The sequence below is a fragment of the Tiliqua scincoides genome, chromosome 4 (assembly GCF_035046505.1).
Source record: "Tiliqua scincoides isolate rTilSci1 chromosome 4, rTilSci1.hap2, whole genome shotgun sequence".
NCBI classification, from domain to species: domain Eukaryota; kingdom Metazoa; phylum Chordata; class Lepidosauria; order Squamata; family Scincidae; genus Tiliqua; species Tiliqua scincoides.
Genome location: NC_089824.1, coordinates 21252086 through 21361451, shown reverse-complemented (window position 1 = coordinate 21361451; position 109366 = coordinate 21252086). Strand labels below are relative to the sequence as shown.

General features: G+C 42.6%; 1 protein-coding gene and 1 pseudogene across 3 annotated transcripts; both read left to right on the top strand.

Moving 5' to 3' along the window:
* Positions 1-26114: 26114 nt before the first annotated feature.
* LOC136650518 (5S ribosomal RNA) lies at positions 26115-26234 on the top strand (annotated as a pseudogene).
* Positions 26235-50071: 23837 nt separating this feature from the next.
* EMC2 (ER membrane protein complex subunit 2) lies at positions 50072-103919 on the top strand. Of its 3 annotated transcripts, none has more exons than XM_066624159.1 (11): positions 50072-50317; positions 63732-63845; positions 66717-66781; positions 72918-73003; positions 73921-73978; positions 84767-84852; positions 85004-85063; positions 91575-91656; positions 92033-92143; positions 95175-95279; positions 103607-103919. In XM_066624159.1, exons 1-11 carry the CDS (start codon positions 50278-50280, stop codon positions 103691-103693), a joined length of 894 nt encoding a protein of 297 aa, XP_066480256.1. In that variant the 5' UTR covers positions 50072-50277; the 3' UTR covers positions 103694-103919. The 3 variants fall into 3 exon arrangements, with proteins under 3 accessions (XP_066480256.1, XP_066480257.1, XP_066480258.1); XM_066624160.1 differs by lacking the exon at positions 50072-50317 and adding an exon at positions 50342-50431; XM_066624161.1 differs by lacking the exon at positions 50072-50317 and adding an exon at positions 50538-50556.
* Positions 103920-109366: the final 5447 nt, after the last annotated feature.

Below are 109366 nucleotides of genomic sequence, written 5' to 3'. Positions count from 1 at the left end.
TAGGCAGGCGTTTTTAAATCCCTCAGGAGGATTTTTACAATCATAAACGTTCTCTCTTTCAAGAACCAACAACATTCAGTTGGATCTTCCTGGTCTGATGTCTCTTCTAGCCTCCAGTTCTCCCACACAGGCTGACAAGCAGCTCCTTCATCTCTCACATGGAGGGCAGCCAGAGCAGATGGAATAACTCGGCTCGGCTTGTCAGCTGCTTCAAGGTCTCGCTGTTCAGGGAGCTGCCGGTGTTCTCGAACTAGCGACCTTCTGATGTTATCTCCGGGCAAACGGAGGCTCCACCCTGTAGACCAGACCTCCTGCCCTGACCAGACCTCCTGACCTCATAAGAAATGAAAGAATTGCAATACTAGATCTGACCAAAGATCCATCTAGTCCAGTATCCTGTTGTCAACAATGGGCAGAGTGGTTGTGTCAGGTCAGGCAATGGTTGAGGGACCACTTCCATCAGACTGAGACTTGGACCCTCAATACCTAGTGCATCCTCAGGGAATAGACAGGGATACTATGGGCACCCAGTGCAGGGCTTTGCCCCAGGCCTCCCAGCTTCTTGATACCAACCCTGTGTCTAACATTTGATCTTACCTCACCATCTCTGGAGACAAAGGGAAGCCAAGACATTGATGCCTTGCTGGTGAGCATTCACTGTGCTCATCCTAGACCACTGCTAGACTAGATGGACCCCTTGATCTGATTCAGCACATCAGTATATGCCTATATCTGATACAGATCTTGAGCAGTTCATCAGCTTTTCCTCTGGGGAACCAAACAATGCAATAGAGAGGGCAAAGGCAGTCATGGGTTATCCACTAAAATAACTGTTATCCTGCACATGCCCGATCTCGTCTGATCTCGGAAGCTAAGCAGGGTCAGGCCTGGTTAGTATTTGGATGGGAGACCGCCTGGGAATACTTGGTGCTGTAGGCTTATACCATAGTCTTTCGAGACTGAAGGTTGCCAACCAAGCCGCATGGGCACAGCTCTTCTCCTCTCTTTTCTGGTGGTAGTAGCACATTCACTTCGATCTATTTCATACTTATTTGTGCTGGCGTAAGTGAGGAGAGAGGCCAGGTCCCTCATGGGATCCCAAATACCTTTGAGAACATTCAAACAAATATACTCACTTCATTTATTTGAGTGTGTGATGGTGCAATCGTTTAAATAAATTATCTGCCTGTGTTTATTTGGCTCTCCCTCATGTATCCCCTTTGAACATGTGCTCCAACACACTCTCTCTTTTTCCCTGGAAAAGAGAGTAAAAGAAAAAAAAAAGAAAGAAATTAAATGCAACCCCCTCCCCAGCCCCTAATGTTATTGTAATGCTATAGTCAAGATTTAAAATACACAAAAGTCAGAATAGTTGAAAAATATGGCTCCCACAGGGCCTGTAGCTCAACCATATAGTACATATGTTGTATATTAAGGTCGTGGTTCACAATTTGTTTTTGTTGGAACCCCCTGTGGGATAGAGTAGCAGGTGGGCCTCCCGCTTCCCTCTCATCTGGAGCTATCTTCTGGAGTAAGTGAAGGCAAATACAAATGCTTTAGGAGCAAAAGACAGATAGTAGGAAGGAGGGAGGCACATGTAATGCAGCTCCTTCTCCTCCTCCATCCATGAGAATCCAGCAAAGTCTACAACCTCTGGCATGGTAACTGGCCAAGGTTTGGGGCAACTGTACCACTAACCATGCTCAAAGGTACCTCAAAACAAATGTAGCATCAGACAGTTGCAGCAGGGCCTCAGATCATGGATTTCATGGATTGGATAACTTCGCCTAAAGACTTTGGGGTTAATCTTTCCTAGCTTCTTCCCCCTTTTTCCTTCCTCTCCAACTTTTCCTGAGTTCCTACCTCCTTTTATCCTCTGCTCATCCCTGCCTGACCTCTGTCCCATCTTTCTGTCTTGGGCCATCATGGGCTATTCCTGCACTTCTGAGTCGTTCGACTATAGACAGCTGCTGCCAATGGGTAGCTTCAGTTCTGGGCACTAGTAGTTGCAGCTCATTTAAATGATCTCTGCATTGATGTAGGTCCATGAGGTGGGCACACTGACTGCCCTCTTAGAGGTGCAGTGGTTTACCATTCTCTTCTCTTCAGCAACCTCATAGCCATTGGAGAATGGCCTCACACAGAAGCCCTTCCTTCTAAGAATCCTATACCCATAGAGAAGAAAATAGTCCAAAAACTAGTCATTGGTTCAGTATCCTGATGTGAAATCACTGTCAGCCATCTGCTACTACTGTTCTGCCCATTCTTTGCTCATTGTTGTAGGACAGTGTTTCTCAGTGCTGGTCCCCCAATGTCATCACCAGTTACTTCGGGGTTCAGAGACTGCGACAGGAACTTCCAATGACAGTAAGAGGCTCAGGGCAGGCAGAAGGGCTTTTTCAAGCATGCAAAAACTGTGTTTTTGGGCCCACCAGGCTAAGCCTTCTACTGCCATTGGAAGCTCCAGTTGCAGTCTCATTGCCAGGCAGCAGGTGCTGCTCGTACCACTAGTGGTATGCATACCACTGTTTGAGAACCCCTGTTTTAGGGGCTTACAGAGCTTGTCATGCATATATACTAGTACAGTGATAACACTTCAAATGCAACTGAATTTACAGGTGTGCATCACTTAATAACCATCCGTGTAATGATGACCGAATACACAATGATGGGCAAAGCACAACAAGAGGCTATTAATGAGGTTGTCAGGTCTCCCATAGCCTGCAGCAGAGTGTCTGTTTTCACAACAAAGAGTCTCTTAATGCATAGAAGTGGCAATCTATCTCCAGTAGCCTGTGCAGCCAGCAAGTGTCTGGTAGGGAGTGTCTGTTTACACAACAAAGGGTGCAATCCTACTTATGTCAGTGCTTTCCAGCACTGGCATAGCAGTGCCAATGGGACATGTGCTGCATCCTGTAGTTGGGTGTCACTCACGGAGGCCTCCTCAACGTAAGGAAATGTTTGTTCCCTTACCTCAGAGCTGCATTGCCCTTATGTCAGTGCTGGAAAGCACTGACATAAGGGGTTAGGATTGCGCCCAAAGGCACTAGATTGGACTGAATGTTCACTTAACAACCTAATCGCATAACAATGGGGATCAGAGAACAAAACCCAGCTATTGAGTGGCACACACCTGTATTTGAACACATGAATTGTACTTTGTAAGCTGCCTTGAGTCCCCTTGGGGGACTAAATAAATAAATAAATAAATAAATACTTGAATTTGTGCTTTATATTTGAGGTCATCTATCCTAGTGGTATCCTGGCAGTGAAAAAGGCAAATTCTACACTATGGAAAGATTATGGACAACAGTGCACAATTCTGGTTGCCCCACCTCAAAAACAACATCATAGAGCTGAGAAAGATGAATTCATATGTTTTTGACTTCAAGGTCCTATACAGGCACTGACCAGATTTGCTTAGCTTCAGCAAGATGACTGAGAGCCCAATCCTATGCATGGCTACTCAGAAGTAAGCCCCATTATAGTCAGTGGAGCCTACTCCCAGTTAAGTGTGGATGGGATAGCTGCCTGCCTCATGTGCCTTCAAACTAAGGGCCTTATACATCCATGTGCTGAACACACATTGTTTTCAGAGAAAATGGTGATGAAAAGTTGAATTAGTCCATCAAAAAGAAAGAGAAAGTACTAAGAGATACCATATTAATGGTGAGTGCCAAGTCTCAGTTCTCTGGATGTCATCCAAGGAGTGCTGGTTCATTTGTTTATTTTTATAATGAAATACTGTACAAGAAAGACGCAAAAGATTGTAAAATGAGCCTATAGCGAAGACATTGTTTATATGTGCACATAAGATATTTTGGAAACTGTTGCCATAGTTTAAAAAAAGAAAGAGATCTTGCAAAAGTGTGTGTTACAGTGTTTAGATAATCCCTACCTGTTAAACTGATAAGATTTATTATTAAGAAAACTACAAACCATTTGTTAACCGTTTGGAGGCTGTCGTCCTTTTTACTAATCTTCTGTGATAACTTCTTAGGGCTACAATCCTATTCATGCTTACCTGGTAGTAAGTCCCGTTGAACTCAATGATATTTACCTCTAGGTAGACATGCATGGGATTTTGCTGTAGACTTCATTAAATATAACCATTTCTTTCATCATTATGTTCACCTTACTTTTTTCTTATAGAATAGTCTTGTGCAACTGTTACCCTGCACATGCCCAATCTTGTCTGATGTCAGAAGCTAAGCAGGGTCAGGCCTGGTTAGTACTTGGATGGGAGACTGCCTGGGAATACCGGGTGCTGTAGGCTTATACCATAGTCTTTCGAGACTGAAGGTTGCCAACCAACCAACCAGTCTTGTGGCACTCCCACAAGATTGTGGTACAAGCTAAGTATCATATCCAAAATCCAAAACTTTACCACCCCACTGGGGCTGGTTGCACCTCAGTGCCCTGAGTGGAGCTTTCTTTCCCACACCCAGCTGAGCAAAACTTCACTTTGGGTCATGGTGTCAGTCTAATGAGGAAAGAGGCAGAAGGGTGGTGTATGCTGCTCCGGGGAGGGAGGAAAGGAGGGAAGAAGAAATGCTCAGCAGCTTCAGGAACCGATGTGAGGGCAACTGCAAAGGTGGATTGTGAAAAGTGAAGATTTAGGCTGCAATCCTATATACACTTTTATGGGAGTAAAACCCATTGAAAATAATGATATTATTAATGAGTGCATGGGTGCCACTCCTTGACAGTAAGCCTTCTGACATTGTTGGGCTTCCTTCTGAGGGAGGCCCACACCACAAACTGCAATCTTACACAATCTTCCAAAATCAGAAAAAAAATCCTAAGTTTTTCAGGTACGTGGCTATTGGAGAGTCGGCCATCTCTGAGGTAGCACTTAAGCTATGGATCTCTCTCCCTAGACAGGATTGCATGGCACCATCACTATTTTCTTTTACTCTCGATTGAGTAAGAACATACGAACATAAGAGCCCCATTGGATCAGGCCATAGCCCCATCTAGTCCAGCTTCCTGTATCTCACAGTGGCCCACTGGATGCCTCAGGAAACACACAAGACCACAAGAGACCTGCATCCTGGTGTCCTCCCTTGCATCTGGGATTCTGAGGTAGTCTACTACTAAAACCAGGAGGTTGCACATACCATCATGGCCAGATCTCTTGTGACTTAATGGTATTATATATCCTTTAACTTTATTTTATGGCTAATTCTATTGGGTTCTATGACCAGTGGAACATACATTCTGCTGGCAGTGACTGCTGCAAAACAGCCATAAAGCGTGCTGCCCAAGTGCCAGTAGGAAGGCCTGAGCCACCCACCAGAGCTGTGGGAGGGATGTGCTTGCCAGAGTCTATCCTTGGGCAGCCTCCCTGCCTCTTTCTCTCAGACTTGCACCATCGAAATCACTGGTGGGCACCAGTGGGGACAGGAAAGGATTGGGTTGCTAGTTGCTTTTTTTTAAATTTGCTGTTCTGTTGCTTTTATCCTTGTGGTTTTATTGTTTTGCATGGAGGGGATTTGTATTTTATTGTAAGCTGTTGTAAACCACCTTACAACACCTTAAGGGTATTCATGTTAAAAAGTGAAGTATATATTCAAAAATATAGGAATTGAACAATTATAGGACAATTATACTGGGCTAGCCAAGTCCCTATTAACTCCCCAGATCACCACATCTGGTAGGGCTGATGGTTTGCAGTATTCTCTCTGGTCATTATCTGGGTGGCCATGCAAAGCAGCCAAGACCAGGGCAAAAGCTTCCTCACCCTGCCTGGTGTATAGGCCACAAGGCACTTATGGCTCTTACACCAGGATCCTTTGTTTGATTCCTCTGGCATCTTTCAGGGGTTTGACAATCATTAGCCCTGGTCAGGGACATTATGGCTCAGTGAGCTTTGAACTTGGTGAATCTGTCTTCTTTGGGAGCTGTCCCAGGTACTGAAGTACCCTGGTCTGCTTCTCTCTCTCTCTCTCTCTCTCTCTCTCTCTCTCTCTCTCTCTCCCAGTGGTGCAGCTAGCGAGGGGCAGGGGGGCAGTCCACCCCGGGTACCACCCTTGGGGGGGTGACACCACAAATGACCCAACATCGCTAACATCGTGAAGGTTAGGAGTAACCCCATCATACCATATACCAGTGGTACTCAAACTTTTCCAGCCAGCGGCTCCCTTGACCCCCATGGCTGTTGGCCATGACTCCCCATCATGTTCCTGAGGGCTGGAAGTGACATCTTTAAACAGGATGTGGCCAGAAATATTAACTATATTAATATTAATTATATTATATCATTAATTAAATGCAGATCTTAAAAATATATTATTAATACACAGCAATATACATGCTTTATAAATGATCAGCTGCTGATCACTGTTGGAGACAGGATGCTGGAGTAGGTAGATTTTGTCTGGTCCAGGAAGACTCATTTTTTTTAACTTTGTAAGCATACCAATAGAATTGTTTTATCAAATGAACTTTGTGAACAATCAGTCTGACCAACATTACACACACACACCCCTGTGGACCCCAATCCAACTAGTCATTTCTCCCATTCTCCTTGGATAGGATTGAACCCTTTGTTAATTTAATGAAATTAAATTTTACCAGCAGCTGGAGGGGAAAACAAAAATAGACCATGAAAATATATCAGAGCTGATAAGGGTTTGGTTAGGAAGCTGATTTGTCTCCTATACTAGGAGATGCACAGCTCAAGCCTATGCATGTCTACTCAGAAGTAAGTCCCATTAGAGTCAATGGGGCTTACTCCCAGGAATGTGTGGATAGGATTGGGCTGGCAATCACTTCATCAATGGCTGAAAAGTATTCCCTTCAACTAGCAAGATTCATCACTTAAAAAATACAGCCTTTGCTCTTCAGTCAAACAAGATTAATAAATCACTTTAAAAACAGTACCCTTTTTCTGCTCCTGGCCAAGTAAAGTGTGTGCTTCTCTCTCTCTCTCTCTCTCTCTCTCTCTCTCTCTCTCTCCCCCCCCCCTTGCCAACTGCATGGAAACAACTTTAAGACCCCTGGGAAGTGTTTTATTTGGGGAGGGGGAGGAAAGCAGGAAGGTTTGGAGATTGAAAGGGGGGAGTGGAAGAGGGAGGGGTTGAAAAGAGAGATTTCACTTTGATGAGAAGGGATCCCAGGCTGGGAACCAACCAGACAAGGATCAAGGAAGGTTTCTTTCAGAGGTCAGCAAGGGCAAGGACTGCAAAATGAGCATGCTCGGTACTTGCCAGATGGGGGTTGGAGTTGAAGAGCTTTGGAAACAACATGCAGTGAACACAGAAGGCGGCAGCCTCGGAGTGGAGGGAGAAGGGGGCGGGGCACAGCAGCAACTCTCGCAGTCACTCTCGGAGGGAGCAGCTGAGCAACTCCCGTTTCTTCTGCTTTAAAAAAAAGCGCAGAAGACAGGCTCGTATTCTGCCCAGGGGTGTGACTGTATTGCTGTGAGAGGACATCCCGCACCTCCTCTTTGAGTTCCTGGCACCTGCATAAAGCGCCGCGCCTCACAGTTTGAATAACACAGCCATATACCGTTGGATGCAGAATTTCCAACGGAATGCAATGCAAAAAACCAGAGTGAAATATCTCCTTTCCATCAAAAGTTATGGCCAAAAATGCATGGAGCCCTATGGAAAGTGAAACCAAGCCATATCACATGTTCACTCACAAGCAGGCGGACTTGCCTTAGTCCGCCAGAAAGGGCAGGCTGAGAGGAATCCAAGAATGGATTCTGGACCATTCTGGACACCAGAATGGTTCCTGTCCAATGAAAGCAGTCCCCAAAAAACACCCAAGAAGGAAGTCCCTCCCTCCAAGCTGAGGAATGTATTGAGCCCTATGGAAAGCATAAGGAAGCCACACGGTTGCATTTACTCCCGAATAGGCAAATGTGCCTTGGTTCCTGGTCACGTTGGGCAAGTTCCTTGCACGTTGGGGAGTGCAAGACTAGCTGCATGGTCCCAATCTGATGAAAGTAGAGCTCAACAAATGCTCCAGAAGGCAGCCCCCCCCCCCCCAAGAATAAAACAGAGGCTTCAGCTGTAAGGTGAATTTGTACTTGTTTTTAGACTTGCAAAGCTGAGTGGGACCTGATAGTGATATGGTTACTCTCCTCCCCTCCAAGCCTGGATCCCCCACAATCTTCCTTTCTCACCCCCCCAAGCCTGGATCCTCCACAATCTTTCCCCCCTCCAAGCCTGGATCCCCCCATAATCTCTCCCCCCCCTTCAATCCTGGATCCCCCACAATCTCTCTTTCTTCCCCCCCTCCAAGCCTGGATCCCCCACAATCTTCCTAGTGACCAAAATTCTGGAAATTGTGGCTTTTAGGAACAATACCATCATGTTATATACCATTTTATGCAGAATTGCAAAAGAGAATAAAATTGCATTTTATGCAGGTGCAAAAGAGAGAGACTAAGATGATTACGGGGCTGGGGCACTTTCCTTATGAGGAAAGGCTATGGCGTTTGGGCCTCTTCAGTCTAGAAAAGAGACGCCTGAGGGGGGACATGATTGAGACATACAAAATTATGCAGGGGGTGGACAGAGTGGATAGGGAGATGCTCTTTACACTCTCACATAATACCAGAACCAGGGGACATCCACTAAAATTGAGTGTTTGGCGGGTTAGAACAGACAAAAGAAAATATTTCTTTACTCAGTGTGTGGTCGGTCTGTGGAACTCCTTGCCACAGGATGTGGTGCTGGCATCTAGCCTAGACGCCTTTAAAAGGGGATTGGACAAGTTTCTGGAGGAAAAATCCATTATGGGGTACAAGCCATGATGTGTATGCGCAACCTCCTGATTTTAGAAATGGGTTATGTCAGAATGCCAGATGCAAGGGAGGGCACCAGGATGAGGTCTTGTTATCTGGTGTGCTCCCTGGGGCATTTGGTGCGCCGCTGTGAGATACAGGAAGCTGGACTAGATGGGCCTATGGCCTGATCCAGTGGGGCTGTTCTTATGTTCTTATGTTCTTAATTTCATCCATTGCTTGTGGGGAAATATTCACTGCATTTATTTTCTGGTCATTATTATTATTCATTTCATGTCATGACTATTACTATCAGTCTTACCTACCTCGCAGGATTGTTGTGAGGACAAAATAAGGGGAGGAACCATGCACACCACCCTGAGCTGCTTAGAGGCAGGGTGGTATAAAAATGGGAATTAATTATATAATTAATAAACACCGCTTTCTACATTTCTCATTTTTTGTTAAAAAAATAAAAACAAACAAAAACATCCAAAACCCACCAAAATTTGTGAAAAAATAAAACCGTTTTCTGACACCTCTGCATATTGATCACTGTAGGCTGGTTGGGCTGGACTGTGGGGAGGGTGTGGGTAATGACTGTGGCTGCATCTGCTGACACTATACCACCTATATCACTTATCTAGTACTGCACACTTTTAAAGCAAGTATAATTTATAAAAATACACCTTTGGAATAAAAACACATAACACTGCTTTGGGCACTTTTTGACATTTTTTGTCAAAAAATGAAATCTGTGAAACAATAAAACTGAAAAGAATCACACCTCTATTCATTATAACCAGATTTATATGTATTCTTGGGGTATAATTACATGTAGTCTGACACCCACCCCCCCCACCCCACCCCCAAAGTAAAGCATTTTAAGATTTGGTTCACACAGCATTTATCTGGTGAGGAGTTTCAACAAGCTCCTGCAGCTGTTGGTCCTGTCAGCTACTACAGTCATCTGGACATTTTCCAGAAATTTTCCAGCCCTTGCTTTGCATCACCACCTATTCACTCAACCTCTGGTAGTCCAAGGCGGTTTTTCTTGCTGCACCAAAAAGGAAGTTGTTAAGCTGTGACTTCCTGATTTCTTTGTGAGGCTGTAAGAAGTATGCTTGTGCTGCTGGAGGGTGATTCCGTTCAAAGCTATTCAGATACGGGTCTAGAATGAGTCAAAGGTCTCTGGCTGTAGCATGTCAAAACCCATAGCTGCTACAAGGGACAGCCCATCCATGAAGCCAATCAATCAGTAGATTGGGAGGGAGTGCCTACCCACTGACTTCAACCGCACCTCCTCCATTCACTCCCTGGATGGGGAAGGAAGAGGGAGATGGAGCAGAAGATGGAGAAGAAAAGAATGGTGGGCTAGAGCGTCTCTGTCACTCTAGCTCACCATTCTCCTCTGTACTCTTCTTCTTTTGCTCTACCTTCTCTTTCATTCCCGTTCAGGGAGTGGGAGGAGCAGAGGTTGTCACATAACCAAGTAAGGGAAAAATATCATTTGGCACACTGCCTCGGGCACTGGGAGTTCTTGGACCAGCCCTGGGTATTTCTGGGAGGTTCTTTCTAGACCCCCTATGGAAACTGGGCCTATCAGAAGTGCTTATTGCACAATTGTTTGTGTTTGTTGTTTATATCCATGTTACCCCCCCCCCCCCAAATTTTTCACTTTATCTGAATATTTTTGGTAGGAATGTTCTTCCAGGTATATATGAAGCAGAAGTGACAATCACAATAAGAAGAATTGTTAGAGGTTTTCCAGAACTGGGGTCAAGGATGACGTTGTAATAAATCATCAGTAACCTTAACACAGACAGTCTTAAAGGAGCTTTCCTGTCTGATGTGGAATATACACAGGTTAAAATATTCCCATCGTATTTATCTTTCACTCTGAGGCTTTCAGAAACCAAATTTCTGTCATCAACAATTATTAATCTTCCATTTTATCCTGCAGAGACATTTAATAAAGCATCGAGCATAATGCACAGACAGGAGGGAAGGGAGAGAAGATGTGATCCAAATATATAAAAGTGAAGGAGGGAGAAAAAAAGAGACAGACCTCATTGTAACATCTGCATACCACATGTATATAAATCACAGTGGGATTCTAAACATTCATTCCTTCCTTCACCTACATGTAACTCTGGCTTTATAGTTCATAATTTTACTTAAAACATTATTATTTGCCTCACTTTAAAAGTGACATTTGATCGAGCCTGGAAGAGAACTGGTGCAACCCACTGCCCAAGAAATTTTTTTCCAACATTTCAAATACAATTGAAAAACAACAAAAAAGTGACAGGTATCCCAACTAAGTGCAAATTCCCCTGCAGGGATGCAATGGCACCGGCACAGTTCGTGCTTCATCCCACGGGGGAATGCAGCAGGCTGGAAGTCTCCTCAGTGTAAGAGGATATTTGTTGCCTTACCCTGGGGAAAGACTCAGCCTGTGCAATGAGACCTGCTCTAGCTACACTGCTGGTGCATGTCTAAGTGGATCTGTGTCAGCGGATCAGACCCAGGAAAGAGGCTAGGATGTGGCGCACATAGGTGCCAACCATCCTGCCCCCTTGTGGGCCACATCCGCCCTCGCCGCCCATCATCACCACCCCATTCTGCCCCTCCCAGCCCTCTCCCACCTTCCCCCCACCCTGTGCCATTTGGTGCAGAACTTACCATATCTGATGCACGCAGCTTCTTGTGCCGGCGCAAACAGGCTGGTGCAGGTCTTCCTCCCAGCATTCCAGGCTGCTATGCTGTCACAAAGTGCTTTACAGTACTTTTGCAATGGCAAGCCAGTGCTCATGCAGCCTAGGACTGTGCCCAAAGGAACAACCATGTCAAATGCCTGTTCTGCATTCTATGCGGCTGGTCTAGAAAATACCATATTTACAGCTGGATCAAGCTCTGAAGCAAGATAAGGGGCACAACCAATGGTAGATTGTTACCAAATGAGACAAAGAGGACTTAAACCAGAAAAGGACAAATTTGGAAACTTCCACAGAGAATTGGAGACTCTTGAACGAATAGAGTGAGCCGCTGGGTCAAAAGCCACTCAGGAGTTCAATAGGAATAACAGGGCTGCAACTGATACATGCTGTTGCCAAGAATTTAATATCTGCCCATTATAAAATTAGGCCGGTGTGGTTGCAAAGTGAGTTCATCAGGGAGGAAATCTGGATACTTGAAGATATCTAAAGATTGGAGGAGGCAACCCATAATTCTTTTCACAGGTTAATTTTCACATGCCTGGCCAGCAATCTATAGTAATTCCACTAAAATATAAAACTTTAAAAAGGCACATTCTTTAGTCTGGATTTCCTTCAAGCTTCATTTGGGTTGGAAGTGCACCTCACCCTGTTTATATATTGCTAACACAGGTAATCCACAGAATATTTATGCTCACATTTCTCCTGATTTATATGAAGGCTCATGAAATTACAATACATTAGAGGCATTAATGGTAAATAAGCCTTTAGAGGCTGACCTCATGGAAGAGTCTCTACAACCCGCCAACAAATGTCACAGAAAGTCCTGCATATGGTTAACAAGCCAAAACAAGCAATAATAATGAAGGCATGGAGCCCACCAACACAAGGGATAAAACCTGAACATTTAGCAACACCATTTTTGAATTTAAAAACACACACAAAAACCAAGAGGCATTTTACAGAACTTGGGCTCTAATGGTAGAAATTGGTTCTTTGTCTGCCACTATGTGGAGAAACTATTGCAGGTTTCATGGGGTGCATTAGGACAGTTCATGCTAGAACAACTAATCTACAGGTCAGCGTGTTTCTTGGTTTGGTGTTACTGAAAGAGCCATGCAGCTGAGTCACCTTCTCCATGTTCTTCTCCCTTCAAAACAAGAAGGATCTCAAGATTTTGCGAGAGCTTCCCTAAAATTAACTCCCATTAGCTGACCATACTGGCCTATGAATGAGCACCTACCTAACAAAAGGAAGGTTATTTACCTCCTGCTTTTTGAAGCAGGCTACCTCAGAATGCCAGTTGCAAGGCAGTGGCACCAGGATGCAGGTACAGTATCTTGTCCTGTATGCTGCCTGAGGCATCTGGTGGGCCACTGTGAGATATAGGAAGCTGGACTAGATGGGCCTTTGGCCTGATCCACTGGGCCTCTTCTTATGTATCACCTGTATCAGTTTTTTTTTTTTTAAACCACAGATCTGAGCAGGTGGGATGAATGACTTTCAGCATTGGCTGTCTTTGCAGAGAAGGAGGAGTTCAGGAAGGTACTAGAAAGTGCAACGAGACAGCTTAGTCAATGCATGTTCAACACAGCCACTGCCCCATGCTACTGAGCCTGCCTCCATAGCAGGTAGCACAAATGTAAGGGAAAGGAATGAAATAGTACTGTATACCAGTTAAATGCTGGCAATCATTTTTATATTTGTTATTTTTGCAATAAGTGCGTTATTTTTGGGTAGGCCAGATTTCATGGACTCAAAACGAAATCCAAAGCTGAGCTCATACATAGTGCCAAATGATTCCAATTTCCAAGTGAGCAAAAAAAAAAAAAAAAAATCCTATGACATTCTGTCGAATTTCCACGAAACAAAGCTTTTTTTATAATGGACCAGCAGCAAAATAATATGACCTTGCATCTCAATTTGTGATGAGTATTTCACAGCAACGACCATGCCAAGAATACGTTGGGGCAAAGGGGTGACAACAATTTTTCCTTCATGGAACTACTGACAACATGTCTAGACTTCATGAAATAAGGACTCTAGATGGAACAGATAAGTGGTAACTGAGTTTTCAATTGTCAACAAAGTCTAAAATGAATACAAGTGTACAAAAGAAGTGCTTCAAAATTTATAGGTGTAAAATGTTACGATTTGGTAAGTTCGATAAATGTTCTTCATGGCTGAATTATACACTTGTACTTTTTAAAATTATAAAACATTTTGAATATATATATATGATGTTGGCAACCTTCAGTCTCGAAAGACTATGGTATCGCGCTCTGAATGGTGGTTCTGGAACAGTGTCTAGTGTGGCCGAAAAGGCCAATTTGGGAGTGACAATCCCTTCCACACTGGGAGCAAGTGCAGTCTGTCCCTGGTCTGTCTCCCTGGCTATGGGCCTTCCTTCCTTGCCTCTTTGCCTCAGTCTGTTGGCCAAGTGTCTCTTCAAACTGGGAAAGGCCATGCTGCACAGCCTGCCTCCAAGTGGGCCGCTCAGAGGCCAGGGTTTCCCACTTGTTGAGGTCCACTCCTAAGGCCTTCAGATCCCTCTTGCAGATGCCCTTGTATTGCAGCTGTGGTCTACCTGTAGGGCGCTTTCCTTGCATGAGTTCTCCATAGAGGAGATCCTTTGGGATCTGGCCATCATCCATTCTCACAACATGACCAAGCAAACGCAGGTGTCTCTGTTTCAGCAGTGCATACGTGCTAGGGATTCCAGCATGTTCCAACACAGCATGACTGTGTTGTTTGGAACTTTGTCCTGCCAGGTGATGCCGAGGATGCATTGGAGGCAGCGCATGTGGAAAGCGTTCAGTTTCCTCTCCTGCTGTGAGCGAAGATTCCATGACTCGCTGCAGTACAGAAGTGTACTCAGGACGCAAGCTCTGTAGACCTGGATCTTGTCCTCAGATCATGAGGACAGACAAGTCACAAGAACTGTATGCCATGAATACCGGAAGTAAGATCCTGGCAGTCATAATGGCTAGGAACTTGCTTTTTTTAAACATATGTAAAACTGAAGGTCTAAAGGTCCAGAACTCAATGCATAATGAATTACTAAAAAGAATGCATTCCATGTTGACTTTAAAAATATACTTGAGTAGCAGTTGTTCAACGAAAGCTTTCTTGTCACGGGCATTCTCCCTGCATGTCAAAAAATCATAGGTGCTCTTTATTACCATTAAACAGTTTCTGGACAAGTTACCTAGAGGCTCGCCTCTTGCCCCATTAAACTGCCTGCCTGCTGTAGCCATTATTGGCTGTCCTTCTCTGAGCACACCTGCCATTGAAAGTCCATTTGGCAGAGTTGCATTGTCCTTCTCATTTGTGGCACACAGGTTGCGGCATTCCTTGCCTTGGGAGGCTTGCCTGGTTCCGTCACTCTTGATTTCTCATTGCCTAGTAAAATGTTTTTTGTTTGTTTCATGGGATATTACATTTCAGTGATATGCCAGATGCAAGGGAGGGCACCAGGACGCAGGTCTCTTGTTGTCTTCTGTGCTCCCTGGGGCATCTAGTAGGCCACTGTGTGATTCAGGAAGCTGGGCTAGATGGGCTTTTGGCCTGATCCAGCAGTCTCTTCTTATGTTCTTATGATAGTTCAGTCTCTTGTTTGAGTTGCATTGGACCTTGTTTTGTTTTTGCACTGATGGCAAATTGTGTAATTTATTTTATTTTTCACATTTTTATACTACCCTTGTCACTCCCAGATTGGCCTTTTCAGCCACACTAGACGCTGTGCCAGAACCACCTTTCAGAGCGCGATACCATAGTCTTTCGAGACTGAAGGTTGCCAATACAATACAATACAATCTTCCAAGGAGTTCAGGGTGATGTATATGGTTCTCTCTCTCCTTTTGTCCTCACAATAACCCTGTAAGGTAAGTGAGGTGGAGAGTTAGTGATTAACCCAAAGCCAACCTAGAAAGCTCCATGGCTGAGTGAGGATTTGAACCAGCATCTTCCAGAACTAAGTCCCACTCCAGAACCAGTACACCCACCTGGCTCTGATTATTTTATTTGTATTTTGTTCTATTTTATGACACTGTCCTGTACAGAGTGACAAATAGACATTTCAAAGACCTGTCCTGCCCCAAAATATTAAGGGCCAAATGTGCCTCAGATTCAACAACTGCCAAAACATACATACATACATACATACATACATACATACATACATACATACATAAATGGTTTACTTTCCCTCTGAACACATGGAGCAAGAATTAGGATAAGTGACCAAATATTTTAACATGGTGATTGCTCATTTCTATGACTAAAATGATGCATTTTCAAGTGGTCTTAGGGTCATTTACAGGAATGACACAAAAGAAGAGAAAAATATAAATGTGAACAGATATTTAAACCTTGTTCATCATCATCTTTATGTGGAAGAATTAGATTTATTTCAGCTAGACAAGTCAGTAAACTGAGAAAACTTTACAAAGATTCCTTGGACTTTTGGGGGGAAAAAAGATTTTGCACAGAATCTAAGGTTTTCAACTCCATTGCTGGCAACTCCTATGATAGACCCCATTGCAGTTGAGGGGAGAAGTGCTCCTAGTTGCTAAGACCAGTTTTGACCAGGAATATTTGCAGGAAGGAAGGTGTATCACTTGGCCACTTGTTCCCAAGAGCCTTCCTCCCTCCCAAAGATCACTAGGCCGCTACCCGTTCAAGACCCGCATGAGATGGAATTGCATCTAGCAAGCGCCAGTGGACATGGAGCAAGCATGCATGTTGCATAGTGAATCAACTCTGAGATCCCCACCTGCAAGAGTGGAAAGGCACACCAAAAAAAAAAAAAAGTAAAATAAAATAAAAGCAAGCTAAGCAATTTAGACTGGGCTCAGACCTTCACGCAGGAATGGAAACCGAAAGACCTATCAAGTCCCAAATAAAAGCCAGACCTTTATTTTTCCAGTAATGGAAAACAGCATTTGGCACCCACAGTGGAATTTAGGGTTATTCACTCTAGTCCAAACCAGAAAAAAGAAATCTCCCAGAATAAATAGAAGCGAGAATTAGCCACATAACCAATGTAACTGAAAAGAGTAGAGAAAGAGAGAGAGAGACCTTGGGAAATAACTAGAAATTGAGTCAAAGCCCATAGAAATGAATGGGAGTTCTCTGTATAATAGTATAATGGAAAAATAGATCAATGTTCCCAATCATATGTCCAGACTGGGATAATTCATAACTAGAAAATAATAAATTTGACATGGAAAAATCCACCTCCTAATTTTTCAAGTTTATTTTTAATTTAAGTGGAGCAGCTATAAGTAAATTTATATACTGTACCTGTTTTAATTAGGACATTAATGCAGGTGACACTTCTTTTAGAAATAAATAGATTGATGGAGTCTGAGTTGTCATTGGCAAACCAGCAAAGAGATCTTGTAGCTATGCTGGGTAGCTGTGAAGAAGGCAAATTCCATTTTAGGGTCATTCGGAAAGGGGCTGGGAATAAGACTGCTAATATAATGCTCGTGCACACATCTACGGTGCACCCATGTTTGGAATACTATACCAGCATTTCTCAAACTGTGAGTCAGGACCCACTAGGTGGGTCGTGAGCCAATTTCTGGTGGGTCCCCACTCATTTCTGTGTCTATTTTATTTTTAATATATTGAACTTGATGCTACCATGTTATGTGACTACATTTGGGAAAATACTACAGATCTGTACTTTTAACAGACTACTATGTATATAGTTTTAACAATGAAAGTTGATGGGATTTACTCCCAGGTAAGTGGGCATAGGATTGCAGCCTTTGGGATATTTGGGGATTTTTTTTAAACAGCAACTGCCAGAGAGTTTTAGGAGGGTTCTTCTTTATTTTAAATTTTTTTATCTTATTGTAAACTTTTCATTTACTATGACCACAATCCTAACCAATTTTCCAGCACTGACATAAAGGCGATGCACTTCCTAAGTAAGGGAAAAAACTCTGCCTTACCTTGAGGAGGCCTCCATGACTGCCTCCCAACTGCAGGATGCAGCACATGCCCCACTGGCACAGCTATGCTAATGCTGGAAAGTTGGTTAGGATCGCATCCTTACTTACTTACTTACTTACTTACTTACTTACTTACTTACTTACTTACTTACTTACTTGATTGATTGATTGATTTTTATCGTACGGAGGGGTGTTAAAAATTTTCCTGCTTGATGATGTCACTTCAGGCCATGACATCACTTCTAGGTTAAAGACATCACTTTCAGTGTGTCGTGAAAGATTGTCATTCTAAAAAGTGGGCCTCAGTGCAAAAAAGTTTGAGAACTACTGTTCTATGCAGTTCTGGTTGCCACACCTCGAAAATGATATTTTATTGCTGAAAGAGATGCAAAGAGGGCAACCAAAATATCAGAAGGTTGGAGAACCTTCTTTTTGAGGAAAGCCAACAATGTCTGGGGCTTGTCTGTTGGAAAAAAGGTGATTAAGGGGGAAGACAACTGAGGCTTAAAAAACAATGCATGGTGCCAGCAGCAGACCTTCCATAGACGAGATGGGGCAAAAGCCCCAGGCGCTGGCTGCTAAGACCCCGCGGAAGCCTCTCTGAGGCTCCTGGCAGGGACGGAAACTGTGCTTCCGGTTTTCTGTGCTCACAGAGGTTTTCACGACACAGCTGGAGGTCGCACAAGGCTCTGTGAGCCTCAGGTTAGTGGGGGGGCAGCCTTTTGAGCAAGGGGGGGCAGGGGAGGTCCGCTGCTGCATGGTACACAGAAAGTAAACAGAGATACATTTTTCTCCCTCTTTTACAATACGAGGAGTCATCCATTGAAACTGATGGACAAAACAAGCCACTTCTTCCCACAGATAATAATTAGCCTGTGCCACAAGATGTGGTGATGGCCACTAGCATGGATGGCCTTAAAGTGGGATTGGACACATTCATGGAGAACAGGTCTATCAATGGGTATTACAGCACAACCCAATGCAAGTCTACTCAGAAGTAGATCTCACTGAGTAACATGGAACTTACTCCCAGGTGGGTATAGGATTGCAGCCCTACAGCTCAGTCCTATTCCCCCCCCTTTACCGGTGCACCGTGTTAAAATGGGTGTACTGTATCCAGCAGGAGGTAGCAGACTGCGAGGCTTACAGAGGTGAAAGGGGATTTAAATCCTGTTACCCCTATATAAGCCTCCCACTTTATAATGGGCCTCCTTGGACCTGCACTAGTGATTTTATAGTGCAAGTTCGAGGAGAGAAAGGGTGTGGGGAGGCTCTACCAGAGGCCAATCCTATGGGCCATCACCCCTGGATCCACCCCTTCCTGCAGCCTACCTTCCTCAGCAGTCAGATGGAGCTTTGATGATGTGCGTGGGAAGGCTCTGGCTCTGATAGTATGCCCTGGCCCACTATCCAGTACCCAGCATGCTACTCACTGCCAGAAGGATGTTTTTCAGCAGCCATCTTCAGAAGAACATGTGTTCTAATGACCGCTTCAGTCCATTTGATTGGGCAGTTAATCATGTTGACTATGTGCTACCTCCAGGTTCATCATCAGGGTAGCAATGGCAGAAGTATGCCTAACTCTTTAGGGGCTTCCTAGAAGCAGCTGGTGGGGCACTGTGGTAAACAGGATGCTGAATTAGCCACCTTGGGTTCCTTCAGGGAGAAAGCTGGGGAATAAATATAATAAATAAATAAAATAGATGGGTCTTGGCCAAGATCCTGCAGGACTCTTCTTATGTTAATTGCAGGCTACACTCACATCAAGCTCCCTTTTCTGAGGCTAATTATAATGAATGGCATTAAATTCTTCCTGTGCTTCATTCACCAGACTAATGAGGAGTTGTCCCCATTCATAGATAAGTTGCTCTCTGAAGCCTTCACTGATGGTATGTAGAAGTCTGATATCCAGTCAACCCAGAGGTGGCATGTTGTCCACCTAAGTCTTGTTGAAAATAGAGGTTTCACAGCAGCGTTTCTTGGACAATCCCACTTGTCACGCCACAGTCACTGAGAAAAGAATCTCAAATTAATTCAGAGAGCCTCCAAAAAGAGGATGTAGAAACTGCTACTGGTTACATGCGTGTTGCAAAGCATGAATCATTCCTGGCTGTATGCTCAAGTAATTGTAATTGCTTTAATAATTTTCAAATAAAAAACGATGATAGTTGCGGACAGCTATAAATAACTATAATGAAACACATTATCTGTGCCGAGCCTTCATATGCACTTGTTTAGTGATCTTGCTGCTAACTTAGAACATCTGTTTCTTTGAAAGTGGAGCATTCCTCAGAAACAAATAGGGCTCTCAAAGTGACTCATGTATTAAATGTTAACATTTGACAAGTTTCAGCAGTTGATTTTGGGGCTGAGGCAGGCTGTGATGAAATGGAGAATTTTGTATGTCTTCTTTCTTCAAAACCATCTGTCTCGAATCATGTTTATATAATAGCTCACCACCAGCTACCACATCCACATGGTCAGGAAGCATCTTTTACAAGGCTCACTTCCTTTATCTCCAAATCAGATCTAGAGGTTGCTCACTAAGCTGACTTTTGTCAGCAGTCAAGTTAAATGATATAACTCGGTTGGATACAAGGGGATTTCAAGCCAGCCCCAAATCATTTTTCTTTTCTTTCTTATATTTAAATCCTGTAGATTTATTACCTCTGTATTCTACTTGCTTCTCTGATGGTGCTCAGGGTGGTATCCTGCATGGAGTTGCTATGTGATGCCCATCTGGACACTATCCAGATCTGGACCTGCGTCACTTGAGCAAAATATCTATATCATATGATATGCATTGAAAGAAAACAGCTGTTCCTATGATTTCAGAAAGGTACCTTAAGATCTGGACATCCAGATGTTGGACATTTGATACTGTTGTATCAGAACTAACATCATATAGAAGGATTTACTCCAAGCAACAAGCAGGCAATTACGGGTAGTCCCCCACTTAAATACCAGTTAAGTTCTGGAGATCTGCAGTTGAAATGTACCTAAGCTGAAACAGTATTTAACCATGAACAATTTTCTGTAGTGATTAAAAACAGCATTTATACTTATGTTAGTTGGAAAAGAACATAAAAACAGCCCTGCTGGATCAGGCTGTAGGCCCATCTAGTCCAGCTTCCTATATCTCACAGTGGTCCACCAAATGCAAGGCAAATACTCGACTATAAGTCAACCCCACAGATAAGTCGAGGGCAGGTTTTTTAGCCAACAATCATGGAATTTTCTATGACCCTCGGATAAGTCATGGGTTAAACTTAGGGGGGTGTCTGACTATAGTTTTGTCTGATTTTACCCAAGGCCAGATCCTGAAAAATAACCTACCATTAATTGTTACCTAAGAACTGTAGTCTCTAATTTATTAAAAACATAGTAAAAGATCATAAGATACATTTTTTTTTTTTATTCTTGTCTTCACCACCTTTTTGTAAACACTATCAGAGTAAGTGCACTGTAAACAACATACCAGTAAAACAGTGGTTCCCAACCTGGTATTCACGTACTCCCAGGGACACTCAACAGGACCTTTAGGGGTACTTGAAAAAGAATGGAATAATGGCAGAAAAAGGCAGGCCGTGCTCCAGAATGCCTTGCAAGGACCAGCAAGGTAGGAAGGGAGGTAGCTAGCTGGCTGTGAAAGCCCCACCAATAGTTAGTTTTTGGTCATCAATTCATCTATGAACCAGTGATTGAAAATCAGCACAGTAAAAAAGTTGAAACATAATATGGAAAGTGATCAATCACCCAGAATTTCTCAGTGCACTTCTGGTGCAAAACAGTGCAAAGGCAGAGTCTTCTTGAGACAGATAAAAAGAGAAAACACTGTGATAAATACATGAAGTCTGGGCTTTTATATAGAGGAGATGAGGGCTTGTATTATTAATTACAAACATTTTGCTAATATGAAGGGTACAATTTATGGAAATGGGCTGCCAAGGGATATGCAAGTGAAAAAAGTTGGGAACCACTGCAGGAGATCCATGAATCAAATCCACCTTTAAGGTGGACATGAGGAGAACCATGAATCAAAGACACCTTTAAGGTGTCTGGTGTGTTAAGCCAGAAGCTCTACATACAACATACAACTTATAACACATAACTGAGAGTGTGCAATTCAGTTCACAGCAGAGAGATGAGATATTTGCAACACTTTTTACTCAGAAGTAGACCCACTGTTTTCCATGGGTGTTATTCTTATGTAATGGTGCACTGAATTGTAGCCTGAGAAGTAGGGTCCCATCCTGGTGTTTCAAAAAACAGACTTCCTTTGCAAGCATTTGCCAAGCAGAACCAGAGAAGGAAGCAGCAGAAGGAAGGAGAATAAAAGGTTAACTTTGGCTGGAATGTCCCTGGAAAGTAACTAGAGCAACTAAGGAGGTGCCTGCCTGAGCTGAGCAACAGCTTGCTTGAGAAAGGAAACTGTTCAGAGTTGAAAGGCTCTGCCCTCTGATTGACCCGGAGATCAGGCCAAGTGAGAATTGGAGCTTGATTACTTGGCAAAAATTTCACCTACTATACGTGAGTATCTACGGTAAGTGAGTGTAAAGAACATGAGTCCGGTTCTATTCAGTACTTTACTTGTTTTCCTTACTTATGACTTCTGGATCTCCAAGTGTGGGCCCAGTCCTATCCAACTTTCCAGCACTGTAACTTTCCAGCAGTGTACACCACAGTGCTATACACTGTGCAGCTGTAATGTTCCCATACCTTGAGGAGGCCTCTGTGACTGCCTTGCCACCACAAGATGCAGTGCACGCCCCATTGGCACAGCTGCACCAGCACTGGAAAATGGGATAGGATTTGGTCCTGTGTCTCTTTCTCCAAAACCAGCATTTCATCTCCAAACATAACACTCTTGCACCTGTTGTGAAAATGTTGGCTCTCCTTAAATTGGGATGTCTGTAAATTGAATGTCCTAGAGAGTGGGCTCCATTTCTCATATTTTAGAATAGTAATTTTAGTAATAGTAATTTTCAGGGTCAGACGCATAATGTAATTTTTCACTATTTTATCCTATTATTATTATTATTATTATTATTATTATTATTAACAGTATTTGTATACCGCTTTTCAACAAAAAGTTCACAAAGCGGTTTACAGAGAAAATCAAATATCTAATGGCTCCCTGTCCCAAAAGGGCTCACAATCTAAAAAGATGCAACACCAGCAGGCGGCCACTAGAAAAGACCCTGCTGGGGTGAGGAGGGCCAGTTACTCTCCCCCTGCTAAATAAAAAAGGAGAACCCACTTGAAAAAGTGCCTCTTACTCGGTTAGCAGGGGTTTGTTTCGGTTTTTCTTTTGTATTTAAAAAACTTTCTATGTATGTATGTATGTCCCACCACTTTGAAATGCTCAAGACACATAAAAAAAAAAATTAATTTGCCTCCATATCATAGATGATGTTCTTTATCTCACTCATCCATTATCTAAGGAATTTGTCATAGGTCCAAATCTGGCCTGCAACTGCTAGATTGACTGTTGGCACAAGATGACTCAGCAGTTTAGTTGTCTAGGTTGACCTTCCTTATGGTTGTGAGCATGCCCATGTGTGCATGCATATACCCCCCCCCCCAAAAGGCCCCTCACTTCATTGGACGATTATAGGCATATTGGCTTTCCATTATCACATTTTTAATTAACTTCCCACCATGTGGACAATCTCCTACTCACTGTCCTCCTTTTCAAAATGTTATTCTGTGAAAGTGATACTTAAGTTTGTGCAGTAAGGCTGCCTGGCTAAGTGCCTCCCCAGCTTCACAATGTCTGCATATACTCACTGGCTATGGTTACTGCCCTGGCAGTTTTTCAGTGTGATGAAAACCTTCAATCCCACCATTTACCTGAGCTTTATTTCATACTGTTTGCCCATGGTGTCATGGCACCTGGCAAGTAGACAAATATTCACAAGAAAACCACTTGCTTGGAAGAGGGGGTTGTGTTGCTTTTGGTTCAGTGGGTCTTTGTCAACGTTTGGAAGGGAGGACATAGTACAATGTGTTTCTATGAGAGTCATTTATAGTGACATAGATGTACCGTTGTGCAGAGCTCAAAAGCAGCTTTGACGGTGCCAAGATGGAAATCATAGTCTTGTTTCTTAAGAAGAGGCATTTTTAGCCCGGAAAGTTTTATATTAAATATCTGTGTATAATTGGGGCTGTATACCTAAGAGTTGTCAGATTTTCTTAGCCTGCTCAACCTAATTCTTGCATCAAAAGGGACAGGCAGATGATAGAGTTTGAACGCTTTCCCCTCCCCACTTACTCCCCCCAATTTACCACTCAAGGTAGGCTCAAGCTGGCTCAGCTTACTTCCAGAGCTGGGGAGTTAAGGAATTCAAATGATAGACTATGGCATGGAAAGGTCAGGAAGACAGAGGTATAGCCTTATTACCTGCACACTCCTTTTAATGTTAAAATCAGATCAAGTATGACCAATATGAGGAAGCCACTTACATGAAAACCAATGCTCTAAATGAAGACCGATGCTTTACTATGCTCTAAATTCTTTTGAAACTTTAACACTTGAATGTACATTTCCATCTTCCTAGAAAACCACATTCAGATACCCGGCAGCTCAATCCTATTTTCATTCCACAATTGCCGGCTGCCGTAAGGCAGCTGTAAAGTGCGCCCCAGCAATGCGCACTGCTGGAACTCTGGTAGGAAAGCTGGAGCCTTCCCATGCATGTTGTCAGAGCAGGCAAGCCAGCACAGAAAGCAGGAGGTGGGGGAGAGGGCAGAATAGAGTGGGGAGGGATGAAACTGTGCAAGGAGGGGGAGGAATATGGGACTGGGAAGTTGCGGGAGGGCTGGTGGTGATGGTGCATGCCAGATCCTATCCTCTTTGTCTGCAGCCCCCTTTCTCACCTCAGACTAGTGCCAGTGGAATTGCTGGCACAGGGCAGGTGAGAACCATTGTGGGGCAGGAGGCTTACAGAGAGGAAAGGGGATTTAAATCATTCTCTCTCCAGGCACATAGAACAGCTTCACTCCAAGGCAAGCGACCCCACCCTTCCCCCCTGAGCACATGAAAGAAAAATAATCACTTTGCATTGGTGAAGGGAGGGATCATTGGCTTGGAGTGAAGCCTTTCTAAGCTCCTGGAGAGAGACTGATTGATGAATTGTCTGCCTAATGACTCTGTCTTATATCACAAAGGTCAGCATGATTGTTTTTAAATCACCTAGCAAAGGGACATTGTCTTTTAAATGGATTTGCTTTGTCTTTTAAATTTGCTTTAATGCGATTTTTGCCATCCACATGATTTCTGAACCCTTGCAATATACAGACTCAACCTGTATAGCAGTGTCCTATTCCTATACTCCTTCAGCAATGAAAAAACATCTCCCTTACTACAATATGTTGTTTGTGAAATAAGAAGGCAGAAAGGTCCAGCCCATTTTAAGACCCCGGGACCATAAGGAACCTTTCTTATTCTCACCTTGACCTCACTTTGTCAGAGGTGAATGGGACCCCTTCACCCTAACAGGAAGCTCCTGTCTGTATATCTCAAGGAGTTTGCTTTGCAGGCAGCCCTATCCTGCATTGCAACAGGCAGGTTGGCTGGCCTCCGCTGTATCCAGTGCAGGGTAGGGAAGTGGATCCAGTGCAACTTGGAGTAAGGGGATTTATTTCCTCTTACTCCATGTTACGTGGCAGCCACTGCAATGGGGCTACTTGAATTTGTACCAGCTAAATTGCTGGTGCAGATCCAAGCAGCCCAGTATAATGCCCAGAGCTGCTCAGGAGGAAGTGTTAAGAACTGGCTTAAGTGCCAGAGGTTGGTCCCACCCTCTCCGGGACCTGATCCACCCACTAGCCTGCCTGCTGCCTGCCCTGCCCCAAAACACCCCCATTCTGTCCTCTCCCCACCTTCCCCAACCTCCCACGCTGGCCTCCTTAGGCCAGCATGAACTTACCTATCACCAGGCTGGATTAGGTGTTGGGAGGCTGGCGCATATCCTACCTAGCTCACAAGTCATTGCTGATATGCCTAATGGCATGTTTGTGACATTCCTGGGCCAACACAAGGGATTTGCGGCGGTCCAGCAAGCACTCAGGATTTCGCTCTTAGTCATCTTGAAAATCCTTGACATCATGATCTCTGTTACCTGCACAGGCACTAGAAAGTCTGAACCTAGGATCAGTATTGGCAGCACTGCTGTGTCTGACACCTGGATCTGGCAAAAAAAATGGACCAGGAGAAAAACAGTGGCACCTCACTGAGGGTTGCTCACACCTGGGCACTGATCAAGTACATCCACTTGACCACAGCTGTGGGGAAGTCCCAGGGGCTGAGCAAGGTTTTCTTACCATTGGGTTAACCATTGGTTATGGTTGGATCTCTGTCCCTTGAAAGACTATAAAAAAGAGGCAGCTGGTTTGAATTAACTCACACTTTGTCCCTGTATTTGTGGAGTTACCTGCACATTGATGCCACACCCTTCCACTCACTTACAGTTCACTCATGGTTAATTCTCAAAGACTTTGCAGAGGATTTAGGATTGAACCGGTCAGTTGACCACTGGCCGCTTCTTTAGCAACCAGCTTCTATGCTGGAGGAGCCCTACTGGGACCATTCCAGATGGGAGGAAGGACACCAGAGGATGCCCTCTTTGGGGTTCCCCCCCCTTACTGGTGGTAGCAATGTATTCATTATGGAACTGCCTGTGCCAAGGTGCTGTGTCTGACAGCAACTGTTACCCTGCACATTCCTGATCTCGTCTGATCTTGGAAGCTAAGCAGGGTCAGGCCTGGTTAGTACTTGGATGGGAGACCGCCTGAGAATACTGGGTGCTGTCGGCTTATACCATAGTCTTTCGAGACTGAAGGTTGCCAGCCAAGGTGCTGTGTCTATCATAGTAACCTCCTAAGACCAGTGGGCCTGCCCTGCATCCGGCACAAGTTTGGGGCCAGAATCGGCACAACCTGAGGCAAGGGGAAAACTCTCCCCTTGCTCCATGTTGGGCAGCACCGGCCCCAGTGGGTCCACTCGGTTCTGTGCCACCTCACATAACCACTGGATCCTGGCCCTGTCTCCTGCTCCCTGCCCACCCACCCCCTGGGAACGTCTGCTACCTGCCCTCCCCCTACCTAAAACTCCTCCTCCTCGCCCTCCCCATGCCTCCCCAGACCCCTGCATTGGCTGAGCTTGGCCAAGACAAATTTACCCTGCTAGGTCCTTGCACTGGCCTCCCTGACTCTTAAGTCAATGCAAATGTGCCTTATGGCATGTTTGCGACACCCCTGGGTTGGCACAAGTGATTTGACCAGCCTAATCCGGGGGTTAGGATTGCACTGTTGGTTAACCAAGGGCGTGCAGGAAAGTCACATGCCTGGGCTCTGTGCCTTGCTGCCCCTCACCCCTGTACAGCAGTGATTTTCAGTGTTTTTCATCTCACAGCACACTGACAATGCACTAAAACTGTCAAGGCACACCATCAGGGTTTTTTTTTTGAAAATTAACAAGGCACACCCCACTGCTGGCTCACATCTCCCAATAGCCCTGCTAATAAATGACTCTGCCCCAAATGCCCGTGGCACGCCTGTGGACCGTTTGCAGCACACCAATGTGCCCCAGCACACGGGATGAATATCACTGCTGTACAGTGAGCCATGGCAGCCTCACCTGACCACCGCCCTGTCGATGGGCTTCTTCTGCCCAATGCTCATGGAGGGTCATGGTCATGCTGAAGAGGCAAGGGAACAATGCTTGATCTTACGCACTGTTACCGCTGCACAGCATGGAATTGGAGTGAACATCAGGAGACCTGCTGTGAAAGAAAGAGTGCTAATGTTCTCCCAGTCAGATAGGCATCTTCAGCAGTGGCATCTGACTCCTAGTGGTTAGAAGCTTGGAACACATCACCGACAGCTGTTCCGGGGCTCACATCATGCGCTATATGTGACATCTGGCAATGCTGACATTGGAAGTTGAAACTGTGGGGAACAAAAAATCCAGTTTATCTTTGGGGACTGCTGGAAGGGATTTTCAGTGACTCAGGGCCCGACAGGACATGAGGAGTCCACCAGGGCCTCAGGGCTTGCCTGGGCAGCTCTTGAACTGAGGTCCAGAAACAAATTCTGTCCATGGCCCTGTTTGTGAAGGAGGCAAGGCTGAAACCATCACTCGAAGAACAAACATATCCTTTGGTTGCTCAAAGCTGACCCTGCAGGAGAAAACAAAGCAAAATATGAAACAGGGTCACCACGCCAGCTTTTTCAATGATATAGATAGAAGTAGGTCTTGAAAGATATATATGGTGATATTTATCACAGCTGATCAGATTTCACTGACTTGGTGTCTATAACATTACAATCCCATTAGTCTTCCATTCGCACGTAGTGTCTGCCAACTCAATATGTGAACTGCTTATGATAGAAGCAAAGGGGGGGGAGAGTAAAATATAACCAACCTAATATTTTAGTACAGATTGTCCTGTTCTTTTTCCTCGACTAATGGCAGCTGGAAAGCAGCAGAAGAGAAGCACAAAAACATATTCAGGGCTTCTTCCAGCACAATGGTTTTCCTCAGTGTGTGTGTTCTGGAACTGTTTCCAGGCAGGAATACACAGGGGAAAATGTTACATTGGAACAGAAAATTCACATGGATTTTGCCGAGACCTATGAGCAGGAGCGGCAAGTGTGAAGTCTGATGCCTCAGAACTCATGCGGACCTTTCTTTCCAAAGTGCACATTCTCCAAGTCTATTCTACAGTGATATCCTGCTCTTATGGAGGGAAACTATGACCTCAAAAGCAGCCCACAGAAAAGAGGAAGGATGAAAAGTAATATATTCCTTTGTTAAAGGCCCACCGTCTTTCTATCTGAAAGGTGCCCAAATTCAGAGTTTTTCAATACACTTATGCAATTCCTGGGTGACTGAATTTCTCCATTCACTTCAAAGCAAGTGACAATGTGGTAGACACACCTCTTTGAAGTGAATTGACTAACAGCTCAAACCTACTTAAATCCCCACATAGAGATGCAGCGGTGCCAAGCTCAGGCTACATTGAATCCTATGGGGGATTTGTGGATGCTGGAGGTCTCCTCTGGATAAGGGGACATGTGGGTCAACTCCAACCTGTGCCAGCAATACCGCTGGTGCAAGTATGTGTTGATCCATGCCCGCAGATCAGGTCTGGAAAGGGGGTTTGTGTACGGTACATATTGGCACCACTGATCTCATCCCCCTTCCATGCCTGAATTGCCCACTCCAACTGCCACCTACTTCATTCAACCCCCCCCCCCCAGCTGCTATGTTATACAGGCTTGCATCACTTAATGATGCACTCTCCAACCCCTATTGTTATGTGATTAGGTCATTAAGCAAACATTCAGCCCAATCTAATGCCTTGATTGTGTAAACTGACACTCCTTGCCAGATACTGGCTGGCTGCACAGGCTGCTGGAGACAGATTGCCTCTTCTTTGCATTAAGAGCTTCTTTGTTGTGTAAACAGACACTCTGCTGCAGACTGTGGGAGACCTGATTGCCTAATTAAGAGCCTCTTGGTTTTGCCAGCAGTCTGAGGCAAAGAAGGAAGGCCCATAGCCAGGGAGACAGACCAGGGACAGACTGCACTTGCTCCCGGTGTGGAAGGGATTGTCACTCCCGGATTGGCCTTTTCAGCCACAATAGATGCTGTGCCAGAACCACCTTTCAGAGCGCGATACCATAGTCTTCGGAGACTGAAGGTTGCCAATACAATACAAGGTTGTGCTTTGACCAATACAATACAAGGTTGTGCTTTGACAGTTGCATATGCAGTCCATTGTTAAGCAATGGACATCATTAAGCAATGCATGCCTGTACTTGTATTGTTGATAACAATTTGTATAACTTGTATTGTTGATATTGTTGTTTTAGAGGCACTGGTGTTTTTAAAGTATTTCTCTAACTGAAAGAATAATTATCCTTTTGGATTTTAAATTGGAAGAGGGTGAACTATTGCAAAATAAGGCTGCAAGCCTATCCACACTTACCTGGGAGTAAGCTCCATTGACTTCCGAGTAGACAGGTATAGGGTTGGGCTCTGAATGAGCAGCCAGACAGAACTTCAATAGTATGTTAGAAGGTAGTGGGGTGTACGCAAAGTGATCTTTGCTATGAGAACTGTTGGATGCAGGTCCCTATTTTCATCTGAGGATAAGCCAGACAGAAAAGGTTGACAAAAAAAGAGAAAGTACCTAACTGAATACTGCAATTCATAGACCCATAGAGTTGGCTTTCAGATGATAGAGTACCCCAACTCTCTGTTTTGTCTCCTGTTCCCTTTATCATTTTTATTAATAACGTAAATGAAGAGGTAAAGCAAATCCTTATCAAATTTGTCAATGTCACTGAACTAGGAGAAAAAGGTAACACAGCTATGGCTGGTGTAGGGCTGTTGTACCCTGGGCAAGGCTAACTACTTGCACACTACCCCCAATGTTTTCCATAAGACATTATGATTAATTATATTCCATAGAATTGCTGTGATATTTATCTTAAAATAAAAAAATATATAAACTTTAAGTTGCATATTTTACATGGGTTAAAACAACTAATCTGTATAAAAACTGTACCCCTCAGAAGTAGGTACTGTCCCCCTTCTGAGGTCTGCAGCTGCCAAGTTGGTCTAATGATAGCCCTGGTTCTAAACACAGCAGTAAGACAGCAGTAATATTCAGCAGGGACTTGATAGAATGGACTACTGGAATGAAGATAAAATGAAAATGAAAGGATGAAATTCATCAGAGACAAATGCATGATTCTCTGCCTAGACAAAAAATCAGGCATAGGTGTAGAATGGGCAACACCTGGCTTGGTAGTACTATGTGTGAAAGGGATCACAACAGACAACACATTTGTTGTTGTTGGGGTGTGTGTGTGTGTGTGTGTGTGTGTGTGTGTGTGTGTTGCTTCCGTACAAATCACTGATCTGAATGAATGATTTTGAGCATTAATAAGCATATTTTCCATGTCAAGAATCAGACACCTTTCCATGTAACAACTTACAGCCCAATCCTATTCTCCCACTCCCTCAGTGCAGCGGTGGTTAAATGGCTACTGCTGCATTCTGGGGGGAGGGGCAGTTGCAGATATTTCTTCTGGATAAGTGAACAATTGTGCCAGCATCCAAGTGAAATCCAAGCTACGTTGGCACAGCGGTTTTCTGATGTTGCACCAGTGGCCATGGCGTCTGTCAGCTGGTTGACTTCTGTGCCAGCAGGGCTGTCATTGTGCTGCGTATCTCGAGGATAGGATTGGGCTGTAATTTGGTTTGAGAAGAAGCTATTGCTACCAAAAAGAAAAAAATCGTATAAGAAAACTTGGATTTGCTTAGCCATCTTCTTCTGTTTGCATACTGTGTCTTGTAATTTAACCATAAAACACATGATAAATAGATTTTTTTTTTTACAAAACTAATTTTTGTTACAGTACTCCTATTCATCTGTTAGACAGATGGACAAAATCAGCAGTTGAATTTTCTACTTTTATGCTTAAAGTAATATTTTGCTTTATCTGTAAAATATGTTATGCCCTATTTACAAGAGCCTTAAATTATCGAGGGTTTTATACATTTGAAAGCTGGTGGGGTTTAACTTGGAGGAGCAGCAGTTAGCTGAAGATTGGGTGGTCTGCAGCTTATTGGACACCCAGATATTATATGGTTTCCAGAACGACTGTGGTTTAACTGTGGCTATTTCATTTTGGTTCTGAACACTAAATCATTACTGTACAAATATATATATATATATATTACAGGAGAGATAATTGCGACTGTATTGGCCTGAAAAAATTATAATTATAATCAATATCACACAGCCTCACACACATTTTGGTGCCTTAAAAGTTGGACCCCAAATATATCCAGTTTGGGGTGCTGATTCCAAAAATGGCATCAGTTTGGCCATATCAGCTCCAGTTTTGGAGACAGGGCATAGCCACTTTATATACTGATTCAACCAGTCTTCTGCACATCAGAATCTAAGGTGGGTATGCTAGATCTCCAAAACTAGAGCTGATACGGCCAAACCGATGCCATTTTTTAAAATCCGCCCCCAAAACATGTCCAAGAATTGGTCTAACTTCCAAAGCACCAGAACAAAACGTTTTTGTTGTTGGGCAGTGTGATTGATGATAATAAAGGCAGCCCACTGAGGCCCTCAGAATGCTTTTTAAAGGCATATAAATGCAACTTCCAGGTTACCCCAAAACTGGAAGTCGCTCTTTTTTTATTGTAACCGTCATTCCAAGGTCTGCAGAGGCTGCGGGCTGATGCGAGTGGTCTCTGAAGGGCTCAGATGGCAGATGTGTTTCGTAAGGAAGTGTAAAGTCATGCACATTGGGGCAAAAAATCAAAACTTCAGATATAGGCTAATGGGTTCTGAGCTGTTTGTGACAGATCAGGAGAGAGATCTTGGGGTGGTGGTGGACAGGTCGATGAAAGTGTCGACCCAATGTGCGGCGGCAGTGAAGAAGGCCAATTCTATGCTTGGGATCATTAGGAAAGGTATTGAGAACAAAACGGCTAATATTATAATGCCGTTGTACAAAATAATGGTAAAGCCACACCTGGAGTATTGCGTCCAGTTCTGGTCGCTGCATCTCAAAAAAGACATGGTGGAAATGGAAAAGGTGCAAAAGAGGGTAACTAAGATGATTGCTGGGCTGGGGCAGTTTCCTTATGAGCAAAGGCTAAGGTGTTTGGGCCTCTTCAGCCTAGAAAAGAGACGCCTGAGGGGGGACATGATTGAGACATACAAAATTATGCAGGGGATGGACAGAGTGGATAGAGAGATGCTCTTTACACTCTCACGTAACACCAGAACCAGGGGACATCTACTAAAATTGAGTGTTGGGAGAGTTAGGACAGACAAAAGAAAATATTTCTTTACTCAGCTTGTGGTTGGTCTGTGGAACTCCTTGCCACAGCATGTGGTGACGGCATCTGGCCTGGGTGTCTTTAAAAGGGGATTGGACAAGTTTCTGGAGGAAAAATCCATTACGGGTTACAAGCCATGATGTGTATGTGCATCCTCCTGATTTTAGAAGTGGGCTATGTCAGATGCAATGGAGGGCACCAGGATGCAGGTCTCTTGTTATCAGGTGTGGTCCCTGGGGCATTTGGTGGGGCTGCTGTGAGATACAGGAAGCTGGACTAGATGGGCCTATGGCCTGATCTAGTGGGGCTGTTCTTATGTTCTTATGCCATTTTTGGAATAGGCACCCCAAATTCATATCAAACCACCATAAAGTTTGGGAAAAACTTTTCTGACCCTCAACTTTGTAGGCCTGTGTTATTGCAAGTGAGATCAAGGAGCCAAGGGAATCCTCTTTATGTGTATCACTCATTACCTAACACTTCATTTACTGTTTGTCTGGAAGAGGAGAGTTCTTGGTAGGCTTCATTGTTGTTCTCCCCAGTCTCTACTAAGCAAGTTGCTGTTTTATTTACTCACTGATAATGCTTTTCTTGAAGCAGATTCAATTGCTGTTTCTTGATGCAGTGAAACCATTAATCTATTTAAAAAATTCAACTTGTGGCTCACATCCTGGGAAAATATATTTTCCTAGCAGCCAAGGCAATAGTTGGGTAAGAGAAGTCTAGATGGTCCCCCATGGGAGTTGCTATAGGAACATCCCCTGGCCCTTCCTAATAACTGTATCTTTCTAATGTGAACAAGCCCTTGCCTGGAAAGGTCTTTAGAGTCTCATTTCCAAGCGATCAAATACTTAAACATAACTGATCATTGGGAAAATGATGATGTGTTCATAGTCCAATAGCAGATGGAGAAAATGATGCTGTCCATGGCCCTACAGTGATCTTTCTGTGACCTTGCTTAAACAAAATGTAGGTGCTTAATAGGAGTATAAGTACAACTTGATGGACCAGATAAGAGTATTTAAAGAGTCCAATGAAATTCTATGTCACTCTACCAGCACTTTGCTCAACAGTTACTCTTGTTTGGAAAGGTTGGCAACCTTCAGTCTCGAAAGACTATGGTATAAGCCTACAGCACCTGGTATTCCCAAGTGGTCTCCCATCCAAGTACTAACCTGGCCTGACCCTGCTTAGCTTCCAAGATCAGACAAGATCAGGCATGTGCAGCAACTGTTACCCTGCACATGCAAACTTACAATGTAAATGAAGGAAGAAGACATTACAGGATATGTTTACAGATGAGATACTTTTTTCCTTGGATGTTCTGCAAGGCACAAGCCTTGCAGTGACATAATCCAGTGACATAATCCAGCTCAGAAATAGCCATGACATCTTGGAATGTCATCTTGCCATTTTCAAGTGGACTGGTATGGTCAGAAGACTCTCTTTTAATGTATGCATAAGTATGCAGTTTAATGTTGATGCTGCCTAAGTGTCATTGAAAGACCCCCTATGTGAATCCCGGGAGAACTGCTGTCAGACGATACCCCATCCATGCAGCCACCAGGTGTGGATTGTATCTATGGCAGATTGCAAGAAATCTGTGGGAGCGGCGGATTTGGGGTGCCTTTCAGCCCAAGTCTGCCACCAATTCAAGTCGCAATGATTTACTTCCCAGACACTCGAATGAGAAGCAGGTCATTCCCTTCCTTGCCATGATCCATGTGTGCTGCCATGAAACCTGGAAGTGTGAGATTTTGTTTACTGGTTTCATTTGCAGGGACTGCACATTCATGCTGTCTGTATAAATGAAGCTGGAAGTCCTGCACTTCCAGGTTTCACAGCAGTACACCAGGAGCATGAAAAGGATTTTTCATGCATTTTTTTCATTCCAGGTTGCACCACCCCTGAGCCTCAATATTAGGCAATGTTTACATGGCTGGGTATAGGGCAGGGGTCGGCAACCTGCGTTTCTAGAGCCGCATGCGGCTCTTTCAGCTGTCTGCTGCGGCTCCTCCAGGTAAAAATGGCAAAGAGTGTGACAGGAGGCACCTGTGTTGGGAGGGCTGGCTGCTTCCCTCCACCCCCTGTGCTCACTGCCCTCCTCTCCCTTCACCCCCACCTGCCTCGCATTGGTTTCCCTTTTCAATTTTGCCCGCTCTGGAGGCTTAAGGTCCCTGTTTTTCCCTTCCCCAACTCTCCAGCAGGCTCAGCCAATCAGCATCCAGCAGGCTCCTGGCTTTTTCTGTTGGAATGGCTCAGGGCCCTTCACTGGCTGACCACCAGCCAATCCTGAGCCGCCTTCCTCCTCAGCCATTGCAAGCCCTTGCAGCCGGACTTTCCCTGAGCAGGTCCCCACTCAGTGCAAGGAGAGGCTTTTCCTCCACAGCAGAGGAGACATCCTGTGTGTCTACTCAGTAGTAAGCCCCATTACAGTGGATGAAGCTTGCTCCCAGGAAAGGGTGCCTGGGATTGCAGCCGTGGAGCCTGCTCCTATGCATGTCTACTCAGTTGTAAGCCCCATTACAGAGGATGAAGCTTACTCCCAGGAAAGGGCACCTGGGATGGCAGCCTTGAAGCCTGCTCAAAGCCAAGCGCAAGGACAGGTGAGTGGGAGCCCGCGCAGGTCTGTTCCAGAGTAAGCCCTGATGTAGTCCCTGGGCTACTCCCAGGAAGGTGTGGAGGGCTGTATCCTCAGCCTCCTCCTGTGCAGGTCTACTCACAAGTAAGCCCCGCTGTAGTCAGTGGGGCTTCCTCCCAGGAAGGTGTGGAGGGCTGCAGCCTCAGCCCCCTCCTATGCAGGTCTACTCACAAGTAGTCAGTGAGGCTTCCTCCCAGGAAAGTGTGGAGAAGACTGCAACCTAAGAGCTCCAACCAACTTGTCTGCTCAGAAGTCCCATTGCAATCAATGGGGCTTACTCCCAGGATAGTGTGGAGAAGGTTGCAGCCTGAATGAGGGCAGGCAGGCAGGGCAGAAGCTGGCCTGTGGTTCTCCCCCTTCCCCTTCCCCCCCCAGGTCTGTTTGACCTTTAAGCCAATGGGGCTTACTCCCAGGATAGTGTGGAGAGGGTTGCAACCTGAGTGAGGGAAGGCAGGCAGGCAGGCAGGCAGGGCAGAAGCTGGCCTGTGGCTGCCCCCCCCTTCTTCTTTTCCCCACCTCTGGAGTCTGTGTCCTTTTTTCCTTCCAGCAGGGTGCCTCTGGAAGGTGGGGGGAGTTCTTTAGTATCCATGTAAGATAAGCAGATGTCATAACTGCCATATGTATTGGAATCCTGGAAGATCTGGTGAGGAGCTAGATGTGGTGTCAGCAGTGGCCCCTTTAAGGGTAAGGCCTGGGCATCCAGCAGAGTGTGCTGCACAGCTGCAGCCACTTGAAGGCAATAGGGCCCTCAGGGATATAAGGAGCACCTGAGGAAGGGGGTGTGGGTTGTGGAAGGAGTGCAGGTTGGAGGTAGGAGAGGAGACCTGACTGACTTGGCTTAGTGACTTTGACACTCTGACTGATTTGACTGACTTACTTTGGAATCTGATCTTGGACTATGACTTGGCTTATTGACTTTGGACTCTGCCCTGGATGCTCTGACTGACTTTGTGACTAATGGACTGCTGGAGACACTGGAGTTTGATGTGTGGCTGCTGTGCCCAAGACCTGCTGAGGACCCAGGGTCTGCTGTAGTGGTGGGAGGCTGCTGGCAAGAGAGAGGACCTCTGCAGATTGAACAGGTGAGCTACCCTGGAGGTGGGGTCCAGCAGGATTGCAGGGCAGAACCAGGGTCATTTGTTGGGGGAAAGAAGGGGAGCTAATTTGCTTAAAGTGGGCCTAATTCTCCAGGCAAAGAATGGTCTTGGAATCAGGCAAAACACCATAGAGGACCAGGCATCTGAAAACACAGGACAAGAATGTATGACAAAACTAACTAAAAGCTACAAGAGGGGGCTACATTATAAAAATGGGACCTATAAGAGCATAAAGGTGAAAAAAACTATATATGCAGTATTATCTTCATTTTAGATGTCAAAAGGGTTTTGTTGCTCCTGAGGTTTTTTTCCCTCCGGAAAATGGGTCCAAATGGCTCTTTGAGTGTTTAAGGTTGCCGACCCCTGGTATAGGGCCTCTAAGAGGTGGGTGCAGGGTATACATTTTACTTGGGACTGGGGTCAAAAAGGGGGCCCGGGAGCTGAGGAACCAAAAAGGGGGGCCTGGGGGCGAAATTCACATCTGAGGGGAGAAGGGGCCCCAAAGAAACTTTGTTTCTGATAAAATCCCTCTTAGTGGCTCTGGCTTGGTCTCTCACGCCCTGGTGTTTCAGAGGACCTCAAACAAGATAGCTCCAGGCACCAGGATATTCAAAAAGGCATATGATGAGAAGGCACTTAAGAGTGATGAAATAGATTAATTAAAAAGTATCAGATCACCAATGAGGCCACGTGTGTGCTTTTTTCTCAAAACAGAAACCCCCAAACAAGGTTGATCTACCTGGGAGGGCTCTACAGTGGGAGGTGAGCCACAATAGATGACAAACTTTAAAGCATAATCTACTCCAAGGTAAGCTCTGCTGAGTTTAATGGGACTTACTCCCAGGTAAGTGTGTATAGGACTTCAGCTTCAGGCACTTTTTTATTTTTTATTTTTTTGGTCAAGCATCAAAGGTTCTGCCCTGGCTATGGGAGAAAACGGAAATTAAAGCTTTGTTGAGATTTTAAAATGTATTCCCTCTTTTTAGAGACTGTTCTGCTTCATTTCACTCTTGTTTATGTCACTTAATACTATGTTACGTTTTTTGGAGTGTAATCAGCAGCTTTTACGTATAATGAATTTGAAACGTTACAAATAAGGTTGAATTTAAATTTTCTGTGTTGTGCATGAATTTGAGTGGGTGGATAGTTAGGTAGAAATGTGTGAATGTGTGAACAAGTATCAGCAAGCATCTCCATCCATAAACCAGGTTCTTCAAATTTCACATAGGTGAATCTTTGCAGATCCTTGCTAACTGATGTCTAACTGGGCAAAGTTAGTTTTACAGTGGTGGTTCTCTGTTATTCAGTGGGGGAGAGCAACTGCCCCTAAACAGTGTTTTGGAAGCACAGTGTCCTTCCAAAGGCTGTTTGCTCATGTCTCCCTTGTGTATTCTTGAAGATTGTGGACCTGTTTGGGAAGTATACATTCAAGTTCCTTTCACTTTTACCTTCCTGCCACTATGCAGCAAGAAAAACGCACTGTGTATGCATGCATGAAATTCCATTTGCTTTCACTGAACCTGCTGAATCACAGCTGGAGAATTCAGAATAGTCTTATCATTGTTGGCTAACCTCAAGCTTCTAAATATTTATCATCATCATCATGATCTTCGGTATTTATATACCGCTTTTCAATGAAAAGTTCACAAAGCGGTTCAAATAACTAATGGCTAATTTATATATTTAATATATTTTTGCCCTGCCTTTTCCCCACTAGTGTGGGCATCCAAGAAGGCATGCATTAAAAAAAAGAAAGAAAAAACCCATTAAAACCATCAACATAAATACAATGCAGCAATAAAACAGCAACCAACCCAGAGGCTTTAGCACAAAAAGTCATAAAAACATCAGCAATACAGGACAATATAGTATTATGTAGGAGCATGGAAACAACATAGCCACACAGAAAAATAAAAGCAGTAATAGATGATAATAAAACAATAAAAGACAACCATCAAAGGTGGCGATAAAAGTGGATATAAAACATTAAGCCCCAAACTATCCTTATAATAACTGGGGATAATGAACGTGTTATATGTCAGAATGCTCCTGCTGATGTTTTGTGATTATGTGTGTTTGCCTGGCAAGTTCATACAGCAGCATCAAAACCTAATTATATTCTATGAAACGCAACAGGAAAGCTGCACGACTGCATCGGGACTGAAGTTTTGACGGCTTCTTTCCTGCTTCTAATCTACAGCCAAAATAGAATTTTATTCTGCTTGTAATTAAACATGCCAACAGAAATCAGAATCTGAGATTTATTAGCAGCAGAATCCAATCTAATAGCAGGGACTGGAGCCAAACTTCTCAAACATTTATCTGATGAGCTACAGTACCCTCGGGAATGTGAGCTGTACCCTGTGCTTTTGTCATCACATAATTTAACCCAAACTCAAAAAGAATAATCAGGTCTTTGGCTTGATCCAGCAGGCCTCATGTTCTTATGTTCCGATGAATGGGACATCAGACTCATTGTGCATCTCACTACAAATCTCCTAAACACAGACTGAATGCTGTGTTATTCCGAGTTCCTTGGACAACCAATAGAAATAATTATACCCTCTGGTTAAACTATGAAGGGCAACTGAAAATAATAACACAATCCTAACTCCCCATGAGATGATACAGTGGTGCCAATGTGGTGGGGGAATTTCGGCCTCCACAGCTTCCTTGGGGCAAGGGAACATTTGTTACCTTGCTCTGGAGTAAGCCCATGCTGGGTTTACTTGGACCTGTGCCACAGTGGCATAGCTAATGATCGTATAGCCCGGTGCCAAGCTCAAAATGATGCCCAGGAAGTGATGTCACAACCGGAAATGATGTCATGCCCTGGCTTATAAAAAAAGTGAAAATCAGGGGGAAACCTGCCTCCTCCCCCCAGAAGTTTGCCACCCACTTGCTCTGCCGCCTCCCTATAGCCAGTGGCAGAGCTAAGGCATTTATCTGCTACCTGGGGTCAAAGAAAATTTTTGTAGCTCTCCCATCCCACAACAAAATCAAATTTAATTAAGTAAATAAACAAAAAGTGTGCTCCTTATTGGTTAGGAACACTGTTCTGGGGTGAAGAGGGACAGTTATTCTCCCCCTGCTGAGTAGAAAAGGAGCACGACTTTAAAAAGCCCCTCTTTACCCAGTTAGCAGGGGTAACTGTATTATGATACATGGAAATGAGAGCTGACTCATATTAACACTTTACTGATTCCATGCTGTATCATAATAACATCTCATTGACTCTCAGAACAATCAGTCTCATATGTCAGTTTAGAGTTTAGAGTTAAAGAAGTCCACTTTTTGTTCTATAAGGCAGTTGTGTTTTCATTTTCTGGTTAATTGGCCATAACATTTGATAGAATACAGATATTCCAAAGAGGTTTGTTTCATTGCATTCTGCATTAATTACCTTTCCAGTGATATATAACATGATGGATTTATCCATACATACCCAGGTTTTCACAATTTTGGCCACTGGTGTCAAGCTCAGCTTATTGCTCCCCTAAAGGTTGTTGCCCAATGGAAGTGCTACCCCCTGCACCCCCTTAGCTACACCACTGCAAGGCCAGCAATTGTTTGCCTGGACCCTGGTTGGGGGATTGAGACAGGGAAGTGCATTGTGATTTGGCAGATACTGCTGCTTCCGAATCCGCCCCCTTCCCAATCTTAAACCACCCTTCTCCGTGCCCCCAGCACCTCCCTGTTCTACCCACCTCCCACCTCCCTCCCTCCCCTCCATGTGAACACTTGCCCATGTCGGCAGTTGTCCGGTAGTTGTTAGCGCATGGAGCTGGCTGCTTCTGGAGGCAGCCAGGGTGCATGCCCTGGTGTGGAACACTTGTTCTAGCTGTGCTAGGCATCGTTAGGATTGAGCTGTAAGTTCTTTTTTTTTTTGAGCAACCACAGTATAGAGAGATATTGTTGAATACTGTGGTTGCTAAAAAAAAAAAGAACTTATAAAATAGAAACCTTAATCAATGATGTGTGCACACATCATTGATTAAGGTTTCTATTTTATAATGAACAAAGGTCTCATTCTTTTGTTTTTGTTTCTCATGCGCACATAATGTTCCTGCACATCTGTGCCTGGTCAACTGCTCTTCTTCCACCAATGATGTCAAGTTATCAAATGCATCACACATTTGGAATCACATGTCTAGGGAATGGAAGTTGTGTAATGAAGCCCCGGGATTGTACATGAATGTTCTGCTTCGGGTCTCCATTTAGTCTTGGAGGTGTTCCATGATTGTGGGCAGGTCCCTTAGCTTGTTCCAAATAGGCTAATTCATGAGTAGGAACATTGGGAAACTACGCAAGAGGCAGGTTGACCAATGTGGCCCCAGAGTGCTCTGAAAGCCTTGCAATTATAGGATTCTATAAACAACTCCCCCATATTTTACCACACCAGAGATCATCCAGCTGTTTCTCTCTACCACACAAAGATTTTGTTTAATCATGGGTAGGTATGCCTCTCAAGGCACAGTGAAAACCACTGTTAACATATATATGTTAGATCTGTTTGTTGGATTTTCCCTCTTGCTGTTTAGCTAATGCTAGATGACATTCACCAGCTGGGTCTTTTTTAAATTGATTTTTTTTTACTTTTGCACAAAAGCCTTGCTTCTCTCTAGTTAAAATTTCCATCTGTGGTTTTGCCTTCAGAAGCCAGGAGATGAAGAGTCCGGCTGCAAAGTGAAGACTTCTGACATTAAGAGTTTGCTCCAGCCAGGACTTGGCGTACCAACCATAGCAACAAATGCTCTTTTGGAGAAGATTTTTACTTGAAAGCATACACTTTTGATTGTTGGATGAAGCTTGAGAAGAGTTTGAGTTTATGTGGTCAGTCTGGTCGACCTGCCATTGACGAACAAAGCCGCATGTCTAAGTCTTAATGGAGTAGAAATAAAAAACGGGCCATGTGCTGTTCAAATTTGGCCTTTCACAGCAGTCCATTTTCCAGGCTCGTACATCTGAGTTCTGTTTGCCTTCGGGGAGAGCACACGGCACTGCTTTCTCCTTCAAGCCACCTTTTGCAGAACCTTTCCAGCCTCTGGGGACTGCAGATGAAAACAAGGGCAAGTGAACAGGATGCCAGTCCAGTGACTAGCTCACTCTTCAATCTCCAGCGCTCAATAAAAGAGCATTCACGTCCTTGTCAATAAGCTGCAGTTTGACAGAAAGCTGTGCGCAAGCAATGAATTTAAGTTTGGGCCCCAAATCTAGTGAAACTAACACATTAATCTCATTGTCCCAAAACAGCAAGCAGGTGTTTCTTCATATACGTTGGGAAGGCATGCCCTTGAATTTTACTGGGGTTGGTTGCCAAGTGTTTAAATAGAATCAAGCTTGCTTACATGTCTGTTTCAGGTATGTGCTATAACAAAATCACCTCCTGGCCCAGGAATATATCTTTTTTTTTTTTTTCATAGAGGATGAAATTCAGTACTTCTCATTTGCTCCTTGGGTTAAGTAGGCAATGACCAGGGTCTAAACTCCCTGTTGCTCTTTCATAGAACTGGGATTTTCTCCTTCCAGTCAAGCAGGTTCTGGGACATATGAAAAAGGCAAGCATTTAGCAGTCCCCACAGCTGGAGAGATCTTGCAAAAGGAGGCCTGAAGCTTAAATGGTGCCATGTGTGATCCCAAAATGTATACTTTGTATAGTTTTGGTCCCTGGCTTGATACCTAGCATCCCCAGTTGCTGGACCTTGGGTTACAAAGGTAAGAAAGACTTTGCCAGAGGCCCTGCGCAAAAGCTGCCTTTTTTTGGATTAGATGGTCACAATATATTGTATTTGTTTATCTTCTGCAATTCTTGACATCTAGGAGTGACTCATGTTTATATTCTCTTTCAGACCCTCCTAAAAATACATCTCCTGTGCTCAAAAATTTTGTATCAATGGAACTCCATGATCTTCTACAGTAGAATAGCTAGAAGGGGATAAAACGGAAAGTACTGCAGGCACTGCAACACACTGTGTAAGCAGTCCCTCCTTCCTAATGGCATCACTAGAAGGGTGTGGACCGCACCGGGTGATGTGCACGGGTGTGTGTGTGTGTGTCACCACTACTGGCCAAAACTTTTAAAATCTTGGTACTTTTGAATAATGCCATTATATTACATATCATTAGATGCGTAATTTCATTCAAAATGCAATGAACTAAACGGTGTTGAAATAACTTTGTTCTATCTAAAGTTATAACCAAAATTGAGTGGGGTGGGGCAATAGTGAAGGCCTTAGGAGTGGACCTCAACAAGTGGGAAACCCTGGCCTCTGAGCGGCCCGCTTGGAGGCAGGCTGTGCAGCATGGCCTTTCCCAGTTTGAAGAGACACTTTGCCAACAGTCTGAGGCAAAGAGGCAAAGAAGGAAGGCCATAGGCAGGGAGACAGACCAGGGACAGACTGCACTTGCTGCCAGTGTGGAAGGGATTGTCACTTCTGAATCGGCCTTTTCAGCCACACTAGATGCTGTTCCAGAACCACCTTTCAGAGCGCAATACCATAGTCTTTCGATACTGAAGGTTGCCAATACCAATAAGCATTGCAAATTGAGTTTTCCTATTTCACCTGCCCTCTTATTGTATATTTATTCCCCCAATACATTGTATTACACCTGTACCTTTGTCACTTTAATACTTATTAAATGTCAGTTCAGTGAAGTATACCTTAAGCCATTGCACCTTGGTCCTGGCTCACACATTCAGAATCTCCATCAGTGCATGTTATATGTGTATCAGAGCATGTCTGGTGTCAACAACTGAACATAAGAACAGCCCCACTGGATCAGGCCATAGGCCCATCTAGTCCAGCTTCCTGTATCTCACAGCGGCCCACCAAATGCCCCAGGGACCATACCTGATAACACCTGATTCCCTTGGCTCCTTGATCTCACTTGCAATAACACAGGCCTACAAAGTTGAGGGTCAGAAAAGTTTTTCCCAAACTTTATGGTGGTTTGATATGAATTTGGGGTGCCTATTCCAAAAATGGCATAAGAACATAAGAACAGCCCCACTAGATCAGGCCATAGGCCCATCTAGTCCAGCTTCCTGTATCTCACAGCAGCCCCACCAAATGCCCCAGGGACCACACCTGATAACAAGAGACCTGCATCCTGGTGCCCTCCATTGCATCTGACATAGCCCACTTCTAAAATCAGGAGGATGCACATACACATCATGGCTTGTAACCCGTAATGGATTTTTCCTCCAGAAACTTGTCCAATCCCCTTTTAAAGACACCCAGGCCAGATGCCGTCACCACATGCTGTGGCAAGGAGTTCCACAGACCAACCACAAGCTGAGTAAAGAAATATTTTCTTTTGTCTGTCCTAACTCTCCCAACACTCAATTTTAGTAGATGTCCCCTGGTTCTGGTGTTACGTGAGAGTGTAAAGAGCATCTCTCTATCCACTCTGTCCATCCCCTGCATAATTTTGTATGTCTCAATCATGTCCCCCCTCAGGCGTCTCTTTTCTAGGCTGAAGAGGCCCAAACGCCGTAGCCTTTCCTCATAAGGAAGGTGCCCCAGCCCCGTAATCATCTTATTCGCTCTATTTTGCACCTTTTCCATTTCCACTATGTCTTTTTTGAGATGCGGTGACCAGAACTGGACACAATACTCCAGGTGTGGCCTTACCATCGATTTGTACAACGGCATTATAATACTAGCCGTTTTGTTCTCAATACCCTTCCTAATGATCCCAAGCATAGAATTGGCCTTCTTCACTGCTGCCGCACACTGGGTCGACACTTTCATCGACCTGTCCACCACCACCCCAAGATCTCTCTCCTGATCTGTCACAGACAGCTCAGAACCCATCAGCCTATATCTAAAGTTTTGATTTTTTGCCCCAATGTGCATGACTTTACACTTACTGACATTGAAGCGCACCTGCCATTTTGCTGCCCATTCTGCCAGTCTGGAGAGATCCTTCTGGAGCTCCTCACAATCACTTCTGGTCATCACCACTCGGAAAAGTTTGGTGTCGTCTGCAAACTTAGCCACTTCACTGCTCAACCCTGTCTCCAGGTCATTTATGAAGAGGTTGAAAAGCACCGGTCCCAGGACAGATCCTTGGGGCACACCGCTTTTCACCTCTCTCCATTGTGAAAATTGCTCATTGACACCCACTCTCTGCTTCCTGGCCTCCAACCAGTTCTCAATCCACGAGAGGACCTGTCCTCTAATTCCCTGACTGTGGAGTTTTTTCAGTAGCCTTTGTTGAGGGACTGTGTCAAATGCCTTCTGAAAGTCCAGATATATAATGTCCACGGGTTCTCCCACATCCACATGCCTGTTGACCTTTTCAAAGAATTCTATAAGGTTCGTGAGGCAAGACTTACCCTTACAGAAGCCATGCTGACTCTCCCTCAGCAAGGCCTGTTCGTCTATGTGTTTTGAGATCCTATCTTTGATGAGGCATTCCACCATCTTACCTGGTATGGATGTTAGGCTGACCGGCCTATAGTTTCCCGGGTCCCCCCTTTCCCTTTTTAAAAATAGGCGTGACATTTGCTATCCTCCAATCTTCTGGCACCGTGGCCGTTTTGAGGGACAAGTTGCATACCTTAGTCAAGAGATCTGCAACTTCATTCTTCAATTCCTTAATAACTCTTGGGTGGATGCCATCAGGGCCCGGTGACTTATTGATCTTTAACTTATCAATTAGGTCTGAAACATCTTCTCTTTTAACCTCTATCTGACTTAACTCCTCGGTCAGGAGGGGCCGTTCGGGCAGCGGTATCTGCCCGATGTCTTCTGCCGTGAAGACAGATGCAAAGAACTCATTTAATTTCTCTGCCATCTCTAAGTCTCCTTTTATCTCCCCTTTCCCTCCCTCACCATCCAGAGGGCCAACCGCTTCTCTGGCGGGTTTCCTGCTTCTAACATATTTGAAGAAGCTTTTATTATTCCCCTTAATGTTGCTGGCCATGCGTTCCTCATAGTCTTGCTTGGCCTCCAGTATCACCTTCTTACATTTCTTTTGCCACAGTTTATGTTCCTTTTTATTCTCCTCATTAGGGCAAGACTTCCATTTACGGAAGGAAGCTTCCTTGCCCTTCACAGCCTCTCTAACTTGGCTGGTTAGCCATGCGGGCACCCTCCTGGATATAGTGGAACCCTTCTTTCTTTGCGGTATACACCTCTGCTGGGCCTCTATTACTGTTGTTTTAAGCAGCCTCCATGCACTCTGGAGAGATTGGACTCTTTTTACCCTCCCTTTCAACCTCCTTCTAACCAGCCTCCTCATTTGAGGGAAGTCCGCCCGTCGGAAGTCAAGGGTTTTTGTTAGAGATTTGCCTGGTATTCTTCCCCCAACGTGCACATCAAAACGGATCGCAGCATGATCACTGTTCCCCAATGGCTCAGTAACGTTTACATCTCTAACCAGGTCCTGCGTACTGCACAATATTAAATCCAGAGTCACCTGTCCTCTGGTGGGCTCCGTGACTAGCTGATCTAAGCCACATCTAAACTGATCTAAGCTGATCTAAACTGCCTGAGGATTCCCCCCCCCCATGTGATTAGATGTGCTTTGATGAGCTCTAGTTGGTCTTCTTGAACTTAAATGGTGAAGCTGGTCAACAACAAAGCAACCTGTCTGCCTGGTCACAGAATATTTCTGAATAGCAACTATATCAAAATGTCTCTGGGGACCCTCTTCACTAGTTAATTAGACATGATTGTTTCTCTTAAGGAAAATATATGGGGGAAATATAAAGGAGTGAGGGGAGTTCAATCACCACAACTAGGACATCATAGAATCATAGAGTTGGAAGGGATCCACAAGCTCATCTAGTCTAACCCCCTGTCTATAGCAAGGAATCCTAGAAAATCTCCAACAGGTGCCTGTCGAGCCTCTGCTTGAAGATTGGCAATGAGAGAAGATTCACCACCTCCAATGGCAATCTGTTCCACTCCTGACCCACCCTTACCATCAAGAATTTCTTCCTGATATCTAATTGGAATCTCCTCCCTTGCAGCTTGTACTTGTTGGATCAAGTTCTACTCTAAGAATGCTGAATATTGCAAATATTGTGCTTCCTGCGTTTTGCCTTGCCTTGGCAGAATCAGCAGCAAGATTACTAAATGCTGAGGACCATGAATTGCATGGAGCCTGTTTGGTTCTCTGGGAGAAGATCTTTCATATGGAAGTGGTTTATTAATGAAGTCACAATCTGGTTCCTGTTTTCATTGAGGGAAAAAAACCATACCAGCACTGGTGCTCATGCCAAAGGCAGCCTCATCTATGATGGCTCCAACTTTCAAACTGGGATGCTGTGGTTTGTTTACGACCAAGGTCTTGTCTGTTTGTTGACCTCTGCTTTGCCAGATATCCTCCATTTAGAAGAACCATTAATTTTAAACAAAGACTTTATTTTTAAGAACACATAAGAAAACCATTATAACACCCAGCGATCCAGCTCTAGTAACTGGATCCTGCAGGTCTGTGCTGTGCAATATTTATGTGAAACCCCAGACCCAGCCCATCAAAGACCAGAAGACAAACAAAACACCCACACACATTGCTGTAAGAGGGTTTCTGCTCTCTTGCAGTGCTCCTTCAAAATGTATTTGAAAATCTCAGATGGTGCAAAACACAACAGCTAGGGTTATAGACAAATTTGGGGGTTTTGGAGCATGTGATTCTGTTATTGTACCAATTTCATGAGCTTTCAAGTCTATTTCTGGGTCCAATTCAAAGTGCTGGCCATGACATGTGAAGCTGCAATATCTGGGGATTAGGATAGTTCAAGAAACATGATCCTGCCATGAAGCCAGTTCTTCTGCAGAGGGTCTGCTCCATCTCTCATCACTGTCAGAAGTGCAGTTGGTATGGATGTGGGGAAAGCCTTTATTGTGGCAATGCCCAGGTTATGGAACTCTTTCCCCCTAGGAAATTCCTCTGAAGCCCCCACAATGATGCTTCAGGACCAAGTGAAAATGTCCAGTGTTCTGGCAGGCCTTTAACTTGTCAGGCAATTTTGGCCAGACAAAAATTTTTGCCAGAGTTGCAATTTTTGGGGCTTGTGCAAATAGGTGATACGTTGCACAATTCAAATGGACTGAATCCTATTGGAGCATAGCACATAGTATGAGCATTCTGGCAATGCTAGGTGCTTTCTGGCTGTTGCAACATGCCAGAGCGAGCAAGCCAGCCAGCTCCATGCACCAGTTGACACTGGACACCAGCTGGGCCAGTAAGATCACATGGGGGGGGTGGAATGGGGTGGTGATAGAGGCAGGGAGGAGGATGGATTAGGACTGGGAGAGGGCAGGTTTGGCAGCAGCACTGTCCACCAAATCTGAACTCCTTCCTGGGCCCAGTCTACATGATATTGCTGGTGCAGGTCCCAGTAGACCCAATGGGCCAGCAGGGGCTTACCTGGGGCAAGAGAACAAAGGTTGTCTTCTCCCAAGGAGGCCTCCAGAGGACAAAACTCCCTGTGGTATATAGCAGGCGCCATGTTGGCGCTGCTGCATCACCACATGAAGAGTTATAATGGATTGGGCTGCCCCTCCCATGGAAGTATGAATAGAACTGCAGCTTTGATGGTCTTGTTTACTGTATCTACTGTGATTGTTTTAAATATCGTTGATATGGTTGCAACTTTGGGCATCTTTGAATCCAAATACAAAGATGGTAAATACATGTTTTAATAGTTCATGGATAACTGATAGCTGATGCCCTTGAAAACCATCCTTCCTCCAAGAAGCTAATAGTTCCTTCCCTCCATTTGTTCTCACAAAAAAATCTTGTGAGGTAGGGTAGGCTGCTAATGGCTGGTACAAGGTCCCTAGGAAACTTCATAGCTGAGCAGGGATGTGAACCTGGATCTTCCAGGTCTAAGTCCAAATCCAGAAGGACTACACCATCCTGGCTTTCAGGATGTTTTATAACAAACACCATTCTGTTGCCATTGTAAAAGCTAATAGACATTGGGCCCTATCCTACCCAACTTTGCATCACTGGTACAGCCATGATGAGCACTGCAGCCTATGGTAGAGGGGCAGTCATGGATGCCTTGTCAAGGTAAGGGAACGTTTCCCCTATCTTGGGGCTGTGTTGTGGCTGCATCAGCACTGGACACTTGGATAGGATTAGGCCCTTATTTTAACACAAGCTTTCACAGAAGAGTGCCCACTTCGCTGGATTCAAAAAGTGTCTTTTGATTTCTGATGGCCACTGATTTTAATTAATATTAATATATAAAGATGTTTTTTGGTGATGATGAAATCAAGAGCACATAACTCTGCTTTCAGCACTTCTCATTTTTATGCAAAAGCAAGAACACTCCCCTTGCAAAATATGCAAAAAATTTAAAAATAAGTAATGGGCTGGACTGGGGAGGGTGCATGGGTAATGACTGCAGCTGCACTACATCATCTATTTCAGTGTTCTTCAGCTTTGGGGTTCGGGTGACCCAATGGAGTCACAAAGCCTCAGTTGTGAGGTTGTGACAACTTTCAGGAATGAAAAAGTTTGAAGACCACTAAACTAGAGCACCATCAGGTAAAGTGCGGGGGGGGGGAGAGGAATTTGGTGTACCCCTTCAGGTACCAGGAGATGGTGTCCCAGTCCTGCTCAGGTACTTAGCAATTGTGCTAAAATAGCTTTCACTAGTGCCAGGCTTCATAGTGACTATTTCTGCGCTCTTGAATAAGAATATTTGGCTACAGCAATGCTTCTCAACATCTGTCTTCTGCTGTACCAGTTCATATAGTCCACCTATTCACCTATGACACCATTGCCAGTTACTGCTGAGTTGGGAGGCCAGGTGCTATGCAACAAATACCAGTAGGAGGCTCAGGGTGGGCAGAGGGCTTTTTCCAGGGTGGAAAAGCATGCCTTGTAGCCTCCTACTGCTATTTGTTGTGTCACGTTCCTGGTCTTGCTCTCCAGGGGTCCTGCAAATACCTCCAGGCACCACTGGGTTCCAGTGAATAGTGCTAGGGGGTTGTAACTGGGGCAGAGAGTGGGTAGTGACAGGGTGAGTGCATAAGATCCTGAGAGGAGGGATAGGATTGACCATGGGGTCCCCAGTCTCATAGTTTATTTATTTAAATTGGGGTTGTGGCACACACAAAAAATACACTGGTCGAGCTGGATTTGGAGCTGCAAGGCTTCATCTGACCTATATCACTTTCCTAGTACACTTTTAAGCCATTTCTGCCCAACGTTGCATATATGTAACAGGGATCACATGCGTACACTTGTGGTTAAAGGCGATTATAATTTATAAAAATCGTACCCTTGGAATAAAAACACACAATACCACTTTCTGCACTTTTTCTCCTTGGGGGCGGGGAACAAAATCTGCCAAAAAAAATAAAAAAGTTTAAGAACAGCAATATCAGACCCATTTCTGCCCAGCTCACAGGTGCACAAATTTGATCCCTGTTGCATATGTGCAACATTGGTCGGAAATGACTTACTCATATATTATTTTAACCCTTGCAGTGCACTCAAGTGTATTTATGTATCATTGAAAGGTGGGATAAACTCAGCCTGAGTTCAGCCTCTGACATTCTCCCTATTGGTGTGTCCTCTGTGTTTTAAACAAATACACTGACAGCCCAATCCTATGCATGTCTACTTAGTGTAAGTCCCATTACAGTCAATGAGGCCTCCTCCCAGGTTAGTGACTGTGATTGAAATAGATACCAGAAAACACTGAGAGCCCAAGCTCATGTGTGTCTACTCAGAAGTAAGTCCCATTGCAGTCACTGAGGCTTACTCCCAGGTAAGTGTGCACAGGACTGCAGCCTGGACTGGTCCAGCCCTTCTATTGAATGCAAAGTCATGCCGTGACAAAGCAGCAAGGGTTCCAGCCCTCCCCCGCTCCATGGCCGTGCAAGCGCCCCACACGCGCATTGCACAAGCTCCTTGCACAAGCTCCTTGCACAAGCGCCTCGCCCGCTCTTGCTGCTCGATTAACTAGCAGGACCTGAGTATTCTATTCCCGCCCACCGCGCGCCTCAACCAATCAAATCCGCCGGGCTCTTTGAAGGGCCGAAGTAGGCGTGGCCCGGGACCAACTCTTTCCACAGCCATCTCACCCGGGCTTGGTTCTGCACTGAGCGTCTGGACCTGGCAGCACCTGAACGTTCTGTTCCTGCCCACCTCGCGCCTCAGCCAATCAGGCTCCGTTCTGTCACCGGGCTCTTGGAGCGGTCGAAGTGGGCGCGACCCGGGTGAAGGCGGCGTCACGTGACGCAGGCGAATCCGGCAGCCGGCAAGATGGCGAAGGTGTCGGATATGTACGACGTGACTTGGGAAGGTAACGCCTGGGAAGGAGGGGGCGCGCACGGAAGCAGCGCTGGCCGCTCATCTCCGCCGGGCCCCGCCGAGGGGAGGGTCTAACCAGTAGGCATCACGACCGCTTGGCCCGGTGGTGAGTGCAGAGCCTCCCTGGCACCGCCCTGACATGCCCTGGGGAGGGTCACGTGACCCCTCCCCAGCCTGCTCATGGGGGGAGCGGGAGCCTTGCACCACAGACCTAGGCAGGTCTACTCAGCAGTAAGTCCCACTATAATCAATGGGGCTTACTCCCGGGGTAGGGTTGCAGCCTTGATTCCCACATTGCTGATTGTGGGTGTTGAACTAGGGGTACCACCACTCCTAGGCATGTCTACTCAAAAGTAAGCCCCACTGTGGTCTATGAGGCTTACTCCCAGGAAAGTCTGTATAGCAGAGTTTCTCAATCGGTGGTACTTGTACCACCGGTGGCACTTGAAGTGGTGTCTGATGGTGATGTCCCCCAGACCCCCATTGCTGGCAGCAAGGCCGGCAATGCAAGGCGACAAGTGGTGGTAGGAGGCTCGGCTTGGTGGGCAGAACTCTAGTGCATGCTTGAAAAAGCCTTCCCATCCATCCTAAGCCTCTTACTGGTGTTTGTTGTGCCACATCTGGCCTCCCAGTCTGAATTAACTGGCAATTACAGTAACTTATGTGGTATTTTGAATTGGTGGAGCATGCAAAGTGGTAAGGCAGGGCACAAGTGTTGGGAAACACTGGTGTATAGGATTGCAGCCTTGTTCCCACATTGCTGATTGTGGGTTTTGAACTAGGGCTGGTTTCCTTGCCTGCCTGGCTGCCTCTGTCCTTCAGGTATTGCTTCCAAATGCCTTTTTCTTCTGAAAAGTCTTTACTTTGTCCCCTTTGGCCTAAGTAAGACTTGGACCTCAGTGCACTGTATTTGCTCACTGTTCATTCTCTGCTATTCTTGCACCTCCTTTCTCTGTTTTCTGTCAAAGTTTAGATTGTAAGTTCTTTGGAGTCAGAGACCTGCCTGCCTACCTTTTTCTTCCCTCTCTTTGCTTATGACCGTGTTTCTCAAGGGTTGACCTCTACTGTACCACTTCACATGATCCACCTATTGGAAGTACCACCAGAAATAATTGATGATGATGTTATTGCCAGTTACTTCTGGGTTGGGAAGCTAGAGGTGACCCAACAAACATCAGTAAGAAGCTCAGGGGGACTGGATGGCTTTTTCAAGCACGGAAAAGCATGCTTTAGAGCAGGGGTCTCCAAACATTTTGGCTAGAGGGCCGCATCAAATATCTGGCATGGTGTTGAGGGCCGGAAAAAATTTAAATATAAAATTTATATAAATAAATTAGAGATGGAACTTAGATGAGTGAATAAATGAATGAATGAGCTCATTCATTCAAACTCTCTGGCCCTTAGCACACCCTACAGATGCAATCAGAGCACAGTTCTGGTCATGTTCAGTTGAGTGGGCCAGAGGCTTTCGGGACAAGAGGCTGGCCGCGGGCCGAATTGAGGCTGGCTGCGGGCCACATCTGGTCCCCGGGCCGGGGTTTGCAGACCCATGCTTTAGAGCTCTTCCTGCTGAGTCGAGCCTCCTACTGTTGTCTGTTGCATTACGTTCCTGGTCTCGCTGCCGAGCAGCAGGTGTCTTGGGGTCCTGTGAGTACCACTAGACACCACTTCAAGTACTACTGGCTGAGAAACACTGGCTTATGACATTCTGCAAAATGTCACATACTTATGGCACTATATGAATAGTGATTGCAATAATATAGAGCAGGTTGAGTATCCCTTATTTTGAACTTCTTGGGACAGGAAGGTGTTTGGATTTTGGATTTGTCTGGATTTCAGAATGATTGCATAAATATAATGAGAAATTATATATCTGTTCTATTCATTTATATGGGTGCCTTCTGGCCTCTTTGAGATTTTTCAGCAATGTCTCTGCAGGTACATACCACAGAGCAGAGAAAAGAACTTATAGCCTGTACCTGTACTGTACTTGGGAATGAGCACAAGACTTTCTAGTGTTCACACTGCAGAAAACATACAAATACTCCTTGTATTCACAGTGCGCTCACACTTCACAAGTACTTGTTCATACTTCACATTTAGCTCTGGTTCAGTGCTGGGTGGGGGTTTTAAAAAGTGTTGGACAAAAATGTCTGGATTTTGGAATAGTCCAGATTTTGGATGTTTGGATAAGTGATAATCTACCTGTATTGCTACATAGAATACAAGTGTGTGGTCTTATGAATTAGAGTGTGGTGTGTGGATGTTGACTGGACAACACCTATACTTCCTTTCTCTTTTTTATCATCATCATCGTCATCATCATCATCATCTTTATTTTTACCAGGCCTTTTCCCCGGAGGGACTCAAGGCAACTTACAACAAAGGTTAAAACAAATTAAAAAACATAATTTAAAAACAGATATCTTTATTGTAGAGATGCCTGCTGAAGATTATGCAGTGTAGACTACAGTACTCTGTTAGCCCTCAGCATGCTGTACTTAAAGCTGAAGAGGTAAAGGGTGGAAGTTTCTCCCCTTCTAGTACAAATGTATGCTTGTAGTTGTAGGGTTGGTGCTTATATTGAGGAATGTACTCATTGAATAAAGCTTAGGTACTCATGAATACTGTTTGATCACTGACATGTACTTGGAATTCAGGCAATTCAAAGGTCTCTTACTGATGCAATGACTCTAGTTCTTCCCAGTGGCTGTAAGTATAAGACCAGGTGAATTGAATAAGTGTAAATTTGTGCCTTGTGGTGCAAGCTAATGCAGTAATCTACAGCGCCACTCTTGTTAATCACCTTGGATGTGCTGTTGCAGCAAGATTGTTTGAACTTGCTGTTGTTCACAAACAGCTGAATCCTCTTCACCAAAAGGTTGAGGGGGGTATGTATGAGATTGACCCCATAATGACCCTGTGATGTAGACTAAGTTGAAAGATGGTGATCTAAGTTGAAAGATGGTGATCCATATCACACAATCAGCTTCATGGCTGTGCTCTATTTCTAGGCCAGGTCTGCCTAGCTTGGGATCCATGAACCTGAATGCAGTTGCCAGAAGTGCAGTAGGCCTAGCTTTGCTTACATGTGATTGTAAAAGTGGTGGTCAAGTACCTCCAAGACCAAATGCAAGTCCAGTGAGTTGCATTTGGCTTGGTGGGTCATAAGTTGTAAAGACCCTGGGCTATGCGCAGCCCTCTCTCTTTCTTGTGAGTACCAAGGCCTGCCTGTATGGCTGCTCTGTGTGAGAGTGGACAGTTTGCCATCTAATTGTTCTTGTAGCAGTAGAGAGTTTTTGTCGCTTGTCACTGATCATACCTTCATTCTGATCATACTTTCATCCTTCTTTCCTTGTCTAACCTGCTCTTCTTTTGAAGAGAATGTTCTAGGCCACACAGCACCATCACACTTTATATGACAGGCACTGCTGCTTCAGCCCAGGGGTGAATCCAAGGGGGGGGGTGCATGGCCTCCCTCAAACTGATGCCAGAGAGGAAGGGTGCCTACTGGGATGGGAAACAGCCCGAACATGACTAGGAGCCCAGGTCTACCTACCCAGCAAACCTCAGCCACGGAGGACATGAAGTTCACCCTGCAGCTGAGGTCTGCCCACTTGGTTGACCTGGGCTCTGGGGTTGGTAGTGCTCATGGTCCCCCAGAACACAAACACTGGATCTGCCCCTGCTTCAGCCTCTCTATTTTTGGTGCAGTCATGCTGGGCTGAGCAGTGACAGACAGTCCCCATGACAGCAGTGGTGCTTCATGTTCATGTGAAATCTCCATGGCCAAGTACCACCAATGATATACCACTAGTTACCTCTCACTGTCAGATGAGGATTGTGGGTATAAGGTAGGCTATAGTTTTTTAGACACTCTATCAACTTGTTTTTTAGGATGATTTAATTCTTCCTTTCTTAAACAAATTACTATACAGTCTATAACTGAAGTCTGGCTATATGTCAGCTGTGGCCAAACTTGCTTAATGTAAGAGCAACATATGATAAACTTCAGATGTTTGATAGCCACAAGACATGAACAAATATTACAATAACTTTAATTGTTTGTTCACATTTTGTTACTAACATTTTATGTAAAAATTAAATACATGTGCACAATATTTAATGTACAAATTTTTAAACTATTCATTTGAATTAGTTTCAAAAATCACAAAGTAAAAGTGGTAAAAACAGCAACCAAGCTCTCTCACACCCAATATCACACTGACACTCCACTAATTTCACTGCATGTGCCAAAATCACAAGAGTGCAAACCACACCCACTAAAACTGACATTGTAGGCAACGGCTTGTACTGGTTTTCCACCATCAGCCCTTGCAAGTTGAACGTTATATGCCAATGTGGCTCACAAGTTGTGGTTTGCTGTATGCTGTCTCCAGTTAGTAGAAAAAAAACACCCCTCTATTGCTGTCTATTCACATCAGTTTGCATTATTAAATAGGTCTGTTAAAATATCACTGTAATTTAGGACCTACCAACTAGCTCAATTTCATTATGCATTGTTGGTTTTTCTTTTGAGTGTAACATTGAACTGAAGGAGGCAAAGGTGTGTGTGACTTTCAGCACCCATTCGAAAACAAATCCGAAGATAAAAAAATCTGTGGATAAATAGGCTGCACCTGTACTCAGTTTTAAGCAAAGCTTCCCCTTGTCACTTCCAGCTTCTCATTAGTCCCTTCATTGTACAACTGAATTGGAGAATTAAGTGGTTTCGTTTGAAGTGAAAATTTTTCATTTGACTAGTAGTCTAATGGGTTAGCTTTATCTATTTTAGTCAATTTGTTATGCTTTTTGGATTTTTTTGTTTGGTAGGTGTGAATTTAAATTTTTCCTTATAGAAATTTAATTATGAGCCATCTTAAGGGTTAGTTATGGACAAAATGGAATATACCTTTGGAAATAAAGTAAAATTATGAGTTGTCCTTTAGGGATGTAAGTGATGGCCTTCCACTATTGGGATTTGCAGAAGTGCAGCATCTTATGATCATGAACATCACAGTTCAGTTTATTTTAAAATATGTATATCGTATTAAATGATGATGACGTTCTTGCTATTTATACATTTCTAGAGGGTCCAACACAGCACTCATATGGAGCTTTGTAGATTTGTCAGCTATACACTTACTGGAATGATGCATTCTTACCTGGTAGTAAACCCTGTGCAGAAGTTTGGAACTTAGCAGTAAACAAATGGTTTCTCTGTAGGTGGCCTTCAGCAAGCTCACTCTCTTTTAGCTTATTCCCCACCCACCTGCAAATCTGTAGTTTTACGGACAATAATACCATACAGGGTTGTAAGGATAACTGAGATGATGTCTGTGAAGTGCTCTGAGGTGTTGTATACATAATGTCATAACTGTTAGTATAATGCAGGGAGAATCCCAAATTGTTTCCATGCAGCCTATCTTACGAAGTTGGTTTTTGATTTGTAGATGTTAAGTGAAGAAAAGTTTGGTCAAGCTTTCACAAAGCGACTTTAAAACATACCAATTTTTAGTATAATTACATCCATATTTAACTGCATGTATAAAGAGTCTTTAACTTACTGTTTTCTGGAATTTGACATTTTATTACTAATATTGTTCACGCTCCACACATTAAAATATTGCAGTGTTGGCATCTTTTCATTATGGTCACACAGCTGTAATTAAAGTACAATTGTAAATGGGCCACACTGTTGAAACTAAAAGACTATTTTAGAACTATTTGTTGAGTTTGGTAAACTGGCTTGTTGCTATCAGTCACCCAGTTTGCAATAAATAAATAAGGAACATTTTTCCTTATTTCAAGCCATCAGGAATATTTTTGTCCAATAGCTAGTGATTTGTTGTGAAGGTTAGAAAAATCTCAAAGAATGAATATTTGACTAATTTTGGGGACAAAGTTTTTGCTTGACAAGCAGATGAACATTTGAATAGGTGGCAGTGAATCCTCTGTTATCACGTTAGCTGTGTTGTCATTGCTTTTTATTTCATTGCGATGTCTGTGGTTCCTTCCTTTCTATCATTCTGTCTATTCCTATTTTGAGAGGATTCTGTCCCTATTTTGAGAGGGTGTATGAATATTTTATTATTTTTAAAATTTATACATGTCTTTGTCAGATAAGGTGGTTCAAAGGTAGCAACCATTTAAAACAACAATCAAGGTGATTCAGCACAATCCCAAAATAGTACAAGTACCATTGATTTCAAAGGTATTTCCAAGGAAATATGTGTATAGTTGTCACTAAAGTTTCTGCATTATGCACCTAAATTATTACCAAGCGTAAAATGAAAAGGATTGCTGAAGAGTTATGCTAGATTCTAGAGGAACTTTCTCTGAGATAATAAAAACCATGACTTGATCTGATAAGCAAATTATTTTTGGGGGAGGAATAACATGCCCTTCACATTCCCAGAATTCTTGTGTCTGTAAGATTTTTCCTTCTCTTGTTAATAGCTTTGTGGAATGGTGCATGTTCAGATCTCTGGCTTGGGAAAAATGGTAGTCTCCCCCACCACGCATCTATTTTTTGAAAAAAGATTTCTGAGGTTCTGGTCATGGAACTTGCACATCTCATTTGTCCCTTTGAAAAGCCCAAACTTAATCAGCCTATAAAGTGATCCTCACTGGTCCAGTAGATGTGGCTGTGTATCTGCGCAACTGTTGTGGGTGTTCATTGGCAGGTGCCAATTAGAATAATCTTTTAAAATGTGAAAGGACATGTATGTGAGTGGCCTTGACTCTGTTTTAGGTGAAAGGTGGAATATAAATAGAAACCATAAATACATGTATGTTCACTTATGCCTTTACAATGAAGCAGAAGAGGGAAGTGCAGTTTCTGTCAGAGTGTTTGTCTAGCCCAGAAAATTGCAGTGTTTCTAGGCAGCTGGAGCAGAAGAAAAAAAACAACACCCTTTTATTGGTCAGATCACTGAACAAGCAGGTTCCCCTCCTTTCCCCCTCCACATACCTGTAGTGTAGCTCCCTCACATTCCTCTCTTCTGTTTGTACAGTTATGAATAGTCTGGCCATCAGCTGCTTTGAAATTTTCTGGGCAGCATCCAGAGTAACACTTTGATGAATACAAGCTCGATCTGAAGATGAAAGGAGCGTTCTGCTTATGCTTATGATCAGAAAAGGCCCTATGTGCAAATGGCATATTCCTTCCATTGTTAGTGGAAGTTTGCATTCATAGAAGTGTTATCCTGGATGCCAACCTAAGGATAATCTGGTAGCTAAGAGACTATGAATTGGTCCCTGTTTCAAATTTTACCTCTGCCATGAACTCACTAAATAGCTTGGACAAACCTCTGTCTCAGCCTCTGTCTCAGCAATTTGGGGATAATAGTACTTAATTGTAATACCTTACAAGGCTGTTGGAAAGATTATAAGCATCTGAAGTGCTTGAAGATGCTTAAGTGTTAATACTAATACCAAGCTCTGCAATATAAATTTCTGTAACATGAAGAAAATAAGCTATCCTTGCTGGATCAGTGTTAGTGCCATGGTAGCAGTCGGGAGGAAGCTGATCTTCCTGCTCCCTAGAAATAATTATTGGTTTTCGGCCACTGCAATCGTATGCATCCTCACTTGGGAATATGCCCAAGTGATCAGAGTGGAACTTCCCTCTCTATGTAAACTGTAGCCTAATCCCTATGTGCACTGTGTTTTATATGCTCATTTTCTTTTATTTTCAGTAATAAAGTGGCAAAACTTGGCTTGTCTTTTCCTGTTTTTCTATTGATGAAACTCTATAATATTGAATCATTACATTTGAAAAGTATACAAGTGGAAACTTTAATAATGCCCAATTAATGGAGAAAGTTTTTGTTATTTTGTATATGTTTAGACTGTCAGGCTCTGTAATATACTTCACATTCGCTTGCGTTCTTTTTGTCTAATTTTTAATTTTCAGGGGTTTAATTTTCAGGGAACCATTTAGTTTTACTCATGCACATGAACGTAACCTGGTGGTGGTTTTGGTTGACTTTCAAAATATAAAATGCAGCACAGTAACAGTTTTCCTTTTTTTGAAAATGGATCTGAGATCATTCTTTGTGGATGGAAGCGTATATCAGACAGGAGAAAGGGCTGACGCAGAGAGAAATTGGTTTAATCTGAAACTGACAGTTTTGTTAACTGGTACGTTTTGAATGACAGGAAGACCAACAAATTCAGAATTGTGTATTTTATATAAAGATGACATTTAAAAATTCTCTTAAGTCATTTTGCAGTTGATGTCCATAATAAGCAGAATAAAACAGTATTAAAACAAGCCCTTTTTTTCTTGCTGTCATCTATAGCTCCCATCATAACACTGCAAATCTGAAAAACAAATTCTTCATAATTTGTGAAAGGTAAATAGGGCCCTAGAGTGCAAGGTGACTGATAACAGGTGGTTATTATTATTAATAATAATAATAATAATAACCTTTACCTATATTATTATTATTAATATTGGCACCCATGTGTTTGGCAAGACACTCTGGACTTGATGTTTGCTTCTGGGCAGAAAATAGCAATTTGGTGCTGGTGGTGATTAATACAATTCCTTTGTCATGGTCAGATATCTACCTGGTGGGGTTTATACTTGTCGGGGCTGCTAAACTTTGCAAGGGTTGAGAATCTATTAGAATGGTCTGCCTTGGAAGCTTTTTGATTCCTGATGGTTCCAGGGGATTTTCCTGTTGATATGACTGGTGACCTTGTGGAGGCCCTGATTGATGTCCTGGAAGTTGGAAGTGGACTGGACCATTGACTCTCCACAGTTGTAGAGCCAAGATTGTCCCTTGGTTTTCCTTTCAGGCAGTGGACAGACAGTGAAGTAAAACTTGGAGTGGGAAGGGTAATTAATGCTTCCGGTGGAGGGCAGAGGGTGGAGTTCCATCCCATCTAACCATGACAGTTGTGCATCCCCTATTGAAGAAGCTGCCCCTGGATAACACTGTATTGGATAATTAGCAGGCCCTTTTCAATGTGTATTCCTTATTCTTACTTACTCAAGTGGGTAATTGCGCTCAGACAGGTAATAGTGACCTAGTTCTAAGGTTTCCTGGAAGAAACCGATTTTTAAACCTTTAAAGTCTGACCTGATCTGAATTTGCAACCAAAATGGCCATTGTCACCTTAGTGAATGATCTATGCCAGGAACTGGATGAGTGAAGTTCATCCCTGTTGGTTCTACTGAATCTCTCAGCAGTGTTCAGTATTATCAACAAGGTATCCTTCTGGAGCACCTGGCTGGGATGGGGTACCCTGAGTTGCAGTCCTGCTGTCCATCCTTGATGTAGATTTTGCTGGCAGACCTTATCACCATAGCCTCTAATTAATGGTGTCTCACAGGGCTGTGTTTTGTCTCCTATGCTATTTAACTTGCTATTTGTTTTTTTTATTTTTGCTATGTAGATCACATTGGTTTTTGTTGAAAAGCCGCATATGAATATTTTTAATAGTCTACATGAAACCGTGGGGGAATATGGTGTGAGGTGTTATCATTACAGCGAACCCTCAATTTAGTAGACTTTGGAAATGACGGGTGTTTTCTGCTCCATTAAAAACTAGTCATACACCTTCTGCACATGCACATCTTCATTGACTTCAGTACATTTGGATTTAATGAACTTTCAGCATTAATCGTCACCCCCTCTGTCTTTTAGTTCTTAAATTAAGCTATATGCTGATGATACACAGTTGCATATATCTTTATCTTCCCTTGCTGAGTAGACTCGAGATGTCCTAAATCAGGGTTTGGATTTGGTGAATGGCTTGATTTAGGCAAATAAATAGAAAATAAATCCTAAGAAGACAGAGGTTCTGTGGGTCAGAAATGGTGTGATGGCAAATCAACCTGTTCTGGATGGGCTTGTTCCTTTGAGGAATAAGTTCTCAGTTTTGGAGGAGTCATGAACCCATCTTTCCTTCAGGATGCCAAGGTGGTGGCCCTTGGTGGTGACTGTGAACCACAGTGCTTTTGCTTAGCTTTGACTGATTCCACAGTTGCACCAATTTCTGTTTTGAGTGGACCTGGCATAGTGACTCATGCATGCCTGCTCAGAGGTATTGTGTTCAATGGGCCTTACTCCTACAAGAGTATGTGTAGACCTGCAGCAGTAGTCACCTCTCAGTTGGACTACTGCAATATGTTTTTTGTGGGACTGCCCTTGTAGACCCTTTGGAAACTTCATCTGATATAAAATGCAATTGCTCTGGTGCTAACCAGTGCAAACTGATCCAGTTATGTCTTTGTGCACCCCCCAATGAACACTCAAGACAACTGAGCTGGGAGAAAGGGCCACTTTATTACCAAGTAAGATAGTATAGGAGAGGCAGAGAGACCTGCAGATGCTGTGGCAGCAAAGCACCTGTGGTGCGGAGGCTGGAACCTTGGAAGGCACCAGAATTGCATCTGTCCCCCGGGCTGGGCATGCACCTGACTCCAAGCCTGGACTCATTACAGGCGGCACAGCTTATCCAGGTCTTCACCCCATGAAGGGGTGAGGCAGCTCGACTGCAGGCAATGCCACCTCGAGTCTCTGAGGTGGCCGTGCAGTCCAGGCCAGGGCCACAACCCTGCCTTCGTGCCACTGGGACCCTGAGGACTGAAAGTGGGTTCCGCCCTGCCTATACTGCCTGAAGGTACATTCCAAAGTCCAGTTCACGCCTTCTATCCCGCACCACCTGCCTCAAGGAGGGGTCAGCCTAGCGCTTGGCCCCACCACTGATTCAGTTATGTCTGACTGCTGCTGCTGTTTCAGCTGCATTGATTTGTTTCTAGGTATGATTCAAGGTGGTGGTGATTTTCTTTGAAGATATGGCTTGGGGTCGTGATATTTGAAGGACCAACCTCCTCCATATGAATCTGTGTCCCTTAGCATCAGGAAGGAAGGCTGTCTTGCGCATCTTGCTGGCTTTTGCAGTTTGGGTGGCAGTGACGCATGAGAGGCCCTTCTCAAGGGTGTTCCCAAAATGTGGAATTTCTTGCCTTGTGATGTGCGAGTCTCTCTCCCTCCCTACTAATGTTGCTTGATGCTGAAGAGCTGGCTTTTTGAACTTGCTTTGCTCTTGTGGTTGTATTTAGTTTGCTACTACTTGTTTGTATTTTATTTTTGTATTGTTTGTGCTTTTAATTGACATTGTTAACCATCTTAAATATTTCGAAAGGGAGGAAGATCAGGTAGACTTCTTTAAAATTACTTTTAAGAATTGGTTAGATATAACCCAGAGTAAAAGCACTTTTAAGCCTAGAAAATACTATTTGGATCATTTTAATGATCTGTTTCAACTCACAGGCAGGCTGTTCATGTAATTTGGTGTTCTGTTTACTTACCAATTATATGTTCTGACAATGTGTATGTTTCTGTGTAATGGTTTATAGCAGCTTTAAATATGTGATATGCATAATATTAGGTATTTAAAATCTTGCTTTTGTTCTGTTTTTATAATGTACATTATAATGTTCATGACTTTTATTAGGATATTTAGAATAGTTATTCTGTTTAAAAAGAACTATAGAACTTATGCATTAATGCTGTCCTATTAACCTTTAGTGGTGATTTTGGTATTGACCTTTAAAGACCTTCATGGTTTGATTCCAAGTTATCTGAGGGATCGCCTTCTCCCATACATTCCAGCCTGTCCAGCCAGAGTCTGAGGGGGCTCTCCTACAAGTTCCCTTTTATCCCAAGTTAGAGGGATGGCGGCAAGAGGGTAAGCCTTCCCTATAATAGTGCCTCAGTTATGGAATTCCCTTCTGGGGGAATTAAGAATTACACCCTTCCTCATGTCTCAGGGTTCAGAATACTCAGAATGTTCCTATGTCATCTGGTGTTTGGGTAATGCTTTGTTGTCTGACCTGATCCTATGTCTCTGTAAGAATGCTGTGGTCTGAAGATTTACCCACCCAACCCCTATGGTTTTACTGTTCTTATTATGACTTTGTCTTAATTTTTTTAAAAATATAGTTTTACATTTTTAATACAGTATTTGTAAGCTGATTTGGGCATTTGTCTCGGCCTGGGAAAGGTGGGATGTTAAAATAAATAATATTGGCACCCTCCCTTTGTCCAATTTTGTACTAGTTAAGGGAATAATGGGAAAGACAAGTGCATACATTGCTACCCCCCAGTTCACAGTACTGGCTGAAACAGAAATTGAAAGAATCAATGAATAATCGAAGTTTATTCCCACAAACTACAGAGTTCTACTTTGTAGTTTATAGAAATATTGTAGAATTCCCTTCTGCAGGAAGGGATGATGATGCTGTAGTGGAAAATGACAGATGTTCTTTTGATACAGTGAAGTAGTAACAGCAAATAATTTTTTGTGATAACGCAGTAATTCTGCTTTGCCAACACTCAAAATAGGTTTTGTTGCACCGTTGTTTTAAATAGTCTCCAAAGCAATTGTAAAACACGACCAATTCTTCCATGCATAGCAAGTTGAAAGAGCATGAACATTGACCAAGTTCATTGAAGCCAACCCTTTGAAGTGATCAGTGACATCTCCTTTACACAGGCAATATGAAGTTCAGGATTTCTTACTGTACTGCATATTTAGAATTCCAAGGAGTATTTATTTAAATGATTTATATCCTGCATTGTCTTCCAAATAAAGTAAGCAAGCACCACATTCTATAAATGGCATCTTTTAGCTCATTCTAAGCGAGAACAATCTTGAGCACCAGCAGCTTTCTGTGTGCCCCATGTGTGCACAAGTATGAATTTTTTTTTCATCTTTACCAGCTGGCTGCACACGTGTGCGCACCAGATAAGTGATAGCATGGTTATCAGCTCTGACAACAGCAATTCTTAATTAATGGAATCTTACTTTATTAGTCTTTTAGTTATAGAAACTTCAGGTAAACCAGCCAGCTCAATTCTGGTCTGCTTTTGTTTCTTGCTGCCCTTATGTCCCTCAGCTGTGATGAACTGTTTGTTACGGGGAGACTGCCTTTGTGAGACACTCTTGCTGCATGCTTAGTTCCAGGCATTGGTGCCATAGTGTTTTAGGTCTGCATAAAAAGGAGACCCTCAGCTTCAGAATGGAGTACCGCAAATATTTCGAGAAGATTTCCCCTCCTATTATACTTTTATTCCTACTGGAGTGATTTGTTTTGGAAGGTAACGTAATGGGAATTCAAATCTCCATGTCGGGAGCAGGATCATATTACACTGGGTGAAAGACTTGTTAGTCTAGTATCCTGAAAATTCACAAATCCAATAACTTTTGTATTAGTTTCCACAAGAAATGCCAAACATGATTTCAAAGCTGCAATCTTACTATTAGAAAAACAATGGTATCTAAGATAAACCTTTTTGTCTAGTGAAAAGTATACTTCTCAGTCTATTATATAAATGTTCATTAAGTATTTTCATTCTGTAAAAATCTTTATTTTTGTCTTTCAGAGATGCGGGATAAAATGAGGAAATGGAGGGAAGAGAACTGTCGGAACAGTGAGCAGATAGTGGAAGTTGGAGAAGAGTTAATTAATGAATACGCGGCTAAGCTTGGTGACGACAGTAGGTCATAGCTGTTTCATAGCTAGTTTTTTTATTTCTATGCAGTTCGTATTGTTTATCACTGCATTGATTTCTCCTATAATGTCCTCCCTATTATCTTACTTGGGTTCTGTTTTTCCAATATATGTAGATGTGCGGTACACCACTTGTTTTTGTAAGCTCTGTATCTGTCATCTTGACACTTGATCTGCTTTTCAACTGAAGAGTGTGGGCAGAAAGATGTATGCCTAATAGGATGTATAGTCTGGCCCACTAATCATGCGAATACTTTTGAGATAACTGTTGGCCGAGCACCCTTGGACAAATTTCACTCAGTGGTTGTCTGCAGCCTTCTGAGGGATAGCTGCAATTTGACATGGAGAAGGAAGGCAATTCCTAAATTAAACCATAACTGTAGTTGCGTGGAATCAATGTAAGGACTGCTTTTATTATAGCGTTGGACATAAGAGTCCAGGGCGTTTCTTGACTTCCACTATATACAATATCTCTGGATTTCGGGGGTTTGTAAGTGCACAGTACTAAATCTCCCTAGACAGAAACTTGGCACGCAGCATTTTATACCAGAAGGGACTTGTTTAAAAAGAAAGTCACAATAATGCAATACCCTTCTTTATATAAGCACAATAAAGCATCACAGGATTTTATGGTGAAAAAACTGTATAAGATTGAGTAAGGTTCTTATGTAGGCAGGAAGTGAATAAGTACCAGTGATTTGTTTTTAATGAGCTCATTCTACTTTCTCTTTCTTTCCTTTCTGTAACTTAGTTAACCTAATTCAGACAGTATGAGGAGTTTATTTTTGGCAAAGTTCTCAAAAATCAAAACGGGTGTACCCTTCTTTATTGAATTTTAGGAAGTTTGGTCTTGGTAACACTTAAGTTTCGTAGAAAGCTAAAGCAATATTTCTGAAATTGGTTCATGTCTTTAAAAGCTCAGAGAGACCATTGGGCTATTTCCAAAAGATGTCACTGATACATCTCATTAGAGCATTTTTCAGAGGGACTAGCCTGCATCATGTACTCATGAATCTTGTGCATGAGGCATCCCAGTCATTTCCTTATTTATTCTATTGTGTACTTGTTTTGGCAATGAAAATGTGAAGTGCCTAAGAAAACTGGCCTATGTGTAATGACATCTTTCTTGAACTGAATGTAAACTCATCAAGTGGGGAAAGGGCAATAATCTCAACAAGAAAATTGAGTGTGTTGACTGTTGCTCTTCGGTTTGTGAGTTAGTCAAGGTTGCAATTATAACTTTGTGGTTCTGAGTAAAACTCAGATTAGCACCACTCCCTCAATCTTTGGATGATAGACAAGGGTACTTTTTCTTTGGTTTTTTGCTTGATTAATACAGTAGCATACTCTGTGACAACTTTGGAAGATAGCATAACAAATCCCCCTTAATTCTTTACTTTCTGGGGTTTTTTGAGGTTGTGAGCCCTTTTGGGGCAGGAAACTGTTTTCTTATTCCTCTTTCTATGTAAACCACTTTGAAAGCTGTTGTTGAAAAGCAGTATGTAAATATACCGGGTTAAAATACTGTCAGCTCTATTTTTTTTGTTTTTGTAGACTGTAGAGCTGCTGTTCTAGTTACAGGAAGAAGGTTTACAAAGTCTGTTTCCACCTGCTTGTCCACTGCTTCTTCCTGTTCATAAGAATGGGTTCAGTTGTCAAGGTGCAAGCCAAGGGGTTCTTAGTTCTTTGATTCTTTCCTGTGGTCTTGTTGGTAGTTTAGGTGGTATTGATTGTTTATATAGTATTTCTTTTTACTTGTGCAAGTCAGCTTGAATGCTTCCTTCTGGAATTGGAAAGATGGAGTATAACCCTCATAGTAACAAAATTAATAACCTATAGAGAGCTTGAAGAAGTGACAGCATGCCAGGTCATACATTTGTAGAAGTGGAGAAGAGTGATGTGACTTCTCGTGCATCAGGAAAGGTGGCTTAACCTTTGGGGGCACTCTGTGCCCCCATTTCAGCTTGGATTGTACACTTCCAGACAGTTATGCCTCACAGAGCCCTTCATTTTTGTCTCCTTTAGGCTTGTGCCATTCCTTTTCAGTGCCAAACAACATTTGCATAACAGGGCAGTTAAAAGTAGCTGATATTTCATCAGATTAGGTTTAGTTCAGTAAGACCTTTATTGGCATAAAATGCAGAGAGAATAAAACAAAACAGGAATATACAAAGACAACACAACACAACATAAGCATAAACATCAGTCACTGCCCAGAGTCCCAGGGCTCTGCCTGGCTATTACCCCAGATAAAAAGGAAGTGACATTATCCAGAGTCTCAGAATCAGGTGTGGAAAGGAGAGACTGAAGCATGGTTGAATCCTCCCAGCCCTGCATCCTAGCTAACAATGGGCCTAGATATTTCTTGCGTGACACATCATGTAGCGGGTAGTAAAAAAAGGTATGCATTAAAGTCTCAACGCAGTCCCTACCACACTTGCATTTCCTCTCTGATCAGATTAGGTTATTACTAGATAGTAATGACCTAGTTTCAGAATATAAGTGTAAGAGGAGGGCAAAGTGCAAACACCCCCCTAATTTTTTGACAATCAGGATTGTTTTGGATGATTGCAATAGTCTGTTGGAGATCATAAATTGCTATCCAGATACGCAATAGTTCATTGCAGTGTGTACTTATTTATAAAAATTTGTATGCAAGTTTCAAGAAAACATTGTAGAGCTTTTAAACATTTTGAGTACTACTGTATACGTAAAACTCAAGCCTTTGCACTGAAATGCAGCAGTTATGATAGAGGATGACATTGATCTTATTTTCCCTGTAGGTTTTATCAAATGTTTTGAAAAGCCAGTTTCCTATATTCCTTATGACTGATGTATTTTTTGTGTGTGTTTCTAGTCTGGATAATATATGAACAAGTGATGATTGCTGCCTTGGACTGCAGTCGGGATGACCTGGCTCTGGTAAGCACTCTAGCTAATGTCTCTTGCAAATCTCCTATTTTCTTAATGTGGAGCTATTAAGGATAATTTTGTGGAGGTAAAATGGACTTTCTAGGTGGTTAGCATGTTTTGGAGCTAGTTATCTTTTTCCAGGTCTTATATAACAAGAGTACTACATTTTCCAGCACTCAAATTGCAATATTCTGTTGTAAGAAAATGCATTTCTGCCTCAACCTTCCCACTCCCCAACCATATGTGTTGTTAATGCTATGTTGTATGTTGAACAGATGTCACAGTGTAACATGAATTATGAAGAATGATTTGGTTTGCTCACTCCTCCCATGCTGTCTTGTCAATTGCTTTTAAAGGCTTTATTTTGTCTAAAGAAAATAAAATACACTGCTCAAGCACTGTATTTATGATAGTTTTGCTAGGTACAGTACCAAATCTATCTCATCTTTGCATAATTATGCTCTATCATATTCTAAAGTTTCTGTTTTTGAGAATTAGTTCTTTGAAAACTGTGTGTTCTTTTTATCCAGAGTTGGGGTGCACAATTTAAAACAGCAGTTTCTGTATTTTTTCTTTCTTCACCATGGCAAACATACCTTCCATTGTGTGAGGATGACGACTTTTTGCACTTTTGGCTATCCAGTGAGGCTAGCTTGAGTGTAAGTGCCGTGGGAGGAAAAATCTAATTTTTTATGGTTTGAGAAGGCCCTGAGGCTTCATGGCTCTTATAGGAAATACAATGCTTATTCCAAACTTTTTACTTCTAATTATTATGGATATTTTGACAGTTGTGAAAATATTTACAGCTACTTCAGTACAAACTGGCTGCCAAAATAAAGTGTTAGCCTACCATATTGTAAAGAAAATGTTGGCACAACATTTTCTGAGTATGTGTCAGCTTTTCAAATGATTGAAAAAATTTCTATCAATGTAGTGTCTTTTCTCTAGTGTCCACAGCCAATGTTTTGCATGTGAGTTTCATTGCAGAGCTGCGACAGAAATGTTTGTATAGCAATCTTTTATATTGGGCCAAAAAGGAAGAGAGCTACAAAAAATGTAATGTAATGCCTTTTCAGTGACCAGCTTCTCTGGTGTAATAGCATGTAAAGGTTTGAATTATATGCAACATTTGTTTGGAACATTTGCACAATATGGTGGGACCTAGGTATCCATGGATTTGACTCGCCGCATATGCCAGCAGATACCAGGATCCACATTTAAATGCCTTTAACAAAAAGAGAAAAAGCACCAAAATTGTGTTTCCTACCTTTGTGCGGTCAAACTGTACTGTTTCCCAGCTTCTATGGCTATTTTTAGGTCTGAAAGACCTGGGTCACACAGAAGTTCCTTGCTTCCCCCAACATTACCCCAGAATGCATTGCAATGCATTCGGGGGGGGGGGAGATCTTTGGAGGAACAAGGAACCTCCATGTGTCCCAGAAGTGGGTCTTTAAACCTAAAAAGGTTTAGGATTGAAGGCTTGAAAATAGAGTAGTTTTGAAGTGAAAATGTAGGAGGTCTGATTTTTGTGCTTTTTTTTGTTTAAAAGGCACTTAAAAAGGGATCCCAGTATCCACGGATTTTGGTATTTGCAGGGGGTTCTGAAATGGAACCCCTGTGAGCATCAAGATTCTACCTGTAATGGAGTTCAGTAGTGGATTGTGAAAAGGTGCAATTTCTTGTGCAATACACTATTTATGAATTTAAGCGAATTGTACTATCAAGCGTAAGCGAACATGGTTGTGTGATATTAATGTTCTCTGTCAATATTACAGTACCTTAATCTCAACTCTCAGATCTTGATCTTGCATAAAGTACACTACAGTTAATACAGGAATTTGTTCAGTGGATCGTGCCCATATCTAACAAAAAGAACCTACTGTGGTATAACAGATATATGTAGAGTATGCAATGAAAATAAATTATTGAACGTAGAAATAGGAACAGTTCTTCACTTTTTACTGTAGCATAATGGCAACTGCATCATTTTCTTTCAGCAGAACTTTCTATAGAGTATTCAATAAAGTTATTTATTTTGATTTCTATCCTGCCTTTTCTTGTTTTTAAAAAAACAACCAGATAGTAGCGTGATTAGTGTTTAGCACCTTTGCCCTGGGCGCAGGGCTGGAGAGGTCCGCTGGTGCATGGCACAGAAAGTGAATAGAGATACATTTTTCTCCCTCTTAGATTTAGATCTCTTAGATCAGATTTACAGGTTTTTAGTGCAAAAATTGAGTGTCTCCCATATTTTCTTAGAGATAAGAGGCGAAACCTAATTATATGATTCATTATTCTTATGCGACTGCTTATCTCACTTAATTTCTAGTCAATATACTTCTGACCAGCTTTCAGTAATGTAGTGAATGATTGTCAGTTTTTTAAAAACAGTAAGTTCTTTAACTCTGTATTGTGGAAAGCAGAACCGCTTTCCTGTTCAAATCTTGCCAGCGTCTGTCAGCCTGAAATAGGAAAAGTGTTGAGAACTTTCAGTGTCTTGTCTGATTTTGACTTGATTACACAAATAAACAAACTAGAGTGTACTGATTTGTGCACTCAAATTTTTTTGTTTGCATTGGGTTTTTTTAAATTTCATGGAAATAAATTGCACAAAATGTCTTTTCAGTGTTACATGTCTGTAAAAGAATGTCAGTTTATTGCCCAGATTTCTTGAGACAAATATGCCTTTCCTCCAAAGCAAAATATCCATCCCAGCAATTTCCTAAGCTTTTGGGAAGCCATTTCACAATTATGGAGTACAGGCAAGCACACCGTATCGAGCCCAAATGAGTTTTGGTGTAATTAAGTTTTTTTTTTTTGGTGTAACTGAAAGTTTTTGAGTTTTAAGCATTCCTTGATCCCCCTTCCCCCCCCAACGTGAAGTAAGGTCTTCATGTTTTAATCTTTGTGGTGTTCAAAAGTTAACAGTGTCGGTTTGAAAGCAATTAGTTTGAACATATGGTCATTAGCAGCATATGTAGGAGAAAGCATCTCCATCATTTTGCTTGCATTCATTTGTTAGACTTTTTAACACTTGGTTCCAAGCACTCTTTTTTTGCACATAGGGCTAAAATTCATATGTGATTGACAGAATGGTATATGTGACAGCATCCCCCAGACTTTTTCTGGGGAAAGAGATCCTGGTTGGGGGGGAGGGCGGTCTGGAATCCTAGCTGAATAAATACACTTGACATTAGGCACAGTCAGATGCTTATGTATTTCCAGCCTTCTTAACCTCAAACTAGGTATTTGCAACTTTTTTTTGATGTGAGCTCTGATTCCCTGTCATCTGAAGATGTTGCCCAGTTTCTGGCTAAGTATCATCTTATATGTTTTGTGGTGTAACTGTAGCCGTGCAGGTTACAGAACCGTTTTAGGGCTCTAAAGAAAATAGAGGAAGAATTAGAGTGGAGTGTCCTTTGCATCCTTTGTTATGTGTAAACTGTGTGACAGCTTCTAATATTGGCCCACTGATGACCATTGATGTGTACCCATGGTCTGACCCATGCACCAGATTTCCAGCTTGAAACCAAGAGACATTCGATGATTGCTGCTGTGGTTGTGCTGCTGCGCTTCAGTGTGATGGTGATGACTTTAAGGTGTTTCTGTGCCACTTGACCTACTTTTTGAGCATCTTGGTAACCATCTTCTTGCTTCCCGTAATTCCAGCGCAGTAAAGCTTTCAGACAGACTTGTAATAAACTCCAATATTGTGCTTCTTCTAACCACGTTTAAAGGAACTGTGACAGGAATAAATAAATTGCCCTGCATTCCCTCCTTCCAAAAGACAAAGGAAAAATTTGTTATTATCCATATGAATATAGGAAGCAACCTTGCTTGACAAGTTCCTCTTTTTGATTATGAGTCAACAAATTCAGACCTATGGATTTTTTTAAGGTTAACAACTGCAGCAGCACTTTTCAAGTTTGAACTTTTGGCCCTAAAGTGTCCTATAAGAAACTCAGCATGATGCAAGCAGTGCGGGTACTCGGTCTCCACATTGAGAGCCGTTTGAAGGCTTAATGAAACCGTTAGATATTTATTGGTCCACATACTTAATTGAGAGGCATTCAAACTAGCCATAATTCTGACTGGCCTCTTACCACAGCTGCACATGCCACATTCTAAAGCCATGTTTTTGACTCTGAACTTCTTGGCTGTGGAAAACACAACAAACAGGAGGCGACCATTGTAAGGAAACAGGTGCCATCAGCCGCAGGTGAGATGTGTTAGGAGACATTAGCTGGGCCTTTGCTCGTTTGAGAACTGTTTCTTCCACCACCTTGCCTATAATAGCTGTTCATGACCTGTGGAAGGCTTATAGTTCTCCAGCTTCAGCATACACCACAGATGGCTTTAGTGAGATCACCTGCTTTCAGTAGCCACCTGCAGGAGCTGTGTGTGAGAAGCTGGAGCCTGCATTTGCCTTTGTCTTGTGCAGCTTTTTCTACAGTTTCCTTTTTATACTTAAGTATTCTTAATTTCCTCTCTGGGTTTTTTTGTCTTTCTTTAAATGACACTGTTGGCAACCTTCAGTCTCGAAAGACTATGGTCTTTATTTAAATGACAGAAGAGAAGGAAAGATAGGGGAAATGAGCCCCACAGTTTGGCAGAATTTTGGGCTGCCTCAATTAAACATAGTTTATGCCATGGTCTGGAAGACCATACAGTACTCTGGGTCTGCATGATTAATGATTGATATGTCTTTTTGTAGCACTGAAGGTTTTTTTTAATAGATACTAAGTGGGCTAGGTTTCCAGGATGTACTTTTTAGTCTATTGCTGTGCAGAAAACCTGATTCATGCTGCTGTTTTCCCTCACACTTCTAAAATGGTATCTTTTAATTGGTATCTTTCTTTGTCGCACCATGGTGGCTCTTCCAAAACACTGCTGTAGGGTTTAGCCTCTTCAGTCTTTGATTATGTTAAAGCACAGAGGCTAAATTGACAAAGCAGAGTGTACTACTAATACAAAATATGCAACATTTGTACTACTTCTATAGTAGCTGTAATGTGATAAATAGTGCAGATGAAAATGGGGTAGTGTTCAGTGGGCAGAGGGGGTGAATGGGAGATGGCTAAGAAGAAGTAAAGACTCAACTGGCCATTAGGCATTAGCTTACCCATGGGGTCTCTTGTTGATGTACAGAATTGTATTTTTCTACATCAACTTTTTTCTCGCCTTTCAAGACTTCATGGTCACACCTAATCCTATTTCTCTGCTTTTACATTCCTGTTTGAGATTTAACTGTTCCAGCAGTCTTGTTCACTCTGTCCTGTGTTTTTTTTTTAAAAATCTGCTTCTTTCATTCTTGTATGATACCTTTACCCACCTGCAAAATATTTTTGAATTCTTCCCTGCTGCTAAGGTTTCCCCCAAAACCTCTGAACTTTGGAAATGGTCATCTTGGGATTAGAGATCCTTCAAACCAGGGATGTCAAACATAAGGCCCGCGGACCAAATGCAGCCCCCAGAAGCAATTTATCTGGCCCCCATTATAATTGGGCTGTCTCATATCTTGAAAATATGAACAAGATTTGCACATTTTCTCTTCTGTCATTTGTAGCTAATGAGTTTCCATGTGAGAACAATGTAGTTATTTCTGACCATCATCTGCTTAATGATGTCACTTTCTGCTTAGAGTTGTCATTTCTGGCCCTCAGCAGACACCATGAATTTGGCCCTCTGTATGAAACGAGTTTGGCATCCCTGATTTAAATATTTCTGTGTTTGTCTTTTATAATTTTATGTTCTGGGTCAGGAGATCATGGGTGTAACATGTTAAGTCTTTTTTTTTTCTTTTTTTTTTTGCAGTGCATAATTCTGTCCTTAAGCATGTAAACTTCATTTTGCAGTTGCAACTCAAAAGAATGGTCCTGTGTATAAATCAGTGATTTGAATAATTTTCTTTTTGTACTGACTACATGATATTTTTGTAGCCTGATATCTGGGTTCTGTCTGTGTCCTGGTATCTCTCAAAACTTTGTTGGAGAAGTGTTGATATGGTACTTGAGGTTATATTGAGACTGCTGCCAGCTGAGTATCTCAGTTACTGTACTCAAATAAACATCATTCAAATGTTAGTTTCTAACTAGAGAGAGAACTGTTCCTAATCTCTTTTTTCTTTGTGGTGTGTTTGAAAATATAGTTTTGTCTTCAAGAACTAAGACGGCAATTCCCTGGGAGCCATAGAGTTAAGCGGTTAACTGGCATGCGATTTGAAGCAATGGAAAGGTAACTGACTTTTAAAAAAATCTTTTCCAGACACAGTTTGACCAAAAAAGAAAAGAAAAAAATTTCTCAATTAGAATGGCTTGTGGGAAGGAATTCTGTGTACTTTAATGAGTGTTATCACCATTGGTTGAAGATAAACTTTCTTGAACATAGCAACAGTATTAGTGAAACGCAAGAAATTTTTTTAAAGGTTTCTGCAGTTTCTAAAATTTATTAGTTTGCACGATACAACTCATTTTGTGTTGTCCTATGTAAGACAATGAAATATCTCATGGATAAGACTTTGAATACAATATGTGCTTTGTAACTGAATTTGGTAATACAGTTTGGAATTTGAAATCCAGAGGATTTGTGCTACTTGCCAAAGAAGCCTCTATACTTCTGCTTGTAGAAAGATATCTAAAACACGATGTCTCAGAAATTGAAATGAATGGGAAGCTTGTCTGTGTTTGCAAAGAGGTCCTTGGTGTATACAGTAGAGCAACTTCCTGTCTTAGGTCATAAAATTTACTAGAACATTTACTGGGATTATGGCTGAGTGAAAAAAAAGCCTGATAGTGTGGTCTCTAGAAGTTGTTCCCATCAGAAAACCAGGGGTAATAGGTAAGGAAGAGAGGAAAGGGTTGATTGGAAAGTCTAGTGGGGCTGTTTGCTTTCATTCTAGTTGACCCAGTTCCCTTGCCCTGGTGTTATCTTTAATGTCTTCTTAATTTTAGCTAGAACAAGGGCATGGAAAAGATTGAATCCTTTGAATCCAGGCTGTTGCTTGAAGGGTTTACTTACATGTGATTCCCACACAAGAGAGAAGAGTCTAGCTATACTTGAATACAGATTGCAGTGGGATATTCTGAGTTGTTGGAGTAGATAGAGCTCTTTGAAGTTCACCTATACATGTTTCTACTTCTATCCCCCAATAGGTATGATGATGCAATACAACTGTATGACAGAATTTTACAAGAAGATTCAACCAACACAGTAAGTTGAATAGAAATATAAAACTTGAGCTCCATTCTTTATGCTACCGTCTAAAATTGATGAGTCCTTAGTTACAATTCCAAACTAGGAAACATCTGATATGGTGAATTTATTAAATTTCTGGGATATTGAGCTTATGTTGGTGTTTCTAGTCGAAATGCTCAAGAATGATAGAGTTGGGCCTTGTTGGGTATTCACTCTAGATGCCAATAGATATTAAAGCACAGAAAACAACTTGAAATAACTGTTTAGAATATTATTGTACGCTTTTCAGAGAGGCCAGTTTATAACTTTGAATTGTTTTTGTGTGAGGGTGGGAGGAGGGAAATGGATCAGTTCAGCTGGTTAAAGCTTTCAGCCAATAGCAACAGTACTGTCAGGTTCCCTCACCAGGATTATTAACTTTTTTAGAGAAAACTGAAAACCTTCCTGTGTTTTATTATCCCATTTAATTTAAAGGGTCATAGTCTTCCATCCTCCAAAGTGGCTAGAAAAGACAATACCAGGGGACCCCTGTACCCATGAATTCACTTATCTGCAAATTGGATCTGGGCCCCCCCTCCAGAGGCAAGGGGAGCAGAGCTCCCCTCGACTCCGGTGGGTATGGGGGAGTCATCCATGGTTTCACTTAACCATGAGGGGTTCCAGAATTGTACAGTAATAGCTTCCTATTCCCTGAAAAAGATGGTCAGACTTATTCTCCATTTTCATTCTACCTATCTTTCTAAGATGACCAACGTTTCCTAGTTAAATCCAGCATAGAATGTAGCCTATTTGGAGGAAGGAGCAGAGTCTTATATGTTTCCAGCAAGGTGGGTAATGCTTTTATTCAAGTCTGGCCCATCCCTGAGGTCAACTCAGGCAGTTTCCTTAGACAGCAATTTGGCAGGGTGTGCTTACTTCTACCCACCCACTCACTGGCACTGTCTGTATTGGAAAAGGCAGAGGAGTATGGATTGGAAGAGAGAGGTGGGTGGGCTAGACTGTCTAGACCAGCGATTTTCAATCTTTTTCATCTCACAGCACACTGAGAAGGCACTCGGATTGTCAAGGCACACCATCGGTTTTTGACAGTTGACAAGGCACACTGCACTGACACCAGAGGCTTGCAGCCTGTGTTAATTAGAATTGTGTTAATGAGAAGTTTACAGTTTATTTATATAAAAAAAATCTTTGAAAAGCATAAATTAAAAATCCCCCTCCACTTTTTAACGTGAACATCATGAGTCACAAATGATAATTTCAATACATAGTCATTCTGTATATAAAGCCCTCCAGCTGTTAATGCAAGTGGAGGGAAACTTGTCTGGTTCCCCGCCTGCATGAGATGGTGCACAGCTATTGGTCGGGGGAGGGGGCAAGCTGGGGTGTGTAGTTTAAAGGCTGGCGCCCATGCTTTCCCAGCCTCTTTGTTCCCCGGCAGCAGTGGAACCCACCCACCTGCCCTTTAAACACAGTCAGCTGGTTGCCTTTTGGGGCCGGGTAGGAATTTTTTGGATTTTCCCCTGATTGGCCATGGGGTGAAGCCTTTTTCGCCTACCCCTGACTGTCCCCTTGGGGTTCTTGTGGGTCTTTCAGCCAGGTTGGCCGTGTCTGGCAGGGTAGTGCGGGAACTGGAGGAGAAATAGGGAACTGGTGTCTACCTTCAGGCAAGCAACAGGCCGGGTTAAGGCCAGTGCTGAGCCCCAAGGCTACCTGGATCGGGGGCAGCCTGGCTTGACCCCGCAGTGGTATTGGGATGCTCACCTTCGTGGTTCCCCAGCTAAGGGTGGGCAGAACAATTCAGCTGGCTGGACCCTGTTTCCAGGGGTTGGTGATGAAGAACCTGGGGGAGCCTTGGGCGAGCTCAGGTTCTGAGTCAAAGTGGTTCGCCCAAAGAAGGGCTCAGACAGGAACTGTCTCCTCCTAGTTGGGTGCCCACACTTAAGGGGGGTGGCGTATAGTCAGGACCTGTTGCATTGCACCAATCTCTGCGCAGCCTTGTAGTGGAATAAATCATGGCTCTGTTTCAACCAAGTCTTTTTATCATGCATGTTTGTGGGGGGATACCTGGGCAATTAATATGGGTAGTTGTCAAGTTGGACCCAGTGCAAAAAGAAAACTAGTTGTATCCGATGGTTTAGAAAAGTTGCATTGGTAAGGAATCATGCTTTTAAAATGGTAAATCTTCATTCCTTCTTGTGCATGCTGTAGTTACTTCCTTCTAGGTAACTATGGAAAGTCCGTGCATATGCAGGCCATAATGTTGCAGGCCTTGCATTTCTTCTGATTACTTGCATTTCTTACAGTTCTTAAAATCTGTGCAGTATTGAGCAAATGCATTTTCTTCAGGTACTGATGTGATCTTGTGTGCTAAAGAAAGTAAGCTAAGCAGAAAGTTTTGATAAGTTGTCAGGTATGGGAGTTGTTTATATGTCATCTACCTGTTAATTATTTCCAGGCGCACATGTGGCTGCTGTAGGAAAATAAATGCTTCATGGTTTTAAACTGAAACTATTGCTGAGTTTGTCTTGGCACTGCCTTGAGCTTAAAGCAGTCTCTTCTGGTGTGCTGACACATGGAGTTGCTTAGATATATTAAACATTTTCTCTTGTTTGGCAAGTGAAACATAGACTTTTGTTCACATAAGTCATGTAAAAATCACTCATTGCAGGAGCTGACAGTTTCAAACAGGAAAGATAGGGCTGCACAAGGATTAAAAACAACTTTAATATCCAGCAGCTTTTTCCATTAGCGTACAGAGAGCTGTAAACTCTAGATTATGTAATCGAAAAGTGCATCTTAGTGCCAGTGATTGTTGCATACTATAGCTATGAAATGAAGATGGGGGCAACAGCAAAGTTGAAGAATTGTTAGTGTGGTTCAGTTTTTACATGTATATAAAAAGAGCATTGAAAAGCCTAAATTAAAAATCCAGCACTTAAACGTCATTGTCCAGATCCTGTGGAAGAGGTTTGCTATGTAGCCTTGATATTTGATGAGAAAAGGTTCTGAGCAATGTGTCTTATGTATGTCCAGATTCTGTTACCTTTCATTAGCTTCAACAGTAGATTCCTTGCAGAGGAATCCCTGCTTCTCCTAGCTCTTGATTTCTCATAGGTTTCCCCCCAATATGAGAATCTGATCTCTTTGAAACCTTACTGCCTTTTTAGACTACTATCTGGAAAATAATTCTGAGTTGTTGGAATGAAACAGAACATGTTGGGTTATGAAACAGGCAGTCCATTCCTTTTTAAATCCATGTGCAGCAATGTAGGAGCACCAGTGTGGCTACCACTGTATCCCACAGGGGATTTTTCTGTTGAATGTCTTCTCAGGGTATGGGGGAACTTACCCCTTTGCCCCAGAAGCTGCAATGATATTGCTAGCGCAAGTCCAAGTTGATCAGGTGGATCAAGTTTGGGAAGGGTTAGGATACAGTACCCCCCCACCCAACCCCATCTTCTCTGTGTTCCACTCCCCCTCTCTAGCAGGTCCAGGGGGCACCCCAACAGCTACCAGTTCATGCTGGAAGGCTTTGTGTCAGTTCTCTGCACTGTTGCAAAGCTCGTTATGCACTTTTTTTTTTGTCAGCACACACATTCTGCCGGCACAGCACTTCAGTAGGATTGGACTGTAAGTCATAGCTAGGGGCATTTGAAAATGGTTTTATATTTTCACAGATTTCATGATTTGAAAAGCAGAAAGCTGTGTTATGTATTATTTATAACTGGAAAAGTAAGCTATTTTAACTTCTGGAAAATATCTTAAACATCAAAATGCAGTGCTTTGTGTCTTCATTCGGATATTTTAAACACAAAATGTAGTGTGTTGTGTTTTTAACAAAAAAGTACCTCTAGTCATAGGATGAGAAATGGTGAAGGTGGAGAAATTAGTACTGTAGAGTTCTGTCACACCTATTTGGTTTCCCGCCTCACTTTACCTTATATTTACTTCGAGGTTCCAGAATCAGGTCATTATATTAGAATACAGACTTAAAGTTTGAAACCACTTTGGTTGCAGGGATACTTTAATTCTTATTTTATACAAAACTGAAAACAAGAACATAAAATCACCTTATAGTAACCTGTGAAAGCTATTGAAATTGGCAGAAGCCTTTTACCTTTTTTGGGGGGGGGGTTCTCATAATAACAAAGAGTGAATACACCCTTTCAAGTTTTTTGCTTTGTCAGAACTTGACTTAAAACAAACACAAAACAAAGACTTAAAACAAGACGCAACCAATCAGACCCAGCCAACTCACTTGTGATTTTATTTCTGGTGTGTCTACACAGCAAGCACCTTTTGATAACCTTTCATTTATGGGAGATAACCAAACAATGTTGTGTTAATGGCTGGAGCCAAATATGTTTTAGGTTGGATTGTGTAGGCATATTAAACCTGGCAGCTGCTACATCATATGTCAGTATATAGATGCAGTGCATCTTTGAGCTCTTGCATTTTGCATCTGTTATGCCAGTGGTGAATTCCTTTACTCTGTATTTCTGTTATTTCATATGCTGGTCGCAGCATACATACCCAACAATATCAGCTGAAAGGGATTGTTGTCATTTGGGTTGCTTAATTTGGGGATGCCTCACCTACACTGTGAGCCTTACAGGGTTCCCCTCACTAGAAAACCTTTCTGGGTCAAGTCTTAGTTGTTTTTTTAAATCTTGCTTAATTTTTCAGTGAACCCATCCCACTCATTCTGCACCATGCACAGCATTGCTACAGACTGAGAAGATTAGTTTGTGTGCTTCCTTCATGTTCAAAAACAATTGTCTGGTGATTTTCCAATTCAGACTATGGGATTGTGTGGGACCTGGTTGCTGATGGCCAAAAGTTTAAGTTAAACTTGGACAGCTTTGAGAAGCATATGCATGTACATGAGACACAATATGGCCTAGATTTCCCTGTGTGACAAAATATTTGTTCTGCCGATAGGTATCAACTCTACTTTATCAGCATCAATAAACTATAATCCCTTCCTATAACAAGAAGAGGTCTTCATCTTCAAGTTGAAAAAGACCATTTTTCCAAATACTCTAAAAAGTATCCCAGTTAAAGGCTGCCAATTGTCTGCTTTCTAGCCCTCCTTGTTCCATTTGGTATAATTCAGCTGTGATGGATGTCAGCTGTGTTAGTCTGATCCTATAGATAAGCTTTAGATGCTGTGACAGAACAATGACAATGTCAGTTCATCTGGCAAGGAAGTCTTGGCAAGGAAGAATTTCTAAGCAATGCTACATGTATCAGGCAACTTTTGAATCTTGTTGTTAAACATGATATAGGTCTGGACAAAATCCTGGCTCCATTCCCCTTCTCTCTTCATACCTTGCAGTTTTGCAGATGAAGGTACAAGTAGCAGTGTGTCCAGTGTCTGAGAGAGATGTCAGTGTGTCCTTTCAGTGGACTCAGGATCCTTGATTTTATGAGCTACTGTGCCCCTATGCTCATGTTGTATAAGCATCTTCCCTGAACATTCTGAGAGAGTCTGAAAAATTCATGTACTTTGCTTTGTGAAATGACTTTGGCTTGGATCCAAATGTGGTAGTGTGTGAGTAGAAAGCATTTCCACTTGGGCAAAGGAAGATCCCCAATTTTTCAAGATTTTTTCTATGTCTTGCGACTTGTGCCTCAGAACAGCATGGGTTGTGGTGCAGGGGGCCTTGGAGCACAGGGGAGTCTTCCACTCTTGCAGGTCATTTTTGGATCCAAGCATTGATCTTCACTTGAAAGAACAAAACAGTTTTAAGGAATAGCACACTATATGTAGGTTGATATAATTTGCTAAATGGAATTTGATCCCAAATATGACAGAATTCCTTTTCATGAGAGAGACATGAACTTCAAATTCATCTCCTTGTGAAAGCTGCAAATACTATGTGTGTGTGTGCATGTGTCTTTTGCTGATCAAATGCTGATGCTGAGAGGTTTGAATCCTCACTTCACTTTAAGTCCACTTAATGCTAATTAATAAAAAATAATGACAAATGGAAGATTAGTTCTTGAGTCAAAATGAATATTATTAGTCTTTTAAAATAAATCACTTGGAATAGTTCGTTAGTAAAGAAATATGGGACATACTAAAGCACCTTCACTCATTTGATACTGATTATAGCATAAGTGACATGTATCTTTTCCATTAAGAATGGTGGCTTTGCAGAACCAACCAGTAATCTCTATAGGGTTTTGTTCCAAATGTTGGGAAATGGATAGGGGGAAATTCCATGTCACCAGTTCTGCATGGTCAAGCAAAACGGATCTAGTTTCAGAGAAACACATTTTTGACCAGGTTCTGCAATTTCGTTTTGAATGAAAAGGAGAAAAAATATCCTCTTGTATATCAAGCTGGTTCTCAAGAATCTCTTGTTTTGAGGAGAATTCCAAATACTTTTATAGACACATTCTAGCCTACCTATTGAAGTGAATCATTTCTCACTCTCCTGCCTGTCTAGTCAAGAATACTTTTGGAGGGGGGCTCCTTGTTCAGTGGTTGCACCCTTTCATTGAAACATTCCCTAAATCAGCTGTAGCGTAGTTGGTGATGAATGGTCTTGCATAAAATGTTCTTTTGATTATTATAAATGTAAGAGACCATTTCATACAGCAGAAGATTTCTCCTGAAACTGTCTGTATAATAGACTTGATCTCCTTATTCTCTTGATGGAAGAACGCATACTCATTTCTCTAGACCTAAAGTGATTGTCACTTTAGGTTTTGTCACCTAATTAATCACCTAATGATTGTCACTTTAGGCTGGTTTCGCAGTATTCATGTTGCTTCAAAAGAATATAGCTCAGGGGTGTCAAACTCATACAAAGGGCTGAATAGTATTCATGGTGCCTGCTGAGGGCCAGAAGTGACATCATTAAGAAGGTAATTAAGGCCCAAATCCTAATCCACTTTCCAGCACTGGCATAGCTGTGCCCATGGGATGTGTGCTGCATCTTGCAGTTGGGTGGCACTCACAGAGGCCTCCTCAAAGTAAGGGAATGTTTGTTTCCTTACTTAGGAGCTGCATTGTCCTTATGTTGGTGCTGGGGTGGGTTAGGATTGCGCCCTAAGTGACATATCATTAAGCAGATGATGCTATCTGTTATAGTATCCATAGTATTCATACTTTTTTGCAACACAGCAGTTACTTTTTCTGCTGAAAATTTCAACATATAAAGTGGCTTTCCCAGATCTGCCAGTCAATACCATAGAGAAGGTGTTGATCTTATTGAGAATATATTTATACATTGCTTTTGACAAAAAGGAGTTCACAAAGTGGTTTATATAGCTAAACAAATAAGTGGTTACATCCCTAAAGGGCTCGCAATTGAAAAAACTGCAGAAGAGACACCAGTAATAGCCACTGGAAAAGTTGCCATGCTGGGGTGAAGAGGGACAGTTGCTCTCCTCCTGGTAAAGATGAAACCACTTTAGAAAGTTCCTTGATGGAGCTGAACTATGAAATTTGGAGTTCATGTTGATGATTATTTTTTAACTGTGTGATTCTAACACTATGGCTGCAGTTCTGTACATGCTTTCCTGGCACTGAATACAGTGGAGCTAACGCCTCAATAATAACTTCATTCATAAAACTCTGCTATAAGTTTGATAAAGCAATTTAGTAATGAGGTCAGATGCCTTCGAAGCAGTTGTAGATGCATTTTTGTCAGAATGCATCTCTGCCTGCAGTGTAACTATATAATTAATAGACTGATAGCTTTTTAATTTGAAAAATTTACTGTTTTTTGAATTTCAAAAAATGTGGGGTGAGGTCAGTTCAGGTTTAAGGCAACCAAGAGATTTTTTGGTCTAGCTTCAGTTTTGTTTTGATTCCCTGGTCTATACTTAAAAGAAAAGTTTTTCTAACCATAGAAAATCCCTCCCTTCAACAAGGTGGTATCAGATGTGGCACAAACCATTTTCCACATCTTACTAGTAATTTGCCTATAACAAGTCAACTGTTACCCTGCACATCCCTGATCTTGTCTGATCTTGGAAGCTAAGCAGGGTCAGGCCTGGTTAGTACTTGGATGGGAGACCGCCTGGGAATACCGGGTGCTGTAGGCTTATACCATAGTCTTTCGAGACTGAAGGTTGCCAACCACCAAGTCTTCTTGGGTCATGAACCCACTGGGATTGCTGAGAGAGAGGAGTGGGTGATATATCTATTGGGTAGGAAACAACAGAAACACAAATATAAGATTGGGGATGCATGACTGGCCAGTACTATGTGTGGAAAAACATCTGGGCGTTGTAGTAGATTGTGAGCTACACCTGAATCGGCTCTGTGGCATGCTGTAAAGAAGGTGAAAGCAATTCTTGGCTGCAGCAACAAAACTATAGTTTTCAGATTGTGAAAAGTAAATGTGTAGCTTTATTCTGCCTTTTTTCTGTCAGAAAGGTTGAAGAAGTTGGACAGGTTTAGTTTAGAGAAGAGACAGTTGACATGATAGCCTTCGGCTATTTGAAGATAGTTACCGTGTGGAAGATGATTTGTTCTTGGTTGCTCCAGAAGATTGGACCAGGACAAATGGATTTAAATTACAAGGGAGATTTTGGTTAAATGCTAGGAAGAATGAACAGTGGTAGACTGTCCATTACTTAAGCAGAGGCTGAATAGCCGCCTGTCAGGGATGTTGTGGGCTACATTGCCTGTACGGGGGGTGGGGCATATCCGCTGTTTCACTTATCCGCGAGTCAGGTCCATGGGGCTCCCTCCTGCATGCACGCCCTCTCCAGAGGTCTGGTGGGTTTGCTCCAGAGTTGAATGACATGATTGCATGGAATGACAATTACAGGCCGAAAAATGTTACTTCTGGTTTTCACCTGAAAACCTGAAGTGATGTTTTTATGCCTTTAAAAGGCATTAGGCAGGCCAGGTGTTCAATGTCTCAATCATGTCCCCCCCCCCTTCTTTGACAAAGATGGCCACCCCACCTCCAACATTCTGCTGTGACCCTCTTTGTAGTATATGTCCAGGGATTGGGATATCTTACAGATTTTCCACATTTCACCTGGTTTCCATTATGCCACTATATCAATGTTTTCCCTAGCCACCAAACATTCCATTCTTCCATCTTTGCTCAGAGACTTTGAACATTTGCATAAAAGCACCTGTGTACTAGGTTTTTCAAGAAGGACTGCCTTGCAGCCTCTCATTCTGCTGCAGCCTCTCATTCTGCTGCAGCCTCTCATTCTGCTGGACCAACTGTCATGTTCCATTGTGCTTCCACTGCTAATTCCCACTCTGTTCCCACCTTGCTGCTCTCAAATCTCTCCACACTCATGAGGAGTTCCAAACAGGATACCACTCAGCTCCTAATTCGACTCAATCATCTTGTAGGTCCCTTCCAAATCTGTCTAGGGAGAGGGGAGTTGCGGATTAATGTGGCTCCAGTTACCTTGAGCTGGTGATGTGGGTGGTGCAGGGAGTTGGGATGTATGGAAGCCAGTGAAGCTTCTTAGAGGGTTTGCTAAGTTCGTGGAACAAACCTGTTTTGGTGAGTAGAATTTGGGCTTTGGGATACTGGAATTGTAAACTATCACTTGTAATTAAGAAACTGATGCCCAACAGTTGGATTGTGCCACAATTTTCTCAAGGCCCACAGTTTGTTTTAGTCTTTTTAGACTGCAGTGATGCTATAGAGGAAAAAGGAGATCAAGCAATTTAAATATGTGGGGTATGAGAAAGTGACTTGATAGTAGCGCAAGGAATTCCACGCGTAGCTTAATACAGGTGACCTAAGTATTAGGTATTACATACTCCAGGCCAAATTTTGCAGTCCTCTGATATGATCAAATGTCTGCTGGGGTTAGTGCAAGATAAGGATCAGTTTATACATACACTCTAGAAAGGGATATAATGTTTCCAGCGGTAGGAGGCTTAGGGGTCTGAATGGTTTCTGTTGTGTGGGAATACTGTGGCTTACAAACAGAGCAGCAGCCGCTGGAAAGTCTAATTCCAAACCCTTTTCTGAAGGAATGGCATTCAGAGGTGGAAAGAAAGAGCCCCTCTCACAGTGATGAACTGTCTGCTCTGTTGCTGCAAATGAACTTGTAAAAAAAAAAAAAAAAAAAAAAAAAGATCAGTTGGCTTAGTCCTTTGGCTGATGGCTTGTGCTCCCAGACTGAGGTTGTTAGGGTGTGTCTTGTGATTTGTTTTCCAGTGTTGAAGTTGTTAATTTTGTGCAGCAGCCACCAGATAACTTAAAAGTTGAAATTGCTCTATTAGAAACTGAAATGTTCCCTGTGCTATTGTACTGCCAGGAATTCTGCACACAGTGTTTGCCCATCTTTTGTTTAGTTGCTGCAACTTGCAGAGGCTGGGGAGCCACATAATATGACTTGAAAATAATTTTTTTTTTAAGAAAGGTCAGATCTTGGAAACTTACGGAGAGTTCCGCTGGCGAAACGACAAGCATCGTCTCGGTGTAGTGTTGTAAACTTCTACTGTCGGCGATCTCTGAGACATAGAGCACGTGAATGATTGTTTGGTGGACCCTGGACTGGATAAGGATTAGGCTGTCCTGCTGCTTTGTAATTATCAGAATCTGGCCAGTCATTTCTTTGGATGAAACGATGCATACAGTTTGCACATGAAAAGTAAAACCCACGTAATGTGATAGCAAGAAGAGTTTTCCAATCTCTCAGCAGGATGTCATAGGGTATATTTATAAACTGCAGGCAAGCAGTTGCTCTGCAGTGGAATTCCTCTGGCATTGAGATAATAATTTGCACAGTCAAATTGCCTTCTTTACAAAATCCCAGGGAATTATGAGCACATAATCCTCTGTTAATGTCAACCCACAGGCAGCAAGAAAGCGTAAGATTGCCATTCGAAAAGCTCAAGGGAAAAATGCAGAAGCCATCCGAGAGCTGAATGAGTATCTGGAGCAGTGAGTGTTTTATGAATAAGGATTGTGTTTTGTTATTCTGATAAATCTTTTTTAATTAAAATGGAATTTACATTTGATTTACTCCTTTGCCTCCATGCTGTTCATTTTTACAGAATTCTTTTCCTTCCCCCTCCTTCTCTCCCATTGTTAGATTTGTTGGGGACCAAGAAGCTTGGCATGAACTTGCAGAACTCTACATCAATGAACATGAGTAAGTTATTTGCGGAGCTCTCCTCACAAAAGGCTGAGCAGTGGATTTACGTGGAAGGCAGAGACCCTGGTGACTGTTTTTCTGAAGGTCTTTGTTGGAAGTGCACAATTTCATTTCACTACGACAAGCAACATATACCAAGTTTTCTGCAGTGACTGCCAAATTACTTTCTTACCATGTCTTTTAAGTGGTGGATTTTTTTCCCATGATTTGGAATAAATTTCACCTACTTTGCTATACATCTTGAGCAGACCAGCTGCCAACATTATTTAATTTGTTTTGCATGTTCTAAGTAGCAACACTCTAAATTTAAGAAATAGTATGCATGTATTTAAATTTTAGGAGATTTTCTCTGTGAGGAGACGTACTGAAGGCATGGTTGAAAGCATAAATTGGAACCTTATTAAAGACAAGGTTCTGGGGCTTCAAAATAGGAGTGTTCGGTCTCCTGGGTTCAAGATGCCTATAATCAAGAATGTTGAGTGTTGTAGGAACTTTCTTACTGGATAGCTAATGTTTTTGTTAGCTTTTTATTTCTCCAGTGACAAGAGGAAATCCCAGTGTGAGTGGATTAACTCAGAGCCTTAGTTCAAGTTTTCTAATATCACAGCATTAATTCTGACGCTCATTCCAAGGCAAATCATTGTGGGGTGTGTAGTTCCCCTGCCCTGTCTTAATTTTTTGACTCCAGCCTGAATTGTGCCATGTTCGTTTCCTTCCTTCCTTTTTTAGAGCATAGCAAAATAATGAGATTCTCGGGAGAAAAGGCAGCTATTCTCATTGGCTTACAAAAAAAACTGCTCTGCTTCTCACAGTGAAGAAATAAACACAAGTTCTTGTTCAGTTTAGCTGATAATCTTAGTGTCCAGATTTTCAGTGTGTGTAAGGAAACACATGAGGAATGTCTGAATGTATTAGTATACTATGCATTCTAATATTCAACAAGTGCAGGGAGGTGGGGTGGGAATAAGGGAGCAGGCTGGGATTGATTGTGTGAGCTGGTTTGAAAAGTGAATAAAATTCTTATTTTAAATAAGCAAGAGGTGGACAAATAACAAAGTCCTGCAGGATAGCTATTTTAGTCTGTTTTAGCATGAAAACAACACTGTGCAGAAGCTTTTGTGGGCTATAGTCTGCTTTGTCAGAGGTATACAGTTATCAGTTGACACGTGTGTGTGTGTGTGTATAAATGTTTTACAAGAGATTTTTTCCCCTATCTTTCCTCCTCTGTGGCAGTCATCAAGCAGCTTATGGCATTTAAAATGTATAAATACAATAATAAAATCATAAAAATAATCCTTTGTATCATTGATCCCTCTGGTACAAAAGAATACGGAGTTTGTGACCAATGGAGCCAAAAGGCAAAAACAAAGTAAATGATTTTTTTAAAATTTAAATTTTGTATTTAATTTGAATTTTAATTTATTTAGTGACGCTCTTTAAAAATAGCCTGATACAAAATAAAATGTGGATTTAATACAACCCTGTTAGTCTGCATACCTACTAAACTCCTTTTTCGTCTATCAGACATATTATTCTGGTTTGAATATTTATGGCTATCAACCAAAGAACATGGAGACTTACTTTACATATCATAGAAGATCACCAGATTGCCCTTCAGTTATGAGATCTTGATTCTGGAATCTTCCAGTTGCACACCCTAAATTTAAGCACACATTTCTGTAGGCTGAGGGACACTTAACTCTGAACTGGATTGTGGATCCTTGTTTCGCTTAACTTGTCCTTCAGAATGCACAGATAGAGCCAAACAAAAATCTGTTGTTTCAAAATTTCCAGTGGGAGTATTAATCTGCATTAATGCATTAATCTGCATTAATCTGCTGCATCAAAAACTGCAAAGAGACTTTTAGAACCTTAATCCATTTTAATAACAGTAATAAGAAATAGTAAGTAACGTTGGTAGGCTACAGTCCACTTCATCAGATACATGAAGTGAAATTCTTGGACTCCATGTGCGCGCGCGCGCACACACACACACACACACACACACACACGTAGGAATAGAGAAACAAAAAGAGGGTTGTAAAAGTGGGGTCACAGGGCTAAAAGATGGAAGAGGTATTCCATGGTTGTTACTATGTAAAGTACAGTTATGCACCTTGACTCACCTGATGAAGTGGACTATAATAGTCCATGAAAGCTTATGCCAAAATAAATCAGTTAGTCTGAAGCTGATACAAGACTAGTTCGTTATTGGCTTCCAGGTTTCTCAGCAAATAAAATTATGTGGTGCGAAAGGGTGTGGGCAAAAGTTTAAGATTATGTTTCTGTGAATAGTTAGTCACAAACCAGTATGTGTTGAGGCAACCAGTTCATCTACATGCATATTAAGCAAAGATATGGACCACAAAATGGAGAAGACTGATTTAAATCTCTCCTCCCTCCTGGTGATTTTTTTTTTTTTTTTGCCATAGTATAAATTTATCAAGTTTGCCTGAAGGATGTTAGATGGAAAAGATAGCAGTAGGTTTGTTGCATTTTGATGTTGAGCTCAAATGTATGATTTTGTGTTTAATTATTGTAAGCTGCCTTGTGCACTCTTAGGAATTGAAACATGGGCTTTGCATTGACTGTGTAAACATAAGGACAGTGACTATTTCACAACAGTAGTCACTGGTGATAAACCTGTTTTTCTTGCTATGCTGTTTAACACCTAAATAGAGACAAAAAAATTTTTTTTAGTGGTTGTATACCGAAGGTACTGCAATGGGTAACTTTTTTTAGCCCTGGAAAATGTTTTTCAGTATTTAATAACCTCAGTCATTGTCAAGATTTGTTATATCAATCTTGTTTTGGGGTTAAATATACCCCAAGAAAGCCATAAAAGTAAAACACCTTGGTGAATGTATTAAGCATGAAGCTTGTTTTCTGTAAAACAATATAATTGCAATGAGCTGCTGTGAGCACCCTGTATTGACTGGAAAGGTGGCGTATAAATATTTTAAATAACCAAGTCAGTCACTGGGATCCATAGCACACCACAATATAAAATACGTAATGTCTGCAAGAACAATATGCGGGATCTAAGTGATCCCACCATTTTTTTAAACACTTAAAGAGGCACATTGTGCCATTAATCCGAGAAATTCAGATGACCTTTCTCATAAGGGCATAATAGTTTCTTTCACAGAATATTGTTTGGTCTTGTTTCTTCAGTCTCTTTTGCTAGTCTGAATATGCAGGAAATAAACTGACTTTATTTTCTGGTAGGAAGTCAGAAGCAAAAGGAAATGGCCAATCATTGCCAGCAAACCAGCTAGCCTTTACAATGTGACTTTCAAGGACATCTCTTCTACAGAAAAAACCTATGGGACTAAGGGTGTCCAGATGAATTATTTCTCACCACTTAGCTGAATCTGCACTTGTTCTGGGCTGATTACAAAGGTGCCTGAAGGCAGATTTCAAAGTCAGTTTGCAGATATTTTTTCTGTAGAGGCAATGTTTATGTAAATGTTCTTGATTGAGAGGTGCCCTTCAGTCTGGTCATCTGCAGAGGTGTGCGGTATCCTTCAAAATTTACAGATTCAGCAGGGTCAATAGAATCCACTGAAACCAACAGAGAAAGTGTTTCTCAGCATAAGCTCTGCAGATAGCTATGATGTAAAAACAGCTTTGCTGGGTCTTCAGAAGGTTCTAATTGCAAATATTTAAAAATTCAGGTTTATTAAGTGTTTGTAGATGGGAGGTACTCTTGAACCATTTTGGTGATATTTACAAAAGTAAGAAACTGTATTTTGAAAATGGGTAAGATATTGTATCACTCTATGCTCTTTTCTCATTAGAAATGGAAATAGATTCTGATCTAGGCATGTTTTGACATAAAAAGTAACTAAAACATTATTATCCGGAAGTTAGTGGTAGACATGGGGGCCTGGTGTGCTATGGTCCATGGGGTCACAAAGAGTCGGACATGACTGAACAACAACAGCAACAAAAAATTACACAATTTTGTGCAGACACTTTGACCCCCTCCCCCAGCACACTGCACTGCTTTTCTGTTTATTCATGTGAGATAGACATAACCTGTATACACATCAACTTTTCACTTGTTTTTAAAGAAGAGAACATGAAATAGCACATTGCCCATGAAACATCCTCTTCCTGGAGCATTGCAGACGACTTATATAAAGATTCTGTGAATTTTTTTTCAGCCCAGAGGGTCCCCCTAAAATCCTGTTTTGGTTTTGTTTGTTTTTTTTGGTTCAGGTCTAGGTATTAAAATAGGACTATTTTATTCTTCAATTGAATTTTATGTACAGTGTTTTCCTAATTTGACTGTTTGTTTGTGTAGTGCAGGGGTGCTCAAAGTTTTTGGCAGGAGGGCCACAACATCTCTCTGACACTGTGTTGGGGGCTGAATTAATTTACATTTCAAACTTGAATAAATTTACATAAATGAATATATTAGATGGAAAATGAATGAATGAATTCAATCCAGTTTATGATCCCATTCACCCTAATAAGGGGAGGGATCTTCATGCCACTTGCCCCCTTCTCCTCCCTCTTTCCCTCCTTCATTTGCTTGGGCTGCCTGCCTGCTTGCCCAGCTGCATGCCTACCTGCCTGCCCATGTGCTGCTGCTGCCTGCCTGCCCGGCCGGCTGGCCAGCCATCCAGCCCTCCCTCCCTCCCTCGGGAGGGAGACGTGCAGGGAGCTGGGCTGGGCTCCCATGACTGGGAATCTCTCTCTCTTCCTCCCCCCCCCCGGCTCAGGTTGTGGGAGGGGAGGGGAGCTGAGCTGAGCCAAAGGGAGCTGAGCCCAGCACAGCCCAGCCCAGCCCAGCCCATGGGCAAGAAAGAGGAGACTAGCAGGCAAGCGCGCAGGGTGTTTTATAGTGGGAAGTAACGCGAGACTTGCAAGTCTCACGTTACCTTCCCACTATAAAAGGCCCTGCAAGCCGGCTGGGCTCGTCTTTCCTTCACTGCCTCTGAGCTCAGCAGCAGCAAGGGAAAGCAAGGTGCGGAGCTCGCGCAGCGGGCCAGCGTGGGCTGGGGTGAGGGCCGAGTGCCCATTGGAGGTGGGGGGATGGGGGGGACCCCCTGGGGGCCGGATGGTTTGGGCACCCCTGGTGTAGTGCTTTAACTGGAAGGCACTATATAAAAGTTTAGAAAAGGTATGAACCCCCTGTACTGGCTGGCTATCTAGGAAGCAGTAGCAAATGGATATCTTTATTTAAGAACTCTTGTGTAAAACTAGAAAGTCAAAAAAGTTCAAGAGAGTCTGAACTGTATTTAAGTAGCTACATTAATCAGTCTTCTTTAGAATAAATGGCAGACTTTATTGACCAGTTGCAATTAACTAAATGCATTCTACCTGCAACATATAAATGAATGACTTTCTTATGAATTGCGGTGGATAGTACTTTTCCAAAAGTGTTTACAAGTAGTTCATCTTCTGTTTTGATTCTAAAAACTTTTTGTAAGAACATAAGAACAGCCCCACTGGATCAGGCCATAGGCCCATCTAGTCCAGCTTCCTGTATCTCACAGCGGCCCACCAAATGCCCCAGGGAGCACACCAGATAACAAGAGGCCTCATCCTCGTGCCCTCCCTTGCATCTGGCCTTCTGACATAGCCCATTTCTAAAATCAGGAGGTTGTACATACACATCATGGCTTATACCCCATAATGGATTTTTCTCCAGAAACTTGTCCAATCCCCTTTTAAAGGCGTCCAGGCCAGACACCATCACCACATCCTGTGGCAAGGAGTTCCATAGACCAACCATACACTGAATAAAGAAATATTTTTTTTTGTCTGTTCTAACTTTCCCAACACTCAATTTTAGTGGATGTCCTCTGGTTCTGGTGTTATGTGAGCGTATAAAGAACATCTCTCTATCCACTCTGTCCTTCCCGTGCATAATTTTGTATGTCTCAATCATGTCCCCCCTTAGGCGCCTCTTTGTTACCTATATGTCACCTAGGTATGTTGGACTGTGCTTGGAACATTTGTCCTTGTCTTTTGGTCTAAAACGGAACACACTCTGTGCTATGAGTGATTCTAAAGTAGTCAAATGGGTCACCCCAGCCACCTAAGCAGAAAGGGGAAAAAACAAATGCTATTAGTAGTAGTGAATATGCATTTAAACAATGCAGTTCTGGTGTAGTAAATAGTTAAAGTTCAAGCAATGAGTAGTCTTCTTTATAGCGTAGGCTTCCTCATGAGAAAGCTACTTCAACCATTCACTAACAAAGCTCTGCCGTATCTATGAAATTAGACATGACAGGGCAAAACGGATGCCATTGTTGGAATCAGCATCCCAAATTCATATACAACCACCATAAATTTAAAAAAAAATAAATTATGACCCTCAATTTCAAAGTTCTTGTGATCTTCTCTGCAATCTGAACTAGCCCTTTGTGTAGGAATTTTGATATTGCTTTTGTTAAGATGCTGCAGTATAAAAAATAATGCAGTCACCCAGTTCCTCTGTTTTCTTTAGCTCTCCCTTAAATTCTTGTGTGTGTGTGTGTGTTTTTTTCTTCAGCTATGCAAAAGCAGCTTTCTGCTTGGAAGAGCTAATGATGACTAACCCACACAACCACTTGTATTGCCAGCAGTTTGCAGAGGTGAGTATTTCAGAAAACTTTGACTAGGGGTTGTCTTGACTAACCTATCACATGGCAAGCTGTATCTTTAGTGTTGCCACTTCCACTCTTGCCATGGTTTTGAATTGTGCTTTCTTTCCCTATTGCATCTGTTTTTTCCCTGCTAAAAAAATTCTCTTGTCCCTCAGCAAGTGATGTTTTGAATGAGAATCCTTTTTTCTTAATGCTTGACTTCATCCAAAACCTCACATGTGCTTTAATTCCATTTTTTCCAAGCTGGTATGGTATCACTTTCAGTTAACTGAAAGGATGTCCAGTTGCTTCCATCTGGGGCAACTTTTCCCAGTGTTAAAAAAGTATAAGCTTTCTGAAGTAAAACTTGCTCTTCCATTTGCAGGTTAAGTATACGCAAGGAGGGCTTGAAAACCTTGAGCTCTCAAGAAAATATTTTGCACAGGCGTTGAAGCTGAACAACAGAAACATGAGAGCATTGTTTGGACTTTACATGGTGAGACTAAAAGGAATTTTTAAAAAAATGATTCTGACTTTTAATAGTTGAGTAAAGTTAACTGAGACAAGGGCAATAGGTTAGCTCTGTGATGGAAGAGTCGTTGTCTCCTCTTCAGCATGAGTCCCAGGTCCCCATAGCTATATTACTTCTCTTATATTCATGATTAATACTATTTTTTAAATGTCTCATTGCTATAGATAAGCATATCTTAGGTTCAAAATTGTATGCTTGGAATGGCAGTGGTGTTACTGTGTTAACACAAATGATTTTAGTGTGGTCAGGTGTTTAAGTTTCAAGTATAAAAGTATTGAACTGAATCATACCTATTGGTTTAATTGATCTGTGACTTGTGATGAATTTCAGGGGGGATCAGGCTTAATTCAGATCCATTAGAAAGATAAGGCCTGAGAAGTTTTTATTCTGGTACTTACCTTTTGGGAACCTGTAAGGCCTTTTCCCAATTCATTAGTTGCAACTGAATGTATTTGTGCTTTCCACAGTTCTAGGAAGTCCTTATACAAATAAACTGCTTGCACAGATCACTTTTCTGTAAAGAAAAAGTGTGAATACTCCTGTGCGTAGTGAGGTTACTCATATCTAGTCTATCATATGTAGAGCAATTAATCTTCAGTGTTTACCCTGAATTAACACATGCAGTGAAATACGCGTCATAGTGTTACCACAGTTCTACTCTGCTGAACTTATGGCTGTGTAGGAAGTGATTGCATACAAAATAGTTCTTACTGTTGAAGATCTCTTGAAGATCTAGGACAAGGCCAGAGGAAATAAGAGGCAGAGCAAGTACTTCGGTGCAAGTACTTTCCCACCTCACCTTCCATTGCAAGAGCCATCACTGTGCTTGGCCATGATAGTATTCTTCTTCATCATGGATCAGGCTTTCTGCTGCTCTTGTTTCCCTCCTTGCATATGGGGAGAAGGGACTGGTATATGTGTGAGATACCTCCTGAATTTCCTATTAACAGGAAAGCAAACAAATATTACAGGGTGGCTGTTGCTCTGTGGTAGAACACGTTTTGCATGCAGAAGGTCTCAAGTTCAATCTCCAGTATTTCCGGGTAGGGCTGAGAAAAATTATGCCTGAAATCTTGGAAAGCTAGAGCCTGTGGGTGTTGACAATACTTGGGTAGATGGACTGGTGGACTAACTTGGCACAAGGCAACTGCCTATATTCCTCAAACAGCAGCAGTTGTGCAGTGGTGTTGAGACTGTCTCCTTGGAACTAGAGCAGGGTTTCACAAATGGGTTGCGAGTCCACGTGTGCTGGGACACTACCTGGCCCCCTCCACACTTTTGTTCCAATTTGGATCCAACCCAGAGCCTCTCCAGAAGCCAAATTACTCACCAGAAGTCTGGGGAGGCTTTCTCTGGGCCATGCCAAAATGGCAACCCACTTTACTGGCCTCAGAATGTCCCACAGAAGCCTTGGAAAGCCACATCTGATTTTTGGAAAGCTGCTTCCATTTTTCTTCCAAAAACAGGAAGTGGCTTTCCAAGGCTTCTGCAGGTCATTCTTAGGCTTGCAGTGTCTAGTAGAGTGGGTTGCTAGCCTGGTGCAACCTAGAAGAGCCTCCCCACCCATCCAGTAAGTCATTCCTACATTGCAACCCACCACAGAAGGTGAGGTGGGTTGCAGCACCGAGAAGATTGAGAACCACTGAACTAGAGACTTGAGAGTTGAAGGTATGTGTTCAACAAACATCAAGACCGTTTTTGGAAAACCCATATTTTGACTGAATGCAAATAATGTCTTGCTGTCCTAGAAATATCTTTAAGGGTATTTCTGAATGAACAGAAAAAGATGTAGATGCCATAACGACACCATTGACATGCTAGTTCTCTATCTGTTCTTTAATATTAGAACAGAGAAGTCCTGCAGTTGTTAAATTTACATAGGTCACATTTAGAGGCTTCAATTTTTACAAAAGCCTTTAAATGGAGGGTTCTGGGTATCTTAATCAGACTTCCAGCATATTCAATTTTAACTGCCTTAACATTTTGCTGTGTTGTAATTCTTGTTAACTTTAAACAATAATTTTCTGGAAGGATTTGAACACTTTTATTAACATGTAATAAAACATTATCTCATGTTGGTGCAGAAGATCAAATATTGACAATTTTGTGAAATTGCTGTAACATTTTTTTTGTCTCACTTTGTGATTCTTGCCTTACTGTCTTGTGTCAAGATTTGAGCAACCATGATGTGCTGTTTAAATGTTAGCATGTTCTAGAAACAAGCTCGTTTCTGTGTTGTATGTGTTAAGCTATTCTTCTCTTGAAGTTGTCCTGACATTTTATGTTTCAGGTCTCGTAAACAGAAATAACATGATTTTTAGGCAGTCAGACCATTAAAAAATTTTTTTAACTAAAGTCCCCAAACTTGTTGCTGTGGTCATGGCTGGAATCCAAAGTACTGCTTTAGATGTGCCTTGGGGCTTGCAAGTGCTTGGTGAGTTTGAACAGCAGATCCTTAGGCTCTCTCAGAAGATGAGTGACAGCCCAACCCTAACCAATGTTCCTGCACCAATGCAGCTGTGCTAATGGGGCATTCGCTGCAATCTGTGATGGGTAGTAGTCCAACATTTGTTTCTTTACCTTGGGGCTTTGTGGCAGCTGCGTTGGTGCTGGAATGTTGGTTAGGATTGGGCTGTTAGACATGCACCTGAGTTACAAAAGTGATTAGTCATTTGGCATGTACCCCCAGAGAGGTATAGAACTTGGTTGCATAGCTCTTTGGATCCTGATGTTACGTTCCCTGCCTGTATCAAAAGAGAGACTTCTGTCCCTCTGACCCAAAAAGTCACATTTCTAAAATTAGCCAGAAACGATTTCTGAATTCTTATTGACAAGATTTTCTGGGGTTTGCTGCCATAATATGATACTATATTTAACTATTCACTTGCAGTTTTTTTTAATGTGCTCTTCCATCATTTTCCATATATATCTTCTGTTTTGGTTCACTTTTCAAGATTTATATTATTGATTTTTTTTCTGCCTGTTGTACTTTCAGTCTGCCAGTCACATTGCTTCCAATTCCAAGGCTAGTGCAAAAATGAAAAAGGACAACATGAAGTATGCCAGTTGGGCAGCAAACCAAATAAATAGAGCTTACCAGGTGAGTGTTGAGTTAAATCTGGGAAAAGCATCTGCAATGAATCACTGTTTGTGGATTTGTCAGGGGAGAGAAAGTTTTGGGAGGTCAGAAAGATACTGTGCTGCACTTTTCGGGATTGTTAATGCACACGTCAGAGCACGTTGTCTTGGGACCTTTGGTTTTAAAAAATTCTCTTAAGGAAATGTTATACTTTAAAGACGTTGCTTGATCTTAATTGAGTGTAAAATTTGATTGCAGCACACTAACAAAATACGCCTGCATTTGTATGTTTTCTATAAATGTAGTACCTAAAGAGCTATAAATATCCTAATCGCTTCCTCCCATAGCAAACTCAGTTGGTTGAGTGCCTGTCGCTTTGGAAATGAACAAGGACCACCCGAAAGTCAGGTGGTTGTTTCTGCCTACTTGGGGGGGGGGGGACTCCCTGGATAAGTAGATAAAGTCGTAAACTTAAGAATTTTTTAAACAGGTCTTTGAAGTCTTAAGGTAACTAAGAAAGGACAGTGTCCTAAGGTAACTAACACACACATCTACGAGGAATCTACTGAAACATTTTGTTGCAGGTACTTCTTGTTTTTTCTAATACTGATGATCATTATCTTTTGATGCTTATTGGCTGGACAGTGAAACAGGCCCACCTGTAGACAAAGTAGCATTTCTACCTATCTGGGGACTCGTCGGGTATGCAGAAACATATTAGTATGTAAAAAGAAAACAAATCCCTAAATTCACCAAATAAATCCGCATGCTCGGTGATTTCCATGCCCCCAAGTATGTTGAGGGCAAATGATGATCTGAATTAGTGTTTAACTTTTTAAAAGTAAAATGGTAGTGCGGAAGGGGAGAAAACTGCTCACGTCCCTGCGTGGATATAATATCCTTAGAAATGGGATTAGGGTTAGAAAGATGCATACCAGGAGGTTAAACAATTCCTTGCCCATCCTACATTAGAAGGTTTCAGAAAGGGACAAGAGGGGGAAAAGTATCTCCCTTATTCTTCTTAATTTTAAAATTAAACAAAAAACATCTTTCACCTGTGCAAGCCCTAATCAACACTAAAAGAATCCTTTTCCAGACCGGATCCTGTTGCACTCCTGAGTAGGAACACTTCTCTTAAGGGCTGGAGTTCCACATTTGCACATAAAATGTGCAAGTAAAATTTGCTGGCATTGTTACCATCATTGTGCCTATGCATCTTGCTGCCTGAAAGGACAGTAGGTTTATTTTAGATAGACAAAAAGGACTGTTATTTACAGGGTAGATAGCTGTGGTATAACTGGTTTGAACTGTTTTAAAATTTAATTGCTTTGTTAAGCAGCTTCTCTGATTTTTATCAAGCTGTGACACATACTTTTCATCAATCTGTAAATTAGCTCAGTCCACCTCAGAAGGAGGGAGAAGCAGCATCTGTGTAAAATAAATTGATACCATTTTTACATCAAGCACAGATAGTAGCATTGCTGTGAAGACTTAATGGTGCAATGTTAGTGATTCACAATGGCGCTTTCTCTCTGAGCATGGCAGTATAGTTTAGAAAAAATACCACATGCATAGTATATGGTCCAGTTCCATAGCGGTTTTGGAGTTGGATCAAAACGATTGTGCGTTGGCCCCTCTCTAGTTTGATGTTTACCAGAACAGATCACATTTTTACACAACTAAAATATATTTAAAACAAATGTCAGAACTTCTTTGTGACCTCATATGTTTGTGATGTGTTGCATACTTCAGCTGTATGCTAGCAGAAAAGTGACAAATACCATATCTAGTTGAAAACTGCAAGGGGAATTTAAGTATGCAGGATGTAATTATGTAAATTTGGACTTGGCCAGGATCTCAAGTTAACACCCTACTTTGACAAAAGGTACCATAAGACTCTTTCCTTAATAAATAACCAAACCTTGCTTGCCCTACGTGCACAGCTTGGCCTGTTCATGTCTTTGCACTTGAAACTAGTGAAGTTCTTCTCTCTCCTTTCTATATCATTCAGCATCAGTATTACCATGTTGCAGGACTGCCTTCTTTGCAATGTTGGTTTTTCTGTTGCAGGGCAGGAGATGCTCTTTGAAGGAGGAACATAAAGCCTTCCTTGGAAAATCTCCAAATAGTTATTCTCCAATTGGGTTAAGTTTCCTATGCATAAAATATTTGAGAATATTGAAGAGTTAAATATTCATTGAAGTAGATGATCATGGAAAGAAAATAGACTACATTCCCTTAAGCCCATGCAGTTACCTAAATGCATTTTATCTTCTACAGTGAGTACAGGCAAAATACCCTGATTCAAACCTCAAATACATAAATGCCAGTAATGCTTAGGATATACGGGGGGGTGGGGGGCGTATCCGCAGATCCCATATCTGCAGATTCACTTAGGGCGCAATCCTAACCTCTTATGTCAGTGCTTTCCAGCATTGATTTAAGGGCAATGCAGCTCTGAGGTAAGGGAACAAGCATTCCCTTACTTTGAGGAGGCCTCCATGAGTGATACCCAACTGCAGGATGCAGCACACGTCCCACTGGCACAGCTATGCCAGTGCTGGAAAGTACTGACATAAAGGGTTAGGACTGCACCCTTAGACACCGATTGGATCTGCCCCTTCATGCATGCCCCCTTGCCTCTGGAGGGTCCTCTGAGCCCTGCAGAGGCTGCAGACGTAGTTCCGTGGCTTCTGCCAGGCTGCGACTGAGCCCGACAATTGAAAAAAACCGCAACTTCTGGTTTTTCCATGAAACCGGAAGATATGTTTTTAATGCCTTATAAGTCATTGGGAGGCCTGGGGAAGCCCTGGAGGGGAGAGAATGTTTTGGGAGGGCTTCCCCAAGCCTCCTAGTGCCTTAGAAAGCATTGAAAACATCACTTGCAGTTTCACAGAGATACTGTGTCAGTTGTGTTTTTTTAAACAGGCTCAGAGGACTATCCGGAGGTGAGGGGCGCTGAGCTCCCCTCATCTCTGGAGGGTGTGAAAGAGGTGTTCACCTGTTTCCGTGGTTACATGTAATTGTGGGGGTTACCTCCTAACAGAACCTTCATTTGAAGATGCTCCAGAGTGGTCAATATACAGTTTGTGTGTAAATATAGAAATACAGGTTGTTCCTTGTTATCCTCTAGGGTTCCGTTCTAGAACTCCTAGTGGATAAAAAAAAAATTGTGGATAAAAAAATCAGTGGTAAAATAGATTTAAAGACCCACTTCAGGTGTCTTGCCCCTCCATTGCTCCTAATGGAATAAAGTCGTGCCTCACATCTGCAGGGGTTTGATTCTAGGACTCCCTGCTGATATCATAAAATGTGTTAAATAAAAGCAGTTTTAAAAGTATTAAAAAGTGCATCCCTTACAATTGTGGTTTAAAAACAGCTTTTCTTACTGTTGTAGAGAGGAAGTCAGCAATTAGAAATGCAAAGGACCCCTTGCCTTTGCTTGGCTCAGCTGAAATATGGAATGATCAGTTGCATGACTGTCTCTCTACAACAGTAAGAAAAGCAGTTTTTTAAATCGTGATTTTGAAGAGATGCTTTTTTCCCTTTCTCCAGGGATTAGCACACTCCTTCTCATTTGCAGTGGCCATTCGTGTTGAGTCAAATCCGTGTATAAAAAATTAATGTATAACAAGGGTGGACCTGTGTGTGCCTAGTTTTGACAATTTATTGTGCTAGAAATTAGGAAAGCCAGAGGGCTGTGGAACGTGGTCCCCTTAGGATTACTTTATAAGCTATCAATTCATGTTTCAGTGTAGATCTAATCAATTACTGTACCTGTGGCACTAGGAGCACCATAAATAGGTATGATGACACAGAGATAAATAGTTAACTCTTATCCTTCCTCAGACTCCAACTCAGTCACCCAGTGAGTCACCCAGTGAGTGCTGGGTGGCCACAGCAGTTGCATTTAGCATTTTTTAAAAGTGCAAGAGGTCTGTTCACAGATTTTCTACTATCTCTTGAACAAACAAAAATGTATTGTTACAAATGCATTTGGATTTATGTCTTTTGGAATCAACAGACACTTCAATAGATACTTCTGAATCAAGGATTCACTGTACTGAAATTGAAGACCTCTGTTTCTTGTGTTTGCTTAACATCAGAACAAACTATGGTCCCCGATTGTTTCAGCTGGATAATTAGTTTGGAATGTTGTATTTATAGAAGTATTTCAGCAGGGAGTGGCAAGTTAGTTTAACATTCAGGAGAGGAAAAAGTTTTAACATGATTCACTCAGTAATTTCCCAGGTAGCTTAGTTAGTGGTGCACAGAAGGTCAGTGGCTTACAGGTGTTTGACTTACGAACACGGACTTATGAACACCTTTGGTCAGGGCTTTGAAGCAGGTGCAGCTGTGAAGACATGGGCACAACAGAAGCTGCTTGAGTTATTGAGCAGCTCAATAACTTTGAAAATAGTGACCCCTTGCTGTGGCAGTGGGGAAGAAAACAGCTCAGTAACACTGGATAACACTGAAAATTTGGGTAGTCCTCGGGACAAGATAAAGCAATCAGTGTGTTAAAGGTTGATTGGACATGGGGGAGCATTAATACTTGAACAGAAAAAGTGGGCCGTGAATGAAAGCAGCTCCAACAACAGAATAACAAAACACAATAATCTTTTACTACTGTGTTTCCCTGAAAATAAGACACTGTCTTATATTTTTTTGGCTCAAAAAAACGCACTAGGTCTTATTTTTGGGTTAGGTCTTTTTTTTTTTAATGTGCAGCAATCCACAGTCATTCATGTACAAAAATATACCTTACAAAATATCCCCTCAGCACCCAGGAGGATGCCTGCCTACCTGTCTACTCAGAAGTCAGTCCCTTTATAGTTAATGGGACTTACTCCCTGGTAGGTGTGGAGAGGGTGTTCCCTAATCACCCAGGAGGATGCCTGCCTGCCTCTCTACTCAGAAGTTGGTTCCTTTATAGTTAATAGGACTTACTCCCTGGAAGGTGTGGAGAGCCTCAGAGCCTGGGGTTGCCTTGCTTGCTACTTCCAGCCTCAGCTCCTCCTCAGCGTCCTCTGCCCAAGGCAGCACAGCAGGTGATTTCTGGGTGGCGCGCATTCCCAGTCATGTTGTCCACCCGCCCGAGGACCCCCCGCACCCCCCGCCTCCGGGCCTTGATTACAACTAGGTCTTATTTCCAGGGTAGATCTTGCATTTCAGCAATTCTCAAAAAACACACTAGGTCTTATTTTTGGGGAAACACGGTACCATCAAGCAGGGAGGGGAGGGTCAAGCTGAATTTGATCAAGGCCCCCTATGGCTGCCATTTACTGTCTTTAAAAAGCAAACACAGAGAAAAGCATACAGTTTAAATCTTATAATTTAATTATGATTAATTTACTGAAAATTAAGGTGAAAGGAACACTCTTACTACAGCACCTTCTGTGCTGGAATTGCTTTGGCCCAGAGGATATCAGAGAGTCGTACTTTTGCCCACAGGCAAGTCTTTAAAATTACACTAGCACTCTGAGTTACTGGCAGCTGTGTTGGTGATGCTGGGCACAGCACATGCTTTGGTTGTCCTTTTGCACAGGCACAGTAGTGCCGGGCTGGCAACAGCCGGATGTTTCAGCTTAAAGACAGACCCCTGGAACTAACCTGTACTTAAGCAGGGGATTTGATGTATCTGAGAAGCATTTATCTCAATTAAGAATCCCTGTGGTGTTTATGAGTAGGGAGGTGATTCTGTTACAAACCATTTGGAACCAAAAGTGATGTAGATGTCTAACTTGTCTGTTATTTATTGTGACACCATTTGGCTTGGGTTGGCTCTGATTTGGAAGACTATAAAAGGGTCAATAATGGCAGCTATTCTTCAAGTTAATGAGAAGTTTTCCTCATGTTAATATATTATTAAGTCAAGTTTGTTCTAACTGTCCCTAAAAACAGAGCAAAATTCAGTTTATTTTGAACTCTGCATTCCTTCCCCTCTCTCCTGCTGTGGAGCTATGTACCTTGGCAGTTTCCTTTAATTGTTCCTGTGATTTGAGAGTGTTCAAAAACTTCACACTTTTAAAGTGTTGAGATTTTTCTGTACTCGGTTTCTTTCCAGGAAGTTGAACCTCTTAAGTATCTGAAGCTATTCCGGGTTTGTTTTTGTTTTTTTTACTACTTTTTCACTTTTGGCAAATATTAGTATTTGGAATTAAAATTCTTTTAAGTTTGAATATAGTCCAAAGAGGTCAAAGACAGGTTAACAGTCCCTGCATCTTATTTCAGCTGGGATATTACCTGTCTGATCACAAAATTTTGTCAACAGGTCATGAAACATTTGCTAAATTGAGTTAATTACAAGAAAAAAGGGACACATTATAAATCAGGGAGCAAAGCATGTAGGACAGCAGTCGTATTTGAAGAAAAAAGCATTTAACTGAAAATTTATTGGGTGCTCAGATGCTAATGTTTCATTGGAAAATGGGCTGTTTTACTAAATGAAAAATTTTTAGTTTGTGGTACTTAAAAGAGAGAGAGAGTCATTAAGCATACTAACACATGGTGTGTGTGGTTCCCCTGCCTCCAGTTCAACAGCAATATAGTATAGTGTAGTATTATCATTGTGAACTTCTCTTGCTCAAGTCTGTTTGAAGTGAATGTAACTTGTTTGAGCACCCTAGTGTAAGGCCTATGAACATCAACAAGAAAAGTTGATGGTAGAATGTACCCTTTAGCTGATAACATCTGCTTCGTCAGATCAAAAGTGATGAAAATTATCATCAGCCCACCAGATGTTTGGACTAGAGTTTTTGGGTGCTCACGAATTTGATTTCTACCCAAGAGTTTAAAAACTGGTAAGATGCCATATAACAGGGTTGGCCAAACTTCAGCCCAGGAGCCACATGTGACTCTTTGACGTATAATGTGCGACTCTCAAAAGTATGTTGGCTGACCTCCTTTTTGCATCACCAATAATATAAAAGGTTAATAAAAAAATTTTCAAACTTGCCATATAATGTTTGATGTTCCTAATAGGACAGCTCATTACAGTTGTTCAACTTGTTGGTGCCTATATTGACCACGTATTTCATAAGTTATATTAAGAAATGTCTCTTGCTGTTTGACGTGATACTGACTTGTACTGCGAACTTCTTCTTCTACCATTGAGATGAATGGGAGCACCTCAAGAGGACAATTGTCCTCTTGGACTACTCTCCTTTATGTCAGTGGGGCTTGTTTGGAAAGCTTCCCAGAGCTTTGCGCCCCATCAGGTTAGTACCAGTCAACAACTTTTGCCTCCCACTTACCATGCCATTTAACATTACTGCAAGTGTACATGTCTCTGCTTACGACCACTGAAGCTTATTAAATTGCAGGATGTCTAAATGGCTGCACATTAAGAGGACTGCGTTTGCCAGGATTCCTCTTCTTTCGTTTTAGAATGCATCTGAAATATATTGTTATAATAGCAGATCACAATCAAATAAAATACCATGATGCACTGTCTTGATGTTCAGTAATAGCCTACAGTTGCAGAATGATGTCATCACGGGAGTATGTTTTAGTGAGCAAAGCTAATTAAGTGACTTTGCTCTCCTTTAAATATAATTTTATTAATGTTCATGTACCATTGCCAGATCTTGACATTTTAAGAAATACTAGTATTATCTATATTGAGTCATATTTGGTTTTTAAATGCTGATGTTTTGATACAGAAATGATTTTCTTTTTTTCTAATACGCCTACGTGAGCAGCTAAACTTTTCATCTAACATTTTCAGTAGCATTTTCAGTTGCTATTTCTTTAATATGTAGTTATTTTCGCATTTCTTTTACACAGTGCAATAGTGATAGGCAGTGTTACTAAGCAGGGTTAGGTGTGTGGCAGCTTCAAATACAGGTGTGCATCACTTAACAACCTTCTGCTTAATGACGGACTGCATATACAACTGTGGACAAAGCACAACAAAGAGGCTCTTAATGAGGCAGTCAGGACTCCCATAGCCTGCAGCGGAGTGTCTGTTTGCACAACCCAAAGCACAAACGGGCAATCCAGTACCCAGTACCCTGTGCAGTCAGCTAGTGTCTCGCAGGGGGTGTCTGTTTACACAACAAAGGCACTAGATTGGGCTGAATGTTCGCTTAACGACCTAATCGCATAGCAGAGAATATATCCCCCTCAAATGATGCACACCTGTAAGTACTGAAGGGCCGTCATAAAGAAAACCCTTCACCTGGTGGTTATAGCAACTATGCACAAATGGCCTGGTTGGTGGTATCATGAACCTGGCATGTACCATGGTTCAATTATTAAGATAAAAGGATAGGGGTGTGCGTGGGAGGGGAGGATACTTTAATCACATATTCTGCAAAATGAATGTAATCTTTCTTTTCCCTTAGTATGCTGGTCGCAGCAAGAAGGAGACAAAGTACTCTCTGAAAGCTGTAGAAGATATGCTGGAAGCCTTGCAAATCACCCAGTCATAAGCCATCATAAAGCTGCCATGTAATAGATATATTTTTTCCCCTCCAGCAACATGTCTATAAAGTTCCTGTGAAAGTTTTGTTCACTTTAACTTCCCAGTTGTGTTAACAGCCGTTTCATGTTAGTGAAAGTGACTATCTTAAAAAAAAGTTTTCTAAAGATGCAAGATGCCTATTTATTGCTGCTATATTGAAAAGCCACTGAAATGAATAAAAAAGAATAAATGTATTGAGCCCCAGTCTCTTCTGATCTTGTATGTGGAGTAAATGCTTTTAAGCCATAATCTGATTTAGAAATACACAGTATCAATTATAATGTGGGATAATTTATTCAGCAAGAGTTAAGGGTGCTGCAGGCCGGTACAGATGAATACCATATGGTAAATAAAATGTTAACAGAAGAGTTGATGGACCACTGTTGAAGGGATGCACTGAGTAGTGTTGCACAATATTTACCAACAGTTGGCCTATTAGCGCTTCTGGATGTGCTTTATTACAAATGTTAATATCTGTGATTTTACTATGCCCTTCTCTTGCAATTTAGCTGTATAAAAATGGCAGATGTGCCCTGTACTTGACTTTATGGGGTTAAGGTCCAATTTAAATGATGCCCTGGCAGCGTGGGAGCTGCCACTCTTGTAATAGTCCTCATATTGCTACAGTTGGGTATAAAGTTTTGGTCCTTGCAGTTGAAGCAGTTGAATGCTGTCACTCCATCTCTGTGATAGCTGCTGATTAAATTTTGTTCCAGATTTTAGTGCCTTGGGAGGAGTGGCTTTCACTCTGCAAGGTATTTTGTATTTAGGCTTAGTCCACAGGTAGCCAAACTAGGTGTTGTGATGTGTTGGGGGGGGCATTGTGGGACCCTTGCTGGCTGAGCCACTCAGGTATGACATGACACATTTCAAAGTCTGGAGTGGTAGGCTGGGCTGCATGCGGAGCCGTGGTAAGGCTCACCCGCCCTCCCCGGCCAATTTGCCGGCTTAGCCTGCAATTCTAGTGTGGTAAAAAGAAAACATACATTTAAAGAAGGCTTTTGCAAATGCCTCTGTAACATGGGACCGAATTGCCTTGAATCCTGTAGCAGGGGATGCTCTGCAGTAAGCTATCAAAATCTGCTTGCTTGGATTTGGTGCTGTTCGGAACTATTTCATGTTGGTTCTTTGCTCCCCTCTCCCCTCACACATGAAAGCAGCTCAAAAAAAGAAGTGGTTCACCTCTGTGAAAAAGAGTGAAAGTGATATTCTAGCCTTGAATTCTTATCCTGGCTGAACTAATGGATTCCTATAGTAGGAGGAATACGACTACTAATTGATCCTGTTTCTGGCTTTCTAACGCGGAAGTACTTGGGGGAGAATAAGCAGTGCTTTATCTTCTAGCTCTAGTAAGAACGCTTTATGTTCACGTAGACCTGGATAGATGCAACTTCTCCAGGAGCATTTCCAAGGCTAAATAGAGCAGCAAAGCAAACGGCTGGAGTGGAGTATGAACACAACCCTTGTGTATTAGGTCTCCAGCTCCTGCCAGCAGTGGGTGCAGCTTGTTGTTTTCATTGGAGCTGTGGCAGAGCTGAACAGAAATTCACAACATTTTTTTCTGTGGCCAAGGTGTAAGTTTCTCCTTAGGGGTGGGGTGGAAATGCCAAATGCCTAACTCACAAGAATACCATTACAGAGTTAAATTAATTCAAGTTAATTAAAAATAAATCCATGCATACAGTCGGGAAAAGAGTACGGTTTTGTTTTGCTACAGAGCATTGCATTCTCAAAAAATCTAATAAGCCAACCAATTTATTAATGACATGTATGGGGGACACAATAGGTATAGACAGTGCTGGTTCAAACAGAACAAACCCTAGTTGGACTGTATATGAACATGCTGTTATGAACCCTCTTCTCCTTGCACACTGCAATTTCATGTACTGCCTCTCAGAAAACCATGGACTGTTCCTTCTAAGCAGGGGTGGAAGCTGGATTATAAGAAGGAGGATCTTTAAAAGGTTATGGCTGCAATCCAGAAGTGCCCTTGGGCCGATGCAAGTCCCTTGTTCCAGCCCAGCATCGCCGCAAAAGTGCTAGAAAGCACTTTTGTGCCAACATAAGGAGAGAGAGGCTGGCACATGGATGTGCATAGGACCTGCATAGGACCTAGGGATGGTGAATTTGTTGGCTGAGTTCGACAGGCACAGGGTTCTGGGAGGACAGGGAGGAGACGGGAGGGAGGTGTTTTGGGGCAGGGGGGGCAGGTGGCAGGCATTCCTGGGGCAGTTGGTTTGGGAGCAGGAGGTAGGGTGAGGATCTGGCACTTATGCCAGATGCTAAACTCATTCCCGGATGGCCTGGGGCACTCCTGGGGCGCTCGGATTTGCGGCACCTCTTTAGGGGCTGCTGTAGTTCTCCCAGGGTTAAGAAGAAAAGCATCCTCTTGCCTTGTGTAGGGTGAGGTTCTGGCACTTATGCCAGATGCTAAACTCATTCCCGGATGGCCTGGGGCACTCCTGGGGCGCTCGGATTTGCGGTACCTCTTTAGGGGCTGCTGTAGTTCTCCCAGGGTTAAGAAGAAAAGCATCTCCTTGCCTTGTGTTGACCCACGAGCAGCCCAAAACTTGCGCTGGATACAGCGCAGACCCACTGGCCTGCCTATTCCAGCGCAAGTTAGGATTGGGCTGCTTGTGCATGTACTATTGCAAATGAAGTATCCTTCTGGTTAGTCCAGCTGTGATTTAGCCAGCAGCTGCCTTGACCGTGTGATGGTTTGAGTTATATAAATAGTAGTTCAGTCATATAGGAGAGATGTATAAGTGATCAGAGGAGCTAATGACAAATTTGAAGACTTCTGCATTTTTTCTTAAATTGCCAAATAAATCAGTTCTGCACAGTTGTCACTGCTCAAGCTTAATGCAACCCAGCAGCTCGATGGAGTTTTGGTAAACATCTTATTTTTGCTGCCTACCCTGTGTAGCAGAAGAGTGGCAGAGAAAGGGGTGCAGAAGCCTTCCCCACTTCTCTCCAAGTGCTTTTTACCCTAGCTGAGGTCAGTTTCGCTTTGTACGTTCAGCTGAGGGGATAAGTGATTAGGAAAAGGAAAGCACACTGCAAAGTGGAGGGAGTATTTCACACTCCTTACCTTTATGTCTCTTTCCCCATAAAAATGGGATCTTTACCCCTCCTTCTGCACAATGCACTACTGTGTTTATTAAACACTTTGATAATAAGATAAATTATCAAAGGGACAGGCAGGGGAGTGTTGGAGGTGGGGTGGCCGTTTATGTTAAGGAAGGGATAGAATCCAGCAAAGTAGAGATTGAAGGTGGGTCCGACTCCACCTTAGAATCTCTGTGGGTTAAATTACCAGGCTTGTGCAGCGATGTAATACTGGGGGCGTGCTATCGTCCTCCAGACCAGAAATCGGATGGGGACCTTGAAATGAGGAAACAGATCAGGGAGGTGACAAGGAGGGACAGGCTTGTAATCATGGGGGACTTCAATTATCCTCATATTGACTGGGTCAATTTGTGTTCTGGTCACGATAAGGAAACCGGATTTCTTGACGTGGTAAATGACTGTGGCTTAGAGCAGCTAGTCACGGAGCCCACCAGAGGACAGGTGACTCTGGATTTAATATTGTGCGGTATGCAGGACCTGGTTAGAGATGTAAACATTACTGAGCCATTGGGGAACAGTGATCATGCTGCGATCCGTTTTGACATGCATGTTGGGGGAAGAATACCAGGCAAATCTCTAACAAAAACCCTTGACTTCCGATGGGAGGACTTCCCCCAAATGAGGAGGCTGGTTAGAAGGAGGTTGAAAGGGAGGGTAAAAAGAGTCCAATCTCTCCAGAGTGCATGGAGGCTGCTTAAAACAACAGTAATAGAGGCCCAGCAGAGGTGTATACCGCAAAGAAAGAAGGGTTCCACTATATCCAGGAGGGTGCCCGCATGGCTAACCAGCCAAGTTAGAGAGGCTGTGAAGGGCAAGGAAGCTTCCTTCTGTAAATGGAAGTCTTGCCCTAATGAGGAGAATAAAAAGGAACATAAACTATGGCAAAAGAAATGTAAGAAGGTGATACGGGAGGCCAAGCGAGACTATGAGGAACGCATGGCCAGCAACATTAAGGGGAATAATAAAAGCTTCTTCAAATATGTTAGAAGCAGGAAACCCGCCAGAGAAGCGGTTGGCCCTCTGGATGGTGAGGGAGGGAAAGGGGAGATAAAAGGAGACTTAGAGATGGCAGAGAAATTAAATGAGTTCTTTGCATCTGTCTTCACGGCAGAAGACCTCGGGCAGATACCGCTGCCCGAACGGCCCCTCCTGACCGAGGAGTTAAGTGAGACAGAGGTTAAAAGAGAAGATGTTTCAGACCTAATTGATAAATTAAAGATCAATAAGTCACCGGGCCCGGATGGCATCCACCCAAGAGTTATTAAGGAATTGAAGAATGAAGTTGCAGATCTCTTGACTAAGGTATGCAACTTGTCCCTCAAAATGGCCACGGTGCCAGGAGATTGGAGGATAGCAAATGTCACGCCTATTTTTAAAAAGGGAAAGAGGGGGGACCCGGGAAACTATAGGCCGGTCAGCCTAACATCCATACCGGGTAAGATGGCGGAATGCCTCATCAAAGATAGGATCTCAAAACACATAGACGAACAGGCCTTGCTGAGGGAGAGTCAGCATGGCTTCTGTAAGGGTAAGTCTTGCCTATAATTACCTTATAGAATTCTTTGAAAAGGTCAACAGGCATGTGGATGTGGGAGAACCCATGGACATTATATATCTGGACTTTCAGAAGACGTTTGACACAGTCCCTCACCAAAGGCTACTGAAAAAACTCCACAGTCAGGGAATTAGAGGGCAGGTCCTCTCATGGATTGAGAACCGGTTGAAGACCAGGAAGCAGAGAGTGGGTGTCAATGGGCAATTTTCACAATGGAGAGAGGTGAAAAGCAGTGTGCCCCAAGGATCTGTCCTGGGACCGGTGCTTTTCAACCTCTTCATAAATGACCTGGAGACAGGGTTGAGCAGTGAAGTGGCTAAGTTTGCAGACGACATCAAACTTTTCTGAGTGGTGAAGACCAGAATTGATTGTGAGGAGCTCCAGAAGGATCTCTCTAGACTGGCAGAATGGGCAGCAAAATGGCAGATGCGCTTCAATGTCAGTAAGTGTAAAGTCATGCACATTAGGGCAAAAAATCAAAACTTTAGATATAGGCTGATGGGTTCTGAGCTGTCTGTGACAAATCAGGAGAGAGATCTTGGGGTGGTAGTGGACAGGTCGATGAAAGTGTCGACCCAATGTGCGGCGGCAGTGAAGAAGGCCAATTCTATGCTTGGGATCATTAGGAAGGGTATTGAGACAAAACGGCTAGTATTATAATGCCGTTGTACAAATCTATGGTAAGGCCACACCTGGAGTATTGTGTCCAGTTCTGGTCGCCGCATCTCAAAAAAGCCATAGTGGAAATGGAAAAGGTGCAAAAGAGAGCGACTAAGATGATTACTGGGCTGGAGCACCTTCCTTATGAGGAAAGGCTACGGCGTTTGGGCCTCTTCAGCCTAGAAAAGAGACGCTTGAGGGGGGACATGATTGAGACATACAAAATTATGCAGGGGATGGACAGAGTGGATAGGGAAATGCTCTTTACACTCTCACATAATACCAGAACCAGGGGAC

Excerpts from the sequence above, each read along its gene's own strand:
- EMC2 (XM_066624159.1), top strand. The coding sequence starts at position 50,278 with ATGGCGAAGGTGTCGGATATGTACGACGTGACTTGGGAAG. Across the intron at positions 73,979-84,766 it reads AAGAAGATTCAACCAACACA|GCAGCAAGAAAGCGTAAGAT; the intron begins GTAAGTTGAATA and ends GTCAACCCACAG. Across the intron at positions 91,657-92,032 it reads ATTGCCAGCAGTTTGCAGAG|GTTAAGTATACGCAAGGAGG; the intron begins GTGAGTATTTCA and ends TTCCATTTGCAG.